Source organism: Prinia subflava, chromosome 18, assembly GCF_021018805.1.
Source record: "Prinia subflava isolate CZ2003 ecotype Zambia chromosome 18, Cam_Psub_1.2, whole genome shotgun sequence".
In the NCBI taxonomy this organism is placed as follows: domain Eukaryota; kingdom Metazoa; phylum Chordata; class Aves; order Passeriformes; family Cisticolidae; genus Prinia; species Prinia subflava.
In genome coordinates, this window is record NC_086264.1 from 3,451,591 (window position 1) to 3,594,778 (window position 143,188).

Here is a 143,188-nt window from a genome sequence, read left to right on the forward strand (position 1 = left end):
AGTCTCACACTTCTGAGCTCCATATGGCCCCTGTGCTGACAAGCTCTAAGGAGATACCTGAAAGTGAGCTCTAGATAAACACAAGACTTACATTACCCCAGTTTACTGTCATTTCCCTTGAAGAGCTCTTAAATGTTTCAGTAAGTGCAAAATTGCAACACTCTAACTGCTTTTTCATTAAGCATCAGAATAAACAGCTGCTTATTTTAACGGGTTTCTTCAGTCAGTTGCTAACAGTTATTTTGCCAAATGCTGTGGTCTGTGCTTAAATATTAGCAGAGGCTGGTTCTGCCAAATACAGTCCATGGCTGCCTGCAAGGTAAAAGCATCTTTGAAAGCACTACCAGCCCTACAGTAGCTGTATGGCATTAAAGAAACGAAACATAACTTTGGAGCTGTGGAACTGGTAAAGCTTCCTCCAGTCCCAATTTTCTAGCTGAGTTTTGCCAGCAAACTTCCTAGACTTTGTATTCTTCTCCAATAAATCCGCTCATATCTGTGTATGACATTTTGCTTCTGCTTGCTTTTGTGTTTGCCTCATGCTAGGAAGTGCCAGTCAGATTTCACCAGTCCTGGACATGCAGTTGGACATGTAAAGACAAGTTTCAAGATTGCCTTGATATCTATCATCAGAGCAAAAAGAGATGGAAAACCTGACAAAGAGATTTTGAAACTGTGGTAAGAAGTTACAACAAAGTGGCAAGCTAATGGCAAGGCATTGCTCTATCCAATATAAATCAGACTGTGGAGAAGAAGTAAAACTGCCCAAAATTCTGTCCTTGCTCACAGAGCAGCTCCCCAGGGCCCAGCTGATGTTGAGGGCAGGTTTTTGTTTCTCTCATGTGGACCAAGTTGCAAGACCTATCCTCTCAAGGCTGAAGATTCTGTATGGTCATTTCCACTTCAGCTTGGGTGTTTATGCTCACAGAAATTCTCTAGAAATAACAATAGTTTTTCAGCTTCTTTGTTGCCTGTTTTTATTGCAAGCTTGAGTATCTGTTTCTGATTTTATGTGTCACTGTTATTTAAGTTGCTGCTACACTAATTGTTTTCTCTAGCACTTAAGGATGTAGGCTGTAAAGGAGCCCTTTCCAATCATGTATTCCAGAAAACCCCTAAATCTACCACGCTACCACAAAAGGGAAATACTTTACTGTAGTGGGAGGACACAAGAGTTGTGGGGTTATTATTGTGGTTGTTTTGGTTTTGTTTTGGTTTTGTCAGTGGCTTTTTCTGTTTGTTTTTTTGTTTGTTTTTGGTTTTGTGGGGTTTATTTGGGTTTGTTTTCCTTTTCTTAGTTTTTGTTTGTTTGTTTGTTTTTACTTTAGCTGTAATAGTTACAGCTGCAATAGGAAGTCATGATGTCTTCTACACCTTCCCACTTTCTCCCCCCCTCCACCCCCTTGGCATGGTTTTATATCTGGCCGGGGTTTGTAGTCAGTCATCTCCTATTTGCTGGTGATCTTATGACCATCTATAAAATACCAGACCAGGTGCAGAGCAGAGAAATACTTGCTTTCTCATCTCGTAGTTGCCAAATCTGGTCATGATTTCATGAAGGCACTCAGCACATCTACATAAACCCCTACCCTCTGTGCAACCTTGCCACCCAGACATGGGAATACTAAGAGAAACTCAAGTCCTTGGTGTGTGAATTTCCCTGCTTGAGCTTTAGTGCACTACTAGCACAGGCTCTTAGCAGGTGGCTGTATCTAGGGAGAGAAAGAGGCAACTTTGCAGGCTGGCATCAAGTGGTATCACCTCACTAGAAGAAACATGCTTAGAATTGAACATGAGGCAGTGCATCAAACTGGAACAGCTGTGTGCCGAGCTCCACAATACTCCTAGATTCAGGTCCCAGTTTCTCTCCTAGGACAGCTGCTGCCACAAACATGTGATCACCCTTGATCATAGGAAGAAAGTTACAGAACTCATGCCTACCACAGCAGATAAGGAAAAGGATTGGCACTGCTGTCACTCCTAAGTCAACATCAAACCAAAGCACTTACATAAAAACAAGGGCAGGAGAAGCTTGTCTAGCCATTTTTGTCAATGAAAGACTGCTTAGGGAACTTTCATCATCTTCCCAGCTCCACCTAGGCAGCACAGTTTTTCCTGGTTCCAGTGGTTTTCCAGCAGAGCCAGTTTACTCAGTCCAGCACTGCACCCAGCCTGCTGCAGGGCACACCCTGATGTGTACCCAGAGTGCTGCTGACAAGTCCTGTAAGCTCCTCTTGAACATAAAGAATAGCAAGGCACCAACTGTGAGTCTAATTTTGGACACGTGGAGCCCTTACAAGGGCAGGCCTGCCTGCAGGCACACAGCTGGGAAGCCCCTAACAGCATTCTAGAAAATATTCCCAGCAGGGGCCAGGAAAGATTTGCTGGGGCAGGTACCCATTTGAGTCAGAAAATTGCTGTCACAGGATGACATGTTCATGGCCATACTTGACAATGCAGGGCTTAATCCACACCCTCTTCTTTTAGCATGTGCCTTGCTCCATGGGGTGGCCTTTCAATTAAATCATGGCATCCTTCCAGATGCTTTTTATTAAAAGCCATCTCCACTAAGTTCCCTACAGACCAGGTCTGTAAAACAGTTACCTTCCCATGTAGTAAGGGCTCCTGTATTTAACTCTGAAAAAGATTTAATAAAACAAAATAAGCCTCTTGAAAAATCAGTGATTGGTCTGACTTCCACCTTGACAAAAATCCTTCCGTACAGGGAATAGATTAAAAGTAACCACTGGCTAGAAATTGGCTGAAATCTATAAACAGCAGGTGGGAAGATAGATTAACATACTGCCTGCATTTTCCTGGGGCAACTTGTTGGTTGTACTGCAACAGAGACATCCTTTCTACAACTTGAGTGTGATTTGGATTTCTGCCTACATGCATTCTCTGTTAGGGCAATAGCTTTGGCTACCAGTATTGTCAATTAATTTCAGCTTCAGAATTTAAGATAGTGATGCTCATAAATGAGCCTGAAAGGCAGTATGCACTGAGCTGCATAGGAAAAAAGAGGTCTACAGAAAGTCTTAGACTATTATAAAAACCTTCCACTCCTGCTGCTTTATTGCCTATCCCCCTAAATATTCACCAACAGCTATCTTTTTAGCAGTGTTTTTCCAGCAACACAGGTTTATATACTTCCATATTTTCTCTTGCAAACTCCACTTACAACCAGTTGCAATGCAATGTCAAGCAGTTACCTGGATTACCTGGATATCAGGGCACCAGGATGCAGCTCCCAGTTTCACTCCTGAATGGACTTAGTGTTAGTGTTAGAGCATTTAACAACTGCGTAAACAACAGCAGAATACACTCATGGAATTATCTAGAGCAAAAGTCAAGTGCTGTAGAAAGCTTACAGATGCAGAATCGTGCTAGCTAGCCTGCTTTGGGGAAAAAGGAGTTTCCTTAACAATTAGATATGATATTCTCCAAGCAAATAAATCCCAAATCTTCCCCCCTCCCTTAAGCACTTGACTGCTGACAGACAGCGTGCTCTGTCACAGCAAATCACCCCAACTTGTGTACTGCTTAGTGAATATACCAGATTTCAAGAAACTTTGGCCTGTAAGGTAAAATGGATCCAAATTCCCCCTTTCCCACACCAAAACAAAGCTTGATGCCATTATTGGGTGGTTGTCAACTTGTATGAGTGAGCCCTTTACTAAGATGCAGAGCTTCCTGCTACTGTTCAGCATAGTGTGTTCTATTCTCACAAGGTGAGGGGAATCTAGTGAATTTATCACTGAAAAAAAAAGGGAATTATTCTGCTTAACAAATACTTTTGCTCCCTGTAGGCCAACATCTGGATTGTATTATCACTGAAGCCAAATCAAAGATTTGGCCTAGAAAAACATAAGGGAGCTACCAGATGATTGTGTTTTGCAATCTGCTGCTATGGTATGAACTTCAGAATTTGTGCAAATCATGTTTTCTGAATGTCAGAGATAACCTTTACATAGACAATATTCATCATTTTCCACAAATTTTCTTTCCATAAGTCATCTGTTGTTTATAGCTCATGCTAAGGGAAATACAGCCTTATCAATAAACAGAATAACCCACCAGCTATTGCTCTGATTCTCACCACATTTCTCAATCAGATGACTCACCAAGCTTATGTGTACAGCTTTAAATGAAATAAATCAAGGGATCAAGTAAAAAAAAGTATTGCACCAAACAAAACTGAACTAAAAAGCTTTCAATATGTAAATAGCAATAGGATAGCTAAGTCCTCTGGAGTGATTACAGACTCATGTTGGATGTACTAGTTAACTAAGTGTGATGACAACTTAGAGAGTGATCAAAACCTCACAGCTGCACCTAAGCTTACAGTATGTTGGTAAATACAGTGGTACCTGTGATGCCTTGTGAAGGCTGACCTGGAACAGAGACTAGACAGAGCTAAAAGAATAAAGTAGGTATTTATTAAAAGGTCTTAAAGGATACACCTTGGGCAGTACAAGAGCCTGGCCAGGGCTACACCCAAGATGGACCCAAAATGGACACCAAATGGATGGCCAGTCACAAGGTCTCACACGTTTATAAGTTTTGGTCCATTTGCACACTGGAATTAATTATCTAATTACAGCTTCAGATTAGGAAGTCCAATCCTTCTTGTTTTCTCTCTTCAGTCCACTGTTGTTTATGCTTTTGGGCCTGAAAAATTGTAACGTTTTTCCTTGGTCTCAAACTGGAAAAGGATTGTTTTGTCTACCTACTCAGTGAAGACAGCTTACTAACACTTAATATGGGGCTCAGAACTACACACCTAGGCAGCACAGAATCTGAAAAACATGAAAGCTAAAACTGAAGGCTTCACCTGGCAGTTTGTGCCTGGGACAACCTGGTTCTCAGGGGTTTTACTGAAGCCCTTCTGTTGTTACCCATTGCCAGGGATGGGTGTCAGCTCAGCACTCAGCACGCCTGTCCAAAGGAGCAGTGGGAGCAGGTGAGCTGGGATGTCCAGCTAACCATCGGCAGGCATGGCCGTGCCCTCAGCCACGGGGCACAGCCCACGCTGCTTCAAGAGAGCAAGCCCAGGGCACAGCAGGCATCATGAAGGCAACTGCAGCACCTAAACTGTAACAGGCCATTTTGCAGCAGTAAGAAAACCCTGAAATACAGTCAGGACAGCAGGACACAGACTAATAAAACTAAACAAACAGCATAGCGCTTATAGAAGAAGCCAATGCCTGAACCTAAGCGGGACTGCTGGACCAATGAATGGGCAGAGAGTGGTTAGGGCAGCTAGGGTGACCTGGTGCCCTTAGTGCTCTGACAGGTTTCAAGTCAGTGTTCTAGTGTCAATTCTTATTTTGTGTATGAATAGGAATGGAAATACGGAGATGTGAACTTGAATCAAACCACCTGACCCACTTCCTGTATCCTAACAGTATGCTGCAGGCTTCTGACATGCCATTCTTTATGTTTCCTGTGGAAAGGCAGCCACAAAATACTGCCCTAGCTCTATAATTTAGCCATGCTCCAGGAAAAAAACAACTGAGCTCCTAACTGAGTTAGGGCTCCTAGCTGAGCTGCAGTCCAGAAGAATGGAGTAAGATTTGCCTCTGTGGAGTTTGTGATGTTCTTTAATGCCTGTCAATTTTCCACTGTGTGGAAGTAGGCCTTGATTTTTCAGTAAAAAGAGGCGAAAATGTCTTTATGTATCTTTAGATCGTCATTAGGCTGCTACATTTAGCAAGAGATTTTCCCAAAGCACCTCAGAGGATTGGGAGTTTCAGTTTCTCTTGGTTTAATTGAGTAGTCAAATCCCCAGCCACCTTTGAAAATTGTGTCTTTAAAGCTCCGATCATTCATAGGTGACTCAGCTAAAGAAATGGTAACATTTTCTGAACTTAGGAAAATAAATTACTCTATTCAAACCTCACTGGCAATCCCCTGGGATGGAAAAGGAAGCACAAGCTTGTCTAAGTATGGAAAGAGAAAAGGTCTATGTAAAGAATACCAAAAAGCTACAAGTGGCAGAAGACAGCAACCATAGATTTCTCTTTAAAGTCCACAAGTGTAATACATTTCCATAAAACTCAGACTTCATTCACAAACCTCCTCTTCAGATTTCATCTCAAAAACAGAGAAAAACCATTTATGGAGCTTCTCTTTTGTATTCTTGCTTTAGACATGCAGTGGGTGTTCTCGCTCTTTCATCAGGAGAAGGAAGGTTTGCCTAATGTCCCAAATAAGAAAGCGATAACATCAACAATTAAATAAAAGAGACACATAGTGTTCTGTTCCAAGATTTACAGAATGAAAAAAAAATGAAAAGAATGTGTCCTTTCTTCTTCTGTCTTAAAGCAAAATGAAAGTGACAGGGGTGAGATTCCCCTGTGAATGAGACAAGGCACCAGAAAGTTTTCAAGTGAAAGACAAATGAGTGGAGACTGGAACCATTTGACTTTTCAGTCTCTGAGATCTCTGCCCTCACAAGTAGCCAGCATAGCATGGATGGGTGTCCTTTTTGTTCCTGCATTTATCTGACTAGGATATGTCATAACCTCAAGCTTAAGACGTTCTCATTTAGTAGTAGGGAACACAAATATCTCCTTGAGCATGGGAACACCTTCCAGGTCACTCCAGGAACTGCCTACAGGCCCCTCCAAGGAGGAATGTGGTTCTGTGCACCACGCTGGCTGGGGGCACCTCTCCTTTGGGTTCATTAGCTTAGTGTGTTGACAGGCAGCAGCTATAACCAAGGTCTAACTTTTGCTGGGGAAGGTCATCTCTTAAACACAGGCTGAGCACACTCAGGTAGTTCTGTCTCTTGGTGAAAGTTAGTGTGTACAGACTTCCTCTAGGCCTTGTTGACATGTAGGCCCTGGACAGAAGGTAAGAACTATCTGAAGTTTAAGTGCCCAATGTGCCAGTGCTGTGCTCTCCGGTCTCACTGGCTCCCCAGAATCCCCTTCAGATCTATTCTTACATGGGGGAAGTTTTCTGTGACTCACATCATGTTGTTTCATTTCCTTTTTTCAAAAGGAAATCCTTACTGTCAGTATTTAAACAGTTTGATAGTGCCCTGCTCCACTCAGGAGGGCTGACAACTTTACAACAAAGCATTTATTAATTGGAAGTCACAGATAAATGGAAGGAAACTTTTGTGTGGGAGGGTTTCTGTGACGAGAAGGATTTGTTCATCACCAAAAGAAAATGTTTGGATCTTGTATTTGGGAACCTGCACTTTCTTTGATCACAAATGAGAGGGCACTGACAGAGCAGAGCATGGACAGGATATTTCAGTGTTGATAAAACATTAGATTTCAGTAGTAGTAATAGTAGTCATCAAAGTGTTTTTTACCCCCTGCTGTAAGCCAGTTGTAAAGGAGCCAGGTGTGCACTGCCTACTCTGCTCACTTGGCTGTCTACCCTTGCATTGTGTGAATACCCTTTCCTCACTGTCCCCCACCAAGCCCACTTAGTTTGTCCCAAAGCCAAGCTCACTTGGTTTTGTTTGGCCTAGGTGTCTTCTGGGTGCCTTTAGTGCCAATTCTGTAGCTAACTTTTGGGCAGAACGGCTTCTCTTCTCCAATACCAAATTGTTGCCCCATATCTGTGTGAAATAAATAACTGGTTTTAGAGGATGTGAGTTTTCCAGCACTGGCAAATATTTCAGCCTTCCTAAAGGCTCAGAAGACACCAGTAGTGTAGCACATGGGAAGAGCTCTTTTGCAGTGGATCCTGTTCTGCCAGTGCAGAATCACTTGTCAAGGACAATAGCTCTTGGCTGAGCATTAATATGACAGAGTTGGGCATGCTGCCAAGGAAAACACTCCTTTGTGGTCTACGCAATGTTTCGCTGGCCTGTCATTTTGAGATCACCACTGACAGTGAACTGAAAACTGCCTTTCACCATTATTAGAAAGAAAAAGAAGACTACTCAGCAAAACTGATAACAGGCTTTGCTGAAGCCCCAGAGCAACAAAAGCAGTTTGGGGGGATCATGCAAGTGTGTGTATGTCTGGGCATGTGTAAGCCTTTGTGCAGCTGCCCTCTATGCTGGAGGAGCCCTGCACAGTAGGCAAGAAAGCTTTACCCTCTACAGAATGGAGGCTGGAGTGAGCCTCTTTACACTGCTTTCTGAGAAAACTCAGAGATGATACTGGTTGCACGACACAAAGAGTCTTTCAGCTTCAGAGATGTTGACTACAGGGCTATCTTTGTACTCAGAAATTCTGCCTTTTTGTTGTCCCATGGATCATGGGATTATCTAAATTGGCTTTAAGAGGCTGACTTGCTTTTGCACAAGAGGCATCCTGGCATTTAACAAAATAAATGGGAAGTTACAACTGGGGTCCATGAGGTTTCAATTATTTCTTGAGATGTCAGAATTAGGAAGAACAGTGCTCACTGATTCTCATCCTGTCTTTCATTCAAGGAGAGTACCCATGAATGCTCAGAGAAAGGCTGTTCTGAAGGCATAAATGCCTGTAATGATTATAATTCACAGAGGAAGGAGCTGTGTGGCTGCGACCATGCAAGGCATTAGTGATATCTGTGCTGTACCTGACATCACAACCTGATACACATGCATTGTTCTTGTCTCTAGACACTTGCCACTTCTGGCCTTTTCTTACTGCTCACATTTTTCATCTCCTAGCCCTTGAAAAGGAGTCTGCTTCTTCTCTAGTTACACAGGCACTAAAATACAGTAAAGCAGATGAACAGTACATCATTTCTAAATGGGACTGTTCAGATAAGTTCACTGTGATCCTGTCAAACCATTTTTTCTTTAAACCTTTACGTCAGAAGATTTTCTGAGAGTCCTGGAGAAACTAATCTGCTGATGAAGTGTTGCTGAGGCTTCTGAGACTGCTGCCAAACCACATTCCCTTGTGTGGGATCCTGACAGACGAAAACAGACTGTGAATGATGCTGCATGATGTAGCTGATCTGGTCACTGGACAAGCTGCTTCTAAAGTAGAAGACTATGTGCTACTGAAGGAGTATGAACATGCCTCAACTACTTCTAGAAACCACCTGAAAGGACACAAGCAGCCTGCACATATGAAATGGAAGTGTCTGTATTCAGGCTGCCTCTCAGGAGCCTGGTTCCTCTCTCCAGCTGCTCGAACAGGGCCAGCACAAGCTGCAGCCCATCTTTAGGGAAAGGGAGAACAGGCCATGTATGGCAGGATATGAGTTTCAGACTGCTGAATCTGCAGAAGGCTGCTTTTCTTTCACCTCTCTATAGCTGCATGGACTTTCATAGCTAAATGTTTTTAAGATACCATTGAATCATTTCCTCTTCAGCCAGAACTTCCTGTTTTGCCTATGTGGTCTGTCTCCATGCTTCTCACTGCCCCCTCCTTTCCCTTCCCTGTCTGGAATGGATCTTGCTTTTTGCATCTCTGGTGTCCATGTGCTCAGTGCATGAAAGGAAATGTAACTCCCTCTCTGTCACCCAAAAAAACCCCAACCCCTTCTCAAGCACTGAATTCTCTGCAAGGTTGAATATCAAGGTGGTTCCAAAGGATGAAAATAAAAATCTTTTGTGGCTTCCAGCAGATTTTAAGATTTAGTTGTCAAGCCACTTTTTCCAGATATTTGATTCGATATAGGAAATGTATCATTATGAAGAGGACTGACTGAAACAAGCAGGTATTTGTGTCTCTTGGTGCACATATACAGAGAGTCTTGGAGTTCAGAAAGCATGAAACATCCTTCACCCATGCTTAACTGGGAAACTTTGCTTTTAGAATAAGTTGAAACACCACTGGATGAGACAGATCATGCTAACCTCTGTGATCAGGAGACTGCCACTGAGGTTGTGCTAGTCACTTTGTTTAGCCATGTCCTGTCCAGAAAGCATATCAAGACCTCAGAATGTAAGATTGTATCACAGTCACAAAGAAGCTTTGCTGCTCTGATAGATTCTATGGCTCAAGAAAGGTGGCTACCTATGCAATGGAGCCCCAGTTCTGGAGAGGAATCACTTAGCTTTGGCTACAGCTGCCCATTCTTTAGCCCAAGCACCCTGCACCCAATAACCTATATACAATAGTGCTTGAGATGTCTGACAAAGTGTTATGAAGGGATGAAAGATAATGATTTTGTACTGAGAACAAAGAGCTCCAGGAATGAGAGCAGCTGGGACTACTATAGGTATGTTGCACTAAGGGGGCTCAGTGATGTGACTAAGTTCAGATCTGTTCCAAATCATTAAATGTAATGCTGTTCTCCAGAGAAGAACTCTGTTGGGAGAGCACTTCACCAATGGACTAGTGAGGTGAAATCCCAACCATGGGCTAGGGGACTTGTACATCAGAGCAGGGTGGCTGTTCATGCTTAGAAGAGATTATGGCATGCTGTTCCTTCCAGGCTCCAGCTAGGGCTTTGCTGTAACTTTTCTCTGGCAGAGGGACAGCCAGACTGCACCTAGCACAAGGTAGAGATTTCCCTGAAGGACTTATGTAAGTGGGGAGCAAATGACTTGCACTTCAAAGTAACAATGCTTCAGGGACAAAGCTAAAGGAGCTCAGAGAGGCACTTGGAGAGTTAATCATACCTTTGATGTATCCTTATCTTATCAGGATATGCAGATCTAAGGCCTCTGAGAGGCTGGCCAAATGGTAAATTTTTGGTTGTGTAAAGACTGAGTCAATGAGCCTTGGTTCCTTAAGGTGAGCGAGTCCTGGAGGACTTTAATCCTAGACCAATAGAAAATTAAAATGACATTTCAAACAATGAACTGTAACTCCTCCATAAAGCAGCAGACACAGGCAGAGGGGGCCAAGGCTTGGGATACACCGAACATGTTGCATCCTCAGGGATATTTCAAGTCCTCCCAGCTTTTGAGGTTCAATGTCACATCTCCAAACTCAAGTGGCTGCTCTTTGTAAACAAGATCCTGATCCACTTGCTTCAGTTCCTACAGAGGAGACAGCTCTGGGGCTGCCTGCCTGCATTATACTATGCTGGAACGCAGCAAAGCACTTTTTCAGTACAGGAAGGCTTGTCTTTGGGTTTCAGGAGGCACCTGCCCTTGCATCTGTTTGCTTGTTTCAGCCCTCCCAGGAAGAAGTGTTTAATGGGCAGATAACCATGGGAAAGCTTCAAGGCTTTACTCTTTTTTTTTTTTTTTCCATTCCCCCTAAATTATCTGCTTAGCAGCTGAAACCAGGAGGTACAGTCTACCTTTATAGCTTGGCAATGTTGCCACTTAATCTGAGCCTAGGGATGGGCATTGTGAGCTTTACTGCCATAGAAGCCATCTGTCAAAAGCAAAATTTTGACAAATACTGAGGGCTTGGCAGCCTGATAAAGAAGGTGCTATCACTTGCCCTCAGACTTCCTAATTGAGCAAAAGACAGGATCACTGAGCAGAGCACATGTGAAAAGAGAATGTCCTGGTTGTCTGCATTCTTTCAGATCAGCTTAATCTTCCAAGTGCCCTCAAAAGATAGCCTGAGTGACTCTTAAAACAACTGTGTTATCAGCTCCTGAGCATATAGTGCTTTCTCCAGCTGCCTTGACCCTTGTACTGGCAGCTATCAGTTCTCCTGGGCATTGTGTTCTTTGCTAATCACTAAGCCAACCAGTTATGGTTGTATGGGGAGCTGAGAGCAGAGGGAAAGGCTTGATTCTTGTTGCAGTGCAAGACACAGAGTCCCTGCCTCATAGCCTCTAATTTCAGAATTTCTATTTCTGTCAGCTCAGGCTACCAATGAGCTTCACTAATTTATTTTCCCCCCTTCAAATGATAAGGGAAAAGGCATTTTCTTCCAGTTTGCTGGAGTGGTACAGGCTGAATGAGTGGCATGGCACATGGATAGTTAACAGTCTTGTTTTCCCATCTACATGGGAAAATGACTATTCCTCTAAAGCTATTGCTGTGTGCAATAGACTGCTGTCCTTCCTGACTCTGCATCCAGTGGCAACTTCCTCCCTTCAGATAAAGTGAAGTTTATCTACAGAATTCTTAGCAACTGGAGGAACAGGCGAGAGGGGCAATTATGAGATCTGCTGATATGAGCTAGGCTCACAGTACTGAAGCTGAGCATGCCTTCCCTCACAGGGCTCACAAGAACAATTTCCTCTTCTAAACGGCAAATTAGTGTTCTCACACACAAGGCTGGCATGCAAAGAAGCTTAAAGTAGCTCATTAAATGCAATACAGCAGAAATGTTAACACTGCACAAAGCCTTGGTTTGTGTACTGATGGTGGGATAAACAAACAAAGAACTTCGGGACTTATGTTCTACTTATTACATTTGAATTTTGTGACACATTTTATAGTACTTAAACTGCATTACTTTAGCTACATATACAAGCACAGACTGCATACACATGAGCTGTGCACTCCGTATCCAGGCCTACTGTTTGGTCAGGAGTCAAGGGTCAGGGTTCTGGATAATGAGACAAATTTAGCTTTAAATTATGTTCTCAAAGACTTCCCTGTGTGTGCGTCTATTTAGAGGCATTTCAGCACTAGGTAAAGAACATTGGATTTTAATTACAGAAGGGAAAAAATGAAATGGAAACTAGTTTTGAAATGCCAGATAAGTAGGATAAATTGGAAAATGGATTAGAGTCTCTGAATCTACCTTTTTGACTGAACAGTGAAGCTAGCAAGCACCTGTTCAAATGGAGTTCATATGATACTGATGTCTTTAGGAGTAAGACTTTAGGCCTCACTAAGCCAGGAATTTCAGTTTAGTTCTGTATTTCTAGTACCATTGTATTCTCTTTGCAGATCTTTAATACATCTTACGTCATTCAGCACCAAACTGATTCTGCCACCCCTTCTCTGTGAAGACTTGAGATGACAGTCCTTGAAGACAGCTGTTTCTTCTACTGTGCTAGAGCGTCAGTGTCATTCTAAAGTAGTAAGTTGTCTTGGAAAAGGTAACATAATTTACTTGATGGGAAGAGGATGTAAATCCAGTGCTTAGTGGCATTTTGGCCTTACTTTATCTAACAGAAAATGAGCAACTTTGGTCTGACAATAGAGTGTAATTGATACTGATACTCTGATACTCATTTTCAGAGACTGGGATCAAGAGTCGCACATGACATTTGGTGCAGTACCGTGGACGATCAGTCTCTGCTGCATCAGGTGCTATACAAGGCAAAAAAGTAATTAAATAGCAAATAGCTCTGAGATTCCTGTGGCTGTGCTCCAACACTATCAAGTGTCTGCTGTTCTCCAGTGCCTGACAAGCTGAGAGTATTTGGTGGGGACTACTAAAGGGTCTCTCTTTACTGCTCCTAATCATAACACAAGTGCAGGACCCTAAGGTCTTTGGGAAACCTGCAAGTGTGTGTTCACCTTTTGAGCCATGCTTCATAAGGATCTTACCTCTGCTGGCAGTCAGAGTAGGGACCCTGATGAGGTCAGTGTCAATTCAAAGTGGGAAGGACTCTAACAAGTAGCTTGTACTTGTTCTTTCTGTCCCTAGGTAAGATGGATTCATGAGTTGTGGAAGGGGGAAAGGGAGGAGGCAAGACATGCAAGCAGCTCTAACCAGCTGGAACTAGATCTGTCCTAGCTGGACAGTTACAATTTGTCAAACAGAAACAATGCTCAACTGTTCACCCTGCGAGTAAACAGGACCTGAACAAAGCTTCAGCTGTATGAGTGTGTGGTGTGTGTGCTTGTGAACCTCCTTGCACTTACTTTGCTGGCTGTCCATGTGCTGGTCACTGTGTGGCTTTTATCTTTGATCAACGACAAAAGCAGAAAGATGGGCAGGCAGTGACAGGCAAACAACCCTTCCACACACCGGGGGACCTACAGTTAATCTGTGACAGGCCTATAATCTGTCTCTGATGTATCTGAAAGATTTTGGTTTGTAGTTCCACATGTTCATAAAAGCAGAGTTGGAAAGTAAGTTCACATGAACCAGGACAATCTACAATTACCTCATGGACTCTACAAACAAAACAACCATAAGTGAGGCTTATAGGCACAGCTAATTTAGTTTACTAACATGCTCATTAGGACTGCATGGGGACAGAGGGTGAAATGAGCAGCTTGATGCTCCCCACACATCTTTATGTGCACCTCAACACCAGTCAGCTGCACTACATCACCTGGCACTCTGGAGAGTCACCGTGAGTGACTGGGTAGTCTGAAATTCCCCTTCTGTTTTGTACAAGGGAACATCGCAACTATTTATCTTCAGCTAGTAAGGCATGGAGCTGGGATTGCTGATAGACAATCCACTCCTATGCTCTTGGATCACAAGACAGCTCCTCTGTTCAGATTGTGAAAGCTGGAAACAGTGAGGTTGATGCATTATTTTCCAATGTCCTTTTCAACTGTGGAGTCTCAGAAAAGTAACAAGATGTAGCTCATTTGTCACTGCTCTTAGTGATGGGAAGGAAGAATGAGGGGAATATGGACCATTAGTTCCAAAGTGAATTGGAAACAGAAGAGTGAGATTCTGATGAAATGAAATGTATTCATCTAATTATATTGTCCAATTAATTAAAATTATTTTCTTTGTGACAGTTTGTCTGTGTTAAATGATATGGAGAGGAAGAGCTGATGTGTGTCTGTTTAAGAGCATTTGGAAAGTTCTGACATTAGGGAGGGAAAAGAGGTGGATGGTGAAGTGTCAGAGAAAAGGAATGCTGGAATTAGAAAAAGAAGTATTGGAGTGATAGTGATTGGACACTCAGTTTAATTTACTTGCACACAGTGAAGGATTGCTCATCCAGATAAAGACAGGACTATGCTTCAGTCTGGATGCAGCACTGAGAATAACAGACAAAGGAATTGCCCTCCCCACAGGCACAGGGACAGGCTGTGTGATTAAGTCCCTACAAACACCACATTAAAATCCCCACTCATTTTCTGTCTGCTTTCCAAGGTCCTCGAGGAAGCTGAAGTACTGTGTTCTCTAGTTATGTCCTGGCCACACTGTTATGTTGAAGCCTTTCAGTGCCAAGGTCTCTGTCACAACAGCAGTCTCCTCCTCAACTGCCACCTTTCAGTTTGTTCTGACCACAGAAGATGATGCCAAATGGCAGCATAAACTGATCCTTGGCTCATAGTATTTGGCAAATCAACCCTGGAACTGATTAACCTTTAACTTCACTTATCTGCTTAGCAGCCCAGCTCTCTGAAGCAAGAGATTGGCACTGGCACCAACAGAGTTGGGAAGGTGACGCGGTATCAGCCTGTACTGAGTCTATACTCAAAAGGTTTCCTTAAGGGTACGAGGGAAGTACCTCAGGAAGGCTGAAGAATGAATGGCTTCTTTTCTGATGTGCATGGGACTAAGCTTGCCAATATCCAAAGGCAAGAGAGCTTTCTGAGGCCCTGACATGATAAAAAAATCTGGGAACATTTAAATAGCCAAGGGCATATTTTAATGGACTCTAGAAAGTTCCCACCACAAATGAGACTAAATGGAACTTGTGTACCTGAACCAGGCACCCAAACTTAATACTTTGGACTTCAAGAAATGCAACAAAGGTGCTCATGCAGCAAACAAGTGGTCTTCATAGCATATGTCACTTGTTGCCCTTCAGATCAGCCCTACCCTTTAAGGCATTTGCATACCTTTTCCGACCTGAGTGTTGCATGCTGGTATTGTGCAGACTGGGCTTTTTGCTCAGTTAATCACTGCAGAAAAATCAAAAAGCTTTTGAAAACTTTCAAATTAAATTGAGTTATTGTGTCAGAACTGAGAAACAGAGCACTGCCAGGCTTCTGTTATTGCAGAAAGCAAGAGCAGGACAGGGGAGGAGGGGGACATAGAGAGACAGCACAATGGCAGCCACTGGCGAGTCCTCCTGTGGAGCAAGACCGTCTCCTGGCAACGTGTGGCAATTGGTGGACAGAGCAAAAGGAGCCTGAATGAGGCACCAGGGTCCATTTCAAGTGCTTTGGAGAAATTTGCTATTCACTTATTGCTATTCACTTATTCACTGTCTAGCTTATTAATAATGCCTTCTTCTGCTGTAACCCTGGCTGCTACAGAAGCGCTAACAAGATGGGTATGCAGGGCACAGATCTGCCCATGGAAGAGCTGGGCAGTGCTTTTTCCTTGGCCCTCTTTTGGACCCATTCCTTGGCCTTTTGTTGCCAAGCATTTGGTTGCCATGCCAACTTTTTAGCATTAAATCATAATCTAAGGACAGCAGGAGGCCGAAAGCCTTCTCAGGTCTAGCTCCTGTCCTTTCCCCTATGGTTGTCCAACTGGTTGTGTAAGCAGAACTGGCTGGATGCTTTGATGGCTTGTCAGCAACAGCCCAGATGAAAACCTATTAAGAGGGAAATGACAGTTCCCTTTGGAAACGGGTACAGAGGTTAATGTGAGTTATGCCTGGAAGATTTTTGCCTTCCCAGCTCTGCCACTTGTCTGAAACCAAGCCCTCTGTGTCACTCAGCTTGCAGTGCTCCACTGGCACAAGGTGCTGGTGAGCTGAAACAAGCTTTCCTGTTTCAGGCTTGCTTTGCACTGCCTTGTTCCCCTCGCAGTAGGACTGTCTCTGGGCTATTAAAGACACACTAAAGGCTGTCAGGATAAAGGTATTAAAACAAGAAATATGCTGTTGATAACAATGTGTATTAGCTCACTAAAAAGGTGAAATATGTTGAGTGCACAGATCACGTGTATTATCCTCCCATAATAGGTCAAAACAAGGTATATACTAATGCTGAAATGGCTCAAAATAAATATGAGAAATTAGACTGTGTTTTGCAGAGAAGAGGCCTGAGTTCTCCCTCCCAACTGCTTAAACTGTTTTGCAGCAGAAAGTTTTTGGTTGTCTCTTCAGCGAAGCTGTATACCCATAGCTTGCAAGTTATCATTATATGAAAACATAGGTCAGAAAAATGGAAACAAAGTTTTAGACGAGCTTTGTGAGGAGAAGCAATTTGACTGATCCTGCCTAAGCCTTAGGATTCCCATCTGGGGTATCAAACATCATGGGGGAGACTGCATACCAAGCCTATATTCTTTAAATACTTCAAATCTCACCCTTAATATTGGTGGAGGTTTTTCATAATTTCAAAAATAAATGGAAAACTTCTCTTTGCTTCCCTCTGACACTGCAACACTGGTGTGAAGAGCATCCCAACAACACAATGACATTAGGTTTTAAATTTTGCTGTAGAGACTCCTGTTAGTCAATTATGGCTTGGGCTGTTCCTTACCTGCAGTGTGCGGTAAAAGAGCAGCTCTGCTTGCTGTTTTCCTGTTTGCTGCAATGCAGTTCAGTAACAATCAACATGATCTCTGTGTCAATCAGTTGACTCCTTCCTCTGGAGCTTCCCATGGCTTTGATCCTGGATACTTAGGGAGGGGTGGGTGAAAATGTGCAACAAAATACAGTGTTTGTTTCCAACCCCAGAAAGTAAGCCCATGGTTGACCTTAAACCTCCTCAGAACTAGGGCTGTAGTTTGGAAATTGTCTTAGGATCTTCTGAAGTGTCAAGAACTCAAAATCCAAATAAAATAGATATTTCTACAGCAACACGCATTCCTTTCAGTCTCGTAAGAAAGCAATGATTTGTTATGCCTCTGTTTTTTCTTTATGTGACACTCTTGGAGGTTTCTACCTGTAAGGCTTCTAAGAATCTTGATGGTTATTTGCACACACCTCAGGTAAAGCAGGAGGGAGACTACTAGATGATTTCCATGTCCAAGGTAAAAGGTACCTGCCTCCCAGGGAATGGGCCTTTAATTGGAAGGCAGTCAGCTATGTTATCTAGAGTGACTGATACGGCTTTCTCTTTCTGGCAGTAGATGGTCTCACGCAGCTTTCACTTCAATTTCTGGATTTTTTGCTTCACAGAGGAAAAAATACCCTTTGTTATGTCAGTTAAAGAATGTAAGCTGGAGAGGTGCCGCAGCTCTGTATTACTGACTATCACTGCAAACCACAAATCTCATGTGAGCTGTTCCTTGCTTGAATAGCTGCTCTGGAAATCTTATAATTAAGGGAGAGTTTTCTGGGGAATTATAAATAGTTCTCTTACATGACGGTTAAGAGAAACTGAAGAAGTGAATCCTAGAAATGCAAAATCGGGTAAGTGAAGATATTTCTGCTTGGAAAATGAAAAAACACCATGTTTTCAGATTGACATGGGACTTGCTGTCTTAATAACAACTGAATATAGAGTGTGCCCATTTTAAGAACATTTGAGCCATTGATGTGGGGTTGTAGGCATCTTGGAACGGGAGGAGTAGGCTGATGGCGTAATGATGACTAAATTCTCCCATATGACCTGGCATTTGCCATCAGATCAGCAAGGATGCAGAAATCAGCACTTGATAGCAGAGAGCGGACAAACTCTACTTTTAGGAGTGGTTAAGTTCAGGTAGGCAGTATTATCAAGGCATTGGACGTAGGGTAAAAGATGAGATTTTTTTCTTTTTTTAAATAATAAAAAGAGGTTGCTCCCAAAGTAATTATATAACACTTGCCACAAAAGTCATCAGAGTATAGTACATTTACCCATATGTTGGTTGCAACATTTCTGCTCTGCTCTGCTCCAGTCCTGCATGCAGAAAATGTTGTCCATCGATTGGGAATACTTGAGCATCCCAAATTACTTGGCTGGGCTGGGCTCAGAGCTGAGTTACTGCTCTGTGACTGTGCTCTGTGCTGTCTCACAGCTGATTCCAGATGTCACTTGAAGAGAAGGATTTCAATGCAATTTCCAAGCTGATGGGCAGCTGGGGTGGTCAAAACAAACCCTAGACCCTTATCGTGTTCCTTATCCACAGTGGGAGTTTCACACTGTGCTTTATTGAATAGTTTCTCTAAAAGCTTATTTTAGTCAGGCAGTTGTTAGAAGATTTGAAGTGCAGTCCTAGTAAGAAAAATAATGTTTTTTAAAAAGGGGAGGGGAGGATACACCCATGTGGAATTGCTTTCTATGTATCCCTTAAGCAAACCTCAGTAGCTGACAAGCAGGAAATTTTCTTTCACTTTCTTTTAACTGTCATGTTTGAAATGTGGAAGCTGACATTTCAGCTAGGTTTGCTCACACACATCCTAAAAAGGAAAAAAAAAAAATCTTTCTGAATTAATTAGCATCTTTCACAGCTGAGATGACAGTGGAATAAAATTCAGCATGCTGTTGAGTAACAGCACTACAACCCATTCCTTGACAATGGGAGATGTAAAGTCTCACTCCTGTTACTGTGTTTCTTCTTTGGCTCCAGGAGGGAAGCAGGAGACTCTCCTTTTGATTAGTCAGTGGCTCTGAACACCCACAGCAAAGAAAAAAAAAAAATAAACATCACTTCATATATGGACTCTGCAGGGTGAAGCTTCCACTCCAAATTGCATGGAGAACTTAGGCAATGATTTTGTTTGGAAGCAGGTGTTAGACTGAAGCTAAAGTTCATGGCCTGAATAGTTCTTTAAGAATTTATGTACAACATGACATGAACAGCTGACGTGTTTCTGGCTATGGCTGAACTCTTTTGCCTCCCACATGTTGTAGTTCAAGTTATTTCTGATAAAATAGTTGCTCTAACTTAAAACTGGTTTCCAAAACAGTATACCATGTGCAAACTGCTTTAAGAGTGAATCTGTCCACTTTGCACTGGATGTAAAATAAAATTTCCCCATGGAAATGGTGTCTGGTTAAATTTAAAGCTTTTATATTCGTCTGTGTGGACTTGATTACTGATGAAGGTGAAATGTGCTAAGTATTTATGGAGATGTTTCTTTCTGATGATCACTAGAAAAGTCCCAAAGAAATTAATCTGGTCCTATTTTTTTTAGTGCCTTTAAACTAAGGAAGGAAGCAAATGTTTTTCTTCTTGTGAAAAGTTATAAAACAACTGTGAATCTTTGCAGGGATATGGAACTCTGCAACAAGACCATTCTTTACAAAAGAGACTTTAATTGCATGTCACCAGCCTTAGCAGCACTGCTTTAGCTGACCTTCAGTTTATCTTCTGTCCAAAAGTGACACATTGATGTGTTGTGCTTGGCCCCGCATTTACATTTGCATGTGTTCTATAGGAATGAGCTGGTTCTTTTCTCCCTCCCCGTTCATTCAGTGTTTAAGCTTCTGGATTCATCTGCTTCCTGTCCTAAACACTGAGAGCAAACCTCTGCAGAGCATTCTAACAGAAACGGGTCCCTAAAAATGCTGTGGCTCTGCTTCCTTCCCAAGCATTACACCTCCCAGTGCACAAAACTTCCAAATTAGCCGATCAGATGGAGCGTTGCTATTTTTCAACTGTTTTTGCTGTGTGTCAAGTCTTGACACTGAGCCAGTGTGAATTGGCAGCAGATCTCTGGAATAAGCCACAGGGAGAGCTGCAAAACAGAGTCATTTATCTTTGAAACAAAAGCCCTGAAGATGGAATGTCTGCTTCCCTTCTCTTTGGACTGGTGTAAAGCAGGCACAACTCCTCTGAAACTGAGAGCAGAACTGCAGGAGGAAAAGAACTGAGATTTTGCACTGTATGCTGTGGTACATGTTAAACTGCAATTTTATGTAATAGACAAACATCTACTACTTCACTGGTGAGAGAGGGCATGGTGAAAACCAAAAACTTATCATTCCTTGGGAAGCTTTCTTAGACAGATTTTGGGTTTTTATGGTGTATGCTCCCTATACTGCTGGTGTAATTCCATGGTCAGTGAGAGCTTTTCTAGGTTTTAGATGCTGACACTGACAGAGCTTGCCTCATGCAATTCCATCCTCTTGACAACATGCTTTCTTGTCTCAAAAAGTAACAGAATAATTTGCAGAATGTTGTGTTATACTTTTTAGAAATGAGTCTGGATCATCTTTTGCCCCCTTGTACCCAAACAGCAATCCAGAGAAACTGCTGATGTAGTGATGTTTTGCTGGCTTACTGCTGGTGTGAGATCGGGCCAGGTGCTTAGAAATCTCCTGTGTTCAGGGCTATTTTAAAACAATCTGATCACGACTGCCAGTATGTACAATGCGGAAGTGAGAAAATGCTGAGGAAGTAAAATGAGCTGCTGAATGACACTGATCTCATCAGATCTTAAAGGGAAACTCCAAGGTTTCAAAAGAGCTGTTTTGAGCAGCTGCTGACTCAGAATAATATCAAGGCATCTAATATAGGCAGATATGGGGATGAAACCTACACTTATTCAATGCTTTGTCAAGCACAACTCCCACTGAAGGCAGTAAATGGGACTCCAGAGACACATATTGTGTTCATTTTACAAAGAGGCAGTCAGAGGGATTTTTTCCAGCATCACCCAGTGAATGAGCAGCAGAGCAGGCTGTCCTGTGTCTCAGTAATGTGAGTGCAGCATATGCTGCTCAGAGATTTATACCCCAGATCTGAGGACATGATGCTGTTTGGTCAGCAGGATCAGTTGCAGCTCTGGTCATAACATTTCTACGTAAGAGATGTAACTTTTCCTGGTGTGTTTATACACACCTGTGTGTTCATATATACACCTCGACAAACTGAGTACCATAGGAAAGGAAAGACCTCATAGGCAATTCAAGACAAATTCACCCATAACCAAATTTTTAGTTGAAATATGTTCTGTATGTTAGACTAAATGTATCAAACGTTAATAAAAGCAACTCTTGACTTTCTGGGGGCTTTATGTAATTTTTTGATAAACTTTACCATTACAGACAAACACTGGTGATAATGCTGTATCATGTATTTAAAAAGAGAAGCACATAAAAATCTTACTTTTCTGTGCACCTTAAGGGACCTGAGTCAGGTTTACACTTTGTTCCGATGTGCTGCAATCTGTGTTAAAGCCTGGGCTGTGTGGCCACAGCATCACGTTAGCATGGTTGCTTCTTCGAGTACATGGGAACCAATAGGACACAAAGCTTAACCACTGGCAGGTGGCTGTGCTTTCCAGCAGATAATTGTTTTGCTCACCTCCTGCATGAAGAAACTGGGGGTTTCTTTCCACTCTTGAACAATTTTTCTTAACTTACAATACTAAAAGATTCACTTAAGCTGCACATTTTTCATTTTGACATGTGAAGGCAAAAATAATTGTGCTTTGTATCAGTAGGCCAAGATGGTAATATGCTTCTATGGCCTGGGCTCAGTTTTAGTTTAGGTTACAGAAATTCCTTTGCATTGTGTTGAATGGATTGAAAAACTGTATTACAGATTTACCTCTGTCTCTGTAACAAGTGTCAGTCTAGGCTGAGAGTAATTTTGGCCATGTCTAGACAGTGGTGTAAGACATGTCGGCATGCAGCAGGACAACCTTCCATTTGGAAACAACATCAGTGAACGCATCTGGCATTGCTACCTATAATTATCTATCTGAATGCTGACAGCAATATTAACAGACAAAAGTTTTTAATATAAAGTGTGTTCATTATGACAATGTAATTTAACCATCTGTTTGTTTGTTTTACTTGGTGCCCCTTCCAGGGAAAAAAGCAAAACCTGGTTTCTCTTAGTCTACAATGTAACTAGAACATAATTTCTGTGCCAATAGGGCAACTGAGTGGTATCACAGAGAAGAGAAAATAGGGTATGTTTTCTTTAAGAAATATCTGGCATGCTAAACAGAAGAACCTCTGTTTGAAAATCTGGCAGCACACCTTAACGCATTTTAAACCATGCGGGTGAACACATTAGCAACTTCCTGTTGCCGGCAGTGCTGTGCAAGTGTACCTCAACAGTATGGACAGATAATGCAGAGCCCATCTGGAAAGCATGTTACAGCCTCTTCAGAAAACTTTGCTTTGGAACAGATCACATCCTATTGCCCTCAAAAAGCAGAAGACTCTGAGAGCAAACTGCCTTCAGAGAGTCTGTTCCCATGGCAAGAAAAGGAAGACCATTTGCTCGTACTAAAACATGACCCTTCTTTATATTTGCAGATTTCATGGTAGTGAAGTAAAATGACACACACAATATAACCCATAAGCAGCTGGATCACTGACCTGACAGTCTCACATCTCTGCAAGCTGTCTGCAAGTTGTCTGTGAGTCCCATCATGTTTCACACTCCAAGCCCACGTGAACTATCTAGGGTTCCATGTTCAAGCAGTGTTCTCAACTAGAGCTTTTCTCCATAAATCTTTAAAGGTTTTACAATGGTCTAGCTAAACACTGCACTGATTTTATAGATGACAAAGTTCTTCACGCATGGGGGTGAATCAGTCTACACAAAGCTGCCTTACTCTGCTCCCACGGACAGGACACCTGAGTTCTGAGGCGAGCAGGTGCTCAAGGCTGCCTGTGGGCCATGAGTGAGGCAGAACCGAGATTTCCAGTGCTCAGAAATAAAGTTATGGATACACTCTCTGACACAAGCAGTGGCTCTTGCAGTCTGGACATGGAGAACACAGTTACTGCTACATTAAAAACCCCTCTAGACCTGCTCTGTTTTGTGAACCTGCCTAGTTAGTGAACTAACTGGGAGAACCTTCAAGATGTGTGCTATGTGCTGAACAGAGTCAGGAAGTGGATCATGTATATGCCATTTAGATCTGCCATTACACAACTATTTAAAAAGGAGGAACATACCTACATTTTAGACCCCAAGGAATAAAAGGAAAGGAGAAGTAAAATATTCCAATATTGTGGTGGAGATATACACAGCAGGTGACTGGGACTTTGTTTTCATGCAGGGAAAGTTCAGTAATGGCTCCACTGTCATATTGCTCCTTTGTTTTTTTGGTTTTTTTTTAATGAAAGCCGAGTATCTCTTATAATTTCATGATTCATCAAGTTGCAGGTTTAAGAAAAAATACATTAAATAGGCCATCACCCCCCCCCACCCCAACACGATCACTGATATTCTAGCCTCGGTGCAGCCTCTGCATTATAAGTCCCCATTTTCTCCACCTTTATAGCTGATCTCTCCTAACTTCAGGATTTGTATTTCTGATTTTCTGTTATTACCAGATTTTTCATCAGATATACCGTTTTACTGATGTACTGTTTTACATCAACCAGAAAATAACTGCTTGTGAGTATTTTACAGGTAGTAAAATTTGTTTTGTTTGTTTTTTAAGTAGTGCAAACACCTTTCTGTTCTGTTTGTCACACGGCCAAACACATGTTGCATTAAATAGTTGGGGTTTGCTGCACACTTGGCAGATGCAGGAGACCAAAGCATCTCTGCTCTGCCTGAACCAAAGGAGAGGTTTCACCTCAGTAAGGGAGAACAAAGTTTACTTAGGGTTTCATACCTTTAGTGAAAGACAACTCACAACCCTTCCTTTCTGGAAATTTATATAGCTTCTAGAAATGTCAGAATGTTGTTCTGCTCAGGTGAGGATTTAAATAAAAGAGAGGGGGCCTATTCACATATTAAAATTATCATTCAGTTGCTTGGAGGATCAGGCCTATGTTTTTAAGTAAGTTGTCAAAATCCGCTCTATTATTGAATTTCCTTGACCTACACTTAAATAAAAGGGGCTCCTTAACACGAAGACATGCTGGCATCTCACAGGAAAAACCCATTTGGTGCTAAGCCTGAGGTGAAAGGTGCTGTGAAACACTATAAGGGAGTAGAGGCACCTGGGGATTGGTGACAGGAGATCAGCCAGCCCTGTAGCCACTACACACTAACAAGTACAGCTCAGTGTGCACTGCTGAAACACTTATTTGCCAGCTATACCCAGGAATGGACCTCTGTCTTCACCAGGATGCCAAGACAAAGATTAGCAGTGTTAATCCCAGTGTAAAAAGAGGGCTCATTTTCTCTGACCTATGAATAATTCCAGCAATAATTCAACCTCTTACTTTAGAAAGAACAAGAACACATGGGTGGGGATGGGGTCCCCAAAGCCAAATAAAAACTCACCAGGTAACCTAAAAGCCTGTCATACTCTGAAAGTCACGGTGGCTTTTAGCAAATATATTATTTTTACTGAGGACCAGCAAAATCATGGTGGTCAGGGGCATCAAATGTATGTGCCCTTAACCTAGCTGCATTTTTTCTCAAAGAGATCACTAAATGTCTAAGAGACATAGACATATCTCACTGTAGGAATGCCCTCATTACCACAATGCTGCTGCTTATGTTATCCCTCTCACAGAACTCTCTTCCTTTCATCTGCACTGAAAATACCTTTCTCTCCAAGGGAAAACTGCAAATTAATCTCTGTATGCTGTTGAAGAACTGATCTGCTGTTAGTGAAAGGACAGCAGTGACCTCAGAAAGAAGACTGCTCATGCAAACAGCTTATCAGTGCTTTCCATATGTGACAGGTTGTCCTTTCACTACAGAAACATTTTCTTACTAAGAGTGTGGCAACATAATTAAGTTGAAACTAATTTGGTTACCAAAACATCATCCCGAAGATTTGCACTTCGGACCTCTCTGAAGTTTTTACTGAACCGATAGCTGTGTGATATCCACCTAAAACCTACGTGTTCAGTGGGAAAGGTTGTTTTGTTCAATTACCATTGTCAATGCCAAAAATCCAGCTTCGTTCATTCCCATAAGAGACTGATAGAGTGTGCCTTACCAGTTTTGGTCTTAGTGTACGTTTCCATTTGGTAAGGAGAAAAAAACCCCACTGAAGTACCACGTTTTTATTTGCACGGGGGGCGACCTCCCAAGGTGTGAAATCAGCCTGGGCACTGTGAATCAGGCAAATTCCCTGGTTTGTCAATGTCTATAGGGAAACCATACCTGGTCAGTACACTTCAGCAGTGGAGAAGTGTACATTTTAAATTACACTGCTGATGGTTTCCTGTCCAGACCCATCATCTTACCCCTTCTTTTCAGTCACCTTCACACCTCTGCATAGAGTATATATGGAGACACATCATTGGAATTCATACTTATCAATGCTTTTCACACGTATTTCCCAGATAAAAAGATTTTAAGGTTAGGTTTGTGAGGGATCTCTGGAGATCATCCAGTCAAACCCCTCTGCCAAGGCAGGGTCACCTCGAGCAGAGACACAGGAAGGATCCACGTTAGCTTGGAATGTCGGGAGACTCCACCACTCCACTGAGGTTTCCCTTCTGGAAGCACTCCACAGACCCAAGACGCTCCACAGCCCTGGGCGTGCAGAGCCCATTTTTACCATCGCGATCATTACTACACTGTCTCCACACCGCTTTGCTCCCCGCAGACTCCTTCCCGAGAGCATGTCCCGGTCCACGATGGGTCGGCGGAGCACAATCGGCGCCGTGAGGGCGGCGAGGGGCCAGGCTGAGGGGAGGTCTGCGACGTGCGTGAGCCCCCGGGCACGGCCCCTCATCGCCTCCCGCCATTTCCCCGCAGGCAGCGCGCGGCGTCCCAAGAGCGGGAAACCGCGGGGGGTGCTGCCCGTGAGGGCGGGGCGAGTGGCGGTCTCGCGCCGCGCCTCGCTCCCGCGGCACGTGCAGGGCGGGCCGCACTTCCGGCCGGGAGGGCGCTTGTAGGAGGGGCGGGGTCACGCTTGCGCCGTGAGGCCGCGCGCCGGCGGGGCGGCCGCTCCCGGCACAGCGCGCGGCGTCCCCTCGGCCGCCCGGTACTGTGGCTGCTCCTTCCTCCTTTCTCCTCCTCCTCCTTCTTCCTCCTCCTCTTCCCCTTCAGGAGCCGGCAGCGGGCGAAGAGAAGCGGGTTCCGCGGCCGGCATGTGAAGTGGGGCACCTCCTCGCCGCCGCTTGCGTCCGGTTTCTCCTCGGTTCTTCCTGGGGCTCCGCTCGCCATGAAGAAGTTTTCTCGCATGCCCAAGTCCGAGGGGAGCGGCGGCGGCGGCGGCGGCGGCGGCGGGACGGCGTGCGGTGGCTCCGGGAGTGGCGTGGTCCTGGGCAGGGCGCTGGCGGTGGGGCGGTACCAGGTGACCCCCGAGGAGCCGCTTGCCGAAGGTAAGAACGGGCCAGGGGCAGTGGAGACGGGCCGGAGCCAGGCCCTCCCGGCCCCGCAGAGTCGCGTACTCCTGGTGAGCCGGTTGTGGGGCTTTGGGCTGTGCTGCTTCGGCCGCTCCCTGGGCCAGGGGCTCGTTGGGGCGCTCAGAGTTCCTCGGCTTGCTGCCTTGGGTGAGTGAGGCGGGGTGAGATGTCCCCGGCGTCTCTGTCAGCTTGCGTCTTTTGCTTTTGCCCACTAATCTGAAAGGATAAAAACCCCACAAAACCCCGACAGAATAAAATTCCTGGTCTTTCTTGGTGTAAGGCAGCAGATTGGTGTCACGGTCACGACTGGAGGTGCAGTGCTGGCAGGTTGTGCTGTAGAGCCTCCCCTCGCTGCAGGGCGCAGGACTTGTGCTTCTTGTGATGAACCTGCGCTTTGTGTCGTCGGACTTTCACTGGGGCCGAAGGAGGAGTTGTGTGAATTCTTGTAGCCATATGACTTGCTTAACTTTCTTAGCTCTACTGCTTCCCTAGGTGCTGGCATGGGACACTATCAAAAGAGCAATTTTTGAGTTTTGCTCTGTGTGTATGAAACAGTGTGGTGTTCATCTCTCAGAGCTGGTAATTGATGTGATGTGTAAAGTGTAATTCACTTCCCAGGTCACTGAGCTCAGGGCTAGTCCTGTATATTTCACAGTTACTAATGTTTACAGCACACTGCTTCAGATGTTGTGGGTAAAATAATCCATCTCTGTCACTTCTGTCTGTGTGTTGCTTAGTCTATGCGTAAGTATATTTATGCATAAATATACTAGTAAACTTTCACTAATCATGTGCATTTCTTGGTGGAGATTTAAGATATGGTTTTAACAAGTGCATGAGGAAAATGTTGCTAATTGAAATGGGAACATATAAGTAGCACTTACATTTTCATTGCTGTCTAGAAATGATTTTCATAGAAAAGTGGTTTTGGTACTCAGTATTTAGAATGCAGTATTTTGTATTTGGGGTGTGAAGCTGGTGTCAGGAATTAGCCAACTGCATACCTGGTTGCCTAAAGTCTGGCTGGTCCTTGCTGGGAACTACTTCCAAGTCATTATGGTCTGACAGAAGATCATGTCTTGGCAGGACTGATGGCAAGATAGAGACTTAAAAAAAAAGCCAATAGGCTCTTGAACAAATTGAGGAGTTAACACAGAGAACATGTAGTGGAAAGGAGAGAAATTGCATAGTGCTTTGTTTAGTGTAGCACATCATTAAAAGTTTTCTCATAATGTTCTGTGTTTATAGTCACTGCAGATGATGTTTTTTCTGTAGCTGGCAGAAACAAATTGATAGCCCTTAAGGGCTTGGGGGCAGGGGAACTCCAGATTTTAACATGTGACTGGTGTGTGAATTAACTTCCTACTTTTGAATCTGAAAGATGTTTTCTATTGCTTTTTTTCTTCTTTTTATGTAACTTGTTGAATATGGATGCTTAGGACGAGAACTGATAAAGATTGGGACAGTGCAAATCTGCCACATCTTGAGAAAAGTCTCCAAGCTACCCCTGGAGTGGGTCAGTAGGGAGGACACAAAGGGGCCTGGAGGATAAGAAAATAACAGGTTGAAGTTCAGGGTTGGGAAAATAGGGACCTGAGGGAGGACAGGCCAGTTTCTCACAGCTCTTCTGACTGTCAGGGAACAGCTGGGCTATAACAGGGTGTGTGTGTGCCAGAGGTGTGTGTCCCATGCCACCGGGGGCAAAAGAGCACTCTGATTGAGTGTCCCAGTGGCACGTGGGTGCTCCCAACTGACACAAGGGTTTGTGGATCAAGAGATAGCTTTTTATCCAGGAATAACTTGTTGACAATCAATCCCTTGCATCAGTAACAATTAATAGTAAGAATTGTGTGTTACTGCTGTTACATTAGTCATATTGCTACCTGTAATTAATGCTGAACACTTTACAAATCTCCTGCTTAATAAGCTTTCTCTTGGGAGGGGAGAGGAGAAAACTTTTTTCCTGTCCTCTTTGCACAAGGCATTTTTTTCTTTCAGTTTCCGAAACCCAGTTTAACTGAGGCTTGTAAACTTTTCAGGTAGTTCCTATTACTCAATGCTGATGAAATAGCATTTAAGATGCTAATATCCAAGTTAGAGCTTGTGTTATGAAGCATTAATGATAGATTAAGTTAATGAATCTAAAGAACATAACAAATCTATTTAAGAGGAGATATACAGTCTGTTCTGTATATCTCCTCTTAAAAAGATTTGTTAATAGGTCAGTGTTCTGTTAGTGGAGGTGAGGTATACTGTATTTTTGTTAGCTATTAGACTTAATAGCATTAGTTTTATGCAAGCTATTTAACCCCCATCCTCTGCAGATTTTGCTGTGAGTAGTCTAAGGAAGGTAGCTCCTGGCATTGTAGAGGATTGAGGCTCCAGGTAAGTGGAGGACTAGCAGTAGTGATATTGAAAAGCTTAGGTTGTAATGACCTTCCTGGGCTGCAGTGAGGGATCTTTGGGTACATTTCCCATATTGATCCAAGCGTTGCCCTCAAGATGCTTTTCTGTAGTCTTTGACAAAATGGTTTTATTACAGTGTTCTAATGGCAGAAGTATGGAGCATTATAATCCAGTTGTTTTGAATAAAGTATAATGCTATCTAAAGGAAATACATCTTTTTGACTAAAGAAGGTGTAAAGTTGAAGAGCTTTAGTTATTAAGCTGCTAGATGGTTTCTTTTGTTCTAAACACATCTATTCTGTGGTGACTTCTTGGCCTCCATAACCTAGTGGTCAATAGGTTGTTGGATGGAGCTATGTGTTTTCACTTTTTATTTCTCAGAGATGGGGGGAAAAGCAGTTAATTTGGTTTCAGGTTTGATGTAGAAAATTAATTCCTGTCCATTTTCAGAGCAAGGTAGAAATACGTGGAATAAATGACTGATACAGAGTGAAGGCCTTGTCTTTCTTTTTATTGAACCAGAGTATTTGCAATGCAGCTGAAATTGGAAAATGAAATTTAATAAAAATATGGGGGGTTCTCTGTTGAAAGTGGTGCATGGGGAACTCCAGTTATGGGAAGGAACTCCAGTATTGAAAAAGACTTTACAGAAATTGCAGTGAATTGGAAGTAGCCAGGTATGAAACATGCTTTCAATTTTATCTCAAATGTCAATGCAAAACAGTTTGTTATGAAGAATGAAAAGGAAAGTGAAAATTAGCAAGTTCTTAAAGTGTTTTTGTCTTACATGGGGAGGAGATGGAAAGTTGTGGCTTGACATAGTGATAGTACTTAGTTGTTTGCCTTGACTTGAACTTCACTAAGTCCTTTTTGCTTAATAACTGCAGTTAGTGATTTTTCTGCCTGCTTTAAAGGTAGGCATCAGAAGATGCTCATTTGTCTTGCTGTCTTGATTGCTTGGCAGGGTTTGAGATGTTTAAACTGAATAAATAAAGATTTTGCCAGGTTCTAAGTTGTCTTTGTACCACTAGCAGACCAAAGAGGTTATAGGAAGTGTTGTAATTGAGTATATGGGTATGTTTTTAACAAGTGCAGATGAAGCAAGAAAGAGGCAATTACAGCTGTTTAAAAAAAAAGGGCAGTGGACTCTGCAACTTCCTTCTCAAAGTCGACTGGCTTGGTTTAGAAGCTGATTTGTGGACAGGGAAAGATGGTCATTTGCTCTTTGTTTTCATTCAGAATTGGTTAATGGAGTCGTGGGGCATATGCTGTTGCATTTTACAAAAATAGAACAGTGCTGTCAAGTGTTCCCCCCAGAGCAGTACACACTCTTGCCAGCCAGTGGACTGCTGAGGAGTGTGGAGGTCAGATGCCAGGCATCTTGAAGGAGAGAGAAGTGGGTAGTTCTGTGTGCCCCTTGCTGTCAGAGATACCCAGAGGGGGATGTAAAGTAGCTCTTCTACTCTGGACAGGAAAGACTGAACATGACACATTACTGGTCTCGTGCTGAGACTTTCCTTTGCCCTGGTGTATGTGGAAAGAAGCTGTGTGATAGTGGGTACAGTGGTTTATTTTTTATCATCCAGGCTGATAAAACATTGAGTCTAGAGCTGTGTGGTGTTGAGCCTCTGCTGCTGTATCTGAGGAGGTCGTTGCTTTTCTAAGTGACCTTGTGTCTAGGACTAGAGAGGCAGGGAAAAAGCCACTCAAGTGGTGTAAAGCTCATTTGTTAGGTGCTTCATTAAGTACTTTTAAGTTCATTAGTTCATGTTTGTATAATAGAATGTTTGCTTTGTTTGGTAAATATGATGGTTCAAGCATAGTTTTCTGTGAAAAGGGGCCTCTCAATAGGGAAAGAAAGCAAAAAAAGCTTGATAAAACTGGAAATGGCATGATCACTTTTATGATTTTTTTTACAGTGCAACTTCTTGGAGTCATTACTGGCGAACCAGTTATAAGGCCCCAGCCCACTAGACAGGTTTAGGGGAAGGTAGCTTGATTCCTTCTGGGTGGTATGCAGAGAAGCAACCAAATTCTCAGGAGGTTCGATAACAAACTGGTCATTAACCCAGAGAGCATCAGTGGCTTTCTCCCCATTTACCCATCCTGGAGGTCAGCTTGACTTTCTCCTGGACAAAACCCTTCAACAGGTCTGGATTAACACAGGCCATGGGTCAATCACTGCCATTTTGGGGCAGGGAGAGGGGTCAGTCATCACCATTTTGGGTAAGGGAGGGAGTCAGTCACTGCCATTTTGGGGGAGGGGGCAAGGAGGAGATCAATCATTGCCATTGTGATGTGGACCAGAGGCTGACAGAGTCTCAAAGGGGCAGGGAGATGGCAGTGACTGCCCCAGTTGTGCAGAGCTCATCCTCTTACCCCACACGCTTCCCACCGACCTGGTTATTTTGAGCCAGTCAACCATTCCTTCAGTCTTATACCAGTGAAGGAATGAGTTTCTTGTGAGTTCTACTGTCCTACTTTAATTGTATGTAATCTTTGCATGTAATCAAGTACTTGATAACTCTATGATTTGGTTTGCCTCTTATATTCATACTGTTCTAGTCGAGGCTGAAGAAAAATGTCACCTTAATGAAGAGGAATCCAGGTCCTGTTTTGTGAGCTCTTGTGCTGTACGTTTGTACATAGTCATACTGTTTATTTAAGTTCTTCCAAACCTCTCTTGAAATTAGGGTAGTCTTGAATCTTCTGTTGTGGTTTTTGGTTTTTTTCTACCTTATGTCTCAGCAATAGCAGTTCAGTTTTTAATCCAAATAAACAATTTTGTGTTGTGCATAAGATTGTCTTTGCTTTTGTCAACCCCCACCTCAATTAACCTCTCAATACCATCATTTTTGGTCCCTAGACTAAGATATTGTGAGGATTTGCAGCTCCAGCAGCTGCTGTAAATTTGGAAGCAGGCTGGTGTATAGCTGACACTGCTTCATCTCCTCTCAAGGTGGTGCTTGTTTGTTTTTCTTTGTTCTGGAGAGATACATACAGAGAGGTACCATTGTAATGATTCTGTGAACTTTAGTACTTCCAAGTGTTTCAACGTGGTGTGGCCCCAGTTTTTAACTCTGGGAGAGCTTATTTCTGTGGCAGATGTTATGAATATACCTAGTGCAATGTAACTTTGTTGTGACTTTGATGTGCTAGTCTTCTCCTATGGGACAAGATGACATGTACAGTACTGGTTTCATTAATTGGGTTATTGCATGTGACTTGCTGCTCTGTGGAAGCTGTTGTTTTATTTTCAGTTGTAATCTAATTCAGTTGTTTAGGTGGATTATCAGCTGGGAGACTGTCTGGAAAGCTAACTTGTAGAATTTGAGTTGGGTTTGGTCATGTCGACTTTTTTCCAGAGTGTAACATTTCTGAATCTGTTTGCACATGACTGTAAAGGTCAAGCCTGTTATTCTGTCTGAAACAGTTTTGTTTTGCTAATATTGGTGTAGTAGATACGATTTGTTCCAGTTCAAGATATAAGGGAGAAAAAGCAGAGTGAGTACTTGAAACTGATTTTTGGCTGAAAATATAATGCAGTACAGGAAGCTCTTCTATGCTCCCCAAAATAGTCACACCTGCCTTACATCAAGTGTACCTGCAGACTGGCAAGTGCTGAGATCCTAGACCAGTTTTTGATTGTGGGTGGTGAAAGATGGGGAGCCTGTGCTGTCCTATGTGGGGATTTTCTTGGGATTTCCTGAGCCTCATGAAGGCAGCTCACAGTGTGAAAAAAGAGCGTTGTTTGGCTAGCGCAGCGTGTAACTGCGTTCTGTGTAATGTGCAGGCAAACCAAAAGCAGTTTGGGGATTTGTATGTGATCCTTGTCTTCAACCAATATGCAGGTAAATGTCTATTTTCATATAACATAGCACACAAGATGAAAGCTCTAACTCAGTTCAGTCAGTCACACATCTGGTGTGCTGACCACTGTGGTGACACTTGGGCAGAACAGTTGCTCTTGCTGTGCTCTCCAGAACTGCTGTGTGCCTCTGGGACATGGGTGGAGAAATGAACAGGTTGGGAAACATCTGTAGGCTGACAAAGGCATCTATTGTACAGCTAGGGCCAAGTTCAGCTCTTAGGACACGTGATCTAATGCTCTTTGATTATCCAGTTATTAGTCCTTGCATGCCCTGCAGGCACTCCTTCCTGCATCGTGTGTATTATGGACGGGTCGTGTTACACCTCTGTTAACTGCACATAGTTATGTTCTTTTTCAAGGATGTTATCCCTATAATTTTTGTGTGGCCAGAAGCAGTTAAATAAAGAGGAAGTACTTGGGAATCTAGTAATCCTGAGCTAAGTTTTCAGGCTAGTGGTTGAGAGTCAGATGGTTACAGAAGGAATTTGATTTGTAGCAATATCATGTAAATATCACACACAAACTCAACCCATCTTTCCTTTGCCAAATTTTGAGGAAAGACAGATGTGCCAATGCATGTGCCATCTACTTGCCTTTCTCCTTATAGATGCATTTTGTTATAGTATGCTAATGTTACGGTAGTCATGTGTGCAGATGTGTTGCAGGAAAAAGCGCTTGGACACCCTCACAGGATAAGGCAGCATGGAAGAATGGAGGTTATGTCAGCTGTGTCTGAGAAGGACATGGCATAGCTTTAAAAGAAGCTATGCAGGATCTTAAAGGTTTTTTGGAATGCTTTACTGATTTACCTGAAAAATTATTTTTTCTTTTTTTGTTAAGTCTCAGTGATTTGCATATCAGCATGAAAAAGAAAAAATTGTTGGATAAAAGCAGTAGAATTCTTTTTCAGACATACATTAACTAGGAACCAGTAATTGTGGGAAGAGGGTATGTATTTCTCTGGGCTGTTGTTAGTGTAGTAGCAGAGCTGTTAGTCACTAACCCGTATGTTACCCACGGGGAAGGGATTCTCCAGTGGTTCTGTGTATGGAGAACTGAAGTTAACATCAGGGATGGGGATCAGTGTCTAGTGATCAGCACAGTCACTGGCCTGCTTGGCTTTTGCAGCAGGTAAGAATGAGCATGTTCTATTGCATAAGCAACTGTGTGAGCTCAGCTGCCTTTCCAGCTGTAGATGTTGGTTTGCTCTGTAAATGTGTACATTTGATGGGTGTCTCATTTGCAGCTGAATAGATGTCACCTCTGGTTCAGAGGGGAGGTGTTGGAGGTGCTCAGGTTGTGCCACATATCTCTGGCATTTCTTTGGTTTACAGTGTTTTGTTTGTCTTCATTCTTCTAATTCCTTAACTCTGGGCTATATTTTACTTGCTGTAGCTATTTTTTGCCTCTGTAATATCCTAGCTAAGCAGGCTGCCACAGTCAAAGGAATTGGTGTTTGTAAGCTGAGCAGTGTTAACTGACACTATGAATGCTCTGTGCCTGCCAAAGGGCAATGTGAGAGTTGAGTGACAGCTTGGGGACTAACTCAGAGCACAGGTAGGGTCCATCTCTTGCCTGATTGTAACTTGATTGCTTCAGATGCTGTTGTTTTCCTAAGAAACTGTTAGATTTGCAAACATCTATTATGAAATGGAAAGTTTTCCTCATTTGTGTTCATAGGCTTAGTTTAAAAACTGTTAATGTGCTGGATGAACAGCTGTTTCCTGATGTGTTTGGGATATTTGCCTATTAGTGATGCATGAAGATGGCAGTCTGAAGGTAGTTGGCAGGTCCCAGTGATGCCAAGCATCAGTGCACTGGTGCAGGTCACGTCATCTCTGTTGTTGCGCTGCTGCAGAAACAACTTGTACGTTTTCTCCTCCAGTGGATGGAGGCATGTGGTGATTGTGAAACTGCTGCCCTCCTCCAAGGAGAGAGTCTGTGTTTCTCTGCATCATTGTCTAGCTGCTGACAAGAAAGGAGCATGAATTCCTCTTTTGCTTTCCTTGTTGTCTTGGGAATGGACTTCAGTGTCTTTCAGTGTTTGTCTCCTGGTTACAAAGGTAGGAACCTTTGCCTTCCTTTCCACATTTGCACGTTTCTTGCTCATGCTTGTCTAGGTTGGTTACTTTTTTCTAGTTCCAGTGGGATGTCTTGGATATGAGTGGATTCATCTGTGAAACTGGGTCTCTGAACAGAGGCAGGGTGGAGGAAAATAGAAAAGTGAAGGTTGCCAACTGGAAATAAAAAACCCTAGCTTTGATCCTAGGGAACTTTTTCAGTGAAATAGGGAATACTTATTTTAGTTTGATAGCAGAAAACATGCTGCTTTGTCCTTGAGCATCAGGTGTTAAAGCACTCCTGTCTAGAAGAACTGAAAATTGGCAGACTTGGAGTAGTCTCGCTTTAAAGGTAGAAGAAACTTCCCTGAATCTTGCTGGTCATTAGATCTACTTTTGCTTCTGAGGCTAGTGGTGAAAGTACTGAAGAAGTTATGGAGACTCAAGTGAAGGTGAGCATCTCTGAGCAGTCCTTATCTTGCTCTTCAAGAGGTGTCAAAACGGGTATTGCGGTGAAGAGCATCCCATCATTCTTGGGAGATTCATTACTCCGCAGATGGAGAAGCAAAGATGAAGGGATTTGATCCTAGTCATGAGTCTGTACAAGAGATACAGGCAGTTTGGAACATCCTGGCTCTGGGATGGGTTCTTTCTCATCCCTTCTGTAACATGCTGTGCCTTAATTGCCACACGCAAAACTAAGATAGGAATTCTTACATTACTGAGGATTTTGAGAGACTTTTATTCAGTCGTGTATATTGGGTTTCCTTCCAAACTTGCATGTTATTTTAATGGGTGGATTTGTTCCTGTGGTGCCTAGAAACTTCAATAGGCAAGTCTCTGCCAATTATGTACCAAAATATAGGCATGGTCTAATTCCTGGTTTATTTCAGTTCTGTTGTACTGACTCATTTTTAAATTTTTTTTACTCTGGCTGTGATTTTTATCTGTGCATCTTGTCTTTCGGTAGCAGTTGTAATGAGTAATTGTTGCAGCGTTTTTGTTTTCTATGAAACAAAAACAGCTTTGGAAGTCAGTGATTAATATGACATTTTCTTATGTTCTTTTGCAATTCCTGCAGGTTGAAAAACTGAACATGCTTTTATTTAGAGAACTTGCATATAAGTATGAAAGTGGTGCAGAGCAAATAGATCATTAAAGAATGTAAGGCACTAAATTGTACTCTGCTGACATTGATGTATAAGAACCTGACCTGAATACAATGTGTGTACATGAGACTAGAATAGGAAGAGTGAATGTAATTTAGTGTGTCAGCATTAGATATGCGACCAGTTCTGGTTTGTGTGTGATGTACAGGAAAATAAATTGTTTGGAGAAAAACAAATGAAATAATTGCATCCTTTGAGCTTTGCTGTGTCTCTGTAGAGCTCAGTAGCACAGTCTGCATCTATAGAGTTGAGACTTTCAACTTGCAGTGATTTTAGATGGATTATCACTCGGCTTTTACTTCATGAGAACTTGTGTAAGCAACAAGAGGAGTATTTGGTCCCAGAATGAGCTATCCAGACTCTTCTTAGGCAATCTGAAGATAGAAAAGCAATTTTATGTTGTTTTGGCAACTCAAAAGGGAGCAGTGTGCTGCATCTTATTTCGTTTAGTCTTGTAGTCTTCAAGTTCCATTCATCTTCGTGTGACTTTACGGTATTATCCTCCCAGCTTTGTGCTTGCTTCAAATATTTGATTTCTCCATTAAACATTTTATGTTTTTCTTATGACTTGCTGTTTTGTTAAACTGACATCTAATTGTATAGCTTCATTTTAAGAGGAGGCTTTTGCTCAAGGACATCTTTGAATTTAGATAGTAGTTGGATCCTCAGACTTTTGTTTTCTGAGACTTTCCTAAACCTACGAGTTTCCAGATCAGTTCATTTAATAGACAACTGCCTTGTTCAGTTACTGTTGACTGGCTCCTTGAAACATGGGAGGTGTATGAGAGATATTAAATAATTTTAATAATCTTGACTCTGCTGTTTGGAATCCTGTTGCCATTGCAGCGTAGCTTGTTTATTTAAAATTATCAAGCTGCTTAGACTGTTATGAAATTTCAGTGTATCTTTTAAAATTGTTAAATGTTACACTTTGAACTTTGGAATCCCAAGCCACAGAAGTGCTGCAGAGTCTTGAGAGATGCTTTATATGCAATTTGAAGTATTAAAAGGAATTCAGCATTTACCAGATAGAGGTTCAGGAACTGCCTGTCCCCATGCAGGTGCCAAGGCAGTATTATGGTCTAAAATTGCTTAGAATTCTATTTATTGGTGTGAGCTGGTTGGATCTCAGATATTGTGCTCTTAAAATTTATTGGTCCCCTGTTGTTCTTATGCTAGGTAAGTCTGTATCTCTGCATATTCCTTTGGTATGCCAGAGTTTAAACATACAGCAGTATTTGCAGACAGGTAAAGACTATGAGTTGAGATAATGAAAATGCTTCTTAATTGTTCATATTGGGTGTTATAGCACTAATTCCAGTCAGTCAGTCTAATTCTAGTCATGCTCCTGGATGACTGGTCAGTGAATTATGCTCAGATGTGACGGTGAGTGAGACTGTAGTCTCTTCCTAGCAGTGAAGAGATGGGCTTCATCTTACTAATTTGTATGTGTAAGATGTCTTAGAAAAGGAGGAAACCAGAGAATATTCCTGCCTCAGTTTGAAGTGCTGCTGGTGTTACAAACAGCTTGGTTTGTGTCTGCACGGCCTGGTGGCTCTTGTCTTTGTGTGACAGCCAGAAGTGGCAGTGGTCCAGGACGCCATGAACCAGCCGCTGGACTGGAGCTGAACACTGTGTGCAGGGCCTTGTTCCCATGCCATGGCGGCTCAGGGGGTATTCAGTGCAGTTAGTCATGAGGGAGATTGGAGAGCACTGCTTTGCTTTGCATTCCTGGCCTTCCACATTGAAATCACAATTAAAGCAGTAATTTCAAGGAAAATGAAAGACCAACTACAGAACAAGTAAGAGTTTGGTAGAAATAAGGCATTTGTTTTCTTAACTGGTTGGTAACTATATGGTATGACAAGTAAGTTCAGTTTCAAAAAAATCATGGTATTTGCATATTGGCTGTATAATATCTACCTATTGATTTAACTAATTTGAAACTATATTTGATTTTTTGATTATACTGGACCTAAAATCAAACTTTATTAAAAAAAGTAGCGAATGACATTTGAATTTCATCTATAAAATAAAAGGAATTCATGCTCTTAAGCCCACTGTTGTAAAATGGTGAACTCTGTGTTTGTCAAGCCCATATGCACAGATCGTGTAATTGTTGTGGTTTTTCAGCTCACTCTGTTTTCAGGTCAGACCAAACTACCACTGGAGCTAAGATCAGTGAACAAAGATACGAGATGGGGAAGACATGTAAAAGATAAAACTGCTATTCAAAGTTTTAGGTTTGGGGATTTTTTTTGTAAACTGTGCTAGTGGATGCTCATTGTAGGTGTCTTATCAATGTCTTGGGTAAGTTGAAAAGCTCTCTTGTGAAAAGCACTGATGAGTAAGTAGAGGTTAACAATTTTCAGAGTCAATAAATTGAACTGTTGGTAATCTGCTGGTTATGTTCTATGGTCCTTTCCTTATAGACAGAAAGGAAGTGTTACTTGACTTAAATACAAGCTTCTGTTAAATATAGTTGTAGAGGTAAATGCATTAGTTTTTTCTCCAGTGAACAGGAAGAGATGGTGATGATATAATACATGAAAGTAGTACAGTGGTTAGGACTAACTCTCAAGCAGCTTGATTGAAGATGGAAGTACAGAGAGGTTTTCAGTCTTTTTCCAGCCAGAGTATGAGAAGGCATCAGCTTTACCCTAAGAAATAAAAGGTTTTGTCTTGGGTGCATAAGATGTATTCCTTGCAAGGTGTACCAAATACTTGGGTTTTTTGGTTTTGTTTAGGTTTTTTTTTTTTTAAGCATGTATTAAATGAGTTTTTTAGTCAATTTGCTTTCATCTTCCTTAAACTTAGATTATTGCAGGAATTGCAAGTATGTTAGTAAATTTATCTGTTTTAGGAAATGGGTATTTTTTGTTTCTCTAGCAGTCAAGTAGTCAAGGCTGTCAGGCAGAAGGTGCCATGGAAGCAGTCAGACATGGCTAGCAAGCCACCTGGACATGGAGAAGCAGGTGGGGTGATGATGGGCTGTTCTGCAGGACACAGAGCTCTCTGTTCCTTTTGCTGTTCACCAGGTCAAATCATAAGTATCTCTGTCATGGGTTGGCACTGGCCAGAAGCTAGTGCACCCATGAGTATGTGTTTTTCCTAACAACTACTGTGGCATGTGATCAAGAACAGAGCAGAGCAGGCCCAAAACTTAAAAAATAGAAAGAAAACTTTATTAAACTACATAAGAACAGAAATAGAAAAGAAAAAAACCCTAAACACACAAAATCAGAAATGAAAACCTCCTAGAACATTTCTTCTCCTCCCCCAATTTCCACTCTTCCGTGCTCAAACCAAACTTTGGGTTCTCAATCAAAACAATCACCACTCAAAAAAACTAATCTTCAATTCACCAAGGGAGAGAGGAGTCTCTCTCGCAGCATAGACTCCCCACAGAAAACACAGGTCCACCCTCCCGTGTTCTTATGTCACCCATGGCACCGACCGGAGAAGTCTGCTGTGGTGACACTCTCCTTTCTATGTCTAGCTCTCACCACTGTCCATAGGCCAAAGCTGCATATAGGTCTCTTTTAAGGATGCTTGGCTAAGTCTCATTTCAGCAGTCCCCCCCCATTTTCCCCTGGGGCTGAGGGTTCCAAGAATAGAGATCTTCATCCCTGAGGGCAGAGGACGCCACCACACTCTCTTCCTCTCTTCTCTGTTTGCTCCATTCTTACAGTGGCAGTCACTGCAGCAAGGTCGAGCCAATTGCATCTACTCAAATACAGTCTTTATGTTCAAGAGGATTCAGGTTCAGTCTATGGCTAACATTATGCAAGGAAAGTCCATCCCGAAAAGCCACTCCTCTTCATCTTTGCCTACCTAGAATTCCTTTCACTTTTCTTTGACGTCCCAGTCCGTCGTCCCGTCTTCCCCCCCCCGCCCTCCTTCTCCACTACCGGCTGCTGCCAATATTAATTCCGAAGCTCCGAATCGGCAATCTCTCCCTGGGGGCGGGAGAGAGAGGAGAACGGGGATGGGAGGCACCTCGCACCTCTACAGTTCTCTACCCTTCCATCTTGAGTAGGCTCTGCATGGCTCTTCCCCGCCCAGCCCTTCGAGCTGGGGGGAAGGGGAGAGATGTGTGCTCACCTTGCGACCAGAACCAAAGAGGCAAATCCCTCTGGTAGTCCTTGCTTTTAACTCCTTGTGTTCTTGGAGACGTGTCCAACCTCTCAGTGGCTGCTTCAGGTGCCAGCATAAAACCTGACCACTGATTGGTTTGACCACAACTTCCTGGAAAACTGACTTCCCCCTCAAACCAGGACAATCTCCTTGGGCATGTCTGGTGCATGAGTGTTAATAAATACAGAAACTTTTCACAAAAGTTGATAGCATACCTTAGTTCAGTTTTCCCAGCTCACTCAGCTTAAATATCTTGGATCCCCCAGGCAGTCTCTGGTGCTTCTGTCAGAGCTTTTTTGTGAGGTTGGCCTACAGCTGATGCTGGGAGAACTGGAATCCAAGCATACATGCCTTTGGCAAGGTAACAGTGTCATTAACAGAGGTGTACATGGCAGACCTGCCTGCTGTGGCTGCATGGTGATGTCCTGCTGGGATGTGATTCACAGCTGGTTTTTTTCCCAGTGCTGTGATAGGAGCGGATGCAGATTCCAGAGAAACAGTGCAACTTGTCTAAACTAGCCCTGATAGGCAGCTTGTTACATGGTGAGAATTTGTGTGGGCAGTGGGAAAGGGAGCAGTGGTATGTCCCTTGGAATGCATTGTCTGCATGCTTAAAATAAAGTGGAGAAATACTGAACTCTGAAATGTGTGTGTAGGAATGGAGTATTTCAGAAGTGGGGACCTATTTCTGTTCTTGGTTTGGGCAATGCTGAGCTCTTGAGCTTGGGAGCAGCATCTGTCAAATGTTCTTTTGGGTGGAGCTGTGTCTCAGAGCCTTGTGTTCGTGACTGATGCTTGTGGAGTAAGCCTCACTAAAAATATCCATGCCCATGTGCACGCACACAAAAGCATAGATGTAAACGTATAGAAAGGTGGAGGTGTATATATGTTTGGTGTTAGTTAACGCTGCCTTTATTCAGCAAGAAGGCCGCTTTTCATTGCTTTCCAGGCAGTGAGCACACACGCAGGTGTTATGGCTTGGCTTGGCAGCCTCACAGCGGGGCTAGGGGGCAGGTCACATATGACACCTTCCCACAGTCTGGAATGCTCAGGGCCGGTAGTGACTGGGGCACTGAGGCAGCGATGTTGGAGCAAGCAGAGTGTGGCAGTGTCCTGGCATGGTGAACACCGGATGCTCCTCAGCCCATAGTCTGGAAGCTGGCGTGTGGCATGAGGTACCCACCAGCTGCTGCAGGAATTTGTGTTGCACTGCTGGAAAACAGACCTAGTAATGAGACATGCCCTCATCTTTTCATGCAGAGATGCTTCAGGATTGGGAAGACAGAACTGTAGCTTCCTTCTCTGGTGGAACTTCTGACAAAACCTAAACATTTCATCAAAAAATTTCCATAAGGCTTGAAAAAGGCATTGTAAGTTTCTATTAAAGGGTACTCCTGCAACAATCACACGGTGTTTGGAATCTGCTAAGAAATTCAAATGTTTGAATTCTGTGCATTTTTAAAGGTTTTCTGTCAAAACCAGATAGAAAGCTGCACAGCTGCAAGAATTGAATTAACATTTTCTATGCAAAACTCAGATATTTCTTGTGTATGCTTTTAGTTTGCCACTCCTAAAAGTGCCTGCAGTACAGCACTGATGCTGGCTGACAAAAGGCAATGCCTCTGGGGGTAAGAACTGCTGTCCTTGTGTGGAGGAGGGAGGTTCTGAGAATTTGTACAAGTGAAATTATCCCAGTAGGATGCCGGTGGACAACATACAGAGTTACGGATGTTGTAGCAGCGTACCTCAAGAAAAAGGGAGCAGCAGGATGGAAGAGGGGGCTCTGTGGCACTGTAGCAGTGTATGAGGGTCGTGGAAGGACTCGAGGGCCAGAATCCCAGTGTGTGTTATACATGACATGAAGATGGGATCAAAACTGAGCTGCAGGAAACACCTCTTGGCATGGGTTTGCCAACTGTGGCAGAAAGTTGACTCCAAGTTCCTAGTAAAATGGCACATGGATATATTGTTTCATGCACTTTGCCAGTGTTCCATACGAAAGTGGATGGGAAATGAAGAGCTGTTTTTCTTGAGGCTGTGCTTTTTTTGTGGATATGGATTAGTTCTTTTTGGAATTTCCTCTTTATGTCCTTTGCTTTTGGACCCTGGTTTCTTTTGTGTCTGAGTGACATATGAGCTATAGAGGTCAGAGCTGGGGGGAGGGTGGATGTTTAGGGTTATTTTTGTGATTGGTTTGTTTTGGTGGGGATTGTTTATCTTTGTTTTGTTTTCCCCTGTGGAAGAAAGGTGCTTAAAACATTTGATAAGGTCTTACTGCTCTCCATCATTACAGACTTGCAGTAAGGTTTTATTTGTTCATATTGCTGGGAGCCTGTTTTGAGGCATTTGCGCTTAAACAGGTCTTCTTCTGTATTTTGAGTGGATTCATAGTCCATAAAGTGGTTCGCTCCAGTGCATTGGGTTTGCAACTGCAGTGCTTTGAAGACTTGCAGTTCTGGGAGGTGGGTCACTTCTGGAGTGGGTTGACTCTGGCTGCAGGTCAGCCTGATCTTGAAGATCTGTCTCTGGAATTAACAGGGAGCAGACATGTACAAGTGGTCCAGGCATCAAGATTCTCAGAGTAAGTTAGCAGTGAAAGTATTGTTAAGTGCAGAAGTTTATTGAGAACACAAATAAATGTACTGAAATTGTCATTGTATGGGAGAGTATCTGGAATGCCAAAAAGCCAGACCTGGTATTTTAAAGAAAATTAGCGTGTGAATGGATAGACATCTTGCTGCAAAACTGGGGAAAAAGAGGATTAGCAGAGTACGTGTGGATAGACAGGTCACAGGGAAATAATTGCACTTGAACCTGTTTCTCTAGCTTTGTGGAGAGGGACACAAGGCTATCTCCTTGACCAAGGTCATGTGAAGCTGAGAGCCTGCCTTGGCAGCTTGCTTCAAATTAGAAATAAACTTATTAGAAATAATCCTTTAGGTTGTTGTTGGGCTTTGTTAACAACAGCTTTACACTGAAACGGCTTTCCACAGGGACTGTAAATTCAGAGTGGAACTGTGCAGTAATGGAGGCAGTCATGCCTGGAACCCCTCTTAGGGCTCACAGCTCCAAAGCTTTGTGTCTTCAAAAACCATCTTCCTGAACCCAAAATTATACTGAATTGTTGAGGAAGTTCCTAAATACCTAACTGTCCACATTGTGTAGGCACACAAGAGCGACTAGGAACAAGTATTTGCATCTTGTTTCTTCTGTACATTTCAAAACCTGAAATGAACAGAAGAAACAAGATGTAAATGCAGTATCTGAAAATACACTTTTATGTAATCATTAGCTTTATCAAAACATATTTTTGAGTATTTATTTATCTGAATGGAAATGGATGCTAAAAACTCAGTCATCTCTCAAAAAAAGCCAAGTGTTAATGGATTTGTAAGGAACCATTTATAGTGTAGTAGCTGCCATTCCCGGTTCAGCTTTTGCAGATATGATTAGTGGTTGCTGTGTGGTACTGTAGAGGTAAAGTTCTTCTCTGCCAGAAGTTCTGTGCTGTCTGTCTGAGATTTGAATAAATAGTCAAGGGATTCACTACTTGGAGAAACAGCATTTGGTGCTTTTGTATGTTTCAAAAAAAAAAAATCTGTATGATTTTAAAAATGGTATTGGCTCTATATACATAATATGCATAACTTTATTCAGAATATCTTTGTTAATATTATTCTAGACTCTCTCCACAAAATGGCTCTTGGCAGTCTGAAAGATGATAAAGTTGCTGAAAGATTTTTCAGCCTTATTTTGTTCTACCTGAGTAAGCAAATAGGGTACTTAGAATTCTGACAGCTCCACTGTTTCCTGGTTGGAGTTTCAGGAATGTAACATGATAAACTGTAAATGGCATGTTGAGGCCTGTGAAATTAGTCAAGGTTGACCTTAAATACACATAGGAAAAAACCAAACACATGTGGCTGATGTAGAATTTCATTAAAAACAAACAAAATAACTAGCCCAGAAAAAAGTCCAAATCATTGCTGGTTAGCTGATAATAAGACCCCAAAAGTGCGTAGTTAAGGTGACAGAAAGACAGTTCAAAGAAAGAAAGGTAAGAAAGATGTGCAAGCTTTTTAGGGGGGTTAATTCTGCTAAGTATCTATTGGCTTATATAACTATAGATGCTGTAGAAAGGCTTCTTACTAAGCATTCCAGGGAAAAGTGCAATGTGGCTGTCCTTTGGAGGATTTAAACTTCGAGTGACTTTGGTGGAAATAAAAGACTGAAAGAGATGAAGCTCCTTTTTGTGCTGGAACACCAGACAGCAATTGAGCCCTACACAGCCCAGTGGGATGGAGGAGAGAACAGGAAGGGGAGCACTGAGAAAACCAGCGAGCTGATATCAGGACAGTTCACCTAATGGAGGCTTGGTCAGGGTTGTATCACTTGACTCTGGCTGGAAAGGGCTTTTATAGCGGTAGTATTTACTGGTGGAAAACCATTCAAGGTCAGGGATCTGCTGCTTGCCAAAACAGAACCAGGTCTGATTTTTTCAGTCCCCAGGATTCCACTGCTGGATGATATCGCCACCTAATGGCAAGAGCACCACTTGGCTGACGATTTGGGGGCTTTTTTGCTACTTTCCATTAATGGTTTCTATCTAGTCATGTCTGCTTAGGCTTATGTGGATTGGAACAGATGTCAAGGGAAACTTGAAATCTGGAGTTCTGTTTTGTCCTCCTGCTAGTCAGAGAGAATTTCAAGGCTATAAAGCTGGTTAAAAAGTCAAGAAGTGATTATTACCATCTAATTACAAGTCTTTAGCTTTACCTGACTACTGCTTTATCTTTATGGTCAAATATTGGTGCTTAAAAACCAGGTAGTTTTATTGTGAGGATAGTAAAAAAACTCTTCTGCTAAGGTCTCCACATCACTCTGGCAGAATTCTCCAGTCTGGAGCCCTCTTGGATCATTTCAGTCCCAGCTGGAGTTCAGTGTTAAGAACTTCAGCCGTTAAGAACTGGTGTCCTGTGAATTTTTTAGGAAGGCCCTATGTGAACTATGGTGAGGCTGTTGAATTAAACTTTGCAGTAATTCTGCCTTGACAGCCTAGCATGTCATTTGACTATATGAGAATTAAGTTAAAAAATAATAAATACTTGAAGATAAATTCTTCAATAAAACTTAGCTTCTTGAGTGGCTGTGATTATGTGCTTATTTGTTCAAGCACATGAGACTTGCATCAAATGAGGTGCATTATGCTTAATAAACATGGCTTGCAGATGCTACTAGGTATCATGAAATGTGTGCATTTCAATTGGCTGCCTGATTATCCGAGTAGTTTATAGTTTTAGTTTACATATTTGTGTCCTGATGGTGTACCCTAGCTCCTGCCCTAGTACCGAGTTCCTGTGGTGCTGGTTGGCTTTTGATCAGACAGCAGTTAAGGAAAGCAGGGATTTACATGAGCTCTCCTATGAGGTGGATTTCTTGTAACTGTGGGAAAGATGTGCATGTGAGCCTTGAGGTGATGCTGGTGTCACCTCCTTGAGCAGCAGGCAGGACTAACAGGAGGCAGCTGAAACAGCAGAGTGTTGGGTTTTACTTTGATTTCCTGAGCATAGGGAAGTACTTTCTTCACTTTGTACTTTGTTTCACTTATTTCCTGTCTCCTTGATTCTTCTCTGCCAATGAAGAGAGAAAAAAAACCTCTCAAACTGGGAAGTGGGTTTGACTGTGTGGTTCCCAGTTCATGCCAGTATTGGACTAGGAATGTTTCTGGTGGGACTGGTTGTTAGAAAATGCTTAATTCTACTATGCACATTCAATGTGATTTAAATAAAACCACTTCTCCAGGGCTGGTTGCTTGCACTGTCTGGGGCTCCAGGGAGGCTATTGAGGCTAACCTGGAAAGTCACATGACTTCTTCAGTGTCTCTCAGTACTTTTTCTAAATATTTAATTTTTTATATATTAGAATGTGGGTCTAGGGAATTAGTATACCTTCACTTGATTCAGGTTTTTTAATTACTCTAAGTACATCAGGTTTGATATCTTAGTAGTAGTTGTTCTGTGCTTTATGAATTCATTTGAATGTGAAAATGCTTTTCTAATGCTTTCATGTAAGGCTGTAAGAAAATAGTCAGACTTCAATGGTTTTGTCATGAGTACTTGGTTTAAAAGAAGTGGGTTGAGGTAACAAATATTTAACTTCTGACGTGTTTGTTAGTCACTCAATGACCAGTGTAGTCTTTGTTGCTCATCCTTAGAATGCAGTGGTGTTGACTAGAGGAATACCAAGAAACTCAAGTCGCTTCTTCTTTTTGCACTTGTGTTCTCCAGGTGGCTTCTCAACTGTGTTTCTGGTGCGCACCCCCAGCGGGACCCGCTGCGCGCTGAAGCGAATGTGTGTGAATAATGTGCCAGACCTCAACATCTGCAAGAGAGAAATCACCATTATGGTAAGAAGGCTGTTACTTGGAACTGAAGAATGTGTCAGTTTGTAGTGTACACACATCAAATGTCTCTCCAGTGTTTCTAAACACCTTGCTTTTGATCCTATGGTCCTGATTTTCCACCAGTACTTACAGAAACTAATGCTGGCTTTAGGGTTGGTGCATGATTAATTTCTGAAGGAATTATTCAAATATGTATTTGATACCTCAGATCAAATGCGTATATTCCCTTTGGTCAGTACGTCTGGTTCCCAAGCAAGAGGAATTTCTTCCAGTGCTGCAGTGGCAGCTGAAAATCGCTCTTCATTTTATCAGTACTGAAGTATAATATGCATTTTCTTTTTCAGAAGGAGTTATCTGGGCACAAGAACATTGTGAGTTATTTGGACTGTGCTGTCAACTCACTAAGTGCTAACGTGTGGGAGGTGCTCATCCTCATGGAGTACTGTCGAGGTAAGAGTCATCGCCTAGGTTTCCAGAGGAAAATGTTTGTACTATCACCTGTGACTTTATTTAAAACTGTTACCTTAATATAAGAGGTTAACACCTATGTGTCACAGCTGGAATCCAGGTAGTTTGTTTCACTTTTCTGTTGGCATTGATACCTAAGCACTGGGCAAAATGTAGAAGCTGTGTAAATAAATATGGTTTCAAATAGGGAAATTAATTCTCTACATATGAAGTGCTGTTGTGCTGTTATGCTGGTGGTGCTAAGCGAGGTTCCAGGTACCTGGAACATAACTCGATAGGAAAGATTAGCAAGTTTTCACCTCTCTTCTCCCTCTGCTATTTTTGTTTTAGATGACAACATTGAAGAAGCTTTACGTGACTGGTGATTTGCTACAAATGGGCATAGTAAAATTTAGGTCGATAGTGCTGTCCAAAAAGATGTTAGCCCCGTGTTCCTGCTTGACAATGTAACTTTGTTTGAAACAATGCCTAAGTCAGGGATTGTCTATTTTGTTTTTTTTTCCCCCCAGGTCACATATGTATGGAATAAACTTGCCAATGAGTTTAACTTGTGAAGTTTGTCTAAAATCTAGGGAGACTGGATGCTAGCCTTCTAGTATGAGATGGTGGTTAACCCAAGTAATTGGTGATACCGGAACAAGTGCTGCAAGTACAAAGTAAATACTTTGAGCCTAGAAAGAAGCCATCTTGTGGTCTTTACTGCTCAGTGAATACTTTGAGCTGCGGTATATGTTGGTTATATTTACAGTAGAAACAGTGAGCATTACAGCTTGTGCAATCTGTACCATAAGCAGCCAAAGACAACCCTAATGTACATTTTGGGGAATGGAGTAAGGAGAATTTGAAAACTAACGGCCACATTTTTGGCCCTTTAGCTTGCTTCTACAGGTGATTTTCTGTACCTTTGTGGTAGCTCAGTTCTGACTCCCTGTTGGTATCCCTAATGACCCTGGTAAATAGCCCTGTGGATGTCAGCTGTCAGATGAGTTGACAGTGGTAGGCTTTCTGTGTTCTAAGCATTCTTGTTTGACAGAATGCCAACAAGGCTCTGCTGCGTCTCTGCAAGAATCCTGCTTCATCTCTGTGTGCAGTGAGCATTGTGGTAGGAAGAGCTTAGCCAGCTTAGTGTCTGGTAAAATTATCGCAAGAAACAGGGAAGTATTGATACCCAATCTTAAAAGAAACCTATGGAAAGGGAAAGGGAGGTCTTCTCCCTTGGAGGATGGGTTCAGGGCTTTGTTTGCCTCCTTCCCTGCCTCCCCTTTTCTTCCTCCTTTGTCTCCCAGAAGGACAGAGAGGGTGCGTAGAGAATGAATTTATGAACTTGGTTGACAGAGTTTGAGTTATCGATCTAACACAAGAGACAGTTTTGGGGTGACATATCGGTGTGATGCATGCTTTTTTGTGTTTGCAGCGGTTGGTTTCAAATGTTTCAGCTACAGGGACAGGATTTTTTTCATTTGAGCCAATAATTTTTCTGTTTAGGGTGATACAAGAGTGTGCAGTTGGAAAACCAGGTTTATTTTGTTCAACTACAATAACTGTGGAAAACTTTCTTGCACAGTATTTGTGGACTTAATGCATATAACTAAGTCTTTACTTCTGTATCTGATAGGAATTATTTGAAAGAAATTTCTCCTATTTCTTTAGCTGGGCAAATTGTGAACCAGATGAACCAGCGCCTGCAGACAGGCTTCACTGAGTCAGAAGTGATGAGAATATTTTGTGATACCTGTGAAGCTGTTGCCCGGTTGCATCAGTGCAAAACACCTATAGTTCACCGGGATCTGAAGGTATGGCCTTCCCTGTAAGAAAATCCAGGCTAAAATCAGTGATCTATTGAAAAGGATTGAGGATGTTGGAGAGGTTTCCATAAGATAGGTTTCTAGTTGGGAGCTTGCTGTTGGTGGAACTATAAAGAGACATAAGACATCATTTATTGCTGAAACAAAGTTTAGCAGTTGATTTTTCAGAAAACTTCCTGTTTGTGTGTGAGAACATTGACTAATGCTTAACCTGGAAATTAATACTTTTATATTAACCTTATTTTTGTGCCTTGATTTTCTGAAGGTGGAGAATCTGTTGTTAAATGATAATGGGAACTACGTTCTCTGTGACTTTGGCAGTGCCACTAACAAATACCTGAACCCTCAAAAAGATGGTGTTAATGTGGTTGAAGAAGAAATTAAAAAGTAAGTTTACTTTTAGGTAATTTGTCATAAGCAGTGACTCTGCTGCCAGGAAACTCCATGTGTTGTAGTGTGCTGTGCATGTATCACTAATGAATCGAAATTAATGGCTTATCTTGAATTAATTTTGGTGTAAATGTAGTAAAAGTCTGGAATTATTTAATAAGATTTCTTCCATTTATTCACAGATTGGTTTTAAAAACTGAGGTTCTTGAAAATAAAACTGTTGGGAAAAAGCATGCTGTTGTGAAAGTAAATTGTTCAAAAATATATGTCTGGCTCCTGGCCATTTTAGGAGTTAGATATTTTTAATTTGTGCTGTTTTAATACTGCTAAGCAAATACTTGCTAAGATATCAAGAACTGATGCAAATAAGCACTGCAGTGGATTTATGTAGAGTCTCATTTGCAGAGTATGGTCTATGTCCATTCTCCTAAGACTGATCAGAAAAATATTCCAACTTTTCTTAGACACACTCTTGAAAACCTATATTATTTTGGTTTTGCCCTTGTAGGTTAACTACTGCAGAGGGTCAATACAGGGTGCTTGTTTTCAAGGCCCGAAGTGATACAGGGTTTTTCCAGCTCTGAAGTATTTGAAGTACCAGTATAGCAGTTGCCTTGGGATGTTAGTGTTTTGAAATCTGCATTCTGTAGGTTTCAGTGTGAGATAGGGGTAGCCCTTTTAGGACCCTGCAGTTATTCCAGGTCAGGTGACTGGCTGTGTATGCAGTCACTGGGGCAAAAGTCTGTGCTTCAGGGGAATAACACTAAAAGCAAATTTTACCTGACTTAATACTTATTCTTGTGTATGATAGTTCATATTGCTGCTCCAGATATTATTTGTGATGCTGCAAATGCCATAGTGACTTGGAATCATGCAGAACAATTCCAGGTGCATGTCTGAAACTTGTTTGATTGGTGTGTGCATGGCGGTTCGGGAAAGCACCCTCTCTGTTCTGAGGCAAGATTTTAGCTATGACCTCTCTATTTTATATTGCTAGATACACTACACTATCATACAGAGCTCCTGAGATGATCAATCTGTATGGAGGAAAGCCAATTACTACCAAGGCAGATATCTGGGTAAGCAAAAAATTGGGTAGTATGATATATGGGACTGGTTAAGGAAGGGGGGAATAAAACCAGCATTGACTGCTGAAAAATTAATTATTGGAAAATGAAATACATTGGGCAGCTGTAGAACGCAGAACAGTAGAGATATCTTGAGTAGTTACATTTTTGTATATAAAATGAATCCCATGTTTGCTGGTTTTTTAATTTAAGGGAAGGGAGATGTGATTTAGAACATCTCTTCTTATGTTGGCTCTAGTTTCTGCCTGATAGCTCCCAGTGATCTCTTATGGGAACCTGTTGCCAGCGTGATCAAGAAAGGTATTTTTATTAGTTGATGTGCAGAGAAGAAAAAAATGCAAAATTTAGTGCAAAGTGTAGTGATATCTGTGGGTGATACTACACTGAGAATGCAGCTCTTGGTGCACTCTGGTTTTGTACTTGGTCTGCTTGGTACAGGAATCGGTGGAAGAGCAAGTGTTTTTAGAGCTGCATTTGATCCATCAGGTTGTCACATCAGCTGTGTTCCAGAGTGCAGCTCCTACACAGCATGTGAACATCCACTGTAGTCAGGGTGCAGTATCTTATTAGTGCTGCCCTGTTGTAGTAAGGGCTTGCTCTCATCCCCTCACAGGGCTCGTGTTTCCATTACAGGCATTGGGCTGCTTGCTGTATAAGCTCTGCTTCTTTTCACTTCCATTTGGAGAAAGTCAGGTTGCCATTTGCGATGGAAGCTTTACTATCCCGGATGGCTCACAATTCTCCCACAGTGTTCACTGCTTGATAAGTAAGTACACAGGCACTGGCAGCAACTCTTCCATCTCATAAAGCCAGCAAAGTTGCTGCTAAGCACCATTGGTGTAAAGACCTGCCACGTTCAACTGTGCCTCTCAACTCCCCAAGAGTGTTTGTTCAAGCTTAGGGAACCTTTTGGTTTATCTAGGACTCAAGGATGGGGTTTTTTTCCTTAGGGTCTCTAAATCCCAAAGAAAAATGGAGAATGCAAAGAGTGCTTGTATTTATTATTTAGCTCTATTTATTCATGCTTTTTGCCCTTAAGTGTGTCTTTTCCGTGGAACGTCAGACTGCTGACAGTATTTTCTGTCGAAGTTGAACAGTTGTGCTTAGATAAACTTGAAGTGCTGAGATTAATTGCACTGGGGACAATTTCAATAGTAGTTGCATGATTTACACCAGAACAAAAGTCTGGAAAATATTGTGCAATCCCAAGTGTCAGACGTGACCTCTGGCAAAAGTTTGGAAGCACAAAGTGTGTGAAAGAAAATTTTGGACAAGAATCAACTCTGAACCTTGTGATTCATCCGTTACCTTGGCACAGAGATGTGGGAGCTAATATTTATGGTAATCATCAGCATTGTGTTTGTTTTCAGCTTAGAGTAGGCTTACTTGAAAGAGATGGACATCATACGAAAAATTCAAAAGGTTTGAGAATGAGTTCTTTTAATATTAAGTTATGGATATGTTGACCACATAGTTTATGCTTTTATATAATAGGCCATCCAAATCTAAACCACTTTTTTGAGTGCACATTCACAATTGAGAAACAATTATCAATTTTTGCAGGATATATGCTTGAACCAGATCAAGAGCAGAGACCTGATATCTTTCAAGTATCTTACTTTGCCTTTAAAATTGCCAAAAAGGAGTGTCCAGTGTCTAATATTAATGTAAGTACTCTTGACTTCCTTCTGAATTTTCAGTGAAATCTGTCAGGTGAGCTGAGAGATCACATAGGCCTGGTTCCTAAAGGTAACACAGAGCAGAGAACACATCAAGCTGATGTTGTGTACACACAGTATGAGCTCTCCATTAACAAAATATCTTCTTAATTTTGGGGCCTAGCTTTGTGGACTATATTGATACCATACCAATACCTGGTTTAAGATTTTTAACCATTAGTAATCTCTTAATGCAATCAACATGAAATTTACAGGTATTAACTTTGTTGACTGTAGAAGCCTTAATGATGTAAATGGAGTGTCGAGAGCATGTATGTTTGCTCTGGATAAACCCTTTGCTTAGGTGTCCTTAGCAATTGTGTTAGTCCATTGGAAGGGCTCCAGTGAGTTGTAAAGCAAAAGAGCAGTACTTGAGTCAGCCTGCCTTCTTAGTCTTGCTTTCCATGGAGGTCTGAGCTTGGTCTCCAAGATCACTTGCTTCACAGATATAATTACATCTGCAGTGCAATGGAATTTGGGGACATTCAGCTAGTGTTGAGTGTTATGTAGTGGTTTTCAAGACGAGTATTAGAAAAAATCCATCTCAAAATTGAGTTTCCAACAGGTATCAGTTCTATTAGTCTCTGTCTTCAGAGGCAGAAGAATGAATTTTCTGAGATCCCTTTGAATTCCTTTTTTCCGTTAACATTGTAGAAGGAGGTTCTCAGTAAATTTGAGAGTTGCCTTTTGGAAAAACAGACCAAAATAAACCAGGAAGTGTTGAAATACTTGCTAATTAACTGTCTCTGTTATTTGTGACCAGATTTAGATTTGCATTCGTTATGTGCATTTGCCATTAGAGATGATGAATTTCCTCCTTTGTCCCAAACTGCCATGCTCCTTGTAAAACAGAGTCTAGGTGATGTGGAATTCATTTGTGAATGTGATTGAGGTAGGAGTAAGATAAAAGCCCATTGAAGCCTTGGTGCTACATGGTTTGCTGGAATTTGTGTTCTGTTGGAAGATCAGAGTGTGCTAAAAAGAGTTTCCTCCAAAGACTGGGCTTTGCTTTTGAGCTTGAGACTGAAGTAAGTCTCTGTGCAGTCACACAAAAGTGCTTGGAGAACATGTACTTTTTTGTTGATAGCTGGCAGTGTAAATGAAGCAAAGCAGATGACAAAAGAGTCAGACCAGTCAGGTTCTTCTGCTTTACTTCTGCAACACTTTGAGAGGATATAGAGATGCTATTAAGTTAAACCCTTGTAATGTGGAGGTCTTGAATCCAAGTATTCCTCTTCAATGTGTAATGAATTTTTTTCTTTCAGGATTGTGTTTTTTTAATTTACTCAAATTTGTTTTTCCCAAGAATTCTCCTGTCCCTTCAACTCTTCCTGAACCCATGACGGCTAGTGAGGCAGCTGCTAGAAAAAGCCAAATAAAAGCAAGGTGAGCAGAGGATATGACATTACATTTTCTTTCTCCTAATGTTGTTAAGCTATATGTTTGTTTAAAATCTGTTCTCATATGCTCATTAATAAATGAAATATTACCTCAGTAGACGTCATTAGATAAACTGTATTTCTAAGAGCTTCAAGCCTGTTTGGATTCCACTTCATTGCTTTTTTCATTTTATTGAGAATCCAAGGAAAGAAACTGATATGTTGAACATAAATGGGGTTTGGTATTTTTTTGGTGGGGTTGTTTTGTTTTGTTTGGGGTTTTTTAGGGGTTTTTTTTTGGTTTTTTGTTGTTTGGGGTTTTTTTGACAAATTGAAATTTTTATGGAAAAATACTCACTTTATTGTCATTGTTAGTAAAAACAAACCTTGGAAATTCCTCTTCATGCTTCTGATTTCTGCTATGATCTAGTGTGTATGCACTTAAGGCTGATGCTGGATAAATCCTTTACTCTTTCATTCCTTGTTAATGGAAGTTATTTGGGTTTGAATCTACCAGCATGTGTGACTCAGATACTTTTACATTCAGCTATAGTTATCAGCTCTGTTTGCAAAAAAAGATAACAAAACCATGAGAAATTAGTAGAAGTAGAAATAATTAGGCCTAACATGTAATGTTTTCCTTTGTCTTATTTCTTGTACATATGAACTGTAGTCCTATTTCTAATGGTAGCGGTGTGGACTCAAGCACAGGACTGGAGTTTTAGGAAATGAATTTTAAGATACTTACATGCAGTGCAGAAGTAGCGTAGCACATGATTAAGACATAACTCAGCATAAGACATCTCATCATAAGAGATGTACTGTGTCAGATTTGAAGTAGAAATAGTTGTCTTTTCATCAAGTATCTTACTTGGGAAAAATTACCCTTTCAGAATAACAGATGCTGTTGGACCAACAGAAACCTCAATTACACCACGACAAAGACCAAAGGCCAGTTCAAGCAGTGTCCCTTCCAGTGTGCTGGCGATCCAGAGCTCAGCAACTCCTGTCAAAGTACAAGTTCCTGGGGAATTTGATAATCATGGGCAAAAAGGTAACTTAAAGTCTAAGGATGGACCAAAATAAAAATGCAACTGTGCCTCTATTCTTTTTCTTGCTCTACTAGAGATAACATTTTAAACTCAGTTTTATCAGTCTTACTTGTTATGTACCAAAAACCAAATTGTTGTCTTTTCTGAAATACTCTAAATGTATGAGTTGTAAATTTGAGGTGTCACAAAAACTAAATGCAGATTGAGAAGTGAAAATGTTTTTTCCTTGTGCTTAACACTGGTTTTGGAATGAGCTTGCCCACTGCAGACAGAAGTTCATGCTTGTTTTGGCTTGCGAATAATTCACAAAAAGTACAGAGCCCTTCTGTATCAAACTGGTTTTGTTGTAGTGGGAAAAAATATTATCCTGTGCCTCACGAAGCCATGAGATAGCACCAATATGTTGGTGGTATTTGTGGACTGGAACCATGTCACTTGTCTCATGACTGACAGATTCATTCCACATGGCACTGTGGGTGCAGGAGGAACTAGAGGAGATTCAGTCAAGTGAAATGGGTTTTTGAAAAATCCTAATTCTTTTCTCATTCAGAAAGAGTTATGGCTCTGATAAATACTCACTTAAACAGTTGACATTTGTACCTAGAACACTTTCTAATTGCATTTCATGCTGTTATGTGTCTGCTGCAGAAAAGGAAGAGTAGTTTCAGGGATGGTATTGGAAAAGTCTCAAAAGGCCACTGAGAATGTTTGTGTCCCAGGTATAAGTACTTTTTACTAGTGGGATCCCCATAACATCCAACTTGAAAAGTTTTTTCTGTTATGACAAGGAGCAGATCTTTGATGGGCACTTTAGAATATAGAACAGAGTGTGCAAGAGAGAAATTTCTGGTAGTACCTGTCTCTTAAAATGTGCAAAAGCAATTGAGTGGCAAAATTAATCAGGTGTTCTGTTTAAGGGAGTTTGGTATGAGCTAATATATTCCTTGGGGAAAAAAATTCAAAATACACCTGTGTTGAACATTGAAAGCAGTATGCTTTGAGATAAGGGTTTGAGATCCTGCAGTGTGTAACTTAAGTGTTAGTAAAGCAGAAGTCTGGAACACAGCTTGCTGTTATGAGACATGGGGAAGCTTCCAACATCTTGCATATAGAAATGGTTCATTTGCATGACTGGAATTACTTTTAAAGAAGTCAACTTGGTATTTGCCAGGTGTCCTGGTTGTCAGACTGGGAAGAGAAGCTGACGGACAGTGTCAGCTTAAGGTGAAAAACTGCCAGGGAGAGCTCTGACTGAAGCAGAGGGGTCTGGTTGTCAGTAGTGTTCCTGTCTGTCATAGGAAGCACGAGACCAGGAAACGGACAAGACATGTCACAGTCCCAAGGGACCACCCCACAGCAGCACAGGGTCCTCCAGCAGCTGCAGCAGGGAGATTGGAGACTGCAGCAGCTGCACCACTTCCATCACCAGCCTGCCATGCAGGATGCTTATATCCAGCAGGTACAGTCAGATCTGTTAGACAAGCGTCTGAGACATGTTGTGTGTGTTAATAACCCTTGGAATCATGTGCCAGTTCAGCACTTCTGTCTGTACTTTTCCAGCTAAAATAACTCCTGTCCCTTCTTACTATTGCTTTATCCCTTCATTGGCCCTGTAATGTTTGTCGTAGAAAGTTGCTTGCCTAGTGCTGTGTTCTTACAGTTTGACCCTGAATTCCATCTTGCTTTGCATCACCACTGTGTGACTTCAAGGCTTTACCTGTGTGTAAAGGAGCTCGGGATAAATGTTAGGAGTGATTATGGATGATGACGGTGCTTGCAGTAAGGTGGTTGTGCGTGCACCAGAGCTGAATATGTAGTCTGATTTTTTTCTGAATTGTTTTGTTTTGTTAAGAGTTGGCTGGGGAGTGGGGGAAGGAAAAAGCTTCCAAACAGACTGATTGAAGGGCAGTGACTGAATTGCAAGCTGGTTCTTGATTATATGATCTCTTAATTCAAAAATGCGGTGGAGTCATAGATGTGATAGTCAGAAGAAGCATTAATTACAATACCTGCTTATTTCTGAGGGGGCATCATTGCTTTTTAAAGCAATTTTTTGTCTTTCCAGTATCACCAAGCAGTGCACCAACAGATAGTCCAGCAGCAGCTGTTGCTGCAATCTGTGTACCAGCAGCAGCCTGCCCAGTTACAGTATCCTGCCATGGTATGTCACAGAGATGATACAGTCTTAAAATATGGCCTGTGCTTGTAAATTTCTTATGTAGATGCAGTAAGAGAAGTGCCTGCCTAGTTGGGCTGAGCTGTGGACATGGTAAATAATGTACAGTTTGGCATCTAAAATAATATTTTGCTGGTGGAAAGTTATCCAAGCTAGCTTCTCTGGAGTTAAACTTGTATTAATAATAGGATGGGATCTATCCCAAGTTTCATAAGAAGAGTCTGTGCTCATTTGAAACATACTTGGTTAATGGTTCCAGTACTAGCCACAGCAGCAAATACATGTTACTCAACAAAGTGACTGAAGACAGTAATGTCCAATTCTTACTTGAAAAGCAATAGAGCTAACTGCCATAGCTTGTTTTTTAAAGATCTGGAGAAATTGTCCTGAAATCGTATGTTAAGATTTAAGAATAGAGTATGATGAAAATGCAATTAGCAGTGCTGCAGTAGCATATATTTGGGTTGCAATAATTACAAAAATCTAAGTGGTAATACACTGGAAAAGATAAGCAGTCTTACTGACCCGTTGATGTGGTTTCTCTATGCCTGGGTGTTCTGGAGGGTGGTGGTGGGTGTGTTTGGCTGCAAGAGCAGCACTGATACTTGGTAGAAGAGTTTCAGCCAGCATGTGCGTGTTCTGGTAACACAGCCCTGATTTCCCCAGGTGCAGCAGTACCAGCAGACTCTCCTGCAGCAGCAGGTGCTGGCTCAGCAGCGGGCACAGCAGGTGCAGTCCCCTGAATATATCACCTCTCCACAAGACCTTGCACCAGCCTTAATCTCCTACCCCAGGTCACTCCCAGTGCATAGTGGAACAGTGGCAGATCCTCCCTACCCTACAAACAGGTGAGAATTATGGCTCAGCTGAGCTTGGGGGTTACTTGTGGCTTACATTACTAATTGTGATTAGCACTGCCAAATCCTTTTCTCAGAAGTTACTTGCTTTGGTAGTAAGAGATTACTTAGAGTTGGACAGTGGGTGTTCAGTGATAAAGGATATTTTGGGAGCAGTGAGAATGTTTGTTAACAGATGAGCCTGGTACAATTTCTTAAAGTATCTGTTGTCCAGTATTTCTTGTTCATAGAATTACTCCAGGAACTGACTGCTAACCACTTCCCTTAGGATGGTCAGTAGCCTATGCTGAATGAGGTTATGTGCATCTGAAAGGAGTTTCAAACACCCTGTTAAGAGCAACTTTGTAGTTGGTCTTGATGTGCTAGGGCTGCCAACTCCTGTGCTCAGAAATGCGACCTGAGTATGTAACACGATGTACACCTCATAAGAGATACAATCCCTGAGCAGTGGCCCTTGGACCTGCCTTTGCTTATAATAAATGATGACTTCTGCTTTAATTCTTGTGAACAACAGTGTATGTAATGAAAAATCTCTTTCTGATTTTAAAATAAAAAACCCCTACAGATATGTCCAGTTTCACTGATGTCAGAAGCCAGGTTATATATTTTAGGTTCCTATTAGGCTTCTTTTAAACTGGCCTTCAGATTTTTTGGGATGAGCTCTTAACATGTGTGCTGCTTGCATGTCAAACTTGTCACTATGAAGCATCTTAGATTTTGACCCTGATAACCAGTCCTGTCATGTTTCTCTTTATTTGCTTCCTTGAACTGACTCTTACAGGTCAGGTGTTCCTGATGCTGAAGCGATTGCCAATTACCCGAAGCAGAACATCAGTAACCCGCCTGATATGTCAGGTTGGAACCCATTTGGAGAGGACAATTTTTCCAAGTTGACAGAGGAGGAGCTGCTGGACAGAGAGTTTGACCTACTAAGATCAAGTAAGGGACACTTGAAGGCTTACTTTGCTTCTCAGTAAATGAGGGCTCTGTGATTGCTCAGCAGTTCCAACACCTGCTTGTCCAAGGACTGTGCAGGCTCTGTACAGAACATTCTTTCTGAGCATTTGAGGGCGCAGTTGGGCCTGTCTTCCTTTCCTTTTCCTTTTTGAAAACATGCAATAGGAATTCACCATCTGAAACTGGTAGTTACTGGCTCAGTTACTGCAGAAATGATAGTATCTTAGCTCTTCTACACTGCTTGTGTCACCATCATTGCCAAGAGACTATCAACAACAGAGGTATGTTGTCAGATGGGAAGAGAATTTTGGCTGCTTGCTTTATTCCTTTCCAGCTTTTTTCTTGCACACCAGAGCAGAAGATTGTGTGGGTCTGATATGTCCTTTGAAAATGCCTGAAAGAAAACTGATCTATTACATTATGTTAATGTTTTGTATTGTCCTTTTTGAGTGGCTATATGTAAGGGCTGGTTTATTGTACTGATATGGCAATAGTTGAATAAACTTTTTCCTCATGAAGTCAGTTATCTCCATGGTTTTTACTTGAAATTACTTTCTGTTCTCAGTTGCTGAACACATGCTTGTTAGTTGCTCTTCCTATAAATGGTTTTGTTGACATAAGATTTTCAGTGGAACTTGGAAGATGTGACAATGTTAAAAAACAGATTGTATATGCTTGGCTGTCTATCAGCAAGTTTCTTGCAGTTACAAGTACAGTAAAGTTGAATTTTGAGTAATTGAAAAAAATACTGCCTTCATTTGAGTATTTTTTTATTGGATGTGCACATTACCTGTTAATCCTTTAGGAAAGTGACTGGGTGGGTTCGTTTGTGAAACTCTGGTTGTTAGTTTTCACTTGTATGCTGTGTGGATCGAATCGGACTCCTGTTTTTGAGATGGGAATGTAGCCTACACACATTTTACAGTCAGATGTCTCACTGGTAGCTGGGAAAAATGGCTAATGTACTAGCTGAAATTAAGCATTCCTTCCAAATCCAAGTTAAGGATTTGATTCAGTAGTAGAATTGAATATCTGTAAGCATGCTTTTTCGAAATGTGGCCCTCAGTCTTTTGAAATAATGCACTTGTGAATCTGGAGCAGGTTAGTTTGTACCAAAGGTCAGCACAACACCACCCACTTTCAGAATCTGTAACTGCTGGCCGTATTTATGTAAGTTGGATGAGATTGATTTGTTTAAGCCACAGGTTTTGAACAAATGCAAGTTCCAAAGAAGACAATAACCAAGACACATTTTGGGCTCAGCTCTTCAAGATAATTCAGTGCACAGGAGAGCTGGGTATGGTAACACATTTGATATGCTGTATCTGAGAAGGAAACTAAACCAAACAGCACAGCCCTGCTCAGCAGTAACCAGCATTCAGAATTTTGGTCACGCACATAGAGAAAATGCAGAAATAACCCCAAATTACTCCCTTGTCAGCAGCAGATGGCAGCCTTGTCTGTACGGATGGGGGCTGCCTTACAGCTGCTCTGAGCTCCTGGGTCTTGGTGTCCCTCAGAGTGGGGGGAGCACTGGTGGTTTGTGTCTGTGTGCATGTAGATAAAGCACGTCACAGCCTTCAGAGACCTTTTAACTTGGCTTTTTGATACAGAGGGTGTTTTGCCAAAGATCATATGAGCATACTTGGCAGTGTTAATGCCTTTGTTGCAGTCAAAGCAGAAATAAAAATACTTCATGTTGTCTACTGGTACTTTCTCAGACTTGGCTGGAATAATGAGAGATGAGGAGATTTATTGTAAAATTAAGTCTTGTACCTATAAAATTGTCTTCAACTGCAAAAGACTTACTGGAATTTCCTTAGAGGTGTATTAATGTTGAAGGCTGAGTTAGATGTAGGTTATCTACTATGAGGGAAAAAGGTTGTTGAGTACGAAGTAGCTTTGCCATCTAGAGAAAAGAGAACTGCAGATGCAGATTTGATCAGTGCTTCTATTTTTCTGTTACTAAAGCCAACTGCTGTCCTGTACTTTATAACTCACATACAGTGGTGTGTGGTGCTGACTAGTGTTCAAAACATGAATCCTTTCTTTCTCTTCTCAGAAGCCTAGTTGATATTGTTGATCCTTTATACATAAATTAAAGATGTTTCTAAATCTGACAAATGTTTTTAAAGTAAATATACAAAGCCTTTGTTACAGGATGAAGATGTTGCTAGAATTTGTCAGGTTGCATTACCATCAGATTTCATGTTGAAGGGCTTAATATCAGTGTGTGCAGTGGTGGCTACTGCTGGGATGATTAATCACTTCTCTTGTAAAAGGGGATCCAATTCCTAGGACAGGATACATTGCTTATACTTGTTGAGTGTTTTCCTACTAGAATGGTGCTGGTTGCAGTAAAAGTGCAATTGGATGGATTTCTGAACCAAGCACCTCTGTGGAGAGCTGTGACACAGACAGACATACTGGAGCTCCTGGCTGTTGTTTCTCTGTTGGTGTGGCTGTGATCCATCAGTTAGTGATGGGCCAGAAGTGACATCTGATGCTGCATTTCTGACAGCATTGTGAAATAGATTTCTTAAACAGCTTCTGTAACCACTTAATCATCTGTGCAGAATTGGGAGCGAAGAAAGGGAATCTGTTTTCTCACTGGGAAAAAAAAAAACCCAGCCCAGTTTTCATAGCATTGCATGAAAAGCAATGTTTCATAGCAAACCATTCAAAGGTTTGCTGGTGCTCCAGCAGGGACAGGTGTGCACGCAGAGCCTTCCAGGCACTCTGCCTGTGTCCTTGCAGTAGGAAGGAGCTGCCCAGACCAGCTGTGCAGGCAAGAGCTGTGCTTCTTACAAGCCTTTGTCAAACCCCCTACCGGAGAAGATATTCCTCCCTCACCCAAAGTGCATAGCTTTGTGTAGTGTAAGTCCTGCCATTTTTATTTTATTTTACTTTATTTTTTGTTCTGTTTCATTTTGTTTTTTACAGACAGGCTGATGGACAGGAGGGCATCTCCAGATAAGAATGTGGAGCCACATGCTGCTTCACAGACAAGTGCTCCTGAAGATCCCTTTGGTTCTGTTCCTTTCATTTCTCAGCAAGGCAAGTTCCATCTGTGACATGATTACCTCGAAGCTGTATGCATACATACCTGTAGGTGTATGTATCTGCTGAAGTATGCACAGCAGTTCAGTGACCAAAGTATGGCAAAGGGTTTGGCTGCCTCTAACAGCACATGGGTTGAAGGGATGTGTGGGTGTGTTCATTACCGCCAGCTAAAACTATTTGTGCATCCAGCTCCTGGTGCCTGTGGAGCATTGGGACAGACTGTAGGGTGTAGTTCTGCTGGGCCAGTGCAATGGGGATCACCTGAGCAGAATCACAAGTGTTTTTGCTGAAGAGAAATTCCTTGCTAACACCAAATTTTGCTACTTCCCTGTAGTCTGTTTCTGCCTCACACTGTTTCTGTAGTTCATTTGTCCAGCCAAGTGAAGACAATAGGCTTTGCTGCATTTAATGCACAGTTTTGGTACAAGTTGAGTCAAACAGAAACATTTTACATTGCCTATACATGGGGAGGGTGGGCATTCATTATTGCTTTTCAGTTAAGCTTTAACTATGTTTACCTTGAATGGAAGTAAAAATAATGTGTTATGTGGGCATTGTGAGTGGGAAACTTTATCATCCTGCAACTTGCAACAATTTTAACATTTGGTTGATCAGCACTTTAGTATTTATTTTGGTACGTTTGACAAAGTGAAGGCTGTATGGTAGTTGAATGGTAAAAGGAGCATCAGTCAATTCTGGAGCCACTTGGGTTTTGTTGCGAGTTCTTGTGTGATAAGGGTGCCTTAGTATGACCTGTAAAGACTGTTCTTATGGAAGTTCAACAGCTCAGGTAACATGCCTTAAAATAAATCAGCTGGGGTCAACCTAAGATAGTTATCTGTGTTTCCTTTCACTTCCGTCTTGCATTCTTGGAGATGCTCTGCTAGGGCTGCGAAGTGCTCGCAAGTGCTCCAGTGCTCCATGGTGAAGGGTGGAGAGGGTAATGCTGTTATGTTCGGCAAAGCCTTTGGTGAAAATCCCTCTGTGCCCATGGCTGCTCCTGTCCCTAGACTTTTGTTTGTGGTTTTGTTTTGCTCTGTCGGGACACCTTTGCTTTCTTTCACCTTGTTCATGTTCAGTAGTTCAGTGCCATGTGAAAGCCATTTAAGTGAAGAAAGGTTTGCTCTACAGGTGCTATTTGGAAAAGTTTCCATGGCATCTTCATTCCAGAGGTTGCTTTGACTTAGAGGTGAGCCTGAATTCACATGCAAAACAAACAGGAATAGTTTACACTCCATTTAAGATGGGGACCATCAGGTATTCAGTCTCCTGCCAAGTATCCATACCCTTGTGTCCAGAGGTTATTTTATTGCTTTCCTCACCTGAGATCTTAGAAGGCATTTGACTGTTGCTGGGGTTTCTTAGATGGTTTTAATATAGTTTTAGATTGTAACAAATGTCCTTTCACTGTATTCTATCATGTGCTGTATTTTTGTTACTTGGAATCCAAGCTCTAATTTTGACATACTAAAGAGGAAGGAAAAAAAAGGTAGTTGCTTCTATTAAGAGGGGGAAAAATGCCCTGAAATTCAGTCATGACTGAAAAACCAGGCTGTTTGAGATGTGTTGAGCTGGTTGTAAACTGATAGCTGTGGCACTGGGAAAAAAATCAAGCACTTTACAATAGCCTTTTTTCCTGTGGATTTGTAACTGGCATTTAAATAAGAGTAAATACTGGCTTAGTTTCAAGCAAAGTATTGTTAAATATGTGTTAACTGTGAATTGTACTTAGTAAAAAAATCAGGTACAATAAATCTTTAAATGTCAACATTCATCTTTTAAAAGCTGGTTTGTGTTTCCCACTGAACTGTTCTAGGTAATGTCTTGAAAAGAGATACTGCAAAACAGATAAGGAAAGAAGAAATCTGTTGATTTGGACATATTTAATTTCTAGCTGAGGGCTCTCTGGGACAAACTTGTCAAATGTCCCTCCCTAATTTTTAATTTCCACATGTACTTAACACAGTTGTGTGACCTGTTCTTTCTGATTTGTTCTCTGTGATTGTGAAGCATGTAACTAAGAAGTAAACTACCTGTGTCCCTTACGCATGGCCTCCAAGGACAGGTGATTGCTTGGCTAGTGGAACAGAAGTTTAATACCTTGAGTTCAATTTCAGCATTTGTGAGAGAGACTCTCAGATCTTGTTGAAACACAAGTTTCATTTCTTTATTGTAATGTGTCTTGGGCCACATGGGTAGTGTTAGCACTGTTTGCCTGGGGCTCTGACCACTGAGTTCTGACTTGTTGAATTACAATGAGATGAAATTTTGACCTTATAAGATCTTTAAAGTAAATAAAATTTGCTTTCTTGAAAAGTGACAGTTCTTACTGAAGTTGTGTTCTACTGTATTGACCACAGTTCCAGATCAAAGGTTGGGTTTTTTCTGGTTGGTTTTCCTTGCTGTGGCATAGGTCTGATGTATAAATTGTGTGTGTGGATTGTGGCTGAGTAGAGTCACCCAGAGGATTCCTCCTGTTTTGGAGGCTTAAGGGTTCTCTGCTGAAAGCAGCTCTTCACTCAGTAATTACCTGACTCCTGTCACCTCCTGAGAGAGAGCAGCAAGATGATGAGTATCAAGTGTCGTCTTTCGACTCACCAACATCAAGTGCTGGTAATCTGGCAAAGTAATTGTCACCAGGTATGTTAACATGTGTCTGGGAAGGTGAGGCAAGGGAGAGCAGAGGCTGGAACTGGAAACCTTCGATCATTGCTGGGAAAGTCTGTGTGCTGCTGTGATTTGGGATATCTCCTGTGGAGCTGAGAGTGCTGTCATTCATTTAAAGAGTCCATGTCAGGCTGGCACTGCTGCAAGGGTCACCAGGAGAAGAAACCTGGAACTGGATGGACTTTAGCTGCTTGTCTGTTAGATCTTCTGTGCTTATTTTTGTCCAGTGGGAATGGAGAGCTACACAAGCAACACTTGTGTCCCTTGGTGTGCACAGAGGGAAAGGGATGCGAAATGAGCTAAGAGGTGTTGAGTTCCTCTCAGTCTGGGGAATAGGGAAGCACTGTGGAAGCTGTCAGTGTCTCACCTTTGGTGTGTATCCTGTTAAAGGCATTCTCTTAAGTAAACTTGCTACACTACTTCATGCCTGAATTTTTGTGGAAAATAGTAGTGTGCCCTAAGACGACTGGAAAAGAATCCTGGCCTGAGAAAGAATTCTAGTGCTTGATCTGGTAGAAACAAACTCTACATTGCAAACTCCTTAATGAAAGAGAAAGAAGACATCACAGTTAAATAGCCTGCACTGGGGGCACTTCACATGTGGAAAACAGATCCTGCTTCTGGAATGCCTGAACTGGATGGTGACAATGGAAAAAACATCTCCTGTGGCCAGCGTTTTGGAATGGAAGTTTTTGGTTCAAGTTTGTGTTAACCAACTTGTGCTGTAATCCCCTTTGTTATTATCAAGTGTTTCAGAAGCTCAGGAGAAACACACTTTGTGCTGGTCTCAAATGTAAGAAGGAAATGTCATGAATAGAGTACAGTTGACTGGTGAGTTGTACTCAGTGCCTTTGGTCATCTTGTATTTATTCACATTAATGATTTGTAGGATGAAGCTAGCCTAAGTTGGCCTTTTGCTTCCCTCAGCTTTATACTGTGATTCCCAGAAGGAATACATGAATTGAGGTAACACTCAAAATTATATGGATGGGCTGTGTGAGAAGTGGAGATCTTGAGAAATGTTGCCTGAAACTCTTTCAAGCATTTTGCTCCTGTGGAAGAATCTCCATGAGCTGTTGCCTGGCTTAGGATAGGGTTCTGGTTCAGGTCATCTCATTAACAGTTCTGCTGAATGTTGTACAGATCATGTATGCTGTAGATGTGATCAAGTCACTTGGTTTTTGTAGCCTCCATGGGTAACCACTTCTGAGCCTCTGCAGGCCTGTTGTCTGTACAGAGACTGAATAAAAGTAGGGTTTTTTTTTCTGTAGCAGCTTCCTTCTGACTCAGCTACTTGGTGGTGTCTTCAAATGGTCACTGCAGGTGTCTGTCTAGGAATAAGAGGGGCTTTGTGGTGTGTGTATTGTCCTAGCTGTGTGGATCTTGCAGAAAACCAGACAGCTGTGTGCCAGACAGCAGTGCCATGGGAATCATCTGGAGCCTTGTGCACATCCCTGAGAATCCCCTGCTGCAGTAAGTGTTGCTGGATGTGCACTGTGTCACAGCAGAAACATAGGATGTCCTGACAGGAACAGACAGGGGGGATAATTGTTCATTCAGTTCTTTCTTGTGTATGGCTTCTAACAGGGTTTCAAACCAATGCAAGTTCTGTACCATGGCTGTGGAATCCTGGGACCACTGTGCAGTCTGGGCCTTTAAGTGAGACACAGCTTGCTAGAATTTAAGAAGAAATTATTAATACCAGACCACAAGAAACAAAAAAGACTTGAGCCACTTTTACAACTTCAAAAATGCTCCTGCCAACACTTCATGTTTCTTTGACAGCTGATGTTGGTTGTTTAAAGATGCCCAGACCTGTGCAGTGATCTGGCTGTCATAAAACATTTCAGGTTTAGGTAACTTGGCAGAGTATGTTCTTGTCAATATCTGTACTCATTGAAAGCTTTGCTGATGTTACTCTGTACCTTCTTAGCTGTGGTTTTAGTTATTCATAGTGCTTGCTGAATCCAGGTTCAGGATATTTCCCTGTATCAAGATCATCTTAAAATCCACCTATTCTAGATAGCACATCCGAAGTAACCTGAATTTGTTCACCCATCATAGGTCTAAAATGGTATGTCTGGGCTCTGCCAAGGGTCTGCATTTTCTCCTAAAAATTATCTACTGTTTTTTTTTTAATTTTTTCAACTCTTGCAGCAGTTATAGGCACATTGCACTATTTTTTATATTGCACTTTAATCTCTAGCATAATTATTTAAAAGAATGTCAGTAATAGCTGCCAGGCACAAGTGTGGTATTCTTCCTTTTTTTTTTCCTCTTGAAAATAGAGGTGGTAAGACATGTAAATCCATTACGATGTTGAGCAGCTGCTGCCCTGGTTGCTGTCAGAGAACTGGTACAGATTTAGTTGCAGCCCGCTGGTAATCCATGGGCTGACATGTGGCAAATTGTTATGAAATGATGGTGGCAGTATGTTCTCAATTCCAAGGGAGCTTAAAGCTCTTATGCCCCCCTCTTAGGCTACCCTCGCGATACCCTAAAATGAGGAACCAGCAGAAGGCATGTAATTACTGCAGTTGTTAGAGGGAATTCATCCTCTTATAATCTTGTGTCTCGAAAAAGAACATCGGAACAGAAAATTTCCTTGAAGACCTGGGATCTTATGTGATTAAAAATGTTCCACCTGGCTTGTATTTGAGCAAAGAACAATTGTTCCATACAACCTACAAACCTGATTAGAAGTGTGGTAATCTGAGCAGCACATTGCAAGCAGATGATGTGCACCAGTGTGCAGCATTGCTATATAAATGTGTATCTGAACATCTCTGCAGCAGTGTTGCCTGACAAGATTGCATGAAATCAACATGACACAACAGTTCAGTCTGGAAATCTGTTTGGCCAGGGCATTCAATTGCATTAAGCAGGAGCTTTTCCCTTTTGGCAGATTGTTTCTGTATGTAGTGCTCTTTATTTCATTTGCTAACTTCATTAGCAGTGAAAGAAGCAGGGGCAACTGTAGTGTAGAAGAACTACACTAAGTGTAGTGTATCTTAGTTTAAAAAATGATAGTTCTAGGGAGGATGTTTTTGTTTCTTTGGTTTGGTTTTGATTCTTGTCTGATGCAGTTTTATCCCTGTTCCTGGAGCTAACCTGAAGCCCCTGCAGCTGCAAAAGTGGGTTCAGAGATGGTTTGTTCCCTCAGGGATGGCCAGGTAGGGCTAAAAGTGTGCAAGATGAGTATCTTAGAGTAGTTTCTGCCTGGAGCAGGTGGCTAACCTCAACACACACAGAAGGGTAAAGGAAGATACTTGTTCTTTCCTGACACAGTACAGTTTGGGAGCAGTGATGTCACCATTCTGGAAATAATTCATGGAGTAGAAGTGTTTTCTTCAAACCCATGTATCGGGAGCAGTTGCTATTCACAACGTTGTCTGCTGTGTGCTGCCTGCTTTCCAGATGACTGTCAATGTAGGGTCATGTGTGCTGACTCTGCAACTCTGATAATAGTGAGTTCTTAGTGGAGGTTTTGAGTTTCTAGTCGCTGTTTGATAATTCCCAGTCTGTACATAATACCTAAACACTGGTTTCCTGCTGCGATAAGCAAGTCACTTTGGTAACTCTGGCAAAGATACTGGAGAAGGAGGAATCTCAGCTGAAGAGCTAGAAATTTGGAAACCACCTTCGGAAACCACTGCTGAGCTGAGATGCAGTTACTGACTGCTGTGATGGTGTTAGAAGGGAAAAACTTCTTGCTGTGTGTTTAACTGGCCCAAAATTCAGATATTTTGGACCATGTTTTCTCACTTGCAGGGACAGATGTTTACAAATCCATGCCTTAAGCTTTCCTTTCCTGTGGACTGCCTCATTCCCACCAGCACAAAGGCTGGTGTATGCTAAAGCCATCTTGCCATGGCATTGCCCTCAGTAGAGCAAGAGCCCACAGAACTGACTAGGACCAGGACAGACTGCTGTGGGCAAAGTAAAAATTTACACGTACATCAAACTTTCAGTAGTCTCCTTGGCTATTCAGACACTTCCCCTGTGTCTGCCTCTGTCAGCCAGGAAGGTGCTCAGCATTTCCTTGAAGAGGCATTCAAAGCTCCAAGTACATGGGGAAAACATGTACTTCCTGTACTTCAGGAAAACCTGGCTTCTGTGTTGCTGCGGATGCATGTCTCCAGCAAGAGGGATTGCTCAGTCAATTGTTCCTGGCTTCATCCGAGTTCCTCTGAAGGTTGTACTTGTTAGACTGAAGAGAGGAAACCTTAGGGTGGAAAGGCTGGGTTGTCTTGATGCCTGATTCCTAAGATCATTTGCTGTGTGTTGCCAGCAAGAATCACAGTTCTGAATAACAGGTGGGGTCTGTTGGGATGCTGGAGCAGCCGGGGTGCCAGTGCATTGAGTGTGCTGTGGAAAACGTCCTCTTTGCTGTGCCAACTGTCTGGAGAGGTCTGGGGCTGAGAGCTGCACCTTCTGTGCCGCAGACAGCCCCTTAAGCAGCTCAGCGGCTCTTGGTAGAAGTTGAGGGTTCTGTCTCCTCAGTGCCTGTTACAGTTTGTTTTCTAGGGACTCTGACTGTAGTAGCACTTAATAAATAATATTTAAACCTTTTGGGAAGTCAGGTGTATTAGATAATACTATGATTCAGTTCTTCCTTGAAAAAAGATTGCTTTATTAGTTGTTTACTGCATGTTGAGATTAGATGCAAAGGTCTAACCGTTCTGTGGGACTGTAAACTCTTGTGGCTATAGACATAAAGAAAAGGTTTGGGCCTTTTGTTGTCTAAGTGGTAGAAGTAGTCTCTTTTTCTTTTAAAGCTATTTGCATTTACGCTAACAGTGTTCCAGTAAATATTGGAAGCAGCAGGATTTGGAGGCCGGGGGTTGTATAGTGCAATGTGAAGGCTTGTACCTTTGGGAAATCTAAAGTAAGCAGCAGAATAATCCAGATTCTAATTTAGTGGGTAAAGCAAATATGTAGCATTTAAAATTACAGTAGATAAGAAGCAATCTGACACCAGAAGGCAAGAAGAAACAGCTCAAAGTCCTAATCACCTGATGTTTTTAGTCATTCTGGTCATCTTGTTTTTAAATCCTTACATAAATTGTATTGCTGCTGAATTTTGATTATTTTAAGTGTAACTGCAAAGGAATGAGGAAGCTGATGGATGAGGAAATTGCTGTTAATTCCCTTTAAAATTGGAAGAAATGGCTCTCGTAAACTGGAGCATAGAAAGAAAAGAATCTGACTTGGCCTGGAAGTTGCATGCTAGTTTCCTTGTGAAAGAAGGAATTAGCTGAGAAAAATATTTTATATATTGCAAGAACATGAGTTATGAGTTGGATTCTGGCTGAAGATGATTTTTGGAGAAATAGTGGGTGCCTGTAGCCATCTCTAGCTTTTTCAATCCTTTGAACACATGGAGATAGTTAAATGTCAGTGTTTGTGTAACAAAGACCTAAATGGAAGACATCCGTTTTCTTTGGGTGAGGTCAGTGGTCCAGTGCAATGCAGTGGGTAGAGTTCTCTAGCAACTGCTTGAATAGGAGCAGCCCTGGCCCCAGCTGGTGTCAGATGCTGGAGATGTGAGAAGCTCATCCCCAGAGCCAGGCTGGCTGTGGCAGCCTTTGTGGGCAGAGTGGCGCACAGGTTTTGGGCAATGGCTCTGTGCTTGCCAGGACGTGAATTCTCGCTGCTGTTGCTGGTGTTACATGTAACATTATGCACCCTATCTGTGGCCAAGAGGACATTTCAAGGGAAAATGTGCTTTACCCAGTGGAAACTTGAGTGTTTTGATTTTCCTCCTGCTCCTTCTCTTCTAGTAGAAATCCAAGTCAGTTATACTCCTGAAAACATCTCCTCACATAATGGGGGTCTGACACAGGGAAAAACTGGATTTGCTTAGTGATGAGAGCAGTGCCAGTGCCACTGTGAAGCCTCCCCTGCTCTGCCTGCTCCTGCCATCCCACCCCTGCTGCAAAATTTTTACTTACTTGCATTGTTCCCAAGGCAACTACACCACAAAAGACTCATCAGTGAATTGTTCTTTCAGTTCTAGTTGTCAGTGAATAGTGGGGAGAAAGCTGGCAGAGGAAAACGAGTAAATAAATTTCCTTGCCATAGGGAAGCTGAGCTGACAGGTTGCATTTAGACACAAAGCAGAAAGCATTGCTGTCAAACTTGAGGAAAAGCAAGAGCTGTTGTGCCTCAGTTGCTGCAGAAGTTAGAAGGAGCTGCTCTCATGACTAGAGCATTGTCAGAGCAGACTGTCAAAGCAGAAGCACATCAAAAAATAGCTTGTCTGCTTAAAAAAATATAATATAGAAAATTAAAGTGTTAAAATCCTGCTGCCTCCTGTTTTCCCAGAGGAGAACGGAAGTATAATGACTGGGTTTGAAAAGCTGTCTCTAGAGATCACCTGTGTCCATTAGCCCTTCTGTATGCCCCCTAAATACTGGTACTGTATTTCCAGACACCTTGTGCTTTAGAAGTAAAATTGGCAGCTCTGTCTGTTGATTTTATGAATGCTGTTTGAAATGTCAGATCTGATTTTTAGCTTGCTTCCGTTCCTAAGTACAGGATATATGTTTGCATCATCTCCTGGGATGTGTGGCTGTGGGGTGTGTGGAGTAAATTTTGCCATTGTTATGTTTTAAGTTTTCATTTGCTTTTTTCTTTGGACCTGCAGGTTCTCCTGGAAAACAAGTGGATAACTCAGCCAGTAATCAAGGAAGTAACTTAGGGACCCCAACAAAGGCTGGAAAACTGAGCCATGCATTTAGAGATCCTCGGGCAGGGAGGAAAAGTGCAGAGGGACATGTGACAAAAGGTGGTGAGGAGTCAGAGAGTGATTTTGAATCTGATCCTCCTTCTCCCAAGAGCAGTGAGGAAGAAGAACAGGACGATGAAGAAGTCTTGCATGGAGAGAATGGAGACTTCAATGATGACGATACAGAACCAGAGAACTCAGGCCACCGACCTCTCCTCATGGATTCTGAGGAAGAGGTGGAAGAAGAGGAGGAAGAAAAGCAGAGCTCTGATTCTGATTGTGACCGAACCAAGCAAAAATGTGTGGGAGGGCTCCTGAGCAATCGGTTCAGAGATGGTACGGGTAGCGGTGAAATCACAGAGCCCAGTTCAGTGCCTATGTCCCCGCCTGAGGTGCCAAGCACTCCAGTCAACTCTGGCCAAGAATTTGACGTGTTTGGAGCTGTGCCCTTTTTCACTCTACAACCTCAGGCCACAGCGAAGATGGACAAAACTGTTTCTTCTCAGGTGGCTTTTCCCTGCCTAAGCCAAGAGCACGATGATTTTGATGTTTTCATAAAAGCTCCTTTCAGCAAAAAGATGCCCCAGCAAGATGGGCAAGGGTCAGGGATGGAGCCTCTGCTCTCCCCCAGCTCTCCACGGAGTCTGGATATCTTTGGTTGCACCCCATTTCAGCCATCCCTTCTCCCCAAGTCTGCTGGGAGTAGGGAGGACCTGTTCGGGCTGGTTCCATTTGAGGATATCACAGAGAGCCAACAGCATCAGAAGGTGAAGCAGCAGCGGAACCTACAGAAACTGTCTTCCCGCCAGAGGCGCATGAAGCAGGAGGTGTCCAAGAACAATGGGAAGCGCCATCACGGCACCCCCACCACCACAAAGAAGGGGTTGAAACCCAGCTACCGCACCCCAGAGCGTGCCCGCCGGCACAGGAAGGCCGGCCGCAGGGACTCCCAGAGCAGCAACGAGTTCCTGACCATCTCAGACTCCAAGGAGAACATCAGTGTGGCTGTATCTGACAGCAAGGATCGAGCCAACCCTCTACAGACAGACGATACTCTACTGGATCCTTTCGGCGCCAAACCCTTCCACCCGCCGGACCTGATGCGCCATGCCCAGCACCAGGGCTTTGGGGACAGCCGCGGGGACCATGGCACAGTAGTCGTGGCTGGCAGGCCAAGGCAGAGCTCCTTGCATGGGGCCATTCACGGTGGGGACGGGCTGAAAACAGATGACTTCGGTGCGGTGCCCTTCACAGAGCTGGTTGTGCAGAGCACACAGAGCCAACCACAGCAGGCACTGGAGTTAGATCCCTTTGGAGCAGCTCCATTCCCTTCTAAACAGTAGAGGCTTCCAATGGGTTTGCCCCACTCCACGTCTCCAAGTCTCTTAATAAAGATTTAGTGGCGTAATTTATGTGGTTAAAATGCCAGAGACCTGGGTTGTACAGCTTGTTCAGGCTGAGGAGGCAATGGCCTGCATGCATGATGGAATTGCAAATAACGTCTAATTCTGATCTGGGTCTTCTTGAGAAAAAGAAAAAAGAAATCAGGAATGTTGTTTCCTTATGGCAGATGGCTCACGGAATGAAATGAGGAATAGATATGAATCCCTGTTAATGACTTGGGGCCCTGGGACATACTGTCATTGTGCACTTTGGTGTTGCCTTTCAATCCCTCTGCCATGTGCCCCGGTTGAGCGGAACAGGCAGGGAGCACATGGAAAATGTTTTCCATATGTTCAGGGGGCTGATGAACTGTGGTGCTTCATCATGTCTCAGCACACCTAAGAACAAAGACATGCTGATACCCAGATTATGTGCTGGAAATGGCCAAGTCTTTGCTTCCTAGGTGAAAACTACCATCATTAATCATAAAAATAAAGCAGCCACATCCTCAGGGGGCTGTGGCCCAGAATTCCAGAGCACAGCTATGGCTTGCAGACATCTATACAGCTGCAGAAATGAAAGGCAGATTATTTTTTGTGTGCCTAAATAGTCAATTTTATTTTTCTGAAGTAAGTGCCATTAATGTAAAATAGCAATCTGGTAATTTAGAGTCAAAACTAAAGAAGCAGATAATTTACTGATCTGTGAGAAGCCTGAATGTGTCAGGGAGTGAGACAGCAGGGATATGGTTGGGATTGCAGCACTTAGGAGACTCATCACACTGGAAGAGAGGCTGTCCTTGAGCACATATGGAGTGTTTCAGATGACTTGCAGAGTTGACTGTGAGGTACAACCATTGGATTGATTTGATTGCAAATTGGGATTTGTGTCTGTTTTCATCTTGGATTTTTATTGCAAAGAAAATGTGTATTCTCTCAAACATGTTGGTTTTTTACCGCAACAGTTTTATAAAATGTAACCTAATGCTCTTCTAAGATTTGCTAAATGCACTGTGCTTTGGAGATGCTTCCTGCCCTGGCTGTGTTCTGGCAGGAGATGGTGGCTGCTGGACCACTGAGCTGCATTTCACCCCACACAGCCTTTTGGGCAGGACCCCTGCCCTGCCACCCAGGACCTCAGAAGCTGAGGAACTCCAGGAGGTGCCTCTGGTGATGGGAGGAGGTATGAACACTGCTGAGCACAGAGTTTGCTTCCTGTGGTGCAGAAGCTGGTGTTGTGTAGGTGGGACAGCTCCACTGCCTCGCAGCTTGTCCCAAACCATGGGCACCGTCTGCAGAGACAGTGCCCCTCAGGACAGCCATGCCTGGTTCCATGGCCATCCTTATGGGGACACGGAAGGAGGTGGTTCCTCAGCTTGTCTCACCTTTCTGTCCTGCTCCACTGGAGGCTGAGTAGGTAGCTGGGTGTTTGCACATGGATGACATAACTGTTTGTGGCCAAGTGTCCCATGGCCCCCCATCACAGGTGAAGTGAAATATTCATGGTTGTGATTTCCCCCCAATGCCTCCTGCTGGATATAGAGATCTGTGATCCTGAGATCTCTGAGGGGCAGGATTTGGTCCCTTACAATATTCACTGAAAACATTGAAGACAAATCACATGACACCTTTGGGATCAGTTTGATAAAATGCCCTCTAGGATGTATGTGAGATTGCTTCCCTTAGCCCAGGAATCTGAACGTAGCTCATGGCGATGGTGTATTGCCTTCCTCAGTTTAATTTCTCACAAGGGTGTATGTGGAATATTCCAGCTGTGCCTGCTTCAGTGTGCCTTTTCCAGACTTACAAGTTAAGCCCTTAGGAGATTGAAGAGAAATGTTTCAACACAGGACTTTCCAGGCTTTATTACTGCTCTTCTCACCTGTTTGGTGCCAAAGGCTGCAAGAAGCACATGCCAGTTTTTGTAGCATTTCTGACACTCAGGTTAATGGTCTTTTTCGTTTGTTGTTTTGGTTTTTTGGTGGGGTTTTTTTTTTTTTTTCCCCCTCTGTACATTCTTATGAGCTGCCTTTCTCAGTGTCCTTTCTCAGTGTCCTTCAGAGCTGTTACCTGCCTGAAGAGCTCTTGGAACAGAGTTGAAATGACAAATGGGGCAGTGGGGTGGACACAAAATGAGATTAAAACTGTGGTCATAAATGTGGCTGGTCCTCACCAAAGCCACGCTGTTGCTGCCTTCCCAGTGGGAAAGCAACGGGAAGGGTTAACAATGCACATGTCACTGGGGCTTGGCTCTAGGGCTTGGGAGAAGTAGGGGCTGTTGGACATATTGGGAGAAGGCTGGGCACCAGCAGATGCAATGTGGGCAGAAGTGATCAGGTAAATTAAAAACAGGAAATGTGTTCATGTACTGGTGATTTACTCCAGGCTGAGAGAGCTGCAGGGGATTTTGGTAGAGGGTCTGTATATAATTATATTGCAGTACAGCAAAGCTGAAGGGAGAGGTAAGGCAAAGGCAACTGCAGACCCCAGTGACTCTAGACCTGGCATGAGTTATGGCCCATGATATTTGCCTCCTAGTGGCCTTAACACAAACCTGGTTCTTCATACTCGAGACACAATCAGGTTTTTGCTTAAATGTAACTTTTTAGAGTTATTTTATCCTTTCTCAATGGTCGATGTGAGATTGGTGCACCCCACTAAGCTGACTTTGACTGGTGTATGTATTTTATACCAAACTGAATCCAAGTTTGGGGTTATTTTCATCCACTATTCAAAGGAGGTAAAATGTGTGACTGTCAGGGAATGGGATATCCTTTGACTTTTTTCAGGGTATGTGGAGTGCAACATGACCTTACTTGAAACCAGGAAAGCCCTTGTTGCAGTAGACATGTATATATTGCCTGTGGTAGCAAGAGGGCAAGGCAAGGGGTTGACACTTCCCTTCCAGACAGAAATCCCAACGTATTTTTACAGCTTCTCCTTCAGCATGCTGAGGGACTGAAACACAGGCCTTCTAGGATCAGCTGCTGGAGAGAGCGTCTGTCCCAAGGTACTAAGAAGCCCTTAGTGGTTGGGGTCACAGAAAGAAAAACCAGATAGTTGTGTTTGCAGACTCAAAGGGCCCTGAGGTGTGTAATTAATATAATTAATGCTTGGGCTGCCGTTTGTGTGGTGGGGGGCTCTGTGAGCACCAGTGTTGGAGGAAAAACCTTATAATCACTCTGGGTGCCCCAGTTAGTAAAACCGAGTACTGTGAAAATAAGTTGATATATTTGCTACTGTGAGAATAAGAGTTTATCTGGAGTTTTTTATATTATATTGTGTATTTTTATATATGAGAAGTATATATAAAATATACACATGCTTGCACACATCACATACCCCTTGGAGTTGCTGTGGTTTTGGTAACACAGCAGCCACAATCATGTTTGTGACTTGAGTGAATATGAGTTAAGCACCAAGGTGGCTGCTATGTTACTGTTCCATAGTGCTTAGTTTGAAAGGAAATCTAGGAGATTGTATGTATGCCTAAAATTGTGACTGAGGCATCACCTAGTATTAAAGAGCATAAAAATTAATTTAAAATTGCTGGCATTCAGCTTTTAAGTGCACTTGCCTGAACTACACTTCCATTTCTTGTTAGACTTGGAGTTTCTAAAGCTTTTCTGTGTACTACTAAAGCAAGAACTTTTAACTTTTTTTGTGAAGCTGATGTGTATCATAAGATCCTTGGAGTTGTTAAATAAACAAACCTGGTGACAGTGTCTTTGCAGGTCTCTTCAACACTGTTGTGTTCATGTGTAGACTTTCATTTACTCATAAGCAGTGCTGCTGCTGCTGAATTATTTTGTAGCTGTAAGCACTTGTGGCTCTCTTAGAAAGTGTTTTATGTAGTTGTATTTGCTGCCCAATCATCTCGCTGTGTCCAACTGGTTAAAAATATGTGGATCATGTGTTATTTTGAATTCCTTTGGTTCAGTGTTACTCCTTAAAACCTTCTTGCAGAAGGGTTATGTATGGTTCCCAATGCCAATTCTGTGGACTGAGCTCTGCAGTTCTGGACAGCACTATAATGTGGTGGGAGCCCCTTCCTGTAGTTGTTTATTGGAGCAGGTTTGTTTGAATGCTCCTTATATTGATTTTACTTTTGGGTGAGCTGAAGTAAGAATGAAAATGGTCAAGAACAGATTAAGCAACAACAGGACTCTGTTAATAAAGAGTAGTGGTAGTAGGCTGCAAAGCTGAGTTCATCAGCAAATTCAGCTGTCTGTGTAACAGACGATGTAAAAAATCCCTGTCTGTGTAACCCACAGGATGTGGCACAAGTTCCATGGTTGAGCCATTGACATCTATCATTTCACTGCAGATGCAGGAATGATGTTACTCCAAGGAAAAAAACCAATGAACTGGAATTTATTTATAGGTTCAGTATGTACAGGAAAAACCATCATGCAGCTTGATAAATTGTGTCAGGTAAAAATGCACAGCTTGGCAGTTTCCTTATCTGGTGAAAACTGCTGGAGAAGTTAAGAATTTCCATTTAAAAAATACATTAGTGAATGCTCAAGTCAGTATTATTTCAGAGCACAGACACATTCTTCAGGTATTAGTGTACACATAACACTGGAAACAGACTTTTATACTTGCAAGTTCCTTGTCAGGCTTCAGTAGTAGTAATTAGTGCACATGAAACTTGCTTGGCTGTCAAGTTAAAAAAAAAATCATAAAAAAAAATCAGTGCTTACACTGAAAGGCTTAAAGGTCTGGGAGCTGAATCATTAATGCAGAGTCAGTTTTGCCAACGCTTGTCTCTGGAGTTTAAAAAAAAACAACAAAAAAAGCACCAAAACCACCCTCTGACCTAAACAGAGAGCATCTCTGTCCAGCACATGAAGAGGAGTTAGTATCCTGCCTTCTCCATGCCCGAGGAATTTAGGTGCCTATCTGTAAGCTTCCACCTCCACTACAAGTCTCCTTGGCACACCCTGACCAGAACACAAGTCCTGCCTTAGCCCAGGGAGAGGCAGCTTTGGGCAGCTAACAGCCTGGCTGCCTTGAGGAAGTCACTGCACCCAGCCAGCCTCTCCCAGGGGATTACAGGGAAGCCCTCTCCACAAGGACATTAACCATCTAGGATTAGTCCCAACAGCATCATTGCCTCTAACCCAAAAGTCCAAAGCATTTCAATGCTGTTTGGAAGACCGGCACCCCTGGAGCTTAATTGTGCTGGGCTGCAGCTACCCGATAACCAGAGTATTTCACGGCTCCCTACTGTTCATTTTATAAGAGATGGTTTCACAACACATCCTGAAACTCTAGGCAGCCTTTGCACTGTGGCAGCAAGTCGTTTTGGACAGTGGTGTCTGCAAATGCAGTATCATCCTGCACAATGGAAAGGAAAGGAATCTGCAGCCCCTGGCAAGTTCACTGATTGCAAAACAGCAACAAACATGGACATGCAGGCTTAGTGCTACTCCTGGAATATTTTGGAATACGAATTCCAGATTACTGAAGGGATCTAGAGAAATTTCTTCAAGCAATGGCACAAACCCCCTTGGGGGAGGCTATTTTTAAGATCTGCAATTAACATCTAGGTGTACTGCATGTCATGTGATCTTATCTCCCAGAGAATGGGAAAGAGCTTGTCCAGACCAGGACACAAATCCACTGAATTCCAGTTCATACGTTCCAGTGCCAATGCTGAAGCATAAATACATCTTCCGTGCAAACACTGAAGGACGCGCAGCCCCCAGGGCTATGGTTTGGATCCAGGACCAGCTCCCACAGTTCCTACAATTTTACAGGCACGCTGTCAGAAGTGTTCTCCTAACGGTGCACACCACTCAAAAACCTGGTGTCCAGGCCTGAGTACGCTTGGCTGAGCCATTTGTATTTGCTAGGCAACAAAACATCTCGCTGGGATCCGCATGCCACATGAGCTCAGTCTCCTGCTGTCCCGCTCCAGGAAGAGCTGTTTGGTGCTTGACTGCAGAGCAAGAACTGGCTGAGAAGGAAATGCCCCTCAGATCCCAGGCAGTGCTGCTGTGTTTATCAAAGCTTGCAGTAACACTTTGTTCCAGCAAGGGGGTAAGAGTCCAGGAGTCAGGAAAGGAACTGCCTCAGTCCTTGACAGCACAGCTCATCACATGAGGTCCAGACGCTCAGAGTCACAAATCTTCTTGTGCTGCCTCTGAAACAGAGCAGGGAAATGAGGTAAATCACTGTGCATGTGTACTTGGTAGCTCATCTGATTTCCACAACATCCGTAATGCTAAGCAGACTGAAAATCTGATAAAAGCCTGAGAAAAAGCCTAATGGTTTGCGACTACTAAGATTGTGACACTGAGCTGGAAGGCATTTGGCAAGTCTAAGTCCAGCCTGCTCTAAACTGCTCAAGGGCCCAGCAGCTCCACAGAGCCTCATCCAATGCAGCAGCACAGGTGAGCTGAGTGCCTGACATCACATCCCTGCTTTTTGTTTGCACCAGTCAGGATCCACTCTGGGGCAGCGACCTGAGGTTCAGGCCAGGATTCCTGAAGCCTGTGGTTAGAGTATCCCGTTCCCCGTGGATGGCAACTGTACCTTGGCTCACAAGTCCGCGCTGTACTCGGGGCAGGGCTTGCTGTGTCGGTACTGCATGATGTACACTGTGGACTGGTGCCACCAATACAGCATCACCACTGCCAGGATGTGCCACACTTGGTGGCTTGAACCGAGGTAGTTCAGCTGGCCTGTGGGGGAGAACAGGGGCATGGAGTTCAGCTGTTAAATTTGGCCACAGTGCGTGCAGTGCAATCAGTCTCCTGCAGAGCTCCGCCATACCCTGCCCTTGAGGGGTGACAGGGAAAGTTCTTTAACAAACTTGATGGAAGTTGTCTGCCTCCTCCCACTCTTTTACTCTGCATGGGAACACTGCATGGGGAACATAGTCAGCTTGTTCTCTCTCAGGAAATTCAGGACCCACAGCAAGGACTGTGACACTGTAGGAAGTTTAACTGCAGAAAAAAAAAAAAACAGCCAGAAGAGAATTTCCTACCTGGGAAGTATCTTTCTGGAACTTTGGAAATATAGAAGAGAAAAGCTACAGCAGCGATGAAGTACATGACAAACACCCGCGGAGCAAACTCCTGCAAAAGAAAAGGAAGCTCGCCTATTCTGTTAGAAAGCAAAACCAGAAAAAATGTCCCTAAAGATAAAAAAGAAGGTATGACAACACCAAATCTTCCTTCCCTGCCTATGCAGCTATGCACAAATCCAATGGGGATGCACATATCAAACTCCAGGAAAGCCTGAGTGGGAAGAAACCTCTTATTCCAGCCTCTTGCTCCTACACACAAGCTACGCAGTTCAGCCAACAGCAGACATAGCATCTGTCTGTGAAAGGTCACTTGCCACTCCCCTGACCCTGCACAGAACAGCCACTGCACTGCACTGCACTGCACAGCACTGCACTGCACAGAACATCTCACTTATCCTGGGATCGCAGCTGCTGCACCAGAGCCCGTAAGGCTGTTCACACTGGGTGGTCAGTAACCAGCAATTCAGTCACCAGGTGGATTTTGTTAGCAGAATGTTTTGTTACAAAAAGTGGGCCATTTTTCTGAAACAAACTGTGTACGGTAGACACCATCCTGCTATCCCTGGGGAAGCCAAATGGGGAAGTGTGGGGGCATGACTACTATTGGTATGACTTCTAGAGGGCCAGTGTAAAATGTCCTGTATAAAGGCCACATCTATTTCCAAGTGGGGCTCTGCCACATTCCAAAGCAGCTGTGGACCAAGCTGAACCCTCACCCCAAGGGCCAACCATCCATCCAGGCCAGCCCAGGCATGTGAAGTTTGTGCTCACTATGAAGTGTGTCCTTCCACACCATCAGGTAACCCTAGGTAACTGCAATATCAGGGTGGTTCATACTGGGGCACATTGGACTGCCTTTAGGTGTACTGGGCTGCTGCCTTCGTAGCATAATTCCAAGTGGTGAAACAAACAGGAAAATAGTAATGTTAAAGGGCTGTTAAAGGATTGTGCAGGAGACAGAGGCCTGAACACATAAATGCTGATTTCTGCTACAATTCTAGGGAACAAGAGAGGAGAAAAATAATCATCCCATCATCCCAGTGTCTCCTGGTTGCCCTCTGCACCTGTGGAGGCGGCCAGCCCTGAGCACTCATGAAGCCTGACAGGCTCCGACCTGTTCCTCCGCCACCTCAGCTCCTGGACCCCCTCCATGGGTGAGGGTGTGGTCTGCCCGCACAGGCTGCTCTGTGCCCAGGCACAGACACGCCTGGATTCTGCTTTCTTTCTCACTGCAGCTTTAGAGCAGCACAGCAGAATGGAGCTGTTTACCCCCTCTCAACACATTTCTCAGTGTTCTCATTTTGATCATACAGACCAAAAGAATTCCTTAGAGGAATTTTCCTTCCTCCTGCTTCCCCATTGTTTCTCCAAATGTAAGAGGACTCAAGGAAAATGGCAACTGAAAAGCAAAAGGGAATCTTATTTCCTTCTTTTCTTTTTTTTTTTTTTTTTTTTTTTTACCTGTACAATGGATGCACCAACACCGCCATTGAGCCAAACCCAGTGGATGGTGGGAATGATTCCATAGCCAGAGACGCAGCAGAAGATGATGGAGCGCAGCCTGTGCCACTGCTGTGTGAGGTAACTGGGATGGATCTGAGCAAAAAACACTGCCAGGATCATGGCCAGCACAGTGATCAAATACACCTGGCGCCAGTACTGAGGGCAAAAAAAAACAAAGGCAAGTTTGTGGGTTTCTTATCACATGCAAAAGTCACCTCTGGGCAGAAGGTTTCAGTGACTGAGCACAGTGATACCTCAACCTGTCCCTGCCATGAGTGCCAGCAGTGGGTCTCAGTGCAGGGCCCTGTGTTTGTCAGCTGGCACTGAGGGGAAGGGACTCTGTTGCTTGGGGGCACCTGGCACCACATCCTTTATTCCAAGCACTTCCTGCACCAAATGTTTTTAATGCACCTGTGCCTCACCAGCCCAGTTCAGCTCCTGGACAGCCATGTCCACAGCAGGCCTTGAGAAGGAACTCATTTACTCATCTTCTATTAGATGGAGAGAAAACAAGGTTGTTTCTGCCCCGTAGCAGCTACCTCATGGTCAGTGCTGTTTGAATAAAGTACCTGTGATGAGAAACATTGTATGATCAGCCTCAGGCACTGGATACAGGTAGGACCTGTAGTTTCCCTGCCTTGAGAGAAATTTAAATATTTTCTTGAGGCTTGTACAATCAACAGTTGGAAGGGAAAACCAGCATTTGCCTGTCTCTTCAGCCAGCACAGTTCTGCTGGGGTCAGAGGGACGTGTTTCAGTTCCCATCCCTGTCTCTCCACTCCTGTTCTATTTGGACACCTGTACTGAGCCCCCTTCCTGCAGCACAGAAACTACAGTGAGACCACACAAATTAAACCCTGCAAGGACATGCGCTGCTGACTCACATTACTGCAATAGAAGGCATAGAACACCCCTGACACATAGCAGCCCAGGATCCCGATGGAAATTCCTGCGTAATCCAGTGCCATCCAGCGCCGGCTGGTCTTCTCAGAGCGGTGACAGCAGAACAGGTGATATCCTACTGAGCAAAGCATACAGACCTACACAGAGGGCCAGATGAGGAACGTTAATTCCTTACAAAGGAGCAGGGAGCACAGCAAGCTTCAGCTCTTCAGCTGGAGCAGGTGCCCAGCCCATGACATGATGTGCAGTGCACCTTGGTGCAGGCACTTGTGATCCCTGTCAGCCAGCCATAAAGCTTCTCTGGCAGTGGGGAGGAGGAACACGACACTGCAAATCATGATAACCAGTTGCACAAGTAAGAAAAGTGGGCTCGTGAGGCCACAGTGCTCCAGGGAGACACATCTGCATCAATACAGAGGGAGGATGAATTCCACTGGGCCAAAATGCCCTAGGCAGAGCCCAAAGCCCAAATCTGCCCTGACTGCCCAGCACCCACTGTGTGCCTTTATTGAGGGAATACACAGAAATTTAACTCTTTAATGCATAGGCTGCTTGTTTGCTCCTAGGCTGGCTTAAAATCTTTTCCCTGAGAAGTGTTTGGTTCTCTGTGACCTCGTAGTAGTCCCAGCCAGCAAGGGAGTTTTTCCCACTTGTGGCTGTACAAAGGCATCCTGTACCCTGCAGAGAACACAAACAGTGCCTTTAGCTCTCTGTGCTCTTGCAAGGTCAGTGCACTTCACAGGAGCTGCAGTGGCCCTTTGAAGTCTGCTGTGGAAACAGACTTATTTTACAGACAAGTAAGAACAGATTTTTTTTTTTACAGACAAGTAAGAAAGGCCACCAGCCCTCCTGCCCTTCCCAACTATCAGGCCACGGCTGATCTCCGTGCTCCGGTGCTTAGCCCTTTCCAGCACCACGTGGTGCCGCCTGGGGCCGCGTCAGACCCCCCTCAAACTGCGGAAGCTCTGAGACACAGACTGGAAAAACGCACTTGTTTACCACTGCACTGACTCTCTCCTGTGCCAGCTGTTCAGTTTTCCCCAGCTTATTCCAGGTCAAATCCGACCCAACCACAGCGGCTTTTACCTCGACGAGCGATGCCACTCAAACCGCGCTGTCCCCGGAGTGAGCCCGCACAGCGGGAGGGGTTCAACACCGCCCTGGAGCCGGCGCCCACCTGGAAGCAGAAGAGGCAGACGGAGCAGATGACGAAGTCCTCGCGGGAGGCGCCGGCCGCCGGCAGCACGGCCGTCAGGTCGTAGATGCCCAGCGTGAAGAAGAGCAGGAAGCCGAGCAGGTGACTCCAGATGTTGACGGTCTCGTTGGAGAGGATGAAGAGGCTGAGGGAGAGGAGACACAAGGCAGGGCAGGCGATGAGCGGAGGCGGGGTGGGGGAGGCCCGGGGCCGCGGGGGGCGCTCACCTCTTGATGCAGAGGCGGGAGGGCAGGTAGGCTCGGTATCCATCGGTGATGTAGGGGTTGTCCTTCAGGAACACCGGGATCTGCTCGTACGTGTAGAGCCGAATGCCGCGGGGCACCAGCACCGGCCAGTACTGGTAGCTGCCCAGCTCGATGTAGTGCGCGCTGCGCAGCAGCTTCTGGTGCATCCTGCCCGCCGCCGCATCGGACCGGCCCGAGCCGCCCTCACGGGCCGGGATCGGGATCGGAAGCGGCCCCGGGAACGCCCGTGATGACGTCACCTCGCGGCGCCCACCGATGCCGTCACTGCGCGGCTCTGCCTCGTCCTGTGCGCGAGGTGACCGCGAGGTGGCGCCCGAGAGTCGCCAGGTCCTCTCAGCGTTCCCGAACCCCTCAGGGCGCCTGGGACTCTTCAAATCTCCAGGACACCTCAGAGGCCTCAGACCCGCCGCAACGCCCCGGGGCGCCTCAGACTCCCGCGACCCGTCAGAGCCCTCAGACCTCTGGGACAGCCCGGGAGCCCTCAGAGCTGTCAAAGCCCCGGGGCCCTCAGACCCGCCGGAATCCCTCAAGCCCTCGAGACCCCTCAGAGCCCTCAGACCTCCGGGACCCTCCGAGGTGCCTCAGACTCCTGAGAACCCTCGGAGCCCTCAGACCTCTGGGATCGCCCTGGACATCCCCTGAGCCCTCAGATCTGGGATCCCCCGGGGTGCCGGAGTCTCTCCCAGACCCCTCAGACTTCCAAGATCCCCTGAGATACCTTGGATGCCTCAGAGCCCTGGGGTGCCTCAGACCTTCCAGGAACCTTTCAGGACTCTGGACCCATGGGGAGGCCCTAGGGCCCTCCCGTACCCTTCAACCCTCCACAACAACAGAGACATGCCTTTGAGCCAGTCAGGTGTTCCTCTCAGGTAGGCCTGAGTCTGCAAATGTCAGTGAGAGAGGCCAGGAACACACTTGTCAAGTCTAACAACACCGAGGGCTGTCATTCCCTGTGGTAATTGCAGTTGCACTGTGCAAGAACAATCTCTGTTTAATTGAGATCACAATTAGTAGCATTTGGGGGATTTCCCTGTGTACTCTATGAAGTACCAAAAACGTCTTACTAGTGAGGAAGACTTCCAAAAGTTTGCGTTGCCTTAGTAAGAAAAGTTGTATGTTGTGTACCAGCTGCTTTTAATGGGTTTTTTTGCTAATTAAAACAAAAGAAAAAAGAAAAGAAAGAGAAAAAAGTAGTGGGGGAAAAGCAGTAATTCCCTAGGTATAGTAAGACTTTTGGTTTCAAAGTTGCAGATGAGTATGCCACAGGGTAATCCTGGTTCACTTGGCCCTCTCTGTCAGTCGTGTGCTGGGAAGGACCCTGCAAATGTGTTTGGTCTGATTAAATAGTATGAAGAGTGTATGGGGTTTTCCCATGACAGAGGAGTGTAATGTGAAGTAAAAGATGGGGATGATGGGAGTTTAAAATCCACAATGACAGTCAAGGTCAGGTGTTCAACAGAACCAGCCATCCTGTCTGACCCACAGATTTGTGTTATGCCATTTGGTTCCCCAAAATAAGCTGGATTAGGTCAGCAGCAGCTCTTGATTATTTGTACCAGTCAGTCATTCGTTGGGATTTCTTCCTGTTAGTGTCCTTAGAGTGCTGTTGCTCCTACCCCTGCAGACCTGCTGGTAGCTCCTCCTCCTGCTCAGCTGCTCTGTATGCTGGGTACCCTTTCCCCCTCATGTAACCCCAGGACCTTGGAGTTTCTCAGAGGAATCCTGTTCACAATAATAATTGAACAGGTTTAGCTTTAAGATGCTTGTGTTTCAACTTCCCAGGATGTATTTGGTGCCTGACCCAGAATGGTTCATTTCTCTTTTACTTAGTTTCTGTTTTCTGTTCCATACTGCTTCTCTGGTTCAGCATTTCCCATTCACCCAAGCTTGCAACTATTGAAGTCAGTAAGACTAATTTCAACACATTCTGAAAACACATTCTGCAGGGAGATCCTTAGCCACAGCTGTTGTGGCAGGAGGAGAGAGCCCTGGATCTCAGTGAGCTGGGGGAAAACTGTGTGCACTCTTGCCATCTTCCGCTGACAGACCCAGGGACTTCTTGTTTGCTCCAAGTGTCAAACCACTTTCATCAAGCCAAAGGGTGATCAGAAAGTTGACACCGAGTTAAAAACTTTAATTAATCTTAATTTTCCATTGTGTCATTAGCTTACTGGGAGTGTTATACCTACAAAAAGCACTTTGGTTCTAAGCCTGGTACAATTTAAATAAATTCCCAAGTGCTTCAAGGGGTTCCATGAGAAGAAATTGGTGCTGACATCAGTCTTTTTTTTCTTTAATTGGATGTTAAGTTAGAGCTTTGAAGCTTCGATAAGAAGAGTGTTATAGGTTAAATTAATAGGGAAAATTGAGAAACAATTAGGGGAGCTTTAAATTAATTACTTACATTACTTATTTTGAGTTTATTGAACAATTGTGTTATATCTGTGAGGGATTGAAATTAGCCATCTGTGCGAGGTAGATTTGACCTAAATTGACCTTCCTGGGTAAGTAAGTAGCATGCCCTAATTCCTGCACTAGATCTTGAATTTTACTGGCAGATAAAATTAATTGGGATGAAAAATGAATGTGCTTGAGATTCCCAACTTTTCTGTTGGGACTGGAGTCAGCTGTCTAGATAGAGGCAGGGAAGACTTTCAGAGAGGTGGCTGAGGAGGTCACCCAGAAGCCAAACTGTCTCTGTTAGCCCTCCCTGCCTGCTGAGGTGCACATTGAGAGCAGGTAGGTCAGGGAGCAGCTGCAGGTTCTACCCAGTGTGGAGGAATGGCCAGTGCCCTTGGCAAGAAGCTGTGACCTGACCCTGGGCCTGGTCAAGGGCTCGGGGCTCTGCAGCTCCAGACGGGTGACCAGGCACTCTGGGACAGCAAGAGCCGATGGTTCAGAAGGAAGCTCCCAGACTCTGGGGACTCACCCGGAGAGGTGACAATCGCCCGGGGAATCTGACCCAGGACCTTCCTGGGGCACCAGCTCAAGCTGCTACTGTGTGTTTGCACCACATTAAAATTATTTAGGGAACAAGAGGTGTGGGGCTTTGCCACTGGAAACCTAGAGCCGAGCTACGGGGTAAGGAAACCTGGTAGGACTGTGTGAGATCCCAGGATCTGTTTTTGCCCTGCTCCATTTATTTTGCTCCTGCTCTGTTTTTCCAGGGAGCAACCAGGTGAAGAACAATGATCTCAGACATATCTCAAATGTTGATGGCAGAACGTGAGCAAATCCAAAAGTGGTTCAATTTTAAAACTGAAAGGGTGGAAATATTCTCGGTGCTGAGTGTTGAGGCATTGAAACTGGTTTTTTTCGCCCCTGCTTTCCCTATCTGTAGCCGGCCCGTCCCGGCCATGCTGCGGAGCGGGAGGAAGCGGCTGACAGGAGGACCCGAGGCACGTGGGGGTTGGGGCGTCCTCCCCGCTCATGCCCAGCTCTCCCTGCAGATGTCAGCCTTGCTCCACGCTGCCGCCCGTTCGGCAGCCGCACCCGGGCCTGCCTGCCCGTCATCCTCATTCCGTAGAGTTGGGCTCATGCCGGCGGGGCCGGGCCTTGCAGACTCCTAGAAGTGCGTATCGGGGTGGCTCCCAGTTTGGTCCTCTTCTGCAGTGCCCGGCAAATGCCTCCTCCCGAGTTTTGTTCGGAGGCTTTCCATGTTACAAGTAAGGAAACAGGAGGTGCTCTTGGACTCCTTTCCCCCCGTTGGAATCCGCTGCTCTGGGAGAATTCAGCTTGCTCTGAGTTTTCCAGAAAAGTCAGATTAGTGCCCAGGAATTAAACCTTTTATCAGGCTGCCTTAGTTAGGAGAATGTACCTTGGAGTGTTGGTGGAAGGCACTGAATGTCTTCCTTTACTTGTGCCTACAGCAGTTTTGGTAGATAGCTCCGGGTTTCTTTGTCACAACAATTGTTTTCCCTGGGGACAGGAAGCAGGAGGAATATATTGGAATGCTGTGTGCAGCAATTGGCAAAACTTGTGGATGGGGTATAGGCACTGTTTTATGGCCACAGAGACCATGTAGCTGTTCATGTTCATGGAGTGTCTGTGTGCACTGGGCCATGCATGACATTGGGAGGGGAGATATTAAAGCCCCTTGTCACGTACAACACAGGAGTCCTGTCTCCAGTTCTTGGAAGTAGCCACAGCAGCTGTGCAATGGATTCTTGAATGTTGGTATGCAGTGGAGTGACATACAAAAAACTAATACTTGTAGCCTTGTAGCAGTCAAAGAGGCTTTGAAAGAGAAAGTGTGTGTGTGTGTGCGTGCATGTGCGCGCATGAATAGAAATCCCAGGACAGCTCTGATCCACCAATTCCCTTCATGAGAGAACACTAGGAATGCAAGTATCTTGTGTTTGATAATGACTTTAATACCAAGAAAGCTTGATTTCAAGGTCGTCTTTCCTGAAGGTCTTCCCTCCTTTGTGGCCAGGTTCTCTGGGAAGCTTCCAGGAGTGCCGCAGACAGACCTGCTGACATCTGTGTGGGGGCTCGGCTCTCTTTACTCTCCCCATGAAGAGATGCCATATGATGTCACTAAGTGACTTGGTTTGGTAGGGCTCTTCCTGTCTTTTTTTTTTTTTCTTTTTTTCTCAAGAAGCATTTTTGTTTTTTGAATCAATCCTTCTGGCTTTCAGCTCCAGCTTCTGAATCTCAGCATCTGTCAGTGGTGTGATATATTCTCTTTGGTGATAAGAGAACAGCTGCCAATAGCAAGAGCAGGGATGGCATTTGGGTTTTTTCCTGCTGTGTGAGGCCTTACAGTCAGCAGAACTGCCCTGTGCACACAATGGAGAGGGCACCTCTCCTGCCCAGCCCACTATTCTGATGCCAATTTAGCAACATCTTATCCGTCCACATTAAGCAGATGCACGTGAAAAATTGTGCAGCATAATAGACTCCTGAACAGAAAGAACTGGAAGTAATTGACAAAGGGCTTTTTTCTGGATAACTTCTGATGGTGGAAGTGGTATGTGGACAATAAAGAAATTTTCTTGAGAACTTAAGGGATTTTCAGGGAAAGAGAGAAGCTGCTTTGGAAAGATTCTTAATCATGTGGGTGGTGTTTCCTATCACAACAGTCTGCTTCCAGTAAAATTAGTAGATGGGAAAAAAGTCCTTTCTGTGGAGTCCTGAATTTTAAGCACATCGGATTTGGGCTTTTTGTTTTTCATATGTAAAGGTCTCCTTAACTCCACTCTACCTGTGAAATTTCATCACAGCTGGAATTCATGCCACAAGAGAAGGCATTTTGAGACCAATTATTTCGACTAGAGATATTTTGTTTCTCTAGTTAGAGTAAGTTTAGTTGATGTGTTTATAATGAAGGGGAAACTCCAGGAATTGTGGACAACTTTGGCCCATTAGGTAATTTTGGAGAAGTACATGGATTTGGGACTTTGCTAAAGAAAGAACCAGACCATTCCTGTGGAAGTCGGAGGATCCTCTCACCTGGCTGGAGTTTGACGTCAAATTTACCAAAGGGGATTGTGTTTCTGAGGCACTTAAAAGTCAAACCAGCCTTTCTGTAAAGTCATCTTGTGAGTTTTGCTGTAAAGCCTCATGGTGCTGATGGATGTCTCCAGGTATATGAATGTTGTTCTAAGTAGAACCAGAGACACACATTCTCATTTGGTTCTGATGAGGATTTCTATGCTGAAATCAACTGATCCTTTTCCAAAACTCCTTCCACACTTTTAGTATGCCTTTTAATCTGATCTATGAAGCACTACTTTAATCCAAACAAGGTCTGGGTATTGGCATTTGGGATGATCTCACTGCACTTCCTTTTGGCTTGTTTTTTCATCATCTGCCAAGATGAACACATGCAAATCATGGGTTTTTTCCTGTCTGTGTTGCTAAATGCCACAATCTCTGCTAAGTAGCAGTGGTATAGTTTGAGAATTGGTGATATCAAAATGAAGGTTTGCCTTGCCTCCAAAAGTGCTCCAGAAAGATCCAGGAAATGGGGAGGAAATTATTGTCTTGTTTGGCTCACTGCACCGCGGATATTGCTACCTGCCTGCCAGGCAAAGGATTGATTCAAACCCCTGCAATGGGGTTTTCCCCTTGCTACTTAGTATGTCTTCGAATAGGTTTTCTTCAGTTGTTTTGATTACTAAAATTGGAATTTCGTTATCTTCTGAAGATACATGGGTTATTTTGCCTCTTTTATCCTCATTCTCTGTTTGGCTTCATCAAATCATGGAGACTTTAAAGTGCCGTGGAGGAAGTAATGTATTAGGAAGTGCTGGGAAGTTGGTGAAGAGCTAAGTACAGTATAACTAGTCCTGCAATTGCTTTTAATCCCTTTTTTGTAATGTCTTGTGTTTGCCCACTTTTCATGCTAGTAGATGCCTCAGTCCCATCTCCATGTGGGTATGGGAGACCTGGAATTCTCCTTTTCAGCTATTACTTGTACTAAAAATTCTCTGCAGAGAAGAGAGGGAAGGGAATCGGTAACCTGCTTTCCTACCTAATTTTTCCCTTTTCATCAAATTATTTGACTGTGTCATCTATTATTTCCACATATTTAAGCTAATGTGTTGATTTTTTAAAGTTGTCAAACATTAAGCAAGGTCCACAGACAATTGTTTCCCAGTCTTAGAAGCATCTGTTGGAATTTTCCTCTGTTCTTCAGTTGCACCCTCCTTGCCATTTCCTTTCAGGAATCATGCTATGTATTGTATCTCATCAGTCATACAAAACTCACCAGCATGTCCCAAAAGTGGCTGCAGAGCACTTGGATTTGACCAGTCTTGAGAATTCTTTTCTGCTTCTGCTCCTCCTTTCTCTGTGACCTCAGAATGATAGTAACCCAGTGTTCTGGGAAAAATGAGGCAGTGATTGAACTCCCTGTCTGTGCTGTGCACATTTGAGCCATGAGGAGTTAGAATTCTGCTACTCCTGCCCAAAGCCCATCTTGATTCTGTTTCCTGTTTTCCTACAGTCTGCTAAGCTGATGGATGCCTTCTGACGGTGTTCTGCCATTGGAGTGACTGCTGGAATGAAAGCTTTGTGCTCCGCAGAAGACGCAGTGCTGGAGCCACAGTTGTGTCAGCCTGTGCTCTGTCACTGGGAAGTGATCTTACCAACATGTGAAGTGCTCTTGCCCTGCTGAGATCTGATTCCCACCGACGTGCTGAATGGCAGGAGTGACTCCTGAAAGCCTGCAGATGATCCATGCTGCTGGGGAGGGGTTTGGAGTGGGAATCCAAGAGCAGCGTGGGGATGTGGAGCTGTTCGCAGCTCCCTTGCCTGTCCTAGGGCCATGTGCCATGGAGAACCATGGGGCTTGGCTAGTCTGGGTATTCCTGGCAAGCTGGGACTTTTTTCAGCAGGCTTGCAAGGAGCTGAATGGCTGCAGATGCTTCCTCCTGACTGGAGCTGGGAGTTTGAAGGGCAGTTGAATTTGCTAATGTTGGTGCTTTGATGGAGAGTGTGAGAAATTGTGATGAGGCATGAGGCAGAACAGCTTGCTCGATTGCTGCTGGAGTGACTCTGCAGTGCTGACAGTAGTTAAAAACATGGCTTTGGTGCATAGGCTTAGTTAATATATAGAAATTGGAAGGCTGCTCGGATCAGCTACAGGCTCTCTCTGTCTGTCTCTTTTTAGTAGAGTCACTTCCATGCCCAGAACTGCACTTTAATTTTCAGTCTCTTTAGGGTCATTAGAGAAGACTGACATTTTGGGAACATTTGTAGAGCACACGTATGAATAACAATATCCATGCTTTTTCCTGCATGGGGATGTGCAATGTGGTCAGGGTTATTTTCAAGGATGTTAGCAGTGATGACATTTTTGTTTCAAGTATAAAACTTGGTATTATTTTTGCTGGAGAGTTAGTCCAAAGCAAAGACACAGCTGGTATTATAACCAGGACATACTGGACAGGCTGGGCTGTCTTTAGACCACAGGACACAGGACCACAGTGTTAACTTCCCAGAAGAACCTCTCCTGCAGTAGGAAAGTGAGTGTAACAGCTTGGCCCTCTCTATTGCACATTGAGTGGGAAGAGAGGTAACTCTGCCACCTGTGAGGAGTCTGGCTGGGCCTGATGGGACAAAGACCATACCGAACATTGCTGACACCTCATATCCAGGGTGTCATCCTGCTTGTGTTCAGGCACCCCGGTCTGCCTTCATCCTTACCTCCTTGGCTACCCAGAAGCTGTGTCAGTGGTTTGGGAAGAGAGACCTCTTAATTGCTGCCTGGCCTTGGTGGTCCTGCTGCTGCAGGAAGCAAAATCCCAACAGAAGTATGTCTTGCAGGCATCTGGGAAGGGCGGTGGTTCCTCAGGTCACAGTGAGACCTGCTGCTGCCAGCCGGAGTGAGACGGAGATGCAGGATGGGCAGCAACAACCTGGGAGAACAGATGACCTTGACTACTTTATCCATCTCTCTGTATCTGAGTCCTTTCAACTTTGTCAGAGCTTTTCAGATAATTTTCTCAATTAATGATTGATGTGCCAGCTGTTTCAAAGGTGGGATCAGGTGGGGAACTCGGTCACTTATGTTGGCAATTGGTCCCATCGTGGGTGATCCTGCTGACTTCAGTGGGAATACTCACTGGGGAGGAAGATTCACCCAGGACAAGAGGGATCCTTCCTGTGCAGTGCCAGTGGCTCTCCTTATAGAGTACAGGTAGGGGAATGGTCAAAGAGACAGCAATCTTGGTTTTTTTTGTTTAGCCTCAAAAGTATTCATCCTTGTCTTCTCCAGGTTAAGACATGCATCAGCTCATGGAAGTGGATGCTAAATGCCCCTGGAGCTGCTGAAAGACTATTTATCAACATTTCTCTCTTCACCACATTTCATTAAAAAAAACAAACCAAAAAACTATGAAAAACCCAACTAAAACCCGCAGCCTCATTATTATTTCAGTGTAACTTGTGCCATGAGGAGATCAAGCAAGCATGTCAGTTTGTGACTGTCAGCGTGAAGAGACCAACTGTGGCTCTATGTGTGAGTGAGTTCTGGGCATGTTACGTCAGGGGCACTGGTGAGTTTCTTTCAGGCTGCTGGAATGCTTTTTGGGGAGGTTTTGTTTGTGGTGTTTTTTTGTTTGTTTGGGGTTTTTTTGATGGATTAGTAATTTATTAGAATGTGGACTTGTCAAACAGGCTTGCCAGGTTTTCAGCAGTCATCCCAAGTGGACTGCCTAAAAAAGGGCTGGCACTGCATCACATGGAATGACCGATGATATGTCATATATTTTTAATGAGCAAAATGTTTTAATAAACATTCTCCCTCCTAAAATACTGGATTTTAGAATAGGTTTTAGCCTTGAGCCATGTAGCTACCCAGCTGTGAATTTTATAAGCCAACAATCTCCACTCCATTAGATGTTATGACTGATATGCCAGTGATGGCAGTAGCAAGTATTTCCACACATTAAAAAAGTTTCCAGTAGCAGTTAAAGGAAGTATGGCTCTACTTGGAAGATTTTCTCAGCTCAAAATTAAAGCAATTTAGTAAAATTATGAAGTCAGCCATGTACTGTCTTCTAGTGACCTGCAAGTTCTGTGTATCAAAGCCATGCGGATTGCTGTGCCTGACAGCTTTAATCACATCCCCTGGCGCTTTTGAACATCAACATTATTTTTCTTTCTGTGTGATTTTTACATTCTTAGCTACTGAAAATTCAGCTGAAAGGTTGCATGATGGGGCAGATGAGACCCCAATGTGATCTACCACAGTTGTCTTGGTTCATAAGACATTCTGCTTGGGTTGTTTGGGTTTTTTTCTGGGTTGCAGCAGTTACCTTGTTTTATTTAGAAGTGTTTGGGACCAAGTTTCAAGTTGAAAGGTGATCCACTGATCCCTCTTTGGGTAACCCAAGGCCCTCCTGTACAGTGACTTTTGTGCAGTGATCATTAAATCATGTAGCCCATTGAAGATCTGTTTTCCTCAGCCTAAACCTACTAGCAAGTCAAACACCATCCCTCTTGAAAATGTCTCACCTCTTATCCACCAATGAGAGTAAAATCTGACTGTGTGTCTGAGAGAGCTGATAGTCATGAGCTTCTGATCTTTGTTGTTCTTTCTTGCCTCCTCTGTGAGCTGTAGTGATTCCTTCCTTACAATGGGATAAGAGAGTTCAGAAAGTTGAAAACAAGCATTGTCATTTATGGGCTCTTTGCTGTCTGGGGTGGGATAAAGCAGATACGTTTTTTGTGATTAACTTTAATTTAAGTTTGGCACCAGGGCATTTATGTACTTTACAGAAAATCTCTTTTTTTCAAACCGAAGGTTTTTGGTAAAAATTCCAGTAGTCATTCAGAAATTCTGCACATAGCCATTCTTTTAATAGTTTACAATTAGTTTCAAGCTGTAGAAGGTGACAGCAGGCTTTCTGTCCTGTTCCTGTAGGACAGAAATAGAAGCACAAATATGGCTTGAAAAATCTGATGAGAACTGATACTGGGGTGGTGTTAATCCTTTGCAGCCTGCACAGTTCCATCCAGCATTAGTGCTGCCAGCTCTCTGGTGAGCTGATAGAGCTTTAGTGAACAGTCCAATGGCTCAGCAGTGTCCTGTCAGGTTTTTTGTTCTGGTGTCACCTAAAGGTACTCACAGTTCTAGCAATGTAGGAAGGAACTTTTCATTGCTGCTCAGATGGTAATTTGTTTTACCAGCAAATAGAGATTCCATAACATTAGACTTTTCAGATCTGGTATGTCTCTGGTTTTGGTGGCTGAACCAGAAGACCCTTGAGAAAAAGTTTAAAAATTGCTTGTGCAGTTTCACATAGTTTTTGCATTTATCTAGATGGTGGCCTTCTTTCCACAGAGGAATGAAGGAACAGAGGAACTGTTACACCACAGTTTTGGCATTATCTATTGGTGGTGACCAGGGAGAAGAGAACTCTGAGGTCTTGGATGCTGGCTGCTGTATGGATAAATGACATCAAGCAGCCTCTGTGCCACTGGGCTTTTTGGTCCAGAAGATCCATCACAACAAAGGAATTAAAATGCCTCAGACAAAGTCATTGAACCAGGTCCCCCCTCAGAAGACTGTTGTGTTCACCTGGTGGTCTTTTGGTACTCTTAGCAAAGGAGTGAAAATAACTTTGCCTGATGCTCTGGTGTAGGGTAAGGTTTTGGAAAGGCACGTCCAGATGCACCTTTGGTTGTCTCATTTCCTGTTTCTCATACTTCAGAGCAAGTGACGGCACATCCCCAGCTCTGAAGCTCCTGTGGCGCCTAAAACTCTCCTGGGGATTTGTGCAGCCTTATCACCCGCACTGCTGAGCAGGCTTAGGGATCTGCAGGATTTGGCAGCGAGCAGGATAAAGCCTTCCTGCAGGTTATCGCTTGCAATGGGATCTTGTTTCCTGACACTAGCCACGTGTCACTCACTCCAATACCACTCTTCTCCCTGTTCCTCTTGTGATGTCTGTAAGGAGCAGTTAGTTAAATGGCAAATAAATCTGATTCCTCTTGGATGAAAAATCGAGTCAGGTAAGTTGCTGCTTGTTTTGCTTTGACTGCTGTGTCTATTAGGCAGTGATTCCTGGCACTTCCTCCTTGCTGCTGTCACCCCTCATAAACTCTATTCCCAGGGACCTGACAAACTTGTGTGGCACTGGAGAGCAGCGTGGCCTCCCTGCTGTGGGAAGGTGTTCCTGCCCCAGCTGCCCAGCCTTCCCCCTGGAGTTTGGGGCCAGGGGAAAGCTGCAGAGCTAGAGCTGGATGCTTTGCTCTGGCACTGCAGGGAAGGCCACAGCAGGTGTTGGGGAGCAGGGGCCTGTGGTAGGGAGGAGAGGCTGCGGTTCTGCCCCGTTGGTGTCCAACCCATCCTGGGGTGGAGATGAAGCAGGAAGAGGTAGCACACTGACCTCATTCCATGCTTCTCTGTGTGCCAGATGTCCCTGCAGGCTGAGAAGAGTCCTTTGGTCGTGAGGACAGGGGCAGAGGGACCCCATATAAGTGGTAAGTGTCATCAGTGACCATCTCCTCCTCCCCAGCATGTTGAGAAGGGACAGGTTTTCTGCTTCTTTCCTGGGGGAAGACGAGCTGTGTCTTCCCAGCTGTGTCAGCCCATCCATTCCGTGTGACAGCACATGGAACCCCAATCTTCAGATGCCCCCAGGAAGTGCCTCTGCGATAGTGGGAGGGCAATGCCACACTTGAAGCACAGGACTGGCATGGTCTGCATGGGGATCTGGTTAAGTCTTGAAAGACTTTGTGGGTTATGACATTCCCCTAAATGTGCTGAGCTTTCTTTAACCTTTCATAAAACATTGTGATCTTTATGGACTGTATCATATTGTGCAGTAATGTGCTTTATTGTCCACAGAATAAGCTTTTCTTAAAGATAATTGGAAAGCTGGAAATGGCTGCTATCGGCTGATTTTTTTTTTTAACACATTATTTCTGAAATGGGCCTGGTGTAATAATGACCCTATCAGTTCAAGATTTAAGATTTGTCTTGGCAGAGAAAATTGATCCATTTCACCTTTGTCTAATGGAAATTTTTATCTGGGATTATCTGTTTATGTAAATGAATGTTCCTCTGAAAAGAGAACTTGAGGGGGCTGTAAATCTCAGTGACACTTTAGTTTCATGGGGGGAAAATTGGAAAGGATTCTAGTATTTATCTGACTGAAATTGGTTATAAAAACAGAATTATCTTCGTGTACCTGCTGCATCTGATGTTTCCTGGAATTTCATTACTTTTTTGAATAATGCAGCATCACACTACATACAGGATTCACTGTGATTAGCCCTGAAATTGTTGGGGGGGTGTTTGCCAGCACTGTAATTATCAGGAAAAGGCAGCATGTTTGGGGCAGTGGGATTCTGATTCCTGCCCTAATGGGTACCAATTAGCACAGTCACATTATTCAGAGGCTCTGAGGAGAGCAGGGAATATATACCACATGACTGTTTTTCCTTACAATCTATGTGGGGCTTTTTTAAACTGAGGAGTGAACCTAATTACAGAGGAAAATGTCTTCAGGTAATCAGCTTTTGTTTACAGTTTGCAGAACAGGACTGTGAATGTAGCATTTAAACTAATATTTTAAACTAATCATCTTTAAAAGCAGTTTTGCTAATAAAGAGACAGCCTAGGGTTTTTTTGCCAAGTTTCCTCTTGAGCTATAGATGACACATCCTGGCCGGGCTAGATCATGGTTGGGTTTGCCATTCCAAACACAACGTTTGGCTTGTGCCTGCTAACCATTCAAATGTTTCTGTAAGATTGCTGCTGGAAGTACTGCCTCTTCTCTTGCACTCCGTGGCACTGACCAGGAATGGAGAGCAGTGGTGATGGACCTATTGCTGTATTTAAATAGCTGCTATGCAAGAAGATGCAACTTTTAGGAGTATTTTAAAATTAACCACGATGAAAACCTCATGTGTTTTCACATGAAGCAAGGCTATGTCTGATCCTAGCCCTCTGTGGCAAACAAAAAAGGATTTTGTAGGCATAACAACATGATAGTGTCCTTTGTCCGTGTCCAGATGGAGCATATGCACACACAAGAATACACATTGGACATAAACACACATTTAACAGGTGAAGGTTTTGGTTGCTATTGTTTAGCATGAAATTCCTGCTCATCTGGAGCAGAGGAAAAGTGGTTTGCATCTAGGAGCCATCAAGGAATGCACTTCACGGTACAAAACAATGCCCTATATTTGTACACCTATTTAAGTGACCTAATTTTCAAGCATCTTTCAAAGCTTCTTGCTTGCTCAGAGCTTTCCAAAATGGCCCCCCTGGCCTAGCTGCCCAAGTGGAGGATAGGAGCCTGATTTGGGAGGTGGATCATCTTAGTCTTCCTGGGCTGATTGCAATGAGAATGACACCTAAGGCTCTAATGAGGAGGGGATTTCCCCTCTGCAGTTAAAAATCACAGCTCCAGCTGATGCTGTGCAGATGTGCACTAAGACTTCTTCAGCATAAAACAACAGTAAGCACTAAGAATATTTTGAAAAAGCTTTTGAAAACAGAAAATCAGCACTTAACCATAGCTTTCACTCTGTTGTAGTTCCAGATCTTAAAGTTACTCAATGTATTTCCATAAAATTTCAGACAGCAATGTTCCCTGCCCAAGTTCTTTACTTTTGTGACTTTTTGCTTCACATTTCAGGCAGTCATTTCAGTTGGAAATATACATTATTACCAGTTCATTAAATCCAAAATAAATGGAGTGGAAAATTACAGAACTCCATGGATTACAGTGCACCCAACTCAAAATAGAAGTGTGTGATTAAAAACAAAATGGTCTGCATTTTAAAAATGGATTAATAGTTTTGGCCCAGCTGGCAAAAATATCACATGACATTTTTAGACTAGGAGTAATGTAAAATAAATGTCACTAATGGTGCTCAAGGTGGGCCTCTACAAGCACAGGACTTTGTAATATAGGCGCTCAAAACAAAAACCAAACCAAACCAAACCAACAAATAAACAAAAACCAAACCAAAACAAAACCCAAAAAAAAAAAAAAAAAAAAAAAAAAAAAAAAAAAAGAAAAGAAAAGAAAGAAATAGATGTATTTGTAGTGTAAAGGACTGAAATACAGGAAAGGTGCACTTGGACAATGTAGGGAGGAGGACAAGGCTTTGCTTTGCCTCAGCTGAAGTGTAAAAGCACTTGTAACACTTGCAGAACTGGAGCATGGTTAGGCTCTGCAGCCTTGCTTGTTTACTTTGAAGGTAACAGGTTATTTTCATGGCAAAATAACCACAATTACTCTCCTAGGCAAAAGAATAATAACAAATACATTCCTAGACAAAAGCCCTGAGGCTTGAAAACAGTTTGGTTGGCAGCATCAACAGCCCAGCATTAGGTAGCATTGTACAGGTGAATTACCTCCTCCTTGCAGCACAGGCGGTTTGAAAGAGGCAGTTCGAAAGAGTTGAGTGTATGGTACAAACAGTTGTGTTTTTAGTCTCTGCTCATTTCCCCTGGTCTTGGTCCTGTTTCACTAGAGGTTACGAGAAATGAGACTGAGTGGTGAAACAGGTCTTTTTTGTCCCGTGTCACTGTTAATAGTGAAGTACAAAATGAAGTTAGGAATGACTCAACATGAGAACAGACAGGTAGGTATTTTGCAGCAAAAATAAAAGTGGATTTCCTTGTGGCATTTTACCAGACCTTCTGGGCTTTGGAACTATTCCCCGGTTGAGGTAAGTCTTATTGTTCCTCATAAGGTGCAGAAGAAGAGAACATTTTGCAAAATCTGGCATAAAGTATATGAAACACTAAAGGAAGAATCAAGTTTGCACAGTTAAAAACTCACCAGGATTTCTTCCTGGTTTGTTCTACAACAGTGTTTAACTGCTGCTCTTGGGCTGTGCTTTGTGTGTGAGCCAGACCTGGAGAAAGGGACTTTTGCTACACAGTGGATAGTTTGCAGGTTCAGAACTGGGATTTCCTTACTGGTGTTGAATTTCATGTCTGTCTGGCTTGTGTGGCAGAGCACAGCAATCCTGCATCCCTTCCTCTGTTCTGCAGCCTCCAAGAGCTGTTCTACACAATGGTGAAGGGAAGAAGGGGGGAAAAAAAGGACCATCTGTAGCTGCAGATGGGGATTTGTGGACAGGGTACAAATTGCAGTCACTGAGTAAGCAGAGATGCCCAAAATATGTCACCTAAATTGACCAATCAGACTGGGAAGGGGAGCATTAGCCTGTTTGGATGTGTGGTCAGACAGACCCACCCCAGCAACTGTGTAGCACACGCAGGCAGCCAGGCACTCCATCAGCTTCCCGCTGTGCTCCACAGCCGGAGAGATGAGCTGCTTTTACCTGGCAGCTTGGCACAGGCTTACTCCCACTAGCAGGTGTCATTGGGCTTGTTCAGAACATCTTGCAAGAAATCTTTTCCTTTTAATATACAAGGTTTTTAAAGGGTTGATGTGAGATTTTTTTTATACTGTTTGTGAGCTCTAAGATGCAGTTTGGTGACTGAGTATTGTGATGCTGCAGTTGATGAATGGATTGGGTTTTCTTTGACCAGGTGACAACTAGACGTGCTCCCGTTACCTAGGTTTCTTTCCTGTTCTAGGAGATGATGAATCCCCTACAATGCTGCATTTATTGGGGAGATTAATTCTAAGGAGGAAAGCTCCTCTGTCCTGTTCTTGGAGAAATATTTCCTTAGGGTGGAAGCCATATGCATTCCTGTACACCACATCTGCTCAATATTATTGCAAGCTGGTGAACCTTTTCTTTGCATTCCCTTCCAAAAGAGCTCATCAAACCCAGTCTGCTGTCCATTGAAGTTTTGGGTTTTTTTCTATTGAGTGTTCCAGGTTGCTGTTGTTCTGCTTCAGGAGAGGGTAGCACTGCATTGCTGGGAGATGATGGTTTGGCAGAGCTTTCTCTCAAAGCAGGCTGGCCAATGCTGAAGGGACACGTGGGTTCCCTGCACACTGATGGACTGGTCTGGAGAGGCAGATGAGAATTGGGTAAAAGGAAGACTTAACTCTGGCAGTATGAGTTCTCTGTATGAGGAAAACCTCTGTGAGGGTGATGAGCTCATGGAGTGGTCTCTGAGGTGGAAATTTTGCAACTAGGATCTTTTAAAGCCAGGGAACTTCTCATGAGGATCAGACATTCATACCTTAGCACATCTTTCTTCCTGATATGCTTGCCATAGCTTATGCTTGTGTCAAAAAAGCCAACCTGTGTTCCCTCAGAGGATGTTCTGAGGAGGCCACTGAGTCCTGGCCAGACTTGCAGGACAGGAGGTGGGACAAGGCTTGTAGCTGTGAAGAGCACTGTATAGAGTTGCTGGTCTGTCACTGCATCAAAGTATGTGTCAGCAGCTGGTCATCTCTAGCCAAAGCCTGATGGCAGCCCCATCAGTTCTGCAGAAATGGAGTAACTCTAGATTTCAGGGAGCACAGCTCAGGTCACAGGTGCTCTGGGCAGGCCATAAAACATGGTAACTTGTATGGCCAGTCCAATGCACTGCTCATTGCTCCTCTCCAGGAGGATTTTAGGATGTCAGTGTATGCTACCTTTCCTAGTGAGCTCTTGAGATCACTGTGAGAATTGGTGTGGAGCAGAGAGGGGGAGACCAGTGCAGCTGCTTTGGCTGCCTTTCCTTGAAAGCAGTGGCAGAAAACAGATGCCGGATGCAGCTGTAAAGCAGGAGCATGGGGAGGTTCAGTCACAGGCTTGGGGTCTCTCATCTGAGGGCTGAGATTCAAACTGCCATGACCACTGCTGAAGGTGCATTTGGGGTTTCAGACTCAGCCGACAGGCTGCACTTAGGCATACTGCATTTGTTTGCCAAGTACCCAGAGCCAGGTTTTATTTCAGAGAGGGCAGTTGTAACCGTGGTGGTTCAGCCTTGCAAGCATTTTCTTTGTCTGTATTTCATGACACTTGTTCTTTGATATGGGGCCTGGTGTTTTGTGAGCTGTAAAGTGTGGTGAGCCTGCTTATGCAGGACTGCAGAGCAACAAGCCTCCTTGTAATGCCTTTCAGAATGGCTCCATTATTAACAGTGTCACTGAAAATACTCCCTTTTACTTAGAGGGCGAGTATAGTCTGCTTCACAAATCATCTAGGATAAAAGCTGTATGCACAGGGGGTAGCATTTTGTTTAAGGTATGGTATCTTTCTCCGTTAGCTTTAAAACTAACGCCTACCCACTCTCCCTTGTTTGGGGAGTTGACACAGGAGTCTGGTGCGGATTCCTGGCTGCTCCCATGTTTCACAGCAGAAGTGTCTGTGTGTCTGTGGTTAGAACCAAAACTATGTGACCTGGAGTCATAAAAACTTTATCCCTCAGTTTTATAAGACCAGTGAAAAGTGAAGCTCAGGTACCAGTGTGCTTGGCAAAACAGGTCACTGTGACAGTGCCTTTGGTCGTGTTGGTGTTGCTGTCTGAACACTGAAAATGAGTGTTTAACTGAAATGCATGTCAGGGCTGTCAGGCAGTTCTTGCCTTTCCTTTTCTGGAGGCTTTTCTCTTTTCACAGGACCTGTGATTCCTGAGAGCTGGCACACAGCTGCCACCAAACTGTCTGCCTGCCCCAGCTATGTTTGGCCCCACTGTCTGTTCTTCACATGCTGACTGGAAGTGGAGGTTCTTCCTCTCAGCCCTGCTCTGACTCTGGCTCCCTGCAGTCACTATGTGTCTTTGCCTTTCTGCAGCCTTTGGCTGTGGGCCCTGTTCTACATCCAGCCAAAAGCTGCATCAGCTTCTGGGTGTTGCTGTCCCCTTCCACTCTTTCCTTTACCTGTACTCCTCGCCCCAAGTTCCCCGACTATGTGCTTTCCCCACACCTCCTCCAAATTCCCCCTCTGCTTTCTCCCCACTCCCCTCCCTCACCCAACAAAGTCTTAGGTTCTTCCTGCTTGTAATTTGTCGCTAATCAGCTGTCAGTGTTGGAGCAATGATGAGAGGTTCATCTCTTGCTGAGGGTAATGGCCTTAAAAGTCACCGAGTCAATGTCAATGGGATTGCTCCAATTCAATCAGAGTCCTGGATGAGGAATGGCCCCCGCTGACATTAGCACTCATTTTGAGCCCAAGCATCTGGGCCCTAGTAAATAACCATCAGTGGGTGGGTCCGGGGGACAGGTCATTAGCCCCACGAAAAATAAATATCGTTTCCCTTGATGGCTGCGAGTAATTTAGCTCAGACGAGGAAATTTCACCCTAGATTAAGTATGATGAGCCAATATCAGTCAGAGGAGGCCAAACAGTGAGAGCTTGATGAGATAGAGAGAAATTTATATGCAGCTGGCTGAATGCAAGATGAGTTTAAAGAAATTATGTTCTCCTCCACTCCTTGTCCATGCGCAATGCCAGGCACTGCGTTCCTGTGGCTGACACCCCCTTCCCACACCCTTGGGGCTCCCCCAGCACCCAGGCACACGTTTGTGGGCTGCAAGGCCCACCCAGTGCCATCCCTGCCCTCCCCACCAGCAGCAGCCCCTGCTCTCAAGGCTCTGGTGCCAATGGATTTCACAAGCGCTGGCTTGGAGCCAGAGTGGCAGCAGCTCCCAAGGAGGTTGTGCCATGGCCGTGGGCTGCCCTGCCTGCTTGAAGACACCGAGGGGCTCCATGGCACCAGAGGCCCTCCAGGCCAGTGCCTGCTCCTTCCCTCATACCTCCCTCTGCATGTTTGCTGTGTGTGCTTTTTGTGTTTGTTACTTATTTAACTCATCAGTCCTACACACGATATGCTCAGCAGCTATTAATTCCACCCCTCCAGCCCCTCTTTATTGGGAGCACACATGGGGAGTTGTGTTTTATGTCTGCTGGAAACAGTAAGCAGACAGTGTCTCTCCCTCATTGGCCCAGCTGTGTATCCTGGAGCTGTGGCTGGAGGCTGGCTGGGGTCTGTCCCCCAGCTGTGGCTCAGAATACAGATCAGGCATGCTGCAGTAACCCATTCAGCTCTTCCTATTTGCCAGGCTTTTCAGATGGATTCCGGGGGTACTTGGACACAAGTCCAAGTTGACCCTCATGAGCTGGAATGCCAGAGGAAAACCAAAGCAGGACACGAGGAGACAGAAGGCACATGGAGAAGCAGGTTATTTTGCAGAGGCATGAAGGAAGGAATTAGGAGTGAAAGGAAGCAAGAGCCCTTCTACAGCTAGTGCAAGACTTGGCTGTCTTTTGGAGACCAGTTTCTTTGTGTTATAGTGCATCAACTGTGCTAAGAACAGAATTCAGACTAATTATGGGATATAGTTTGGTGTCCTTTTCCTTAATTTTCACCTACCTGGTGCATTTCCTTGTGCATGAATAGTCAAATGACTTCACTTACATTTTCTGTTGACCTGGTGAAATATGTCAGCCAGGAAAGACCAAGTATTTAGCTTGTCTGACAGAGAAAAAAGAAAAAGGTGGAAGTCTGCTAGTACTTTTTGATATAGATTGGAAATAAATATTTAATTCTGGAAAATGTTCTGAGATCTAAGTTTTTTATCCCAAACCAATGTAAAAACCTGTCCATCTCTGTTGATTTTGTTTTCTATCTGTTTATGATATTTATTTTTAAATACTGGAAATTCCTGAGGCATTATTTTTTTTTCCTGGTGATGTGATACTGTTAGCTGAAAAGCAAGGCTGTTCATTGTGGAGGGAACAGAGATAATTTTTTTTCATGAGGTGAAGCAGGAAAGCCAACAAAAGTAACTGCAGTGACTGACCTGGGATCTGTTTTCAAAGGTGTGAAAATCTTTGTGTCCTTCTGCCAGAACACAGAGGACATGGTTTTGATGTACAGTGGTTCTTGGTTGATGGAGTGAAGGTGACCCTCTCTCATCTCTAAAGCTTGTTTTGCACGTTCTTTGCCCCATCTCTTGAACTTCTCCAGTTCTTGGTGGAGCAGAGTTGCAGGTTCCTATCACCATAAAAAATATTAATAATAAAATTATGTGTAGTTTATATACAATAGCTTTTTCCTACCTTTGTTTTGAAAAAAATCAGTAGACAGGATGTTGTGGGCCTGAGCACAGATACCTTTGGAGGGTGAGGGTCTGTGTTTGGAATGACTGACACCACCTCTGTCTGTCCCTGAGGTGAGTCTGGCTGTGCCTGGCTCTGTGGTGTGTCCCGCAGGCAGGAGCATGCACTGCAGGTAGAGATGTGGCTATCAGCTCTCAAACGGGCCAAAATTGCACCTTCTCTGCAGCAGGATATATGTAGCAGGATTCGGAGTTCTTTGCTTCATTTCCTACAACAAATGGACTTTTCCTTATTACGGGCTCTTGCTGGGGTGTTTGAATCTTAAATATTTCTTTTGTGTTGCGCATTAAATTCCAGCAAATCCTAGTGGGCTAAATTCTGACCTGCATAAGCAGGTGCAAAGTTAGCAGAGTTACAGCCCCTTGGGCTAACACTGCCTTTGGCCCTGGGCCCACCCTGCTGCCTTGCCAAAGAAATTGCTACTCATGGGGGTTTTTTTCCTTTTTTTTCTCTCTCCCCCCCCCCCTCCCCCCCCCACTTTTTTTTTTCCTGCTGTGTGATCATTCTCTCTGACACGGTATCTGTCTCCTGATCTCATGTGTTGGTGCATGAGCAAATTGATGAGCAAACCACTGACAAAGTCCTGATGGTGAAGGGGCTGATGATGAATTGGGCACCATTACAGTAGGTATTGTGCATGTTTTACCAGCTGGCACCAAACTTCCTAATGCCAATTTCCTTCTATCTGGGAAACGGATTGGATGCTGACTTCTCCAATTAAAGCGAGGTCATATACGTCCTAATTACAGGCTAGCCTTTTGCATCTAAATGTGACAGACATGTGCTTGGGAAATGGCTTTTAATGCCTAAATAAACATTATGAACTTCATGGCAGATTTGAATCGCAATTGGAAGTGCTCAGCCTCTGGAGTGCTGATGTGGTGACAGCCACTTGTGCTGCTGACCTCTGCTTGGGATCTTTGTTCCTGGCACAGCACTGTCACTTTGTGTGGGGGCCCTCGGTCACCCTTCCCCTTGCTCTGGACAGGACTGCTTCACGAACATATGCAGCAGGATTGCTCAGGAGAGTGACACAGCTCTCCTGTAAGAGAAGGAGAGGACTGGGACAGAGACAAATTGAATTTACACCAACTGCAAGGGTGGATGAACAAGCAGGTCTAAGACAAATCCACAGTACAACACAGGGTTGTTAAACATAGACTTTGAGTATTCCTGAGAAATCACAAGTGACTGCTGTCACCATCCAGGCTGGGGGATGTCTCCACATGGGCAGATTCTGCTCCCAGGTACTGGTTTCCCAGGGAGAAATCTGGACGGTTTCCAGACAAGCAAAACCAATCAATCCTCATTCAGACCACAGGCATAATGTTGCCTTCCTCCATTAAAGCTTTGAACACAAGGGGATAAGATCTATGTAGATATTCAGGAAGAATCTTTTGGGGATATATGCATGTTAAATAATACACTTAATGCTGGACCAAAGGCAATGTAACTGTTGTGCTTTATTTGACACTGGAGGCAGGGTGCTCCATTTCCCAGTCAGCTTGCTCTTACTTGCATATGTATTAGTTTCCATTGGTAGTATTCCCTGCAGGACTGTTTAAACTGGCTAAAACCTTTCTTACTATTTTCCTGTATTTTTTAATGGTTGGTAGTAGTCAGTGTTCACCAGCAGTCACACATACCTGCTGTGCCTATCTCTGCTTGATTGTTCCCTAGGGCAAAGCCTGTGTCTGAAGATTGGAGCCTGAGTAAGGCAACTCTGATTATTTGTGAAAATCAGTAACCCTGTTTGTGGTGTCCAGACTAGTGGTGCTGTTGCAGAACAAGTACAGAGGAGTGGTGACCATAGGCACATCTTGAGCTCTCATGATTTCTGGTCATGATTCAGCTAGGCACTTAGCTGTGTCCCAGGCTGTAGTGTGATAGGAAATGTGCTTGGGGCTCAGCCTGTGAGGATGTGCCTTGTTATTGTACCACCTGAACTCTCTGAACCACGTTAGACTGACATCCAACAAAGCCCTAAGTCTTTACCTCAAAGAAGCTGTGCAGTCTCATTGGATCCCTTCAAATCCAGTGATCCTGAAGTCCTTCCCAGGTCCCAGGCACAAGCAAGTGCTCTGCCCATGTGTGTGTTGGAAGGGGACATGAGCACACACTTGTCTCCCATGCTGATTTTCCAGCAACATCTTGCTCAGTGTGTGGATGCCATCAATGGTGTCACTAGAATCACACAGGTACCTTGAGTTAAACCTCAACAAAAATAGTTTTGTCACAGCAGGATGGGGGAAATGTCTTGGGGTTTTCAAGTGTGAGGAACATCCAAAAGCCAAGAGTTTCTGTCAGGTCAGAGCACATTAAAAATCTTTAAGGACAAAGGACTTTATTTAAGGAGTGACTTATGTTTATCTTGCCTTCTAAGCCATGCTTAGATCAGGAAAGTCTTGGCTTAGGAAGGTGGGTATTGATGATGGCTTGTATGCCTAATTTTTAGTGTCCAGTTGACATGTGAGCCTTCAGGACTGTAGCCTGTTTGACAATTGCCATATATTTGCTGGCTTTCAACACCAATCTAACCAAGCCTTCTGTTGTTCAGAAGTAAGCAGCCTTCCCCTGGGACAGGGAAGAGAGGTTTTAAAATCAGTGCAGTTGGTAGTGTATAATGGACATGGTGGCATTTGTGGTGCGGGGCAGATTGGGCCCCAGGCTGGCTCAGGCTAGGAATGCCATTCAGGCTGCTTGAAGCACTGTGTCGAGGCAGGGGCTGGCAGAGGCTGGTTTAGCCTGCCCTCATGGATGAACACAGTGTAAGTATGTGCATAAATTGAAATTGCAAGCAGCTCTCTTCAAGTGGGTGCTTGAGGTTATGTGCTGGCATAGGCACCCAGCTAGACTGAGACTCATCCTGACAGGTACTGTACCATGGAACAGATCAGCATATTTGCCTGTGTGTCATGGCCCAAATCTGTTAATGCTGCCTGAGCAGAGAGTGCTCTCTGCCTGCTCTGGTGAGGTGAGTGCCCTGATGCAGGGCCAGAATGATTCCCTTGGCAAACTGTATTTTCTCCAATGAACTGACGGGTGTCAAACCCACAGTGGCATGAAGACAGATGTGAAGTGCTCTGGGCTCATGGCAATGTATCATGCCCTGTTGTTTTATGCTGATAGCACACTAGCACAATTTACGTCAGCTATTCTGCCTTACTTTGAACTGTAAGGCACAGCAGCTGTTGAGTTTATATTTACAGCACTGTAAGTGTTTAGGGCATGCTTCTGACAAAGCACACACATATTTCATGATGCTCTGCAGCCTCATGGGCTCTGACAGACCCTTTACATGGACGGATGGTGAAGCACTGAGTGAGAGTCTGAGAGGGGTCTGCTCTGAAGATGGGCTGTAAATTGCTGTTGAAGTAAGATGTTTGTTCTCTCCAACAAGCAACCTATTTTCATTATCCTTGCGGGACCTGAACTGTCTTAAAATGTGTCAGTGCTCTCTCAGATTTGGTTACAGCAGACTGATCTGCACAAAAGTTACCAGAGAAGTGGAAAGTACAGAGTCTGAATGGGTTTTATCTTCCTTTTCCCTTTAAGCCTTCCTTTTCCCTTCCTTTTAACCCTGCGTTTAAACAGTGTTAGAGTTAAAAATGTGAATAAAATCTGGAGCATTCATTGCAAGACTAGGTAGAAGCTGTTGTGGAGCCGGAGCTGTTGTGGAGTCAGAGTTGTGCCTGGATACGTTGCTGAATCCCAGCCTCAGCCCAGGTGAGCTGAAGCATGAAATGAAGCCTTTATTACCCCAGGATGTGTGCGATGTCCTGGCACAAAAGAAGGCTGTTGGTTGCAGGTTTTCTGTCCTCTGCAAATGATGTGACATCAACGCTGTTTATTTGGCACAAGGTGGGGATATTAGAGGAGTAAATTGGTCTTGCCAGTAAGAGCTTCATTCCTAGGGTGATACATACTAACATCAACCAATCAGTTTTAAATGACCTGGCTCACACAGGCATGGGGCTTTCTGGAAAACGAGGAGTGCTCGAGTAACCAGAATAACAGCTCTGAGCTCTCTCTAACTTCTTGGGAGGCTGTGGGAATGCCCTGCAGATGCAGGATGCTTCTGTCTGCGGTGGGTGCATTTGTCTTAACAGGAATGAGAGTAACATTTCCCAGAAAACATGGGAAGTAAGTCTGCCCTGCTGCAGGCTCCTGGTGTGAGCTTGAGGTAGGTCAAAATCCTCAGATGTATTTGCACATTGACTCTCAATGATATCCTGAGGCTGAAGTGTCTCAAACAGTCTGGGTCCTGTTCTCTTTGGCTTCACACATACTTTGCCCTGCCACATTCAAGATCTATCCAGGCAAATCTGCTTTATCTGTAAAGACTGTTTTCCCCTCCCATGTCAGGGTGTTGTGAGGATAAACACGGCAAAGATTGCCAAGTGCTTATTGATAATAGGAGGCATACAACTACCTGATATGGACATGCTGCTCTTTTGTTCATGTGCCTGATAAGAAAAGTATTATTTATCCCTGCAGCATCCTCTGAGAATGGAGATCTCCGTCTGGGCTGCACCTGATGCCTTGAGGCTGATCACTGCTATCCCTGCCATCATCCTTTACCTTATTCCCACACCATGTAACCTACCTATTAGCTCTTTTCTTCACAAGAATTCATTTACAGTGAGCACCACCTCTGCCTCGTGTGTAAAACTCTTCCCTCTTCCTCTGCAGAGCCCTATTGCACAAAAGCAAGTTCCTGGTAGGAATTTGCTGTTCCTTTTCTGTCCAGATGGCCCTTCCGAGCTCCACTTGACCTCTCACGAATACGCTCTGGACTCAGAAGCAGGAATTAGCAGGCTTCATTCTCTACTTCACCACAAACCGTGAAGAGCTTGGGCAGGAGGTTGGCTTCAGGGGGAGGCAGTCTATTGGAACACACTGGAAAAGCCACTTCATGCGAGAAAATGTGGGGAGGCAAATGAGTGATTGCTGTCGTGCCTTGAGCTGGGACTTGCTTTCCAGCAGGCCTAAGGGGGCCCAGAGACTCCTGCTGAAAAAGAGGACTCCCTCAAGGGTCTGGTGTAAATGCTCATTCCTAGGGGTCCCTTCCTCCTGGAGTGGGCAAGGGGACACTCCTCAGTCCTGCTCTGGCTGCCACTTCGGAGTGTGTCCCCATGAGCCACTTCCCTGGGCTGGGTGGCACTGTGGATGCCCCTTGTGCCTGTGTTGTCCGTGCCAGCAGTAGCTGTTGGTGATGGCCATGGTGGGGATGGAACCCTCATGGGGAGGGTGGCACTGGCAGCTCCAGGCTAAGTGACAAAAGCACACAGTTGAAGATTTAGCAACAGAGGCCAAACTTGTCCTGTGTGTAACAACATGTGCATGTTTGGTTGCAACAACAACCTCATGTGCAGAGGCTGAGTATCTGTAAGCTCTTCCAGCCTGGTAAGAGTTAGAGACTAGACTCCTTGGAGCACCCCTAAATAAGGGTGGAAAAAAGTCATTATTGGCACTGCCAGCAGTATGTAGGTGCTGGAGTAGGGTCCATCTGAGAGTAATTCTACCAAATTAGTGTAATGCTGCATTAGGGTTGAGTGTTCATCTGTTTTGTTTCTCTATTTTCTCCTGTAATGAGTCTTTCAATTCTAGAAAACTACGACAAAATCAAAAAGTGCAAGAAGTTCTACACTAGCCTAAAATGCATGGCCACTTGATAGTCCTTTGTGCTTCTTGTTCTCTTTGGCTCTCTCTCTCTCTTTTTCTTTTCTTAGTGTCAAAGAAAATATTTAAAATTTTTAAATATTAGAAAAGTATGATCTGGTTATTTTTATAAAAATAGTCTTTTTGGTCACAGTTACATTTTCAGCCCTGGTTCTGTGCTGCTGGAGGCAGTAGGGAGGCATCATTTCTCTTCTCTCATCATAGCAGAATTTTGGATCCTGCCATAATGATTTCTGCTCCTCTTGCTTGATGACTGTTCACCCCAGCACGTCTTCATCAGTGCAACCTTTTGAAGTGAACACTTCAGAGCCTACTGTCACTTTTAGGGCACCCAGTTCCAGTGACATCTCTGTGGAATGTCACTGTAAACAGCAAGGTTTCCAGTAAATATGGATGTATGTAAATCCCAAATTTGACCAGTTTCCTCCTAAATCTCTGGGCTGGAATCAAGTACAAACTGTTTACTCAAGCTGTACCCACCACTGTTCCCAGGCCGAGGTTTTACCTGAGCAGATGCTACTAAACTCTGAGGGTTTCAGACCTTGGGCCTACACTGGCAGCATTCTCAAAGTGCAGGTCATCAAACACAAGGTAAATGCTTCAGAGCAGACATTCTCAGATTTCCAGTGTCACTCTCAGCAAGGCAGAGCTGCATGTGTATCAAGTGTAGGAGGAGCGGGCCTGTCCTGAAGCAGCGTCCAACGGAACAGCGAGATCATCCTGTTTGTGAAATGATGGCATTTTAATCCACTGGAAAAATCAGCTTGAGCTGGCCAAGTTCTTCTTCTCTCTCCCCCTTTCTTTCTTCCCTTTCCAGCCCTCATTCACGGCAGCTAAACTGTGGCCAGAAAGACTATGCAGACTGTGGTTCCAGCAATATTCTCTCCAGAACTGAGACATCCTCTGCTTTTTGCTTCCACCAACAGCAAATTTTGAAGAGTGATTTATAAAGTTCAGAGCCTGGGGGCTTCATAATGGAGACACTGACACACCCTTAACTGGAGCATTGTGGAATGCAATGCTAGAATACATCAAATAATATTCGTGAATCTGCCATAATGCTGGACATTATCACTCATTATCATTGTAAGAAAGGGATGATTAAATGAATAGTTACTGAGAGACATTTCTGGTGACAGGAGGCAATGATGAGAATGAACCGACCTCAGTATACATTTAGAACTGGGAATAATGGGAAGTGGCAGGAAGCCAATAAGTGAACATGGCCCACAGCTCGGATCAATGAATTACTTTTTTTTCTGCTTTACAGGAGTACATGGTGTTTAATGAAAAATCAATAGCCCCCTGTAACTCAGAGCTGTAATCAATTGTTTGACCTGAAGCTTTCCCTTTTTTCTTTTTCCCTTTCCTCCCTCCCCTCCCAGGGAAGATGTCCTGGGCTGATGACACAATTCAGTTGCAGTACTTCACCAGGCTCACAGAGGGAAACTGACAAGGCTGTGCTGCAATTTATACCAGCAGCAATGGAGATATTTATATGGCAAATCTGGGGATAGACTTGGCCAGCTGTTGCTGCTGCCTTTTGCAGAGACGTCAGAGCCATGCTTATGGCAGGTAGGTCATGCTCATGTCATCAGGCCTTAGGCCCCTAGTGCCTGCTAAAGATGTCCAAAGGGGTTGTTTGAACATCAGGGAAGGGAGAATATCAGTGTTGGAAGTTGGTGGGAAAGCCACCCCAGCTTGCAGTGCCTGTTGACTTTAGAAGAAGTATCCATAATGCTGCGTGTTGGGGTGTACTCTGTGATATATTCCAGGAAGAAGTTGCTGTCTGAGTTTGCAGTGAAGTTGAGGAGATGTTGCTGGTAATGCTGCAGGGTTGCTGCAGGGTCTTACTGGGATGCACTTACTGGAAAGGTGTAATGTGGGGCTCGTGTATGATTGCTCCTGATTTGCATCAGTGAGGACAGCAAGAAAATTCAGTAATAAACCTCTGCTCTCAGGAAGTCCTGGAAAGGACTGATGTTGGAAATCTAAGACTTTAAGAGCTACCTGACTGGAGATTTGGTTGGTTGGTTGGCTGGGGTTTTTTTGGGTTGTTTGGTATTGGGTTTTTCATGTCTTTCATCTCCCTTGCTGGCTCCTTGCTCTAGTCTTGTCACCAAACTACCAGAATCAAAGATGGTCTCCAAGGGAAGGAAACAAAGCATTGACAAAGATGAGGACCTGTTTGCTGCAAGATTGTTCCCAATAGCCTGTTCCTGATGGTTTTACTCAGCCTCCTTCTGAAAGCCTCAGAGAGAAAAGGGCACCTTTTGCCATGGCAAGGCAGCTCTTGAGTGGGAAGGTTTTTGCGCATAACCTGAGCTCAAAGGTATCATCTCAGTCTGTTGGTTTGGGACTCCCTTTAGGCACTGACTAAGCAGTTTTCTTTTTTGATGCATTGGAAAGATAAATGGGTTAAGCTAACATTTCCAGCATCTCGCTGCTTCCTCACTCCCCCAGCCCCCTGCTCCTTGTTGTAGTGCGGGAGGAGAACAAGCATGTCTCCAGGGTTGGATAGCTCCCTTCTGCTTCTCCGTGTCCATGGCTGCTGCTGTGCCTGCTGGCTGAATGGCTGATTTTCTGGCACCATCACAGTGCCAGGCCCTTGGCAGGAAGTGCAGCTCATGCAAGATTGCCAAGCTACTCTTTCCAGGGACTGTGTGTGCCATGACTCTCGCTTGGTGTCACGTGCTGCAGCCTTCTGAATTCTCTTTCCATGCAGCTAAAATGTGAGTGCCTTGGGATGCAGGAGTGAGGGGGTATGATGGGACCTGGGTGAGCTGGGGGAAATGCTAGAGTGGAGATAGCAGGTTTCCCAAAAGGCATGGATTTAGTCATGCGTGTTTTGATCCATTTTGGAGCTTTGGGTGGAAACTGGATGGGAAGAGAATGTTCCATGTCAGAGCTGCACACATGCCTGTAGCCTCCTCTCCTGAGAGTGTGGATGGTTTCCCTGTCCATTGACATGCTGGGACAGTGTCTGTCAGTGCCCTGTCCAACTCTTGGCTGGACAGGCAGGTATGGCCCCAAGGCAGGCTGACCTCAGGGGAAACCATGTGTTCTAAGCAGATCTCTACAGCAATGATGTGCCTTCCCACTCCTTCTCCTTCATTCTCTCACCAGTTCTTTGCCTTTAGTGACTGGTCTTCCCTCTGTGACATCCTGCTGACCTCTTTGCTTGGTAAACACAGTTTGGGGTTGAGGACAAGCTGCTAGTACTTCTAGACTGTTCCTGAGAGGTGCTGGAGGAGGAAAAGACCTTATGGTACTGCATAGGAATGTGTTTGGTTCTTGGAGTTCTCTGTTCCAAAAAGATTTACAAGATTATTCCTTGCCCTGTCCTACAGCTATTGAGATTTGGGAAAAAGGAAGTGGGTTTCATCCAGAAAGAACATGTTCTGGGATAGCTGAGCAGCAGTAATTTTGGAGTTGCTCTGAAACTGTTCCCACATTGGGAGAGAGAACTGGACACAGCACTCTACACACACAGAACATCTACACTGGTTTTGTATGTCATGTTTGGCTCTGAGGACACATTTATTGCTTTTATTCCTGTGTGATCCCAGTTGTGACACTACTGTGCTGCTGTGGGTGCAAGCCAAGCATCTTCACTGTACTCTTTTCTGTTCCATACCTCCCAAACCTTCACCTGGTCTGAAAGACGACTGGCTGAGGGCTTTGGGAATTGGCTTTGGGAGGAATGATTCCTTAAATGCAAGGAAAATGGAGAGTGGAACTCTTTGCTGGAGATCGTGCTCACTCCCCGCTGCCGCATCTGTGGCTCTGAACTGCCTATTTAGTTGCTGGCACACTAGGTGCAGTAGGAAGCAAAAATGCTGCTGGTAACAGTGCTGGGAGTCAGAGGGTCCATGAAACTCCCAATGTGGCTGATGCAAACGTCCTCCTGCCAGTGGAGTGAGTGAATCCACAATAACCCTGCATTGCTGCAATGGCAGCTTGGCAGGTGGTTGTGGAGCAATGAGGAGCTCTCAAGCTGTGATAAAACACTGCATGGCAATGATGTTAACAGCCACATCCCACCCGAGCCTGTGTGCTGAACAAAAAGGACCAGCCTCTCCACAGTGTAAATTGGGGGAGCAGCAGCGACCAGGGCGGCTGAGGCCTCAACCCTGGGGCTGCTCACCCAAGTCTCACCATCAATCTCTTCAGTGCCATTTGGAGATGAACCTGTATTTTTACCTTCTGCTGCTTGTCTTAATTGATTTCTGGGTTTTTTTTAATACTGTTTGTTAATTCACATTGTGTCTTTGGCCGACCAATTATATGCATGGCCATATTGTGTGACTGCAGCAGTCTGGTGGGGCGCAAAGAGTGCCACATCATGTGAGACGTTTCATCTCCTCAGCACCACGGCAAATGAATACACGAATACAGTACAGGCAGGAGACATGAAATGCATTGACCGCTGCCCCTACTCACCACACAAATGTCATTCTTTTGGAATTGTTTTCCCCCTTTCCTGTTTTCCTGACACATTTTGGTCCCCTTTTCACTTCTCCCCTTTTCCCTTAAGTAGAGATGACACAGATCAATACCTTTGATGGAAAGTAATAATCAGGCCTATTAAGTGACAAAGGTTTACTCTGTAACAGCTGTGCTGGCGGGAAAGGAGAGCTTGTCTGACTAATGAATCATGAAACAATCAGGCAGTAGCCATTTGTGTTTAGATCTGTAAATATGGTGTGGTTCAAGTGCCAGACCATCTCCAGCACTCCAGCTGGGGGCACAGATGGTCCACATTCAGCACAGCACAAGTGTAAAGAAAAGCCTCCCTCCTTCCCCCTCTCCTGCCTGTCCCACAGTGCCCCTCCCAAAGGAGAGAGCAGCCAGCCTGGGGATACACTTGGGCTGTGGGCAGGAATCCTGAAGTTGCCTTTCCACACTCAGCAGATCTCAGCAAAATCTCAGCAAAATGCCCTTCCATATTCAGCAGATGTCCCTTGCTTGTCCAAGACACAGAAAAAAACCCAGGAAACCCCTTAAAACCTATGTGCTGTATAAGGATTCCTGTTTTGGGCTAAAACACTGGAGTTTATTCCTTGCTGTCTACGCCTTGGATTTCTTCCTTATGGTCTGCTGATACCTTTCTTTCCGCAAGGCATCATGATGTACGCTTGTTAGTCCTGAAGGGCAAGTGAGTGACACAGCAGGAATTCAGAACTAAAACACAGGAGAAGAGACTGGTGAGAGAGGGAAGGAAATCAAGTTGTCAGGGATTTCAGGCTCTTTCTACTTTCTTGACTTGATCTGGGAGTGCTACTCCCAGTACTGGGGGTTGAGGCAGCCCCTTCCTCGGCCTCCTATGGGAGACTGGCTGTCCAAGGCAAGGAAGTGCCAAAAGCAGAAAGAGCTGAGCATGCAGGTAACCCATTGCCTGGGGTTGGTGCTTTTGGGGCTGAGACATATTTTATTTGCAATGCATATCTTTCTGTATGTACCCTGCTAGAGTTATAGGCTGTACTTGAAAGCATTTGATGTACGTTTTTTTGTCTTCAAATGTCCTGATAGGGAGGTGAGGGTGGGACACCATTATCTGGATTGGTCCATGGGAGGAAATGACGGATTATTAGCACTGTGATCTGCTTTTCAAACCCCTCCAAAGAAGGCAGTACTGCCAGAGGCAAGGAAAGGACTTGCCATTCTTATTTTGGAATTTATGTCTCCTGGGCATATGCAGTTAGCTACTATCTCTGCTCATTGTTGTTGATTTCTTTTAGAGATTGTTATTCCCTCAGTAGCTTCCCACCTTCAAGAAATGTTCTTTCCAATGGTTCTGGCCTGAGGCTCCAGCTCAGTCCTGTGGAATTTTGTTCTATGCTGCATCTTCGGTGCTGGTCCCTGCTCACACAGCAATGCACTGCAAATGAGAGTCAGGGAAGGCATTTCACCATTTGGTAATTCATGCTCATGTCACTCTTGCTGTATATATGACTCTATAGGACACCAGCCAGTGAAGACACACATCCCCAGTTTATGGGAAGCACAGGTAAGTTTCCATGCCTGCACTACCTGGTTCTGACTCCTGCAGGGGCCCAGGAACATATAAACTCTGCTCAGGACAAGTGATGTAAAATATTGTGGGATTCCTCCCATCACTTGCCTTTTGGGCTGTAACTTGCACTCTGTGAGTTGAGTTATGCTAAAGGACTATATACAAATCTGTTAGAATTTCAGAGGTATCAGCAAGAGAGACTGAAGGTTGGCTTTGCTTCAAGTGGTTTTAACTCTGATCCCCACTCTCTGTTTCTCTTTCTCTCTCTCCCCCCCCCCCCCTCTCTCTCTCTCTCTCTCTCTCTGAAAAGGGCTTTGGGACTGAAGTTACAGACCAGCACAGCTCAGTAAAGTCCATTGGCCAAAAGTTCCTGAATCTAGAAGCAAATATATAGTTTTTATATCTCAGCATTTTTGGAGAGGTGTGTAAAGCACTGGAGAAACTACTTGAATTCAGATGACTTTAAAAAGAAAACTTTTTAAAGTGTAAAATGAGGCCAAGGTGTGTAAAAAGCACAGAAGGGGCAGGTGAAGACTGCCTGACTGCCATAGCTCACTACCCTTCAGTGGCTGTGGGCTGCTGGGGTGCCCTCAGTGAGGGTGAGCAGGATAAGGTGAGCTTCCAGTGCCCTGAGGGCTCAGTGCATGATATTCACCTTGCTGGGCTTTTTCACAGGAGTTCTGAAGCCCTCAGTCTGGGTAACTCAGGATGACACAGTCTGAAATAGGGAGAAAGGACAGAGAGGAGAGGGAGCAGACTTTTTCATATTTCTTTCGTTTGTTAAGCCATTATTTTGTGAGGACAAAGGAGCAAGTTTGTCAAAATCCTAAGAAATACAGAGTTTTGGACTTCAGCAATAGTCTTCTGAACATTCTTGCTGAAAATCACATTATGTCCCACCTCATTTGAGCTGTTGAATGAATGTGTCATGCAAGAAGGTGGATGAGGGAGAAAAGCTCCCAAACTCTTCCAGCTCGATCAGAGCAATCAGTAAACCTCACAAAGGTAATTATTTTCTGACTTAAGGCCTGCTTCTCTGTTTGCAATGTTATTTGCTTGCCGTGATCAAAATGCCTTTGAGAACTTTGAGAAATTTAAACTCATGTAATAATGTCTTCATTCCTCTCTTGTCTAACAACCTTCTTTCCTTTCTTTTACTTATGGGGAGGAGATTTTTTTTTCTCAGAAACTGGGCTGAATTTTGCTTTTTGAAGGCATCTTTTTAGAAAAAGCAACTGGAGCTATGCACAGCTGGCTCTTGAATATGGAGTTTCTACTGAAAATTCCCTGCTATTATCTTGACAATGTTATTACTATCAAACCTGCCAATATTAGGTATGACAGTGAGTGCTCACGGCAGGGAGGAGCACAGCCTGGTCAGCAGAGGAAGGGAACCACTCACAGTTGTGCCTGCTATTGCAAAAGCCATAATAATTTAATCTTCTCATACTGGGATCTGCACTTCCTCTGCCCTGTGTAGAGCTGCTGAGTGCCTGGTTTGCTTTGGCCAAATCACAAGGCCCATTCCTTGAGCATTTGCAAGACTTCAAATAGAAGATCATGCTGGTAATGACTTCAGGGCAGGATTGGGGGTTATGTTTTAATTTTTTTTGTCCTAGAAACAAATGATTTAACTACTAAAATGAGGCAAGCTTCTGGCTTTTGATTGTAATTTAGTTCAAGGTTATGTTAAATACGTTAATAGATCAACTACTCTCCTTCTTTGCCAACCTGCTTGGCAGAAACCAGGGAATGCAAATCAGCTCAGTGTTGACTTGGTGGATATGAAGTGTCACATACTGTAGTCATTAACTACCAGCTGCATTATCTGGGTATGGATTTTACTTTTTAGCACTGTGTTTGTTCTCCAATCCATCAGCATATAGCAGGATATGTTACATGTCTCATTGCAAAGACAAATAACTTGGCAAATTTGTCCATGAGGTGTTCTCATTTCTTTGCACAAATCTGTTTGGTCATAGAGAAGTCAGGACTGCCATCTTCCTGGAAGACTGACCCTTCCAAACCAGTTGTTCCATAACCCCCTCTGAGTCCTGTTGGGATGTGCAGAGGAGGAGCTGTACAAGATGAGCTGGCCAAAGCTGGCTGCTGAGCATGAATTCTCTGAAGCATGTGAGTTACTCCCAGCCAACAGACAGCACTTTACTGTGTTTACACAGAACACAAGAAACAGAGCCCTGGGACTAAGCTGCTATCTTCAGCAAGGCATAGATTTGCCTATTTGTAGTATGAAATGGCCCAGTAGCAAATTTTGGTTTACCAGCTAAACTAAAGCTGTACATGAAAAATCACAGGCAATGGCTGCTCATCCAAAAGCTGTACTGAGGCATTATCTCTTCCTTTCTTTGTGCTCTCGTGTCCGTATACAGAGTGAGAATATCATGTGGAGAGGTGTACACCTGGATGTGTTAGAGCCAGCTTTGGCCAAGATCACAAACAAACAGTATTAATTTTAAACAGAGGCTGGAGATTCCCATGACCACAGGGGTCCTGCCCCTTGTTTAGCAGCCTGGTGGTCTGAGGCATTGGGGTCAGAGTGCGTCTCTGGGCCTGTGTGTCTATTGTCTGTCCTTCCAGCCTGGGCTGGAGAGAAGAATAATGGAGTCTGAGCAGCCCCTGCTGCCAAGCCCTCACCACTGGCTGTGCCTGCTCATGAATTATCACAGGGAGCTGCTGACATTGGATGGCCACCCAGGAGTAAGGAAGTGAGGCCTCTCCCTTGGAATGTGGGTACTGGGAACAAGGTTTGGGCTGAGCCAGCTGGGGTGACAGGGTTAACACCTTGCGTCTTCCTTTTTTGGAAGTTTTTTGGCAGTATTTTTGGCAAGAGAAAGCCAGGGATGGGAATTCCTGCATTTCCTTGGGGCTGACCAGGGTCCTGGCAGCAGGGACACCAGCCCCTGTGTATCCAAGTTGGCAGTCATTTTTATCAGGAAGGTAGGAGGTCTGCTGCTGTCTCAGGTACATATCACATGGACAATGGGGAACACAGACTGGCAGGACACAGGGAAATGGAGAGCACGGGGAGAAGCAGTCAGAGAGATTTGTCTCTTTGATATACCTGTTGTCGTGGAGACGGGGAAAATATTTTGCTATTGTTCTTGTGAGTTGCTGCAGTCATCCAGTCCCATTTTCCTTTGGAAGCTGGTGAAGCTACAGCTGAGTGCAGCTGGAGAAGAGAACAAAACAGCATGGGTTGTTGCTGCTGAATAAGGGGCTGCTTGAGGAAATTGAAAAGCCATATATTGCTTACAGAAAGAGATGATATGCTCTTTTGTACCACTGATCTCAAGCCCTTGTTACAGTGTGAAAACAGGGCTGCAGGCAGAAGGTAGTTTTTAGCTATAGATGTTTCAGGTAGCTCCAGTGCAGTCACCGTGGTTGCAGTATCCCCATATTGCCCTGTTCTGCCCCCAGTAGAGTGGTCTTTTGAGCTTTGTGTGTAAGCTGTTCACAACTCAATGCAGGCTCCTTCTGAAGACAGGTTTCTGTTGCCAGCATGACAAAGGATACCTGTGAACCTGTTGTTTCTGGCTACTGTGCTTGGCAGGACAGCAGGCTAAGGGGCCCTCTGCTTACTGCATGGAACAGCAGGTTAAACTCACACTGAACTTCCTCCAGAGGCTGGCAGACTTGCATTGACCATGTGCCTCGCCCAGGTACATAAGGGCCAGCTGCATTTCTGTTGCTGCCTTTGCAGATCCCAATTCTGGGAAGGCTCAGCAGGGTCTTCATACTCTCTGGTATTTCCTGTGGCTTTATGCTGAGCCACTGCTTTCTGAGCAGCTGCCTAACATGCTGCTGGCATGGTGGGGGTTAACTGGGACATCACCTCCTGATCCCACTAATTGTGCTGTGGCTTCCAGCACCATTTCAGACACTTGAGGATGTGAAAAAGATGGAGTGAAACCAATGCAAAGTGGGCTTGAAGTGGCTGGTCTCCTAAATCTCAGCTGCCCAACTAAATATAACCCCAAGAGTAGAATTTATGCTTTGCACTCCTTCACTTTTTATTGTGGGGAGAAAAAAGCCAGGAGCTCAACGGGCTGTAACTTTAATAGGTCATTCCAGCCAGTGCTTACCTTTACAAAATCCTGCTAATGCTGGAAAGACAATACAGTGATCAAAAGCAGTGATGAGATTTTTTAGCAGCATTAACCGTCATGACCTAGCAAAATGAAAGAAAATGGTTTAACAGAACTGTCAGATCCAATATAGCTAATAAAGGCATGGATAAATGTTTATTACATACCGGAGACAGATCATTTCTGTACAGAAATTGAGGATGACCTTTACTGATATCTCTTATCTGCCTGATATCCTGAATAAGAAAAAGAGAGGGGAAGAGAGGGCTGCACTGTTGCTGGTGTTTATGAAAGGTGGAGAAAAATTACCATTTGTAGATGATGGGTTTTAGACAAGGCCTCTCAGTAAAATAAAGATATGGAACTGTTCATTCTGTGCAAGGGACTCCAAGCTCTGACCTGGCTGGATGAAATGTAATGAGTGCACCCAGCTGGGGCACTTTATGGTGACTTGATTTTCATACATTTTATGTATGTGCATGCACACATTCTTGTACGTTTGCCTATGAGTCCGTGTTTAGGGCAGTACACAAGTAATGCTGCCCTCAGCCACCTTCCCTCCAGCTGGGTTTCTATGCTGAGCACCAGTAGCTGAAAACAGACTCCCAAGGGAGGCCAGTTCCCAAAATCTCCTGCTGAAACTCAACAGCTAGACCTCTGGAAGAAATGGGAAATGGAAGCCATTTATTTTGAACTGTAAATGGCATGTAAGCTTCTTGAGGCAATCTGCCTCCTCTGTTCCCATTCCATACAAAGCAGCACATGAGGATTTGAAACACAGGTAACTGCCAGTACTGAATCTGTCAAGTGAAGCTGCAGAAGTCCCACCTGACCTGACAGCCAGGTGAACATAGGAGTAAAGGAGCAGACAGGTCAGTAGGCTGCCCGAAGCACCAGGAGTGGGCTAGCAGAGTTCTGCTGTCAGGCAATCAAAGAACAAGTTAAATGCAGACATTTTTTCCCCTCAGCCTAGAGTTCAAGCCCCAAAACCCTTGCTTTACTGGTGTTCTCAGCAGGATGTAGAATTCACATGCTGAAAACACAATTTTAGTCATGAGGGTGAGCCTCTTCCAGAAGGGAAACATCACCAGCTACCAGTCAAACAATTGCCTGGAATGAGATGTGAGTGAAATCAGAATCAGGCTTACTACATGCAGTTAATCATAAATAATGCTGCCTTGGTAATGGCTGCAATTAGTTATGAACTTCAATCATTGCTACTATTTCCATGTTGGCCAATTATGCTGCAGGAATTACCAAGTAACCCATAGCACATTAGCTCTCTGTACTGCCATTGTGGGGAGGGCTCAGGTCACCGGCTCCTTGCAGGATGAATTAGCATGTCTCTCCCTGCACAATGGTGCTAGGCTGATATACAAGGCTGGAATCTGCCCCTTTGTCTGCTGGAGGTGTACCAGCAGCATGCCGGAATCACAGTTTTGTAAGGGAAACTTACCCAGCCTTAGAGAAACAGTGGGAAGTGCACAGCATCTCTGGCTATGCAGGTGACTTACTAGATGCTGCTTAGTAATTCTTAGGTCTGGGGGTGGTTCAGCAATAAGCTGGAATCAGGCCTTAAATGGTGCAATTTGAAGCTGGGAAGAGAAACACGATTAATGGGCTCACCTGACTCTAAAAGATGAGCAATTTCTTAAACTAGTGCTGATGAGAGGCTTAAAAGTTCTATAGGCCTGCCCTACAGCTGATTGGAATGTCTTTTGTTTTGTTTTGCAGAGGTGTGTAGGATTGCTGTCTTCTGAGGGCAGGAATGCTTGTACTACTGTGGGGCATCACCTGGCTGTAAGCCTTGGCCAAACAAGGCAGGACAGTTTGTTCCTGTTCTTACGGTCTTTGCCTTGATGCTTTTGATGCTCTGTCACTTGATTTCTTCAGAGAACAACTAACTTGGCTCTTTATGTGAACTTTTGTTCATCAAGTTTCATGGAAAATACTATCTTTGACTGCTGAAAGGGACTTCTGTGTTGGTAACCGTAAAATCCATGGTAGCTGAAGTGTTGGAATACTTTGAAGCTTTCAGGCCCACAGCCACACTGTATTATTTTGGGGAAGAACAGCACTCTAAAGGCTCTTTTTGATGAGATCTCAAGCTCTGAGTTCTGTTACTCTCATGGATAATAAGCCTGTAGTTTGAAGATCTCATACCTGGTTCTGTGCTGTGGGGTTTCAGAAGGAATTGTTTTAAAGCAGAAAATCTTGGGGTAATTAGCTGCAGTTTTAAAACTGAATATTCTGTCAAAATCAAATTTATTTCAACGAGGAACTATCACTCTAATGGCTGAGAAGAATGCAAAGATTCAATGAGGTATGAATAGCTGTAAGATGGTACAATTACCACCTCAGAAACAATATATTTGTAAAGTTAATTCCTCTTGAACATGAACGATCTCCTTACACTTGACCCCTCTCTATTGCCTCTTCCATGCTTGAACTCTCCTTGAACTTTGTAGATCCATCTTGAGAGTACGATATGGCCATCTCTTTTGCATCTGGTTATTTTAGCTCCAATTTGCAGCCCTAAAATGGCAGTTATGGTGATATACTGCACAAGTCACCCGACATGGATGAGTATTGGGATCAGTGCGTTTATGCACAGGAGTAGTGAATGGAGACTACAGCTATGATTTTAAATGACTTGATTAATTCTGAAACAACACTTCAGAGTCCATTACATCTAGCAGGTGTTGGGGTTCAGGCTGCACTCCCATTGCATATTCAGGCTGCCTTCCCTCAAACAGCACAAGCATGTCATCTTTATTGTCCCCTCTTTTTTGTATGTCCAGCATTCCTTTCTTCCCCCTTGCTCCTCCTTTCAGTGCTTCCCTGACTTACAGCAAGACAGGAGGGGCATGTTTGGGATAGAAGTGTCCCTGCTGAGGCTGCTGGCCTCTGTCAGTCTGTCCCTTGTCCCATGGGCAGTAGTGCCAGGAGGGAGAAAACAAGAGCAAAGCACAGAAATCATCTCAGCTTCAGGGCTGACTGGATCTGGATAAAGCAGGGAGCACCGGGCTGAAAACTCTTGCCATACATCACTCTGTAAGGACAGCCTTTTGTAAGGATCAGTTGTCATGGGGCTTTATTATGTGCTTGTTGCCTTTATTGGAGTCTTTGTGGCCCGATCCCGATGTGCTCTCTTGTCTTGTTTCAGCCAGAATAATTGCTGCAGTTTGGGGAGTTCAGCCCAGCAGAGCCACAGGCTCCAGCAGAGAAACAAGACCCTATTCAGGGAGAGCACTGGAACAACTGCTCCGTGGCCAGGGTACTCCTTCCCATGAATAAGGGGACAAAAGTCTCAGGCTAATGAGAAGCACGATGTTGGAGTGTTTGTTTTAAAGACACTGGCTTATTCTGCAGGCTATGCTCTGGAGGCAAGGGAAATTCTGTCTGGGGTCAGGAGTTTCCCAAAGGATAGGGCTCCTGTTTGCCCGGAATCTGTAGCTCTTCCCAGCGGAGGTGACACTGCATGAACCTGCTCTGGAGTCCATGGAAATCACTGAGAGCCTGTCTGCATCATGGAATGTGCTATAACAGGACAAGCACAATGGTTGGCTAAAGTGTGTGGGAGGATCTATCGCAGGTGTTCATGGGGGATGGAAGGGGTGCAGGGCTCGCCCTAAGGGTCTGTTGGAAGGCATTCCTGGCTCACACCCACTGAGAGAGTGAAGGAATGATCTGTACAGAGGTCTGTAGAAAGCTCCTCAGGGATCAGATGAGAATAGTCCTGGACTCTGTCCGGGGGGGTGGAGCAGATAAGAAGTAGTTCTGTAGTTCTTTACTGTAATTGGGGTTCAGATCTCTGTGAACAGCCTGTCAGGGAAATACCTGGCATAGCCTGGAAATGCAAAGGATTGGGTTTAGGGGGTTGTGGGTTTGGGTTTCATTGCTTTGGGAAAATACCTAGTTTCTTCCATCTTTTTTTCCCCTTGGTGCTCCATCAGACTTCTATTTCATTTTTAGGGTAGATGGAAAATAGTGTTCCAACCAGCAGCAGAGGTGACTGACAGGACTCTCTGCCCAGAACCTGCTCTGTGCAGGGGAAACCATTCCTTTGGAAGCTGTTTCTGACCCAGGGGCTGGTTCTGTGCAGTCTCCCGAATCCACACAGCCACCTCTCCTCCCACTCAGGCTAGTGAGGAGGCTCCTGCACAGGGGCTCAGGCACTGCAAACATTCACTGCAACACTCCTACTAGGGCTTATTTATATTCCAAATGCTATTTTTCAGCACTGTAAATTTTCCCCTCACGGGCAAACGAAAAGACAGTTAAAGGGACTTAAAGGGTGACATCCCCCCTGTTTAATGAAGCTTGGAGTTATGGGCAAGTGACTCGAAGTGCCGTTATTATCTGCATGAATGGGCGAGGCCGAGGGTCCAGCAGTGTGCACAGAGCTCCCACAAATGTGCACATTGATCATGGCTAATCAGAGCACCCAGGTCAGGGGGGCTGCAGAGATGGAGAGTGCTGAAAAAGCTGACAAATGAAGCAGCAGAGCTTTGGGTTAATGTGATATTCAAACAGAATGAGCTATTCAGTTCCTTAGGAGCTTGTCACTTTTCCTCTGATATTTTGCTGGAGACTGCAATGGGGAAACGGGGAGTGTGAGAGTGCATGAGAGAGCAGTCTCCTAACTAGGGGGGCAGGAGGAAGTCTTTCAAGTGGTTCTAAAGAACAGACGGGAAAGGCATGAGGGAATGCAATTCTCCTGTGTCCTCCTCACTTTGCCAGTGCTTTGCACTCTAATTTTAGAGTAGAATACTTTTTGGTTGTTTTTTTTCAAAAGGTGATTCTGCTTAGGAACCTTTGTAATTTCTGCAGTCAACACTGATCTGTTATTCTGCAAAAAACCTGCTCAGGCTAGAGTGTAGCTAAAGAGGAGATGTTTGGAGTGCTTGTCAGACCAGAGCTGTGCTCTCCCCAGGGCTAAGTTCAGCACTGTAAGAGGTGAGGAGCTGTGTGGGATGCTGATATAGTTGGTTGGTTGGTTGGTTGGTTGTTTTTTCAGAACCACTGCATTGAAGGCTGCAGGCAAAACATGTGTCAGAAGCAGCTTTGCTGCCTTACTTGGGCTTCTCATGACTTTCTGGTTGCTTAATAAAAAATAAATAAATAAATAAATAAAATATATTTATATATTATATATATTTATAATTATATATATTATATATAATATACAATATATATTATATATATAATAATTTATATCTATATTATAATATATGAATAAAAAAATAAATAAAAAATAATAAACCTGAGGGGTTCTAAGCATCTGTTAAAAATTCCCTGTATTTTCAGTGCTTTGCATGCTGGAAGCCTGGCTGGTAATACACAACAATTGTACTTTAAGTGGCATAAATGGTATCTGCCAGCTTCTGCGTGGAACTGTACACAGGCTTGGGGGGTTACTCCTGTCACCCCTGCAGGGCAGCAGTGGGGCTGGAGATCACTGCTGTCAGCTCTAGGCTCTCACCAGAGGAGTGGTCGGGTTATAGTGCAGTTGAGGCTGGTGTACTCTAAAGAAAGTAGCACCTTATGCCCCAGGAAACACTTAGCAAGAGCCTGCCTGGAATTAACAGTTGGAGAGATTTATTTGGTGCTCTCTAGAATAGAGGGACATAATGGTCTAAGGAGTGAGAGAGGTTTAAGCAAGGCAGGGTCAGAGCTCCTGGAAGACCATTGGCAATTCAGTAATCCTGTGGGCACACAATGCTGAGCTCAGCTCCTAGGAGGGGACTGCCCCAGGAGATTCTGGGAAGTGCCACAAAGCTTTCCAGGGAAAGTGCAGCAAAGGACCACGCACTTGTGCTTGATAACTTGGGCCATCCCTTCTCTGTGCAGCTGTTGATCAGAAAATCATCCTTGAAAAATTATTATTCAGATTTTGCCTGTTTAGTGTAGTTTCATGCCTCTCAGACAACTTTGATTTCTCATGTTTTACTTTGTTTCTCTCTACTCTGTTTCCTAAGCATTTTCTTCTTCTTGGAAAATCTGGAAGTTATTTTTTTCCTAACTTGCAGTTACTTCAGCATTTACAGGGGTCTCTGAAATGGCTGTTCCATCCCAGATGCAAATAACTGAGTCCCCCAGCAGGACATTTCAGGGCTTGACCAGGAGAGTATATAAGGTTGGCAAGAAGAAAACTGTGTTATATCAGCACTGCAGGGAAGAAGGAATTTCTCTTTTCAGGCTGCTCCCTGGAATAGCATCACAATGAAGTTGGAATGGGAAGGGCAGAGTGAGAGGAGGAGAGGAAGCACATGGCTGTTTTCCTGGTACTTTTGGAATGCATGACAGCTCCAGTTCAACAGTGGTGAGAGCAGCCTGGTAACGTCACCAGGCTGGAGGCTGTGGCCTCTAAAGCTTGGGCCAGCACTGCTGCTATGGAGCTGACAGGAATGCATAACATAGCAAAGCTCTAGATTTCTTTTTCCCCACACATGCAAAAAGCACAACAGATAGAAAGAAGACCTTGGGGAAACTGTCACGGAGCTGGGGCTCAAAACATGGGAATTCAGTCACTGGGGTGGTACAAGATCAGGGATAAGCAGATGATCTGCCTCTCCTTTGTTTTGCAGATAATTTCAAGACATTTTTCTTTCTTCTCATCTGTTTTCACTCTCAGTTCTTGGGGCTGGCACAGTTTCCCATTATCTCCCTTTTAGAGAGGGGGTTTCTTCCAGCATCAACCTGTCCTGATGTACAGAAGAACAATACTGACTATTTGTCAATGCCAACAGCAGAATTATTTAACCTTCCCCTGCTCTGACCAGTCCTGCAGTCTGCTGCTGCCTGCCGTGTGAGGTACTTGGCAACATTCTTCTACAACAAGCTCTCTCTCCTCATCAAGCTTCTGTCTCAGAGATGCATGTGAAGCATTTCAGTTTCTCCACCCTTTTATCAGATGCCTGACCTGTTCTGAACAGTGCTTAGCTTATGACCGCTTCCCAATAAATAAGTTTCAAACAAGCTGCCACATCAGATTTTGTGCAGGAATGACTGTGAGACAGCAAGAAGAGCTGATCATGCCAAATAGCGCTCTTTGGGCCAGACCTCGCTCTCCTTCCCTGTGGGAATTGATTTACATTCTTGGAAAAGCACGACCATCTCAACAAAAAGAAATGATACAATTTCTCCAGCACCAAGAGAGCTGCTATTCTGTGGAGAATGGAGTGTATTTAATTAGGCAAAATATTCCTAGTGAGTTGTCCTAGAATGAACACTGTCCAGGGCACTTGGTTCTGCTGGAGTTATGCATGATTTCAAATGTGAAAGAAACACTGCAGTCACCTGGGCCACAGGTTCTTTGGTCATGGAGAGTGTCAGAAACTCCCTGACACTTCGCCAGTGCTGTATGCTGGAGTCTCAGAATGAGGCAATGTGCAAGTCATGTTGGGGAGCTCAGTAGTTTAGACATGGGACTTGGTGTTGAAAGGTCTCAGTGTTGAAATTATTTTGGTTTGGGTTTCTTTTTCCTCTCCTTTGTTCCTTTAGTCATAATAATCAGTGGAACTGAAAGAGGGAAGAAAATGGTGATTTTTTTTTTGTAAACTCAGTCATTTTGACCAAAACTATTACCATCTTTGGGACACTTGCTGGCAGCTTCAACAAGAGATGCTGAAGCTCATTGAGTGAATGATTGGGTGACACTCACTGTGTGGGCAATGGGTGCAAATGTAGGTACATAGTCAGGATCCTGTGCCCAATGTTCTCTCCTCAGCCCCCAGTCTCTGTTTCTAATAACTCCTTTCACTGCTGCTGAATGCACATTGCCCCATTTTCCCTGGCAAAGGGAGAAAGCATCCTGAGTGCTGTTCTGTGCAAGGGTGGTGTGCCAGAACAAGGCACCTGGGTGCCAGCTTGGGGCAAGATGTTGTAAATATTGTCCATGAGAATCCCAGTACCCAGGTGTTTGAACACAGGCACTCGCCTGGAATGTTCTCTATTTGGTGAGCTGGCCACTATATGAGTGCATTGCCTTGGCCTGGAAAGGGCAGGAATACTGGGAAAGATTATGGGTAAATATGTCCAGGTGTGTCACAATTGGATGTTGGCATCACTGTGCAGCTGAGTTCTGTGCACACTGCAGGCACCCATGAAAAACAGTAGCAAGGCTTTATCCCTCAGCTCGACAACCCAGTCTCCAGGACACCATTGCTTGCTGATAAATATGGGGTTTCAAACTTCATTTCCTATGGCTCTGTTCCCTCATGTTTTTGAGAGAGATATTCAAATTGGTTTAGCCCTGAGGTGCCATCACAAATGTTGTCAAGCAAGTGAGATGACACATGGACCTTGTCCACTGGTGACAGTCAGTGCCAATAAACATGGCTTTGCTTTCCTTCTAGCCCCCTTAGGTTGGAAAACCTTCCAAGATGATTGGTAATAGCTGAACTAGGACCTTTCCTCTGCTTCCTTCCTTTAGGAAGTCAGAAGAGTGAAAATGTAATTTTTCAATAATTCAATTTGATCCTGGTTTGTTCTGTGTGGAGGCGGCTGTGGAAGTTGGAGTACATCCTTTAACTTCTGGGCAGTCCCTTGTAGGACAGCCAGCAAACGAGCAGAGGGAAGGTAGGAGTTGTGTATTATTCTCTTGGAAAAGCAAAGCGGCGAGAGGACCAGCCTGGGGAAATTCACCCTGCTCCAGCATTCCTATTTTGCTAAGTTTCTGTGGTGGAGGTAGTCTGCAATGTTCACATAATGCTCAGCATACTCAGTCTCTCCAGACACTCCATAGTCACAAGAAAATTTTAAACACAACTTGATTTTTTAAATTAGCCATGAGTACTTGGTGGTGGGTGGGTCTTGAACACCTTAGAGTGTGTTTGCTGTTGATAAGAGTAGAATAGGATAAAACAATTCTTTCAGACTTCATAGGGTTTAAGAAGACCTGGTCTGTAATTTCCCTTTCCTGGACTTGAGAGTTTAAAAGGGGGGAAATGCTTCAAACCATCTTGTAGTCACCCTCTTGAGTCATAAATATTTTTCCTATCACTTCAGTGTCATAATTTTTCATTCCCAAGAGAAATAATATTCAGCAGTGAAAGCCAGGGCCAAGCCCTTTGCTAAGAGGACAGGGACTATAAGAGCAGCATCCCTTGAAACAGGTTCTGAGGCAGGAGACCAACATACAGCAATGTTTGCTTGTTGGCTCAGTTTCCTTATCTTTAAATTTTTTTTTTTATTTTTATTTTTATTTTTATTTTTATTTTTATTTTTATTTTTATTTTTATTTTTATTTTTATTTTTATTTTTATTTTTATTTTTATTTTTATTTTTAAACTTTTTTTGGGGCGATGAAATGGCTTGGCACCAGTTTATGCCTCATATGAAATATTTATTCTTATTTGCAGTAATTTTAAAGGCTTGATCAGAAATATGATCTCTCTAGTTTGTATGCATACTTTCCAGTAACCCAATTAAACCCCAGGTACTGTGCAGGGGAGAGTGAGGATAAGTCAGATCCTTTTACCGAGGATTGTTCTTACATAGATTGCTCTTGTGCCCTCTTTGACTGGTGAGAATTTAATTACATGAAGGAAAAGAAAAAATCTAATACTTTGCTTAGGGATGGAAAAACCTAAGAATTCTTACAGTTTCCCAGAAATGGTTAGGACCAAATCCTGCTCTCAGCTGATCAAACAGCAATTTTGGTGTGCAGTTCAGTGGGGCTCCAGGCTCTACTCCTCTTTCTCCCCTTTTCTCTGATAATGATGAAAGTTAGCTGGAAACCTGATTTTCAGCTGGCCAAAGGAAGTAAACTTCTCTATGTCTTTTGATTGTACAGCTTGTGACTGTTCAAATCCACGGACTTCAAGATTCTAATGATTTTTTTCAAAGCTGTTTTGAATAACTATTTAATTCTAGCAATAAAGAACAATTTTGCTGGTCAAGTGAAATATTTGTTCATGTAAGATTGACAACTTCATCTTGTTTGTTTGGTTTTTTGGTTTTTAAAAAAATATTTGGACAGGATTAGGCAGTGGGAATTAGAGTGTCTGGAATGCACAGTTGAAACTACATCGTATGGCATTAGTGCTCAAGTCTCAATCCTAATTCTGATGATTTTAATAAAGGGAATTCATTTTGTAACTTCTGTCCTTTTAAAAAATCCCAGATAATTTTTAAGGTGAAAAAACAATCTCATGATAAAATTTAAGGCTGCTTCATTGCAGTGAACCCAGAGGAAACTTAAAATACGTACTTAGAGTATAGTGCCAGCTATGTAAATTCAGCCTTTGTGGTCATCCTGCAGGATGGGACAAGGCTCAGAAAAATGCCTCAGCTGAGGGGCTTGCTGTGCTTTGAAACTTGGGCATTCTTGCACAGCCTGGGATTGATGTTCCCTGTGCTGCACTTTTCCCCTGGATAGTCTGCAGGGAGTCCCTTGGACTTTTTAAAGACAAAGCACTTGGGAGCACCAAAAAGCCAAGATGACAGTGTGTTTGAAGCAATGGGCCTTGAATTAGAAAGGTGAAACCAGAGATGAACATTTCAGATAAGGGGTTCAGAAGAAAAAATAGCTGTTGGAGCTGATGACATCCCTCACATAAACCTCCTGCCCAGCACGCGGTGCTCCCATGTCCATCCCTTCCCTTGACTCCATTGGTCTTGGCATGCCTGCTCCTGCTTGCATTTTCCATCAGCTGTGGCACTCCTGCTGCTCCCAGAGTGACAGCCTGGTTTGGATGCCCTGCAGTCAGTTGGACAACTTGGCTTGTGCCATGGCGCCGGCACAGCCAGGCACACCCTGACCTCCATCATCTGCTCCTCTCACAAGATTTGGATCTGCACTAGCTCCTAAGAGTGTTCTGCTTCAGAGCCCCCGTGCTGATCCAGCAGCTCCAGGCACGAAACTGGTGCTGTGGGCCCATTGGGACCCGCTGGCACCTGGCACACGTGGGCTGAGGGTCTGTACTTGGCACCCCCTGGCACCCACCACAGCTCATTTGAGGGCTGTGTGCCCCTGTGCCATTCTGGGAGATGTCTCCATATGCTGGAACTGCACACTGTTGTCAGCCTGGTGTGACTTCACCAGCCTTTGGGAGGCGACCTCTGCTGTGGAAGCAGTTTGTGTGTTTATCATGGTCTAAGTTGAAATGGGACATTCAGATTAGGAGTTTGAAAATATTTTTTCACTGTTTGGGTGCTCAGGCACTGGAATAGGTTGCCCAAGGAGGTGGTGGACTCACCATCCCTGAACATGTTCAACAAACATCTGGATCTGGTCCTGGGCTTAGTTTAGTGGTTTAGGGGTTACAGTGGCAGTGCTGGCTTGATGGTTAACTTGGTGATCCTACAGGTCTCTTCCAACCTTGGTAATTCTGGGATTCTATGACTGTATCTCTTGGTTAGTCCTTTTCCTGAACCCTTTTGGGAGGGTTCTCCTGGCCAAGGCCAGTGCAGAACCTCGCAGGGCTGGAGGCTCCAGCACTGTGGACAGTGCAAGGCAACAGCACTGTGCCCTTAGAGCAAGAGTGTGTCCCACACAACTTGTCACCAGCACCTTGTCCTCAAGCACTGGGCCATAGACTGGTTTAGCTCCTGGAGCAGAAGCCTGTCCTAGATCCTGATATTCCTTACTTGAACTTTTGGTTTGCAGCTCTGTCAGGTCCACCTTACAAGTGCTTTGTGCACTTTTTTTAATATGCAGTGTGAGGAAGTACATTTCAGTCATGTGAAATGCTGTTTGTGAAAACAAAAAACTTCCCTTTTCCATGGTTCTGCTCTCTTTTATTAATGAAATTTTAAGATTGGCAAGTATTGAGAATTTCCTCAATTTTAAAATTCATCATCTGAAGCCAAAAGAATATTGGATAAATATGTAGTCATTTCTTGCTGTCTGCCTTCTACTTGATATGTAATGTCTTGCTATTTAATTACATTTGTGAATCCAGGCCATAGAGCTTCAAGGCATTCTTAGGCTTCCCTTGTGTCAGTTTTTGTACTGCCTTCACTTGGTTAATTGATCTGACTTCATCTGTCGTGCGCTGGTTTGTTTGTAGTCTCAAGTATTGGTATGAAGAGAATGTTGGGGATTTTATCCCGACGTGTCGTGCCCCGGCACTTGACACCCTTCGCGCGGGGAGTGACCAGCAGGGCCCCGTCCCTGGCTTGCGACTGAGGGCGCTCAGATGCCCCTCATGCACCCCTCGTGTGGCCTTGTAACCGAGGCGCGTGCGGTGCCCTCGGGGCGCGGCGGGAAGCGCTGGGCTCGCACATCCCCTCATCCCTGCGACTCCGATTAGATTTTGTCGGTAAGAAGGCTTTACTTGCTCAGGTGGGGATTGTTTCCCGGCACTTTGTACTGCCGAGGAGTGCCTGGCCTGGGTTGCGGGTGCCCTCAGGATGGGAGTGCGGGTCACAGTTCCTTAAGCCCAAGTGATTGTCCTGTACCCTTCCTGCTGCTCCCAATTTAATAGATTGGATTTGACAAAAACAGGTTTTTGCAGTGTTGGGAAGCAGGTAGGTTTGGGTCCAAAGGGTGGTGCAAGGGTTGCAAGCTCTGTCCCAGGCTGGAAGCCTGTCTCACTGTCTAGCTGGGGAAAAAGGGATTTATGTCCCGTGGAGTAATTTGCAAAGCAGGTGAATTTTGCCCAATATTATGCTAAGGGGTTTAAGTCTCAGTTTCTGGAGTAGTACGTTTTTTGTTTGTATTTGCCTGTTGTGCTTTCAGGTTGGTGATGTTTTTGCTAAGGAACTTTTCTTCTAATGTGGTCTTCAGATACTTCTGTGTTACCAACTAGATTTTTCCTTATTATTTGTTCAGTTTATCAATATTATGTGTGTAAGAGTGCCAGGGAAGGGTTTTCTGCCCTTTTTCTATTCCAGTGTTATTGTTTGTTAAGACAATGGTAACTCAGTGACAGTAATTTGGAGCAAGTATGTGTAGTAGCATATTAATCCTACATGAAGTCTGTCAGGTTTGCAACTGTCTACACCAGTTGTCTAAGCAACCTGTTGTGCAGTGCTTTCTGAAGAAAAGGAGTAGTTCATGTGTTTTTAGTTGGTGGATATACAAATTATTGAGGCTCTTGGGTTTTGTTTTTTGTTGTTGTTTTTTTTCTTTTCTTTTTTTTCTTTTTTCTTTTTTTCTTTTTTCTTTTTATCCTTTCATTGTGGTTACTCAGCTGGTAGATGGTTTAATGCATTAAGTGGAGATCAGGTAGCAGAGTGCATGTGGAGTGCACTGTAGAGCTTCTCAGTGTTTTGTTTTAACCATAACCCAACAGGTGTGCCCCAGTCCAGTGCCTTTGGTGCGACGCTGGAGGTGAGCACAGCAATGTTGCAGGGGGTGGAGCTCCCCCAGCTGTGCTGAGTTCACGTAATAGCAATTCCATGAAGGAATGCACCTGTGAGAGCCATCTATCCCAGACCATTTACAGGTGTCCCTTCTTGCTGTAGTGTGCATAATGTACTCTAAACAGCTATGAATGCAGAGGTTAAAAAACAGCGCTTAACTGATCATTACATCTTTTATCTGTGCCTCAACTTGGTTTCAAGTAGGATCAATAGCTTTAAAAATGTGAGGGTTTACTAGGAAAAAAAAACCAAACCCAAACCCCAAGAACAGAAGAAAACCAAACCTGCAAAAAAACTCCAACAAACAACAGAACCTAACTTTACCCTGAAAGTACAGCATCTGGTTCTAGGTGCTTGTAGTGTCCAAGGGTAATACTGCACGGTCTTGGGTCTCTGAAAAGAATTGGTTTCTGGCTGACATTGAAAGCAGCAAATGTTTGGAGTTTGTTGGTTTGGTTTTAACTTTTTGTTAGTTTTTGGTTTGTTCTTGTTTTTGTGGTGTGGCACAACAGAAAAAAAGGAAATGGAAGCCCTAAGAGCACTGGGCTTTTGGGTTATCCTGAGTAAATGGAGCCCATGGATATTGTAAGGTGTGTAACAAGCTCTTCTGCCAAAGATGGGGAAACAGTTGCACCTGCCCATCAAAGAGCAGGCCTTCAGCTGGAAAGGTTCTTTTACTGTCTCAGTCTCTCCATATAAGCAATGTTTGGGGTCCAGTAAGAGTCACGTTATTGGGAAGGGGCTGCAGCACTAGTTCTTTACTAGCAGGGAAGCAGAGGCCTGGGGAGACAGACAGCAGCATGTTTTGATACTGAGCTTTGGAGCAAGGAAATAATTATGACTTTATCAGCTAAGTGTCAGTCATTCTGTCTCTCACTGTTTTGACATGTTCAATTCTAGTGATTGGTGATAAAAGAGATGAGAGTGTTAGGGGGATTTGAAGGGAAAATTTTAATGGATGGAAGCAAGGGGAGAAAAAACCTGTCGAAGACTATTTCTGGCAGGCAGTTGGGTTCCTGGTGCAGACAGATTGGCTGATGTTGACTGTTGACAGCTTCTGCAGCTTGCTAATTACAACTGTAAAAAATTCAGGTGAATGACAGGAACTTGAAATGTTAATTCTGCTTTTATTATTTTGCAGCTGCAACTGTTAGTTGGCTCTTGCTGTAATTGATGGACACTGCCAGTTGCTTAGACAGATGGGAATTAATACTGGTGTTCCCATTAGAACTCGCCATCACAGCCACATTGGCTTTGGTCTCCTGCACTGGGTTGATGTGTGCAAGCAAGTGCATGTGGAGAAGCAGGCATGACTCCTGCTTGCATTACTTGCCTTCCAGGGTATCAGAGCCATTCATCCAACAGAGAGCAGACAAGATGCTTGCCAGGATAGTGCATGCAAGAACAGGACCTCTGTTTGCCCTGAACTTCTGGAAAAGGTTACGTGTTGATAAACATTGCCATAATAACATGGGAGTCTTAAGACTTGTGTTAAGTTGTTCTGATTGTTCCTCATCAGAAATGCAGCTGTCATCTTGGCTGGTGCCTCTGAGTTGAAGTCACCTGCACACCATGTGAATTGGGAGCTATAATGCTGGTTGAAAGGAATACACTAGAAGTAGGGTAAGTAAAGCAGTTAATAATGTCAAAGAGTAGAGGAAAGTAGCAGTGAGTCGGGGTTTTTCCGAAGCGGAGATGTAATCTTCTAGGTGGAAGAAACAATTAAGAGAGCTGCAGTTGTTTGACTGACCTGCAAGTGGGCCTGCTTTCCATATGAGTAAAATCCTGGTCTCTGAGTATGGATTTGCTCCTTGCAGGGTTGGGTTGCTGAGGAAAGAAGTGGCTCTATTTGTCCCTCTGAGGACTTGTTCCATTGCAGATGTTAAGTCTGTGGGAGTGAAGCAAGTCAACACATGCAAAGAGCCCTTCATGTGGGGAGGAGGGAACTGCACAAGTGTTGGTCCAGGTTGCTGAAACCTTGGCTGTTTTTTGACCAGCAAGGTAAGTTCATAAATTCCAAGCCCTCAGAAGCTTGCCTTTTTCTTTTTCTTTTTTTTTTTTTTTTTTAGCAGTTTGCAGAACACATAGCTTTGAGATGGTAAGGCAAATGCTTCTTTCCTGGATGCTGAGAGACTACAGTGAGTGGGACTCTGATCCCCCAGAGACGTCTGTGAGCTGTAGTTACAGGTCGGCTGACAGAACACACAGCAGCTCAGCTGGAGGTGCCAACGTCCCTACATGCTGGTTTCTTGGTTCTATGCAGGGTAGGTCATGCACACACAGTGCCCGCTCCTCCTCCCAAGTCTCCTGCCATCAAATCCATGCCTAATACTCAGACCCAGCAGGTCTGGCTGCTCACTCAGCCTCAGGGCTAAGGTGTGAGCAGTCATCGGGGCCCCTTCTCGAATGCAGCCGCAGAGCTGCGGTGTGCATGGCCATGTGCTCGCACTCTGCACAGGAGATGTTTGACGCTCAAGGTAGGGGTGTGTTGCCCACTGCTATGCCAATTACTGGATATAAATGGCAGGATAGCATGCATATGCCTAAACTGGGAAGCAGAAGGTTAATAGACGAACAGCACCAGAAGATCCCATTTATCAGTTTCTATTTATCTCTCCTTGGGAGGTGGCAGGTTTACAGTAAATACCTTCTGTCCTCCTAATTTCCTAATGATGGGGATAATGATGGAGAATGGTGAAGTCATTAACTGGGACAGCCTCTGTGCATCACTCTGTCAACCACATCTCTCCAAGACCTGCAATGAAAAGTGATAGACCCCAGCTGTTCACCAGATTCTGTTCCCTTCCCCCTTCCCCATGCTCAACCCCAACTGCAGGCTTGGCAATAAAAGAACAAGGGGAAAAAATGAGACTCAAAACCTGAAAGACAAAAGCCTTTCTCTGCCATGGCAATGATAGCCTAGTCTGCCCTGCTCTTGAGTGTGAGTTGGCCCCCATTCCAAAGCTCCCAGTTAAATGCAGTGGTATCTCCCGGCCAGGTGGTGTCATTTGGGCCAGGTGGGCAATCCTGGAGAGAGGAATATGAGCTGGCATGAGTGGAAGATGGAAGAAGATTGTGCTTCTGGAGCAGAGGCACTGGGTTTCCTTGGTCCTGCCTCCCATTCTTGCCTTCTATGGAAGACCCTGTTCAATTCCTGTAAAAATGGCAGCAGTTCTCTGTGTCTGACTCTGTGTGCTGGGGTACTGATGGATTTTGAGGCTTACCAGTAGTCGTGTGGAACTGTGGGGAGTACAGAGGTGGGCTCTGGTACTAGATCCCACTGCTTGAAGTTCACAGGACAGGAAAGTGTTCCTGAAAGATGAACCAAAGTTCAAATGAAGATGCCTGTAAGTAAATTATTGCTTTGAAAATATTGTCTTTTTTTTTTTCCCACAATGACTTTTCTATGTAAGTGACTCGAGGTTTTTTAATATTTGTTTCACATTTGGACCATGGCTGGGAGTTGATGACTATTTTCAGAGAGTTAAGAGTGGTTTGCTGTTTATAGCAGCCATGTATTCATTCAGTGAGGGCCTATGATTATAGCTGGTCCTACTTTGAGCAGGCTGTGGCTTGGAGTACCATGTGGCAGAGCCACCCAGCTATCCTGTGGGTGGTACCTTCTGGTCCAGACTGCCACTTGCTGTGCCTGAGTCTTGCCTTCTGCCTGGGTGCATTCTGAAAAGAGATGCCTGCCTGAAGTGAGGTTTTCCTGTGCATCCACTGTGTACTGGGCTCATAAAAAAACTGTTGAGCTGTGGGAGCTTTGTGTTAGAAGGTTCATTAACTTTCCAATGTTTCAACTGAGAAATTTCAGAGCTCTCAGCCTTAGACCAGTGTGGCCGACTCAGCCAAGAGTGTCCCTTGACAGTCAGGTACAGATGTGATTGCTAGTCAGAACACTGTAAGAAAGCTAATAGTGTCCCAGCAAGTGTCATACTTGAGCTGGAAAGGATTAAACCAGATAGCCCAGAGGGGCTGTAAATAATTTTTATTGGGCTTTAGGAACTAGGGAGACTTTATCTTGTAGTGTGCCCCCAGGGTTGTGGAGTGTGTGCAGTGGTGAAAGAAAGGATTCTGGGACTGGTCTTAATCTGAGCAAGTGCTTAACTGTGTTCTGAAGTGCCTCGGGTCATGGTGGTACAAAGGGGTGTTTTTCTTACTGGTGTCTCTGGTGTCTGAGCACAGAGACATGAGAAATGAAAAGCAGTGGAAGACTCTCCTGTTTGGGAGATGTGATGTTAGCTAGTTAGCACATGAGACAAATGGAGTGTAAATGTTCCCTAACACTTCCTTCTCCTTTATTTTCAAATTCTAGATGCTTTTCTTGGCTGTTCAAACCTACCAAGTTTGTTTTTCGTGGGTTTGTTGGAGTTTGTTTGTTTGTTTGTTTGTTTTAAATTAATGCTGTTCTGTTAGTTATATGCTGGGGAGTCTTCTCCCAAGGGAGTGGAGTTAAACACCTCTGGTATCATTTGGCTAATAACTTTGTGCCTCTGGTCACAGATTTTAAGGCCAGGGAAAGGAGAGTTTGATTTTGTGTGTGATGATTAAGGACTCTATTTAACCTTGTTAGCTTGGCACAGGGGGCTGATGTTTGACCCTAAGTCTGTCTTCCAGCTTTGTTTTAGACATGTGATGAGGTGCCAATTCACTGTATTCCAGCCACCCCTAGGACAAGCTGCTGGGGCTCCTTGATGGTTTTGCCATGTTGTGACCCTTGCTGGGTTGTTTTCTGGCCAGCTGGCCTTGCCTGGGTTCTCCCAAAGACAGGCTTGCCCAGTGTTCCCAGTGAGGCCAAGCCTTGTGGATTGCAACCCTCCTGTGTTGCCATGGTTCCCATAGGAGCTCCTAGCCAAAAGTTAGAATATTCTTGGTTGTTAATGTCTTAACTTGCTCTGGTCTGTCTATTGCAAACCCAGTGGTCCAGGGATGAACTCCATGCTTTTGTTTCTGTGGCCAGCCTGTCTACTTTTGACAGCTGAAGCTTGACACAAACCAGGCTAAATAGAACATATGATATTTCACAGCTGTTGGCTTCTAAATAAGGAAAATCATATCAGTCCCTCTATAAGCAATCTGTAGGGTAATTTCAGGAAAGCACGAGGTGGCTGTTCTCACTGGAAAGAAAGCTGATAGATCTTTTAACATACATAAACTAACTAGCGAAGACTTAAGAGCCTAGCAAGGAGGAAAGGTTTACTTCCTTGAGTAATGTTTGATGGGGAAAATAAAGGCAGAACCAATTGCCTATCACTGTGGAAATTTGTTTGGGTAGGACAATATCTACAGCACCAAATCTTGAGGAGGATGGATGTTGTTACAGATATTGCTGGTCAAGTGAAAGAAATGTCACTGGAGCATTGTAATAGCTATCTGAAATAATTTTTTCAATTATGTATAACATACAGGAGTAGATGACTTAAAAATTGTCTTGACAGGACAAAGGCAGCAAAATTGTTAGATTTAAGACCATTTCTAAAAGTGCAGGATGTACATGCTAACCCTCTGGCTATCGATGGTTGAAAGGAAGCAGGAGTGGCTGTTGGCAGTGAGCATTTACCTCTTTACTACTTGCCTGGCTACATCTGGTTCTGGGTGCTGCTTCCAGAGGGAAGCGTAGCAGTGCTTCTGCAGGACATTATGTCTGCAGGATATTATGGATAAACCTAATGTTTTACATGGATTTCAGTGGACTCTGGTTTCCAGAAGAATGATGTAAAAGGAAGCTGTTAATGGTGTTTTCCTTGAGTAACTAAACTGTTCTTGCCTCTGCTGGATGAGGTACTGAAATTTGGATTCAGTAGGAGGCACATGCTCCAAGTGGCAGTGCTTATTGGGGCACTGCTAAAGTATGGGAGGACTCATTGACAGCTGTGGAGAAATGTGACATAAAGGCAGGAGGCTGTTAAATAAGATGATGATGGCTGTTAAGGAGAGGCAGCTGGGTATCTAGTGTATCCCACTGCCTCAGCTCAAAAGCTGTCCAGTGCTGCATTTGCTGTCGCACTAGGGAGTTCAAAGGGAATTCCAAGAGCCAGAGAGTCCCGACTGGCCATCCACCACCTCTCTCTTCCAGAAGAGCTGTTGTGATTAGTCTTGGTTTGAAGGAACCTCCCACTCACTGATCTCAGAATCTGCCCAGTATGAATCTGCCCCTGCTGCCCATGATATTTGACTCCTGAAAGTCCTGTGGTAAAGAGCTATTAACCTCTGGTAAAAAGCTAAGATTTCACTAAGTTGTATTTCATTTGTCATTTTTACCTTTGATATGCTATTTCCTTACTCTGCATATGTCTTTCCCCTTCCTATCTTTGATTTGCTCCTGCTACCATTGGAAATCTCTGCAGTTCTGTCCTGCTCCCATTTTTCAAACAAACCATCTATGATACAGCTCAAAGCTCAATGGACTGTGTATGCAACATTTTTGGCATAACCGCTGTAAGAAATGGACAGTGCTGTGGTGCAGAGCTCTGCCTGTCTGTTCCCAGGGCTCTCACTCAGTAACGGAGTGTGTGCTCACATACTCTATCAGCTGCTGTTGGCTTGGCTTACCTACACAGGCTAAATGTAAGGCCCTCAGTGAACATTTCTGTCACTTTTGCTGTTCTGACTACTTTGTTTAATCAAAGAGCTGGAAGGAAAGCTCTCATTAGAAAGGCTTCCTCAGTTGTACAGAAGCCTCTGCTTGGCTAATTGAGGCTTTAGAGAGCTCATGTTTCTGGTTGGGGTTGGTCTGCTTGATGTGATCTGGGCCTGAGGCAGAATGAAGCGAGCAGACTTAAAATGATGCCTAAGCAGACATGATGGCTGGAGATGAACAGGATTGTATTCTGTAAGATTGTTGGTCAGACTACAGAATTCCTTCCTGAAGCAGTAAACTGCTGAAACGTGCTGTGGCTGGAGAGGTTATTGCGAACATGTAGGTGAAAGTGGGAGTCTGCATAGGGTGAATTGATTGCTTTCTGCTTGCATGTTCAGTGGTTGGAGCCCAGGCCCCTTGTATCATTTGTTGGAGGAAACGAAGAGTGCAAGGCAAGCTGGGCTGCAGAGCCTGCAGTCTGAATGGAGGAAATGGGTAAATGCCAGGGAAAAAGGTGTAAGGGGTACGGGGACAGAGTTAAGGACTCTAGCTAGTGTATCTGTAGGGCTTAAGGCTCTTACACTTCTGAGCAGTGTAGCTTAATCCATTTTGTATGTTTTACAGACTCTGTATTTTATTAAAATTTTTTTGTGTAGTACATGAATTTGTCATCCTAAAAGTTGCCACCTGAGAATGAGTGAACAAGGGAAATTGTTCCAAGGGACTTGTTTTAAGTTGTATCAGTAGAACTTATGGACTTAATAGTTGGTGTCCTAGAGAAGTGTGATGGAGGAGCTGAAAAAGAGCACTTGCTCTTTCAGGATATGGGAATTCTTTCTCTGTGGTCAGTGACTTGAGTAAATCACACAGGAGTGAGCAGGGTTCCTCTGTTGTGGGCCAAAGGCAGTGGTCTTAATGCCATGCAAAATGTGGAGTTGCCAGGCTTGCTTTGGGGGGCCCTGGCTTTTAGGTAGATATGTGCTGGGTGGTGAAGAAGTGGAAGAACAGGAGGCTTAAGGTCATGTGTTCAGCTGCTGTTGTTACAAGCCAATCTCCATCCCAAGCAAAGTATCTGAGCAGAGGTTTTAAGCTGTTCAGTTACCTTCTGCAGCTTTTGGAGAATTGTGTTGCAAAAGATGAAGCTGTGCTTGAAAGAGTTAGAGTGAGCAGTTACTGCTGGTTGGGAAGTGTTGATCCAGGTGCCTGGACAGGAAGGCTCCCTGCTGCTTGCGCAGTATCTCTGGGCATGTGGCAGGGTCCTCCTTTCCTATGGGAAAGGAAATGGACCACCTACCAAGTGCCTAGAATTACTAAGTAAGCTGCCCAGAGAAAGGATGCAACCAGTTACCCTGAGCAGGGTAAAGATGGAATCCATTTCCAAGTGGAGATGGAGGGAAGAAGAAAGGCGAAGGGTCAGTGGGGGGTCCATTGGATGTTTACCAAATTCCCATGCAGTATTCCTTGTTGTGCAGGCCTGGTCAGATGTGTGTCAGTAGGTCTGGCCTGTTGGGAGTCAGTGCAGAGACAAAGGGACAGACGGGGGAAGGAGACAGGATATAAGGGAATGTACATGATGTCACCCAAGGGACATGTTAACTGAGTTTCTTTGTTACCAGTTTGATGGTGTATTAGTGCCTGACCTTGCAATGAGGATTTGGCCATTTCCTCCTCCTCCCCGTTTCTTTTGCTGTTTGCTCTTTATCTTCTTGTAAAGCAATAAAGATGCTGAAATCTGGAGAATTCCTATGGCAGTTGAACTCTTCAGATACAGCATTGCTCTGTGAAGAGAGATGGAGGAAGTTATGAGGGTAGGAATGAGGAGGTTTGTCAGGAAATCTTGGGTGAGGAGCTGAGACGACTAAGAAAGCACAGTTGTAACAGCACCGGGTAGTTGCCTTGGTTGTCTTGTGTCTGAATCTTCCCACACCACAGCGGGTTCCAAATGTGTGACAGAACTGTGCCTATGACTGAAGGATTCTGTCATACATCTGCTGTCTGTCTCCCACATATGGACAGAGACCTTCGTTTTGGTGGCAGAGGATCCTTGGGCAAGCTGCCTGCATTGATCTGAACAAATGACTTTGTGGGCTGGAGATGAAGGTGTGGCTGGGCAGCAAGGCAGGCCAGGAGGCTCCGGGGAGCTGAATGCAGGTTTGCAGACAGGTCTGACTTGGCTGAGTGATGGCTTGTCAGGCAGGGGTGAAGTCTGGATGAGTGCCTGGAATAAATACCTATGGAGAGTTGTTAAACACAGAAAAGCCATCCTGAGCTCAGGTAGTCCCAGAGCTGCACATTATTAGGGACTGGGCATGTGCCCTGAATGAGTGTCCCCATAGGCCAGCCTTATTCTGTGTTCCTTGCCAAGGTGTGTGCTGTGAGCCTCTCTCAGAATGTGCTGGGCTGGATGATTCTTTGGTGTGAGCTAATATAGATCTTCTTCTGTAAGAAGCTACTGCAGATATGGTGTAAAACAAAGGGAGCTTAGAATTCTTAAAAGTACACTGATGACTTCTTACTGACTTACCTAATTTTTTCTGGCTCACTGGTTGTTGAAAGCAAGAAGAGGAAGCTCTCTGGTCTTTAGGCTTTAGAGAAGAGGGGCAGATGACTTTTCCCCTGACTTTCAAGGATCCTTGGCCCGTGGCAGTGGTAAATCAAGGTGGCCTCTACAAGGCAGAGCAGGATAGTTGAGGTAGTGGATGACTCTGGGAGTATGCAAAAGCTCATAAATTTATCAGAGCTAGTAATTATTGAAATGTGTCATGTTCTGATTCCCTAAACAACTGTGAAAAGCTTGATTCAAGACTTTGTTCTTGCATTGTAGTTACGGCTTTGTCCTTAGCATTGCAGTGCTCTTTCACTGCTCACCTTTCTGATAAGAGCTGTCTTTTCCCTAGAATAAGTATCTATGGCCCCATGAGCCTCAAGGGAATAGGTGTGGCCAGGTCTTTCCATGGAGTCCTGCTGTCATACACATAGAGTGCTCTTGTTGGATTATGTGGGTGTACTGGCTGCAGATTTGTTTATTCCTTGTTACCCAAACACTTGTTCAGAGCTTTGCAATCTCCAAGGAGCAGGCTGCAGTAATCACAGCTGTGGGAAGGTGAGGAAGCCACGGGCAGTCTTGGGTTGGAGCTGCCATTGTTAGTTGTCATCATTTCTCTCATGTCTAAGTGAGATTTTTGTACCTAGAGTAGGGCATGGTCTGTCCTTTGTGAAACCTTGTGTGCATCCTGCCCCTGTGGTGCTGTCAAACCAGCAAAAGGGTATGTGATGGTTTTGTATCTTCCAGCCAACAGGAAGGGAAATAGTGTCTTAAATGACAGCCATTAAATCTAGTAAGGAGACAATTTATCACAGATGTGAAGTTATAGCTCCTGTCATCTGGGACTGTGAAAAGGTGCTTGTGGTAATGCTTGCTTAAAATATATTTCATGTTCTTAAGGACGTTTGGGATTTTTTTTCTCCCGCTGAAGATCTCTGTGTTGCAAAGGTACACTGGGATTTAACATATTAAGAGCAGTCATCTAATCCTAAAACTTGCCTTTGGAATTTGAGTCTATGGTTATGTAAGTAACTATATAT

The 143,188-nt window shown here is 44.0% G+C and overlaps 2 protein-coding genes across 3 annotated transcripts; one reads left to right on the forward strand and one right to left on the reverse strand.

Moving 5' to 3' along the window:
• Positions 1–25,734: 25,734 nt before the first annotated feature.
• BMP2K (BMP2 inducible kinase) lies at positions 25,735–76,266 on the forward strand. The gene is made up of 16 exons (XM_063415279.1): positions 25,735–26,737; positions 46,692–46,810; positions 47,152–47,257; positions 48,926–49,068; positions 49,346–49,467; positions 50,468–50,549; positions 51,192–51,324; positions 52,122–52,225; positions 53,583–53,662; positions 54,549–54,709; positions 56,006–56,166; positions 56,773–56,868; positions 57,550–57,731; positions 58,522–58,679; positions 61,641–61,754; positions 71,077–76,266. Exons 1-16 carry the CDS (start codon positions 26,578–26,580, stop codon positions 72,498–72,500), a joined length of 3,345 nt encoding a protein of 1,114 aa, XP_063271349.1. The 5' UTR covers positions 25,735–26,577; the 3' UTR covers positions 72,501–76,266.
• A 624-nt stretch (positions 76,267–76,890) lies between these two features.
• On the reverse strand, positions 76,891–83,887 carry PAQR3 (progestin and adipoQ receptor family member 3). 2 transcript variants are annotated; one of them, XM_063415280.1, is made up of 7 exons: positions 83,407–83,887; positions 83,162–83,324; positions 81,966–82,121; positions 81,040–81,237; positions 79,537–79,627; positions 79,083–79,231; positions 76,891–78,690 (listed from the first exon to the last, which is right to left on the reverse strand). In XM_063415280.1, the coding sequence occupies exons 1-6, from the start codon at positions 83,589–83,591 to the stop codon at positions 79,089–79,091; spliced, it is 936 nt and encodes a 311-aa protein (XP_063271350.1). In that variant the 5' UTR covers positions 83,592–83,887; the 3' UTR covers positions 76,891–78,690; positions 79,083–79,088. The 2 variants fall into 2 exon arrangements, with proteins under 2 accessions (XP_063271350.1, XP_063271352.1); XM_063415282.1 differs by lacking the exons at positions 83,162–83,324; positions 83,407–83,887 and adding an exon at positions 83,071–83,089.
• Positions 83,888–143,188: the final 59,301 nt, after the last annotated feature.

Bases quoted from the DNA above. Each gene is read 5' to 3' on its own strand.
- PAQR3 (XM_063415280.1), bottom strand. From the start codon at position 83,591: ATGCACCAGAAGCTGCTGCGCAGCGCGCACTACATCGAGCTGGGCAGC. The intron at 81,238-81,965 runs GTGAGTCAGCAG...TTTTGCCCTCAG, and splicing joins ATGCCTTCTATTGCAGTAAT to TACTGGCGCCAGGTGTATTT. The intron at 79,628-81,039 runs GTAAAAAAAAAA...TTTCTTTTGCAG, and splicing joins TTGGTGCATCCATTGTACAG to GAGTTTGCTCCGCGGGTGTT.
- BMP2K (XM_063415279.1), top strand. From the start codon at position 26,578: ATGAAGAAGTTTTCTCGCATGCCCAAGTCCGAGGGGAGCGGCGGCGGC. The intron at 50,550-51,191 runs GTAAGCAAAAAA...TTTCCATTACAG, and splicing joins CTACCAAGGCAGATATCTGG to GCATTGGGCTGCTTGCTGTA. The intron at 58,680-61,640 runs GTAAGGGACACT...TGTTTTTTACAG, and splicing joins GTTTGACCTACTAAGATCAA to ACAGGCTGATGGACAGGAGG.